The 113,673-nt window shown below is 43.6% G+C and overlaps 53 non-coding genes across 53 annotated transcripts; all 53 read left to right on the top strand.

Annotated features, from left to right (window-relative positions):
- The first annotated feature begins 15,224 nt into the window (after window positions 1–15,224).
- On the top strand, window positions 15,225–15,306 carry TRNAS-UGA (transfer RNA serine (anticodon UGA)). Its single transcript has one exon. It is a non-coding gene; the product is annotated as a tRNA-Ser (tRNA).
- Window positions 15,307–23,309: 8,003 nt separating this feature from the next.
- On the top strand, window positions 23,310–23,381 carry TRNAH-GUG (transfer RNA histidin (anticodon GUG)). Its single transcript has one exon. It is a non-coding gene; the product is annotated as a tRNA-His (tRNA).
- An 11,236-nt stretch (window positions 23,382–34,617) lies between these two features.
- On the top strand, window positions 34,618–34,699 carry TRNAS-AGA (transfer RNA serine (anticodon AGA)). Its single transcript has one exon. It is a non-coding gene; the product is annotated as a tRNA-Ser (tRNA).
- Window positions 34,700–39,279: 4,580 nt separating this feature from the next.
- TRNAS-AGA (transfer RNA serine (anticodon AGA)) lies at window positions 39,280–39,361 on the top strand. The gene has a single exon. It is a non-coding gene; the product is annotated as a tRNA-Ser (tRNA).
- Window positions 39,362–42,211: 2,850 nt separating this feature from the next.
- Window positions 42,212–42,293, top strand: TRNAS-AGA (transfer RNA serine (anticodon AGA)). The gene has a single exon. It is a non-coding gene; the product is annotated as a tRNA-Ser (tRNA).
- Window positions 42,294–43,946: 1,653 nt separating this feature from the next.
- On the top strand, window positions 43,947–44,028 carry TRNAS-AGA (transfer RNA serine (anticodon AGA)). Its single transcript has one exon. It is a non-coding gene; the product is annotated as a tRNA-Ser (tRNA).
- Window positions 44,029–45,314: 1,286 nt separating this feature from the next.
- Window positions 45,315–45,386, top strand: TRNAH-GUG (transfer RNA histidin (anticodon GUG)). Its single transcript has one exon. It is a non-coding gene; the product is annotated as a tRNA-His (tRNA).
- A 295-nt stretch (window positions 45,387–45,681) lies between these two features.
- On the top strand, window positions 45,682–45,763 carry TRNAS-AGA (transfer RNA serine (anticodon AGA)). The gene has a single exon. It is a non-coding gene; the product is annotated as a tRNA-Ser (tRNA).
- Window positions 45,764–47,416: 1,653 nt separating this feature from the next.
- Window positions 47,417–47,498, top strand: TRNAS-AGA (transfer RNA serine (anticodon AGA)). Its single transcript has one exon. It is a non-coding gene; the product is annotated as a tRNA-Ser (tRNA).
- A 1,286-nt stretch (window positions 47,499–48,784) lies between these two features.
- On the top strand, window positions 48,785–48,856 carry TRNAH-GUG (transfer RNA histidin (anticodon GUG)). Its single transcript has one exon. It is a non-coding gene; the product is annotated as a tRNA-His (tRNA).
- A 295-nt stretch (window positions 48,857–49,151) lies between these two features.
- TRNAS-AGA (transfer RNA serine (anticodon AGA)) lies at window positions 49,152–49,233 on the top strand. The gene has a single exon. It is a non-coding gene; the product is annotated as a tRNA-Ser (tRNA).
- A 1,285-nt stretch (window positions 49,234–50,518) lies between these two features.
- On the top strand, window positions 50,519–50,590 carry TRNAH-GUG (transfer RNA histidin (anticodon GUG)). Its single transcript has one exon. It is a non-coding gene; the product is annotated as a tRNA-His (tRNA).
- Window positions 50,591–50,885: 295 nt separating this feature from the next.
- Window positions 50,886–50,967, top strand: TRNAS-AGA (transfer RNA serine (anticodon AGA)). The gene has a single exon. It is a non-coding gene; the product is annotated as a tRNA-Ser (tRNA).
- A 2,850-nt stretch (window positions 50,968–53,817) lies between these two features.
- Window positions 53,818–53,899, top strand: TRNAS-AGA (transfer RNA serine (anticodon AGA)). Its single transcript has one exon. It is a non-coding gene; the product is annotated as a tRNA-Ser (tRNA).
- A 1,286-nt stretch (window positions 53,900–55,185) lies between these two features.
- Window positions 55,186–55,257, top strand: TRNAH-GUG (transfer RNA histidin (anticodon GUG)). The gene has a single exon. It is a non-coding gene; the product is annotated as a tRNA-His (tRNA).
- A 295-nt stretch (window positions 55,258–55,552) lies between these two features.
- Window positions 55,553–55,634, top strand: TRNAS-AGA (transfer RNA serine (anticodon AGA)). The gene has a single exon. It is a non-coding gene; the product is annotated as a tRNA-Ser (tRNA).
- A 2,849-nt stretch (window positions 55,635–58,483) lies between these two features.
- Window positions 58,484–58,565, top strand: TRNAS-AGA (transfer RNA serine (anticodon AGA)). The gene has a single exon. It is a non-coding gene; the product is annotated as a tRNA-Ser (tRNA).
- A 1,653-nt stretch (window positions 58,566–60,218) lies between these two features.
- On the top strand, window positions 60,219–60,300 carry TRNAS-AGA (transfer RNA serine (anticodon AGA)). The gene has a single exon. It is a non-coding gene; the product is annotated as a tRNA-Ser (tRNA).
- Window positions 60,301–61,581: 1,281 nt separating this feature from the next.
- TRNAH-GUG (transfer RNA histidin (anticodon GUG)) lies at window positions 61,582–61,653 on the top strand. Its single transcript has one exon. It is a non-coding gene; the product is annotated as a tRNA-His (tRNA).
- A 296-nt stretch (window positions 61,654–61,949) lies between these two features.
- On the top strand, window positions 61,950–62,031 carry TRNAS-AGA (transfer RNA serine (anticodon AGA)). Its single transcript has one exon. It is a non-coding gene; the product is annotated as a tRNA-Ser (tRNA).
- Window positions 62,032–64,860: 2,829 nt separating this feature from the next.
- Window positions 64,861–64,942, top strand: TRNAS-AGA (transfer RNA serine (anticodon AGA)). The gene has a single exon. It is a non-coding gene; the product is annotated as a tRNA-Ser (tRNA).
- Window positions 64,943–66,595: 1,653 nt separating this feature from the next.
- On the top strand, window positions 66,596–66,677 carry TRNAS-AGA (transfer RNA serine (anticodon AGA)). Its single transcript has one exon. It is a non-coding gene; the product is annotated as a tRNA-Ser (tRNA).
- Window positions 66,678–67,958: 1,281 nt separating this feature from the next.
- TRNAH-GUG (transfer RNA histidin (anticodon GUG)) lies at window positions 67,959–68,030 on the top strand. Its single transcript has one exon. It is a non-coding gene; the product is annotated as a tRNA-His (tRNA).
- Window positions 68,031–69,503: 1,473 nt separating this feature from the next.
- TRNAS-AGA (transfer RNA serine (anticodon AGA)) lies at window positions 69,504–69,585 on the top strand. The gene has a single exon. It is a non-coding gene; the product is annotated as a tRNA-Ser (tRNA).
- A 1,653-nt stretch (window positions 69,586–71,238) lies between these two features.
- Window positions 71,239–71,320, top strand: TRNAS-AGA (transfer RNA serine (anticodon AGA)). Its single transcript has one exon. It is a non-coding gene; the product is annotated as a tRNA-Ser (tRNA).
- A 1,281-nt stretch (window positions 71,321–72,601) lies between these two features.
- Window positions 72,602–72,673, top strand: TRNAH-GUG (transfer RNA histidin (anticodon GUG)). The gene has a single exon. It is a non-coding gene; the product is annotated as a tRNA-His (tRNA).
- Window positions 72,674–74,146: 1,473 nt separating this feature from the next.
- On the top strand, window positions 74,147–74,228 carry TRNAS-AGA (transfer RNA serine (anticodon AGA)). The gene has a single exon. It is a non-coding gene; the product is annotated as a tRNA-Ser (tRNA).
- Window positions 74,229–75,881: 1,653 nt separating this feature from the next.
- On the top strand, window positions 75,882–75,963 carry TRNAS-AGA (transfer RNA serine (anticodon AGA)). Its single transcript has one exon. It is a non-coding gene; the product is annotated as a tRNA-Ser (tRNA).
- A 1,281-nt stretch (window positions 75,964–77,244) lies between these two features.
- On the top strand, window positions 77,245–77,316 carry TRNAH-GUG (transfer RNA histidin (anticodon GUG)). Its single transcript has one exon. It is a non-coding gene; the product is annotated as a tRNA-His (tRNA).
- Window positions 77,317–78,789: 1,473 nt separating this feature from the next.
- TRNAS-AGA (transfer RNA serine (anticodon AGA)) lies at window positions 78,790–78,871 on the top strand. Its single transcript has one exon. It is a non-coding gene; the product is annotated as a tRNA-Ser (tRNA).
- A 1,653-nt stretch (window positions 78,872–80,524) lies between these two features.
- On the top strand, window positions 80,525–80,606 carry TRNAS-AGA (transfer RNA serine (anticodon AGA)). The gene has a single exon. It is a non-coding gene; the product is annotated as a tRNA-Ser (tRNA).
- Window positions 80,607–81,887: 1,281 nt separating this feature from the next.
- Window positions 81,888–81,959, top strand: TRNAH-GUG (transfer RNA histidin (anticodon GUG)). Its single transcript has one exon. It is a non-coding gene; the product is annotated as a tRNA-His (tRNA).
- Window positions 81,960–83,456: 1,497 nt separating this feature from the next.
- Window positions 83,457–83,538, top strand: TRNAS-AGA (transfer RNA serine (anticodon AGA)). Its single transcript has one exon. It is a non-coding gene; the product is annotated as a tRNA-Ser (tRNA).
- Window positions 83,539–85,190: 1,652 nt separating this feature from the next.
- On the top strand, window positions 85,191–85,272 carry TRNAS-AGA (transfer RNA serine (anticodon AGA)). Its single transcript has one exon. It is a non-coding gene; the product is annotated as a tRNA-Ser (tRNA).
- A 1,286-nt stretch (window positions 85,273–86,558) lies between these two features.
- TRNAH-GUG (transfer RNA histidin (anticodon GUG)) lies at window positions 86,559–86,630 on the top strand. Its single transcript has one exon. It is a non-coding gene; the product is annotated as a tRNA-His (tRNA).
- Window positions 86,631–86,925: 295 nt separating this feature from the next.
- TRNAS-AGA (transfer RNA serine (anticodon AGA)) lies at window positions 86,926–87,007 on the top strand. The gene has a single exon. It is a non-coding gene; the product is annotated as a tRNA-Ser (tRNA).
- Window positions 87,008–88,288: 1,281 nt separating this feature from the next.
- TRNAH-GUG (transfer RNA histidin (anticodon GUG)) lies at window positions 88,289–88,360 on the top strand. Its single transcript has one exon. It is a non-coding gene; the product is annotated as a tRNA-His (tRNA).
- Window positions 88,361–89,833: 1,473 nt separating this feature from the next.
- Window positions 89,834–89,915, top strand: TRNAS-AGA (transfer RNA serine (anticodon AGA)). Its single transcript has one exon. It is a non-coding gene; the product is annotated as a tRNA-Ser (tRNA).
- Window positions 89,916–91,201: 1,286 nt separating this feature from the next.
- On the top strand, window positions 91,202–91,273 carry TRNAH-GUG (transfer RNA histidin (anticodon GUG)). Its single transcript has one exon. It is a non-coding gene; the product is annotated as a tRNA-His (tRNA).
- A 295-nt stretch (window positions 91,274–91,568) lies between these two features.
- On the top strand, window positions 91,569–91,650 carry TRNAS-AGA (transfer RNA serine (anticodon AGA)). Its single transcript has one exon. It is a non-coding gene; the product is annotated as a tRNA-Ser (tRNA).
- A 1,281-nt stretch (window positions 91,651–92,931) lies between these two features.
- On the top strand, window positions 92,932–93,003 carry TRNAH-GUG (transfer RNA histidin (anticodon GUG)). Its single transcript has one exon. It is a non-coding gene; the product is annotated as a tRNA-His (tRNA).
- Window positions 93,004–94,500: 1,497 nt separating this feature from the next.
- On the top strand, window positions 94,501–94,582 carry TRNAS-AGA (transfer RNA serine (anticodon AGA)). Its single transcript has one exon. It is a non-coding gene; the product is annotated as a tRNA-Ser (tRNA).
- A 1,652-nt stretch (window positions 94,583–96,234) lies between these two features.
- On the top strand, window positions 96,235–96,316 carry TRNAS-AGA (transfer RNA serine (anticodon AGA)). The gene has a single exon. It is a non-coding gene; the product is annotated as a tRNA-Ser (tRNA).
- Window positions 96,317–97,602: 1,286 nt separating this feature from the next.
- On the top strand, window positions 97,603–97,674 carry TRNAH-GUG (transfer RNA histidin (anticodon GUG)). Its single transcript has one exon. It is a non-coding gene; the product is annotated as a tRNA-His (tRNA).
- A 295-nt stretch (window positions 97,675–97,969) lies between these two features.
- Window positions 97,970–98,051, top strand: TRNAS-AGA (transfer RNA serine (anticodon AGA)). Its single transcript has one exon. It is a non-coding gene; the product is annotated as a tRNA-Ser (tRNA).
- Window positions 98,052–99,332: 1,281 nt separating this feature from the next.
- TRNAH-GUG (transfer RNA histidin (anticodon GUG)) lies at window positions 99,333–99,404 on the top strand. The gene has a single exon. It is a non-coding gene; the product is annotated as a tRNA-His (tRNA).
- A 1,473-nt stretch (window positions 99,405–100,877) lies between these two features.
- On the top strand, window positions 100,878–100,959 carry TRNAS-AGA (transfer RNA serine (anticodon AGA)). Its single transcript has one exon. It is a non-coding gene; the product is annotated as a tRNA-Ser (tRNA).
- A 1,286-nt stretch (window positions 100,960–102,245) lies between these two features.
- On the top strand, window positions 102,246–102,317 carry TRNAH-GUG (transfer RNA histidin (anticodon GUG)). Its single transcript has one exon. It is a non-coding gene; the product is annotated as a tRNA-His (tRNA).
- Window positions 102,318–102,612: 295 nt separating this feature from the next.
- Window positions 102,613–102,694, top strand: TRNAS-AGA (transfer RNA serine (anticodon AGA)). Its single transcript has one exon. It is a non-coding gene; the product is annotated as a tRNA-Ser (tRNA).
- Window positions 102,695–103,975: 1,281 nt separating this feature from the next.
- On the top strand, window positions 103,976–104,047 carry TRNAH-GUG (transfer RNA histidin (anticodon GUG)). Its single transcript has one exon. It is a non-coding gene; the product is annotated as a tRNA-His (tRNA).
- Window positions 104,048–105,544: 1,497 nt separating this feature from the next.
- On the top strand, window positions 105,545–105,626 carry TRNAS-AGA (transfer RNA serine (anticodon AGA)). The gene has a single exon. It is a non-coding gene; the product is annotated as a tRNA-Ser (tRNA).
- A 1,652-nt stretch (window positions 105,627–107,278) lies between these two features.
- TRNAS-AGA (transfer RNA serine (anticodon AGA)) lies at window positions 107,279–107,360 on the top strand. The gene has a single exon. It is a non-coding gene; the product is annotated as a tRNA-Ser (tRNA).
- Window positions 107,361–109,011: 1,651 nt separating this feature from the next.
- Window positions 109,012–109,093, top strand: TRNAS-AGA (transfer RNA serine (anticodon AGA)). Its single transcript has one exon. It is a non-coding gene; the product is annotated as a tRNA-Ser (tRNA).
- The last annotated feature ends 4,580 nt before the right edge of the window (window positions 109,094–113,673 follow it).

A 113,673-nucleotide genomic window follows, 5' to 3' on the forward strand; every position in this document is an offset into this window, starting at 1 on the left:
GGGGAGATGCAGGTCTACTAGACAGACTAGAAGATCTGCGCCAGGTGTGTTTCTCTGCATTGGTGTCCCATCACAGGCCCACAAGTGTATGTGTGATTTTTGACTTCTGGCAGTTCACAAGCAGGCGGCCAGGAAACGGTTTCAGCCTATTAACCACTAAGGAGACAAAGCCTTTGTATAAGGAATGAGGAAGCAATGAACACATTCAGCCTATCACAGGAGTTCCCTGAGGGTATACAACCTTTACCACGCAACTTTTACCACGACCTACCTTTACCACGCAATTTTTACAACGCAGGATCCATTACAACCAAGTACCATTACAACGCATGTATTTACAACGCAGATACTTTTACCACGCATACCAGTACAACGTAAGTATTGCTAAGTATATAATTTTATCAAAAATATTATAAGTTTGGGTTTTGGGGTAAAGGGGTATTTTTAGGGTTCTACTCTTGTCTTCATCTCCCAGTGGATGTGTGGTAAATAAATAAATAATACCCTATTTTTGACTAGACATATATCATAACAGATAGCTCAATAAATAAGAGTCAAGATTCGAGGTAGTGGGAGTTTTGCAGGTTTATTACAGCATAAAGGACAGGAACAGGACAACCTGCATAGGAATAGGATGACAGGGCCCAGCAGCTGCTGGGGCTGGGTCTGGGATGAGCGCGCTGACTTTTAATAACAATACATGAGCATATATACATAACGCAAACACATAGCATTACATTGCAGTAGGCGTAGCAGTGGGTGGAGCAGAAGGCGTGACGCGTAGCAGTCGCGAAAGATAAGAGTAAAAAGAAGGTGTAACTCAGACATGTGATGCAAACGTAACAGAATATGTCATAAATGGGCGGAAACATAGGAGGGGGCTACCTAAGGAGCCGGGACCTCTAACCTGGTGGTGCGCGCAAACTGGCAATGACGTGTTACGAGGAGAAGCTGGGGGCTATGAACTCTGTGCTAGGAGCAGAGACTAAAGTCTGGAGGGTCGGAGCGACATGTACCTAAACCCTATCTAGTATCTGATGTTTAGGGAACATGTTGATATAAACTAGAAGTCATGAGGGGAAAAGCTAACTGACTCTAAGACTGGAGCATGCATTTATTCTTCATATAGTGCGTGATGAAGAATATTAAATGACCATTAAATACAGTATTTCTCTAACGTGGAGACGTGAAGGCTAGACAATGACGGAAACTATTGATGCGATTCAGTAGCTTTAGGAATGCAGAGAAGGAGGACTAAACTGATAACTGGAATCATAACATAGTCTTGGCAGATTCAGAGGCAGAGCCAAGCTGCACCGGGCACTGCGAGGCAGGAAGTAAGTGGAAGGTCGAGGATACAGGTGGGGGCTGGATCGCTCCTCAGCGAGGGTTCAGGAGACAGGAGCTGAATCTGATGTCCGGGCCCTGTTGAGGCCTGGAAACGGGGACTTTATAATGAAATAACGTGCACACTGAGAAACGTGGCAACGTAGCTTTACATAGGCCTGATATTCGTAGTATTCACGAGGACTGGAAACTGGCATACTAGAGGAGGACACAACTATAATTGCGTCTTGAATCGGACATGGGGAATAACATATGCATATTGGTCATGCACACATAACATATGATGGATGACACGTAGGGACACAGAACATGACAAAATTTACTTTTCCACATTCCCTCCTTGTCACTACGTTTCCATCAGGAAACATCAATATTCATGATACCATCTATCATTTCATACAGTACCATTTGTTCATCTCGAATTGTCTTGGAACGGGATTTAGAACGGGGCTTGGGACTAGGAATACAAGAGGTAGCACACATGCCGCAAATCGCAGGGCCACATTGTATACAGAGGCAGCAGCTGAATATGATCGCTACTGCGATACCTAGAAAGGACAGGACTTTCCATCCCCATGCGGAAATTATATTCCAGAACCAACCGGACCATGTCCAGGTGCCTGGATCTTGGTGTAACAGATGGGCAATTTTATGAAGTCTGGTTATAGCTGAATAAACAGACGGCGCGTTATTTGGAATGAAAATGCAACAACTGGATCCGATGACTCTACAGGCCCCGCCCCTATCGGCCAGTATGACGTCAAGGACGAGACGATTCTGGAGCACAACAATTCTCATAAAGGATTGCTCTTCGGTTAAGTTACCTAGAGCGGAGGCAGTCTCATCTACTACAGCTTCAAGGGTTCTTGTTAACCTACGGATTAGCTTACTGTTTACAACTGTACCTAAATAAGGGAACACACCTTTATCAATATCAATGAATTGCTCTGCAGCAGTTTCAGTATAGTCGACAATCGGGAGGTTTCTCTTGTGTTTAGTATGTACTAGGAAGGAATTCCTATGGTAGTCAGGTGGGGCTAGGAAAACAGGTGGCAGTAGGAAGGCAATGTAACAGGTTCCCTCCCAATCGAGGGGCAGACGAACATATGCAGTTTGACCACAAACAAAATAAGAATGACGTGAAGCTTTAAAAATAGATTTCCCACTGTCACTATACTGGATAATAGTAGTACAATCACTATGTCCTACGTGTACAGAACCATAATTACGGACACATAATTCGCCTTTGACTGGTAATACTGAAATAGCAGGTGAGTCTGGAGTAGTATCAGACTGAACATTCAGGACCATGAAATTCGAAGAATAGTTACCTAAATTATACACTTCATTTTCTAGATCTAAACCTGTTCTGTGGGGGAAACCTTGCTTGTCTGGGAAACATGTGCTGTTAAGAAAAGACATATCTGTTAAGGATGACGTTAACGTGGACCATGCTCCACACGAACCATTATGTGAAAAAGGATAAGGAAAAAGTGGCAGAACTCCCTTTGACGTCTGGAAAGGGGGGAGTCGACCACACACCCAACAATTAGTGGCATTGCTGGTTTGATGTGAATAATGCAACATGCGGATAAATGTATTTTTACGCATAGCGAGGCGGTATGAATATTCGTGAGGAGGCAGATCACTAAACGTGTGCTCTACTGTAACATTAGAAGGCTTATTTACATGAGGAACTGGAAAACACAGGAAAAATGCGTAACTAGTGCAGGATATCAAAAGGCTGAGAAATAATATGAAACTTAGAAAAACGATACATCGGATTGAGTTTTGACTAACTCTCTCACTATGGGGGTCTATTTTATACATGTCAGAAACAGTCTAACCGTTTCACCTAGGGGAGGACTTAGACAATCAAACTGGCTGACTTATTTTACTAGACCTTAATTTCTGTTTATACTCCTGTTGCGGAGTTTTCTCTAACAGGGGAGGGGTTGTGTCAATGTCATTTGCGGGACAGTCCTTAGGAACAATGTTTTGACAAGTCTTGATATCCTGGGAAATGTTCTTGGAGACCGGTTTCAATCCGTAGAATTTCTTGACGTGCGAAAGGTGCACCCAGCCGCGGCGTCCTTCCAATTTCACAGCTGTACGGGTGGTGAGGAGGACCTGACGGGGCTCCTTCCAACGTGGCTCCAGCGGACTTGATCTGTCGAAGTTACGTACGAGCACCATCGAACCTGGAACGATTTCATGCGGTGCCACCTCGGTATTGTCTGGAAATGTGGCGGCAACCTGTGAACGACATGAGTTGAGGGCAGACATCAAGGAAGCTAGGTAATCTGTCAGCATATTACATGAAACATCAGTAATACTTCGGGGTCTAGGAGTACCCCACATGTTAGGGGGGCGGCCGAATACGACCTCATACGGGGACAGACCTGATCTGGAATGTGCGACCATGCGCATATAAAACAAAGCGACTGGCAGAGCTACTAGCCAGTCCACACCCTTATCTTTACATATTTTGGCAATTCGATTTTTCAGAGTCTGATTATGTCTCTCGACTAGACCGGCTGCTTCAGGATGGCGTACACAATGGAACTTCCACTGGTACCCTAACAACAGGGAAACGTGCTTCATCAACTCAGATGAGAATGGCTGACCGTTATCAGAATATACGACTCTAGGGAGTCCATATCGAGGGAAAAACTCACGAACCAACTGCTTGGCAGTGGTCGCGGCTGTGTAATCTGGGACTGGATATGCTTCTGTCCATCTGGACAAAGCGCATACAACTACAAGAACATACTTGAAACCTCGACATCGCTCCATCTGAATATAATCCATCTGGAGGACCTCAAAAGGGTGGTCAGGAGGCTGGAAACCACCTTGTTCCACCGGGACACTTTTACCTGGATTAAACTGACAACATATCATACAGGTACGGACTTTCTGCTTGGCTGCAGCTCGTAAATGCTTGTTGAACCAAATGTTCTGGATACTGTCTAACATTGCTTTTTCTCCTAAATGTGCTGGACTATGTGCGGTATTAATGATGACTTGAACCATAGAGTCGGGGAGAAACCATGCGGTCCTACCCTTCGTCACCCATCCTTGATCTGTCTGGACCCCTCCTTGTTCGGACCACTTCTTGATTTCATCGGGAGTAGCATGTAACTGGATATCTATGACATCTTGAGTAGGGTCCTTAACTGTCATACATGTAGTCAGATCTGGAGTGTGTGTCATGTTAACTGGACTGTCTAGAGTCTGTGCTGTAAGCTTGGCTGTGCGATCTGCTAGATCATTACCTTGAGAAATAATGTCAGTGACTTTCGTATGTGCTTTGCATTTCATGATAGCGATAGATGTCGGTAAATGTATTGCATCTAACAGAGCTTGAATAAGGAAACCATGCTGAATCTTGGTTCCATGAGAAGTCATGAAACCTCTCTCCTGCCAGAGCACTCCAAAGTCGTGTACAACTCCAAATGCGTAACGTGAATCTGTGTAAACATTAACTTTCAGGTTCTTGGCGTGTATACAGGCTTGTGTCAGAGCAACTAGCTCTGCTGCTTGAGCGGACAGAGTATCAATACGGTGTGTTTCAATAACTTCAGTGTCAGTAGTCACTGCATACGCGGCGACTAGTTCTCCTGTACTAGTTCTCATACATGAACCATCCACATAAAGTGTCAGGTCGGGATCTAGTAACGGAATGTCTGTCAGGTCTTGTCTTGGCTTTGTCGTAATGTTGACTACTTCCACACAGTCGTGTGCGGCAGGATTTGAACTAACTGATGGTAACAGTGTAGCAGGATTCAGGACGTTGCAGCGTCTAATATCTATGTGTGGCTGAAACAGTGTCAATTCATAACCTGTTAAACGTGCAATTGTCAAGTGCTGTGTTTGTGTTCGGTTTAAAAGAACTTCCACGGAGTGTGGGACTTGTACTGTCAAGGTATGTCCTAAAACTATGGAATCACTTTGTCTGATAGCTAGTGCTGTGGCTGCAACTGACTTGAGGCACGCAGGCAGAGCCTGGGCGACTGGATCTAGTGTGCTCGAAAAATAAGCACAAGGCTTGTATTGTCCTGCTTGATCTTGTGTGAGAACAGATAATGCTGTACCTTCGCGTTCAGTGACGAAAAGTGTAAAAGGCTTACTGTAGTTCGGTGTAGCTAGAACTGGAGCTTGGCATAAAGCTTTCTTTAACTCGTTGAAACTAAGTGTATGTTCAGATGTCCAAGGGAGAACAGTCGATACGGCTGCCTCCTGTGTCGTTAACTGTATCAGTGGCTTGGCTAGAAATGCATACTGGGGAATCCATTGTCTACAATAAGAAGTAAGGCCGATAAAGGCACGTACCTCCTTCTGGGTCCTGGGCTGAGGAAGACTCGCTATTAACTGGATACGGTCTGGTGTCAACTGCCTACCCCTCTTGGACAGTAAGTGTCCTAAGTAGACCACTTGCTGGACACAGAATTGAAGCTTCGAAGGGGACACCTTGTGCCCCATCTCGGCTAGAAAATACAGAACCGTCAGGGATGCTCGCTCGCAAGCACGTTCAGAACGGGCTGTGATCAGTAGGTCATCGACATACTGGAGCAGGGCAGTGTCAGTTGGCATGTGAATATTATCTAGTTGTCTCTTAAGTGCTTGACTGTAAATACTAGGACTTTCTGTGAAACCTTGAGGAGCGCGTGTAAACATATAGCTCCTTCCATTTAAACAAAATCCGAAAAGAAACTGGCTGTCTGGATGGATTGGAACACTAAAAAATGCGTTCTTGAGGTCTATGACAGTGAAGAACGTGGCTTCGGAATCAATAGCAGTTAACAGGGAAGAGATATCTGGGACAACTGGGTACTGCGGAATAATACATTTGTTAAGTTCCCGTAAATCAATCACTAATCGATATACTGGGGGTGCATTTGGATCAGTACGTTTCATGACTGGAATGATCGGAGAGTTACATACATTGGAGTCAGTTTCTACAACTACTCCTTGAGCCATGAGCTCGTCTATAATTTTGGATAAGGCTGCTACAGCCTCAGGTGGCAATCTATACTGCCTGATTCGTGGTAACACTACACCTGGTTTGAGAGTCACACGATGGGGTGTGATTTGCATGTAACCTACATCAGTTGGACCTTGCGCCCATAAATGCTGCGGGACATTAGACAGTCTGGGATCAAAATCTCGTAATACATAGTGACCCTTAAAGTCACGTAGGAACAGACGTATTCCCTCCGGGGAACAACATATAACTGCACCTAACTCTTTCAGTGTTTTAATGCCTAATAGATTTTCTGGACATGACTTAGTAAGTAACAGATCAGTAGTGCGGGACAATGGACCTACTTCTAGAGTGACTGGCTTTGAAATCTCATTAACGATAGGCTTTCCTGAAAATCCAAGGGAAACATTTCTTGAGCCTGAGAGCGGAGCCCCTGGAACTTCGGCATGACTAATTGTGGTCCTACTTGCCCCTGTATCAATCAAAAACTTTCTGTCTTTCCCTAATACTTGACTGTGAACATAGGGACCTTCTTGATCTACAGGTATCTCGATGAGAGGCAAGCCTACCTCCCTCTCTAGGCTGTTTCATGAATATGGCTGGTACTCTGGATACTCAGACTGTGCATACTGGTACATCTGCGATGTAACATGCTGTGTTGCAGCAATAGGCTGCGGTACTGTAACTGTCTGTGGTGCATTCTGTGGCTGAAGAGTCTGTGAAACTTGCTCTTGTCTAGGCGGACGTGGTCTTTCTTTAGTCTTACCAGTAGCTATGTTATGTTTCAGAACTGCACACTCATTTATAAAATGACCTGGCTGTTTACAATAATTGCAGTTCCCTTTAACGGGAGCTGCAGGATGACTGGCTTGATTCGGACCCCTCTTCTGACTGTCTTGAGGAACAGATTGTGCAACTAGTACTTTCATTTTCGTGTCTTTCATACGTTTTCTCTCGTGTTCTTGCTCTTCCCTGATTCTATTCTGGTGGTACTGGAGCCTCTGGAGCATCTGGGACGGAGTATTTGCTTGCCAGGTGCTTTCGACTTTCAGAACTCGGTTTTTAATTGGTGGACTTGAATTCTCGACTAATTTGGTAACGAAAAGGTGAGGGTATGACTCACTACTTGTCTTGAGGCCACTGTTGATACTAAAGCACTTTTCAAACCTAGAATAAAAATCACTAATATCTTCATCTTGTTTCTGTTTACAGGCTGAGATTGCATCCCAGTCTTCTTTTCTCGTTGTTAATAATCTGGGTAAAACTTGAATTAATAATTCTGGTAATTCTTTACATTTCTCTCCAAGACCAGTACCTGGTACACGTATCTTATCTTCTGCTTCTAGGACTGCCCAATCTATCTTTTTCTCTCCCACCTCCCATTCTTTTTCCTTTAGCTTTTCATACACCCCTGCGGGTAGCAGAACCTTTAACATTTTAATGATATCTGGGTAAGTGTATTCTCCCATACGGAGCATGTCTTTTAATTCTCTATGGAACCCTGCTGGATCTTTGTCATGACAGGGAATTAATTTCTTCATTTCGAGGAGTTCCATCTTTGTGATTGGAGTGTATACAAACACTCGCTGCATTTCGCCACCCGCTCCTCTGACTGGGTGGACTTCTCGTAACGGATTCTGTCTGTCTATGTAGAATGATTTACTTTCTGGGGGTGAGACATGAACAAAATGCGGGTTCAAGAATGTTCTATATTTGTGGCGTTGTTCTAGAATGACACTAATTAAATCGGTACCTAGACCTCTCCATTTGTACTGGAGTAACTCGTTCAAGATATCATGTAACGGGCCTGGATCAGAATGTTGACCCTCATACAGAGTAATGAGGTGCTGAATCATATACATACCCACCAGTCGCTGCTCGGCTGGGGGCATTTTCAGAAACATTTGTGCCACTATTTCGTCTGGAAAAGTGGTAGAATCAGTAATCCATCTGACTGCTGATCGGACTAGTTCCTGTTCATGCATAGTACTTAACTCACTATAACCGATTCGTGATTTCAGAATGTGATCGGTAGCTTGAAATACTTGTTCTAGGGAACCTTGTTCTGGTGCTGGATGATGGAAAATAGACTTGGGTTCTAGACGTAAATGGCGATCTGGAAATCTAGGTTTTCCTACATACGCTATTCTGGCAGTATTCTCGTCGTCTTCCTCTTCAGGATCAGAGGTACTTTCTTTCTCGCTTACTTGTGCTGCTTTACGCTGTTCGTGTATCTTTATTATCTCTCTACGGATTTTCTTGTACATACTTTCCATGGCACCAATGGTATTGTGCTTTCCTTCGGCTATATTATCACTCCACTTTGTCAGAGTTTTCATTTCTTCCGGGTCTTTAGACGGGTAATCCTGTTCTCTTATTAGACAGTTAATTAAGAACTTTAATATCATGCGCTGAATCTCGGCTTTCCTTTGAGACATGGCATCACTAATACTTTGTGGGTCATCCCCTGTACGGATGAAACGATATATCCTGTCTAGATCTTCTTTCATATTCGGCAGGGTGACTAGATACTCGGTCACTCTCCTTACGCGTACGGAATATAAAACCATATTAAACTCGCCTGGAACTGGGTCATAGACACATTCGCCAAGGGTTTGCCTGATCTCTGCAACAGACTTATTACTTTTAGGAGTACGCTGTGATGCTTGAGCATGTAATTCGAGTGCTGATAAACGCTTGTATGGCGGCGGGGTTTGAGGAAGACCTCCTCCTGCGGCCCCTAAACTAGAATCATCAACTGATGTTTTCCGTCCTTGCAGGGTCGGTAATTGTAACGTGGGCTGGACTTGTATGGCGGGCTGACCCGGGGGGGCTGTTAAGGGCACCCCGGTGTCTGGAGGAGCAGTAATTACCTGATTTACAGGGACTGGCGGAGCGCGGACAGGATTTGCATATTCGGGGACTGTGTCGTCCAGATAGGACGAAATAAAAATATCAGCTGCGGTCGGTTTGTGACGTAGCTTGGTCGGAACTAATGGTGGCGGGAAATTACTGGATGCCTCCGGGGTCGCTTTTGGCAAGCCCTCAGCAAGAAGAGGATACATACCCTTAATGAGGGCATTCCTCTGTCTGTCTGATTGCTCAGTTCTAACTCGTTCACTTATCTCGATTAATTCTCTTTCTTGGGCTCGTTCTTGGGATTCTCTACTTAATTCTGATTTTCTGATTTCTTTTTCGGTTCTCTTATGAGCTTCTTTGCGCCATAACTCGATGGCATCTTTCTGTGATTGTCTGGCTTTCTTTTTCCATAATGCCTCTTCTACTCGCATGATGCACTCGGCATCCCATGTACCCGATACGGGCCATCTGTACTTTTCTTCTAACTGTTTGGTATACTCTACCCATAAATCTAGATACAATATGGCGCTTATGCCATGTTTCTGATACATAAAGTGACCTGGACTGTCCCTGGGCGGGACGGGAACTGCTGCTTCCAGCAGACCCTTTCTAGTTTTTAACTGACGTAATTTTGAGAAGAGCGGCATGACTGGACTATAATCTGGACATAATACAATACACAATGAAAACACGAAATCACGTCGCACTCATACCACAACATTAAAATACATGAAGAACATTATGAATAACAGTTCGAACAGAATACCACCTGAAAATACTTGAAATTTCTCGAGAACAGAACTGACTAGAACAGAAACTAGATGCACTGCTGAAACAGTACGAAACTTACCGGTCTCTTAAAGAGACACGTCAGGACCCGCATCCACCGAAGTGGACACTTCGTTTGTGGGACTGTGTACCACCAACCCACAGACCAGAGTCAATTAAATTGACCCTGTCTAGATACCACCCCAGTAACGGTACTCACCGGGCAGCAAGAACGGAAGGCCTCGGACTGGACTGGACTGCTACGACGACGAACTTCGGACTTCGGACTTCAGTTACGGGTGGACCTCCGGATACCTCGGACCTTGGACTCTTGGCTTGGGCTCTGGTCGGGACTCGCCGCGTTCCTCCACCGTCTCGTCTGGATGCTGGACCGCCTCCTCCGTCTCCTCCGTGGGCCTGAGGGATACTTGAGCAGAAATATCTGCCACTGCGCAGAAGAGTTCCGTCACGACTGCAGAGGGTCAGGGGGTCGGCGTGGCTTCACCGACGCGTGGGGAAAGGGCAAGTCCCTATTCGGGCGCCATTATGTGGTAAATAAATAAATAATACCCTATTTTTGACTAGACATATATCATAACAGATAGCTCAATAAATAAGAGTCAAGATTCGAGGTAGTGGGAGTTTTGCAGGTTTATTACAGCATAAAGGACAGGAACAGGACAACCTGCATAGGAATAGGATGACAGGGCCCAGCAGCTGCTGGGGCTGGGTCTGGGATGAGCGCGCTGACTTTTAATAACAATACATGAGCATATATACATAACGCAAACACATAGCATTACATTGCAGTAGGCGTAGCAGTGGGTGGAGCAGAAGGCGTGACGCGTAGCAGTCGCGAAAGATAAGAGTAAAAAGAAGGTGTAACTCAGACATGTGATGCAAACGTAACAGAATATGTCATAAATGGGCGGAAACATAGGAGGGGGCTACCTAAGGAGCCGGGACCTCTAACCTGGTGGTGCGCGCAAACTGGCAATGACGTGTTACGAGGAGAAGCTGGGGGCTATGAACTCTGTGCTAGGAGCAGAGACTAAAGTCTGGAGGGTCGGAGCGACATGTACCTAAACCCTATCTAGTATCTGATGTTTAGGGAACATGTTGATATAAACTAGAAGTTATGAGGGGAAAAGCTAACTGACTCTAAGACTGGAGCATGCATTTATTCTTCATATAGTGCGTGATGAAGAATATTAAATGACCATTAAATACAGTATTTCTCTAACGTGGAGACGTGAAGGCTAGACAATGACGGAAACTATTGATGCGATTCAGTAGCTTTAGGAATGCAGAGAAGGAGTACTAAACTGATAACTGGAATCATAACATAGTCTTGGCAGATTCCGAGGCAGAGCCAAGCTGCACCGGGCACTGCGAGGCAGGAAGTAAGTGGAAGGTCGAGGATACAGGTGGGGGCTGGATCGCTCCTCAGCGAGGGTTCAGGAGACAGGAGCTGAATCTGATGTCCGGGCCCTGTTGAGGCCTGGAAACGGGGACTTTATAATGAAATAACGTGCACACTGAGAAACGTGGCAACGTAGCTTTACATAGGCCTGATATTCGTAGTATTCACGAGGACTGGAAACTGGCATACTAGAGGAGGACACAACTATAATTGCGTCTTGAATCGGACATGGGGAATAACATATGCATATTGGTCATGCACACATAACATATGATGGATGACACGTAGGGACACAGAACATGACAAAATTTACTTTTCCACAGATGAGCTTCAATCAATTGAAGCTCAACCCTGACAAGACAGAGCTCGTTCTCACTGGTGGCCCTTCCAATCCTTGGTCTTTAGCTCACTGGCCCCTTTCCTTTGGCCCTCCCCCTTCCCCAGTCCCCTCTGTCCGGACCTTGGGCATCAAGATCAGTAATGATCTATCCATGCATGCCCAAATTAGTTCCGTTGTCTCCTCCTGTTTCCTTTCCCTCCGCCTCATTCGCAAAATCTCCCGGTTTTTTTCTGTTGATGCCCTCAAAGTCATTATTACTGCCCTCATTACATCCCGCCTGGATTATGGAAACGGCTTGTACGTAGGCATTCCCGCCTACGAAACTCGCTGTCTCCAGGCCATCCAGAACCAGGCGGCCCGTCTTGTCCTCCGTCTTCCCAAGTTTTCCCACATCACCCCTGCCCTCAAAACCCTTCACTGGCTCCCCGTCCATTTCAGATCCCAGTTTAAACTTGCCTGTCTGGCTTTTCGGGCACATGCCCGCACTGCCCCTCTTTTCATCAACTCTTTAATTTCTTCTCATGCCCCCAATCGCTCTCTTCGCTCTTCCTCCCTCTCTCTTCTTCACGTCCCCCGCTTCCGTAAGTCCCGCACCGGGGGCACCCGCTTCTCGGTGCGGGCCCCCCAGATCTGGAACAATCTCCCCATCTCTATTTGTTCTATCCCTATTTTTTCTCACTTTCGTAAAGCCCTCAAAACTTTTCTCTTTCTTCAGGCTTTCCCTGGCTAATCCCTCTGGGCCCCTTGGCAGTTACTGATGTGTTCCTTAGCGCCAGGAAGCCGCTTGGCCGCAGTGCGCTCTAGAAATTTCTTTTTCATTTCATTTCATTTCATTTCATTTAGGGTCAGTTTTGGGTTTTTGGGTAAAGGGGTATTTTTAGGGTTCAGGGTCAGTTTGGGGTTTTTGGGTAAAGGGGTATTTTTAGGGTTCAGGGTCAGTTTTCAGTTTTTGGGGTAAAGGGGTATTTTTAGGGTTTAGGGTCAGTTTTCAGTTTTTGGGTAAAGGGGTATTTTTAGGGTTCAGGGTCAGTTTTCAGTTTTTGGGTAAAGGGGTATTTTTAGGGTTCAGGGTCAGTTTTCAGTTTTTGGGTAAAGGGGTATTTTTAGGGTTCAGGGTCAGTTTTCAGTTTTTGGGTAAAGGGGTATTTTTAGGGTTCAGGGTCAGTTTTTGTTTTTTGGGGTAAAGGGGTACAGGACAAATTAAAATAAATTAAATAATTAAATTAAATTAAAATAAATTAATTAAATTAAATTAAATTAAATAATTAAATTAAATTAAATAAAAATAAATTACATTAAATTAATTAAATTAAATTACATTAAATTAAATTAATTTAATTAAATTACATTAAATTACATTAAATTAATTAAATTCAATTAAAATAAATTGATTATATTAAATTACATTAAAGTAAATTAAATTAAATTAAATTAATTTAATTTAATTAAATTAAATTAATTAAATTAAAATAAATTAAATTACATTAATGAAATTAAATTACAATAAATTAAATTAATTAAATTAAATGACATTAAATTAAATTAATTAAATTAAATTAAATTAAATTAATTTAATTAAATTACATTAAATTACATTAAATATATTAAATTAAATTAAATTAAATTAATTAAAATAAATTAAATAAAATAAATTAAATTAAATTAAATTAAATTAAATTAAATTAATTTTAATTAATTTACATTTCAAAAAATATTATATACTTACTAATACTTACGTTGTAATGGTATGCGTTGTAAAGGTATCTGCGTTGTAAATACATGCGTTGTAATGGTACTTCGTTGTAATGGATCCTGCGTTGTAAAAATTGCGTGGTAAAGGTAGGCGTGGTAAAAGTATGCGTTGTAACGTCATATATCCTTCCCTGAGTGTTCCGAATTATAAATTCTCCATGTCACTGTATGTTATTGAGCCCAAGTAGCTTGCCGTGATCGTAAATTGGTTAGTACTCTGCGTTGTGACCACAGCAACCTCGGTCGAATCCGAGTCACGGCATTGTGGTTGGCAATGTCACGGCAGTTGGGTTTTTCTTTTACAGAATTACCAAATGTACCAGTTGTTTTTGTAAAATGTCTATTAAAAACAGATCCTTTAAAATATTTAAACGATCTAACGACAAATTATTTAAACACACATGATTATAAGATGTAGCTATATTGTACCTACTGACATAAATTATCGTTCTTGAACCTATTTGCGGTGGGGGGAATGGAGCTCTCCCCCATGCCAATCAGAATGCAGTTGCAGTTGAGTGACCTGTGTTCTGGCTGTCTAGAGGGAATGCACAAATGTAGCTGTCTCGCAGCCCAATCCAGACGTCAATTGGAGACAGGTTTTCAGGCAAATAGAGCAGTAAGTGCAGAGAAATGCTCACTCTCTAAAAATGGCATTTATAAAATAGTAAAGTTAAATCCAACCTCACCAGTAAATAGGATTTATCAATAAATAAATAAAGCTTCTCCTCTCTGATATGGAATTACCCCCCAAAAAGTATAAGGGAATACCCAATGCTAACCTATGAGAGGGGCAGACCTCACTGCAGTGAAAAATGTAATAGACTGTTTGGTACTACCAGGACATGCAAACTACTACAGTACATGTCTTACCTTTTACTTACATAGCATGATGCCCCTAGGACTACCTAGGGCCTACCTTAGGGATTAATTATATGTAATAAAATTGGAGTTTAAGGCTTGGCAAGTAGTTTTAAATGGCAAGTCGAAGTGGCAGTACACTGCAGCACAAGCACTGCAGTAGCAGGCTTGAGACAGGTTTGAAATGCTACTTCTTTGGGCGGCACAATCAGTCCCTGGGTATATGGTATACCACTTTACAAGGGGCTTTCAAGTAAATTAAATCTGTCAGTCAGGTATACTGCAATTACACACATGATTAGGGAAGAAGCACGTGCACTTCAGCACTGATTAGTAGCGATAAAGTGATCAGAGTCCTAAGGCCAACAAAAAGATACAGCAAAATGCGTAGGTGAAAAGCAATAAGGTAGGGTTGAGGCCACCTTAAGAATGCAAGGTCTAACAAAAACAAACTAAGGATAACATGAGTAAAACATCAGGTTTCTCTACGGCATTTGGTGAGACAAGTGTGCCTTCTTTTATCTTCCATAAATGCAATCTTTCCCTGACCCCTTTATTATATAGCTCTTCAAGTAAAAAAGATAAAGCACTTACAAAGGAGCCTCAAATACTCAAAGATGGTAGACTTCTGTAATATGGGCCATAGACTAAAAGCAGCACGAAAACAGAGTGCAATAGGGTCCCAAAAACTTGAGTGCCACATGAGTGTATGCATTAAAGCCTATCCTTTTCCAAACTAGAGATATACTCATGCAATTTCTGTTTTTAGGAGAGAATGTGCCTGCTGAAAAAAACATTATTTTTAAAAAGTGCATTGCAGAATACCAGGAATTTGCTGTGGGACACCTTGAAAACTTTCATACAGATTATTTGCACAAAACTTACAGTCAGTTGTTGTGGCCGAGTGGTTAAGGCGATGGAGTTGAAATCCATTGGGGTCTCCCCGCGCAGGTTCAAATCCTGCCAAAAACGAGAAGCATTTTAACATCGGCTACAATTTCAGAGGTTAACCTTTAGAATTTCTTCCATGTCAGTTTTATAAATAGGTGGCTTATTTTGGTGTCACTATTGCCCTTTCACATATTTATTATCGCTCCCCCTTTCATATCTTTGCTATAACTCTCGTCCTACGTTAGCACTGGTGCAAACACTTCAAATTATTATACCCTGGCTCTCTCAGTCATACCATTCATGCACTTGAAACTTACTTTACCAATAAAAGAAGCAAATAGGCGTGGCCAAGATGGCGGAGTGAGCGGACGCGTCTCGCTACAGCTCCTGCCAACGGCCTGAATTAGGCACCGGTTCCGGCACCTTTTCTGACCGAACTCACTGGTATGGGCTGCCGGAGCCGCTCTAGCACCGGAGCGGAGCAGCAAGCAGCTTCGTGGGGCGCCGTGGACGGAAGCGCCACGGAACAACGGCCCGGAGGAGTGGAGAGCCCATCCCCCCCTCCGTCCTAAAAGCGAGGCCGAAGTACAACGGAAGGCGCAGTCGAGCGGAGGTACCCAGCCGGGCCTGAGACTGGGCCCATCCGCAAGCTACTGTTCCAGGTGCGGAGCCTCCTGCGGGTGCTGCCGGGGGAACGGATGAGGGGGAGAAACTGCCCTGGCGACAGGACGAGTGCGACAGCCCTGCAGACAGCGGAGGACGGCAGCGGCAGCACGCAAGGACCACGGAGGTGAGCGCGTCCCCTGCGCACGACAGGCGGGGGGTGCCGAGGCGGCCCTGGAGCAGTGTGGGGGTGTGTGGGGCAGCGAGCCTCCCCGCGGGCATTTCGGCCCGGGGTCTGCTGGGCCCTGCCTATATTGAACTGTTTGGGCCCCCGTGAGGGCCCCAGTCCCGGGGCATCCCCTGCCTCCCTGTGCACCGAGCGGAGCCTCCCGAGGATCTTCATTGGGGAAGCCTGTTGAGCGCGTCAGGGGCCCTCACCTGGAGCTGTTTGGCCCTAGGCACCGCCCGGGGGGCACATGTCATTGAACCAGCGGCCCCTGACCCTCGGTGGATAAAAGCGGCACCCAGCTTCCCAGGCGGCCCGAACTTTCTTCTTCTTCGAGGGTCCTGATCCCACAGCTTAGGCTCTACGTCTGGCTTGCCGCTGGGAGCCGAGCGGGAGACGGGAAAGACGTGCCACGATCCTGCGCCACGATTTGAGGAGGGGTCTTTGAGAGAGAATAGCCCGCGGGGGACCCAACGGTTGGTGGCAAGCTCGCCGCGACTAGTGAACAGCGACTAGACAGGGGGCCGCGGAGGAAGGGGCGCCTGGGCCCCCGCAACGGAGGAATGTCCACGAGTAGGCCGCCCCGAGGCAAGACAGTGAAGGAGATGTTTTCTAAATCGCACTCCCATCAGCTGAAGGACGCCACGGCCCTCGCACCGAAGAAGGCGAAACAGGCCCTGGAGGAGGGTGCGGAACCCATTACGAAGGCCTTCCTGGAGTCCCTCTTTGCCACCCTGAGAGACGACATCCAAACCCTTAAGACTGAGTTCTCCAGTGAGATTCGAGAGGTGCGACGCGAAATGGACGGCATAGGCGAACGGGTGGCGGATTTGGAGACCAAGGGCGACGAGCGGGAAACGGAACTCTCAACTCAGCAACAGGAGATCATTCGCCTACACGATCAACAGGTGGATCTGCAGCTTCACCTGGAAGACCTGGAAAACCGCTCTAGGCGGCATAACATACGCATTCGCAATGTGGCCACATCTGACGCTACTCAAGATGTATTTCGCTATGCCAAGGAACTCTTCAACCACGTGCTGGGGAGGCCATTAGACTCACCCCTGCAGCTTGACAGGGCCCACAGGACTGGCCCGCCCCGTGCGGCAATGGCCCCACCGCCCGACATCCTGGTGTGTGTCCAGGATTACCGCACTAAGGAGGAAATTCTTCACAAAGCGCGCCAGTCACATCCGATAGCATTTCAGGGCACGTCGCCATTGCTGTTTCAGGACTTGGCGGCGCTTACGCTGCACAAACGCCGGCTCTTCAAGCCGGTTACCTCCTTCCTACAGCAGAAGGGTATTCTGTACAGTTGGGGCCACCCCTTCCGTCTAATCTTCAGACTGGACAATAAGCAATACCAACTCTGATCGGTGGCTGAAGCTTGCTCTCTGCTTGGCATCGAGACACCGACAGAGGATACGGAGGCCCAGGGGCCCATGCCGGAGACCATGGGGATGAGGCCACAATGGAGCCAACAGCGACGCAGGAGACGAGTCAAGAAACCTCCGGCGACGGAAATTGCAGCGGGTCAGCGTGCCGCGGTGGACGCAGTGGCCACAGATGGTAGTTCGGGCCCCACGGGATGACCGCCTCAGGACATCGTCTGATTCACTTGTCCGCTCTGGCCTTCTGGCCGTTGGCGGGAGAGAGGCTCCCGGACAATCCAGTAAGACTACCTTACTTTATTTCCTTTTACTACTTTTCATCCCTGGATGAGAGACTATGACTTTCTTTTGGACACTCCATAATAGTTGGCAGTTGGGGGGTAGGGGGGTGGATCCTTGGGGGTTGGGTGAGTTCTTTGGGGTTGGGCGAAGGGGAGGGGGGGACTCGTGGTTCATGGTCGACGGGCTGAATGAAGAGATGAGGCAGCAGGGGTGGAAAGGGCGGCAATGCTGGGAGGTGGGTGGGTCTGCGAGTGCGGGTTTGGGGCGCCGGACTGATGATATGCTACTAGTCACTACTTCGTTGAACAACAATGGGTGACTTGGTTGTACTCACTCTCAATGTGAGAGGTTTGAACAATCCAGTGAAACGTAAGGCGGTACTCTTGCTTCTAGAGCGTTCCAAGGCTGACATCTGCCTATTGCAAGAGACACACCTCCTAGCTAGGGACTGCCACCGCCTCCATTCTAACAAATTTCCACTGCAATTTTTCTCCTCCTGCACAGAGAAAAAGGCCGGAGTAGCAATCCTGGTGGCACGCACATTCAGGGGTACGTTTTTGGGTAAGATGGCAGAAATTAAAGGCCGGTTGGTGGTTTACAGGTTTGCGTTAGGAAACCTAAACTACACGATTGGTTCGATTTACGGTCCAAATGAAGGCCAAGAAAAGTTCATACACTCCGCGCTTACAGAGGCGACTGACATGGTAGACCGTCACATTTTGCTGGGGGGTGATTTGAACTTGGTCCTAGACAACTTGCTAGATCGCTCCTGTCAGCGCGTTAGCCAGGTGGGCGCCTTGTCTCCGTCAGGTTTGGCTCGCTTGAGGGATCTTGGGCTTGTGGATGCATGGCGCGAGCTTCATCCTGGCGAAACAGACTGCACGCACTTCTCAGCAGCGCGTAGGACCTATGTGCGTCTAGATTACCTGCTTGTCTCCACTGCGGCTCGCCCACTTGTCACTAATGCAGAAATCGGAACAGCGTCGCTATCTGATCACGCGCCGGTCACGGTCACCCTGACAGGGCCACGAGAGCCACGTTTAGGCAGGGTGTGGAGACTCCGGGACTCCTTGTTTTATAGGAAAGACGTAGTTACTAGAATCCAGGCCGCCATAAAGGACTATCTGTCCCACAACAATAACGAGGATACGACGCTTACAACGCAGTGGGCTGCTCTCAAGGCTGTGCTGAGAGGTGAATTTATCTCGCTTTCCTCCGCGGAAAATAAGGAGCGCCAGGTCAAACGGGACGAACTCACCCAAAAGACCAGAGCGCTTGAGCAAATTCACAGAAGGACGGGAGCTCCGAGAATTTGGAGACAATTACGGACTGCCCGTCAACAACTGGCTGCACTTGACATTGACAGGGCGGAGTACGCAGCTTTACGGCTGAAACATGCCTACTACACTGGAGGGGATAGATGTGGGTGTCTCCTGGCACACAAATTATGTACGGTAGCCCAGAAACGTGAGGTTAAGGAACTGAAGGGGCCCGATGGCACCAGAGTCACCGGTGACCGTGCAATCGCGGAGGCTTTCAGTGACTTCTATGCCACTCTCCATGAGGCGGATCCGCCTAACCCAGAGGCAGAATTGGCCTTTCTCGAGGAGGTACCGTTGCCAGCCCTGACCCAGGAACAGGTGGTTAATTTGGAGAGGGACATCCGCCCGGAGGATGTTATCTCGGCAATCTCTCGGCTCAAACTTGGGAAGGCGCCAGGGCCGGATGGCTTCCCGGCGTGCTTCTACAAGACCTTTTGTATTCAACTCGCACCCCTCTTGGCCAGACTCTTTACATCATTCGCAGAGGACGGGGCGATCTCCCGGGACTTGCTCGAAGCAGCCATTGCGGTCATACCCAAGCCAGACAAAGATCCGACTGACTGTGGGGCTTACCGGCCCATTTCCCTTTTAAACGTCGATCTCAAATTATACACAAGCGTCCTCGCTTCTAGGTTGTGCCCCTACATGGGAGGCCTTATTCAGCCGGATCAGTCTGGCTTCATCCCCGAGCGCCAGACTTCTGACAACACCAAGCGGGCCCTCCATCTCATTGAGAAGGCGTCCCGTACGCAGGGCGAATATATGATGCTAGCCATCGACACAGAGAAGGCCTTTGATAGGGTCCATTGGCCATATCTCGAGAAGGTCCTTCTAAAAGCGGGAATGGGTCCCAAATTCCGGGCCATAGTACTTAATTGCTACAAATTTCCCTCGGCCTCCGTTAGAGTCAATGGCTTGTCCTCCCCGCGTTTCCAGATTGAGAGAGGCACCAGGCAGGGGTGCACGCTGTCTCCTCTCCTGTTCGCCCTCTATATGGAGCCGCTGGCACAGCTCATCCGAACTGACCCGGAAATTAAAGGCATCAAATTCGGGGCAGACGTCCACGTCATCAATCTATACGCTGACGACGTCTTGTTGTCACTTGCGGACCCCCGGGGTTCTCTCCCTCCCTGCATGACCGCCCTAGACAGGTTCGGAGGCGTGTCGGGCTTCAAGGTCAACTGGACGAAATCGGTGGCCCTTGACCTAACCCTTGCCGCAGACAGACGCGCCACGCTGCAGGCCCGGTTCCCTCTGCGATGGGCCACGGAGACGGTTCCCTATCTGGGGATCAACCTGGTGGCCTCCCTTCAGACCACAGTGGACGTTAACTACACCCGCCTCCGGCAGAAGGTTCGGCAGGAGCTGGGGCAGTGGAAACACTACCCGTTGTCCTGGTTGGGCAGGGTTGTGGCGATCAAGATGATGGTCCTACCCCAGATTCTGTATGTTTTTCGCACTATACCTCTCGCCCCCCAACAGGATGGATTAAGCTGGTGCAGTCTGATCTTTCCCAATTTGTTTGGAACGGAAGGAAACCGCGCCTAAAAGCCCAAATAGCGATGCTCGCGCCAGAACAAGGGGGGATCGGGATTCCGAACTTTGCCGCTTACTTCCAGGCGGCACAACTACGCTTCTTGGCGGAGTGGGTCCAATGGGAGTCCGGGAAATCTGGGATCGGGTGGGAGTGGACCTCGGTCTCACAACCGCCCCCTCTCCCCTCACCCTCATTCTTGATAACCCTGACTTTCAACCGGGGCTGGACGGAAAGGCCGTCGAACGATGGAAGTCGGCCGGCTGTCGCTCCCTTTGCCAGATATACGGTCCGGAAGGGATAATTCCATTTCCGCAACTACGCCAGGACTTTGGCCTCCCGGAGACCGAACGACTCCATTACTTTCAAGTTAGGCATTGGGCCCTCGGTAAGACGGTAAGACCAGACGCAGATCGGAGACTGACGAATTTCGAATATTGGTTGATCACCCGCAAGTCGGACAAGCAGCTAATCTCTGACTTATATAAAATGCTCACACTCAAACACCAGCACACATACAGCGCGAGTAGAGCATGGTGGGAGAGGGAGATGGGGAGGACATTTACTCATAAAGAGAGGTAGGGTATATACTACAGGGCTCGACATTCGGCATACCATATGGGGCTCACGGACACTCTAACGAAGGTGGTGACCTACTGGTACTACACCCCAGAACGCCTATATGAAATGGATAGTACCAAAGACCCCCTGTGTTGGCGAGGCTGCGGACAGCTAGGCACCCTCATGCACATTCTTTGGGACTGCAGCCTATTGCAGAGGTACTGGCGTCAGGTTCTGGATGATGTGGACAAACACTTTGACACTGAAATCCCACGTTTCCCATCCTACGTCATTCTAAGGCTCCCAAATGCACTGACCTACCCCCTACGCTCACGAAGGGGGGGCTTGATAGCCATTGCTCTGGGCTCGGCCCTACAGAACATTGTAACCCACTGGCGCACGACCCACGTCCCCACATATCAAGGGTGGCTCCACCGCCTGTGGCTAGTCCTGGGTATGGAAAGACTTTCTCTGTATAAAGCTGGGGAAGGGGCGAGGTACGCGGAACTCTGGCAGCCGTTTCTAGCTCTTCTGTCCTCGGAGTTTGTGGAAGTCACCTGTCCGAGGTATCTTCGATTGCTAAGGTTGACTGAGATTGCCCCAACGGAGGGGAACGCCATGCCTGCCCTCAAATCGGGAATGGGATGAAGTATGACTAGCCGGAACGAGACCATGGATCACCGGGGGGGGAGGGGGGTTGGAGGGGGGAGCAGTGGGGTTGGGGTTTGGGTTTGTTGGGGTTGGAGTTTCTGGGCGAGGGGGGGAACTGGTTACGGGATGGGACAGGTTGGGGGGGTCTAGGGACGGGGGATGATAGTTTTATAGTGTGTTGACCAATGGCACGGTTGTGCGATGGGCATAAGCCATATTTTAGGTCACCATCAGAGGGTGCGGGCTGAAGACAGGAGTTGGAGCTGCCCTCATTATCGTTGCATTTTTTTTTTGAAACGCGGCGGCCCGGTTGGGTTGTAGGCGGCTTGCTGTGTATAACTACAATTTCTATATACTGCATACCCTACCCTCTGAGGCACTCGCACCCTAGCTCTACTGACCTGATTGACAAGCACCCGTGTGTGTTGATACCTGTATCGTGTTGATTTCTTCAATAAAAAACATTTATTACTAAAAGAAGCAAATAGAAAAATAAAACAAAAGTGCTTGCTGGATTAGGCAAACACACTTCATAAAACTGCATTTTCTTTTCTATTCTCCCTGTGTTACAAGCTTAACTGCTCCATGTGTAATTTCTCTTAGCCTGCTGTCCCAGGAAGAGAATTTTATCTACAGGCTCTTTCCGTGTTTTTTTCCTAGTCTTTCTTTTCCTTTTCTTAGATTTGTAACTGTTCCTTTATGTGCTCTATTTAGGCGCCATTAATCTCATTTGAGTTCCTTGTACCTGCTGCTGTTTTCTCCACACCTCATACTGCCTTTTCCCTCTTTCTCTCTTTCTCTGAGGTTGGTGGCTACTTTCCAAAGCTTCTGATGCCCCAATGTTCCTTCATCTTGTTGTCAGACGTGAATTGGAAAAGCAACCAAATTAACAAGCCTTTACCACTCATACATGGCAGAGGTTTATACTTTAATTCAATGAGCTAAGAAAAGCGTGTTGAGGGGCCCCTACGAGCCATGGTGCTTGCTTCATCATAATTAGGCACGCAGTCATTAGCCACAGCTCTGATCATGGGTCACTGAGGTCAGTTTCAATAATTCCTCAAAAACCTAACCATGCAGTCTCCCCTAACTGTGTAGTTATCTTGCTTTACTGCTGTTTGTGTGATTAGCTGGGAGGAGCTCACGGCAGCATCCTCCCTATAAAAGTGTAGATGGACCGCTCCTTAACTCTTTCTTGCTTCACATACAGATGGCTTGAGGAGGTACAGGGGAGATGCAGGTCTACTAGACAGAATAGAAGATCTGCGCCAGGTGTGTTTCTCTGCATTGGTGTCCCATCACAGGCCCACAAGTGTATGTGTGATCTTTGACTCCTGGCAGTTCACAAGCAGGCGGCCAGGAAACGGTTTCAGCCTATCAACCACTGAGGAGACAAAGCCTTTGTATAAGGAATGAGGAAGCAATGAACACATTCAGCCTATCACAGGAGTTCCCTGAGTGTTCCGAATTATAAATTCTCCATGTCACCATATGTTATTGAGCCCAAGTAGCTCGCCGTGATCGTATAGTGGTTAGTACTCTGCGTTGTGGCTGCAGCAACCTCGGTTCGAATCCGAGTCACGGCATTGTGGTTGGCAATGTCACGGCAGTTGGGTTTTTCTTTTACAGAATTACCAAATGTACCAGTTGTTTTTGTGAAATGTCTATTAAAAACAGATCCTTTAAAATATTTAAACGATCTAACGACAAATTATTGAAACACACATGATTATAAGATGTAGCTATATTGTACCTACTGACATAAATTATCGTTCTTGAACCTATTTGCGGTGGGGGGAATGGAGCTCTCCCCAATGCCAATCAGAATGCAGTTGCAGTTGAGTGACCTGTGTTGTGGCTGTCTAGAGGGAATGCACAAATGTAGCTGTCTCGCAGCCCAATCCAGACGTCAATTGGAGACAGGTTTTCAGGCAAATAGAGCAGTAAGTGCAGAGAAATGCTCACTCACTAAAAATGGCATATATAAAATAGTAAAGTTAAATCCAACCTCACCAGTAAATTGGATTTATCAATAAATAAATAAAGCTTCTCCTCTCTGATATGGAATTACCCCCCAACAAGTATAAGGGAATACCCAATGCTAACCTATGAGAGGGGTAGACCTCACTGTAGTGAAAAATGTAATAGACTGTTTGGTACTACCAGGACATGCAAACTACCACAGTACATGTCTTACCTTTTACTTACATAGCATGATGCCCCTAGGACTACCTAGGGCCTACCTTAGGGGTTAATTATATGTAATAAAATTGGAGTTTAAGGCTTGGCAAGTAGTTTTAAATGGCAAGTCGAAGTGGCAGTACACTGCAGCACAGGCACTGCAGTAGCAGGCTTGAGACAGGTTTGAAATGCTACTTCTTTGGGCGGCACAATCAGTCCCTGGGTATATGGTATACCACTTTACAAGGGGCTTTCAAGTCAATTAAATATGTCAGTCAGGTATACTCCAATTACACACATGATTAGGGAAGAAGCACATGCACTTCAGCACTAATTAGTAGCGATAAAGTGATCAGAGTCCTAAGGCCAACAAAAAGATACAGCAAAATGAGTAGGTGAAAAGCAATAAGGTAGGGTTGAGGCCACCTTAAGAATGCAAGGTCTAACAAAAACAAACTAAGGATAACATGAGTAAAACATCAGGTTTCTCCACGGCATTTGGTGAGACAAGTGTGCCTTCTTTTATCTTCCATAAATTCAATCTTTCCCTGACCCCTTTATTATATAGCTCTTCAAGTAAAAAAGATAAAGCACTTACAAAGGAGCCTCAAATACTCAAAGATGGTAGACTTCTGTAATATGGGCCATAGACTAAAAGCAGCACGAAAACAGAGCAATGGGGTCCCAAAAACTTGAGTGCCACATGAGAGTATGCATGAAAGCCTATCCTTTTCCAAACTAGAGATATACTCATGCAATTTTTGTTTTTAGGAGAGAATGTGCCTGCTGAAAAAAACATTATTTTTGAAAAGTGCATTGCAGAATACCAGGAATTTGCTATGGGACACCTTGAAAACTTTCATACAGATTATTTGCACGAAACTTACAGTCAGTTGTTGTGGCCGAGTCGTTAAGGCGATGGACTAGAAATCCATTGAGGTCTCACCGCACAGGTTCGAATCCTGCCAACAACAAGAAACATTTTAACATCGGCTACAATTTCAGAAGTTAACCTTTAGAATTTCTTCCATGTCAGTTTTATAAATAGGTGGCTTATTTTGGTGTCACTATTGCCCTTTCACATATTTATTATCGCTACCCCTTTCATATCTTTGCTATAACTCTCGTCCTACATTAGCGCTGGTGCAAACACTTCAAATTATTATACCCTGGCTCTCTCAGTCATACCATTCATGCACTTGAAACTTACTTTACCAATAAAAGAAGCAAATAGGCGTGGCCAAGATGGCGGAGTGAGCGGACGCGTCTCGCTACAGCTCCTGCCAACGGCCTGAATTAGGCACCGGTTCCGGCACCTTTTCTGACCGAACTCACTGGTCTGGGCTGCCGGAGCCGTTCTAGCACCGGAGCAGACCAGCAAGCAGCTCCGTGGGGCGCCGTGGACGGAAGCGCCACAGAACAACGGCCCGGAGGAGTGGAGAGCCCATCCCCCCCTCCGTCCTGAAAGCGAGGCCGAAGTACAACGGAAGGCGCAGCCGAGCGGAGGTACCCAGCCGAGCCTGAGACGGGGCCCATCCGCAAGCTACTGTTCCAGGTGCGGAGCCTCCTGCGGGTGCTGCCGGGGGAACGGACGAGGGGGAGAAACTGCCCTGGCGACAGGACGAGTGCGTCAGCCCTGCAGACAGCGGAGGATGGCGGCGGCAGCACGCAAGGACCACGGAGGTGAGCGTGGCCCCTGCGCACGACAGGCGGAGGGCGCCGAGGTGGCCCTGGAGCATTGTGGGGGTGTGTGGGGCAGCGAGCCTCCCGGCGGGCATTTCGGCCCGGGGTCTGCTGGGCCCTGCCTATATTGAACTGTTTGGGCCCCCGTGAGGGCCCCAGTCCCGGGGCATCCCCTCCCTCCCTGTGCACCGAGCGGAGCCTCCCGAGGATCTTCATTGGGGAAGCCTGTTGAGCGTGTCAGGGGCCCTCACCTGGAGCTGTTTGGCCCTAGGCAGCGCCCGGGGGGCACATGTCCTGGAACCAGCGGCCCCTGACCCTCGGCGGATAAAAGTGGCACCCAGCTTCCCAGGCGGCCTGAACTTTCTTCCTCCTCGAGGGTCCTGATCCCACAGCTTGGGCTCTACGTCTGGCTTGCCGCTGGGAGCCGAGCGGGAGACGGGAAAGACGTGCCACGATCCTGCGCCACGATTTGAGGAGGGGTCTTTGAGAGAGAATAGCCCACGGGGGGCCCAACGGTTGGTGGCAAGCTCGCCGCGACTAGTGAACACCGACCAGACAGGGGGCCGTGGGGGAAGGGGCGCCTGGGCCCCCGCAACGGAGGAATGTCCACGAGTAGGCCGCCCCGAGGCAAGACAGTGAAGGAGATGTTTGCTAAATCGCACTCCCCTCAGCTGAAGGACGCCACGGCCCTCGCACCGAAGAAGGCGGAACAGGCCCTGGAGGAGGGTGCGGAACCCATTACGAAGGCCTTCCTGGAGTCCCTCTTCGCCACCCTGAGAGACGACATCCAAACCCTTAAGACTGAGTTCTCCAGTGAGATTCGAGAGGTGCGACGCGAAATGGACGGCATAGGCGAACGGGTGGCGGATTTGGAGACCAAGGACGACGAGCGGGAAACGGAACTCTCAACTCAGCAACAGGAGATCATTCGCCTACACGATCAACAGGTGGATCTGCAGCTTCACCTGGAAGACCTGGAAAACCGCTCTAGGCGGCATAACATACGCATTCGCAATGTGGCCACATCTGACGCTACTCAAGATGTATTTCGCTATGCCAAGGAACTTTTCAACCACGAGCTGGGGAGGCCATTAGACTCACCCCTGCAGCTTGACAGGGCCCACTGGACTGGCCCGCCCTGCGCCGCAATGGCCCCACCACCCGACATCCTGGTGTGTGTCCAGGATTACCGCACTAAGGAGGAAATTCTTCACAAAGCGCGCCAGTCACATCCGATAGCATTTCAGGGCACGTCGCCATTGCTGTTTCAGGACTTGGCGGCGCTTACGCTGCACAAACGCCGGCTCTTCAAGCCGGTTACCTCCTTCCTACAGCAGAAGGGTATTCTGTACAGTTGAGGCCACCCCTTCCGTCTAATCTTCAGACTGGACAATAAGCAATACAACCCTGATCGGTGGCTGAAGCTTGCTCTCTGCTTGGCATCGAGACACCGACAGAGGATACGGAGGCCCAGGGGCCCATGCCGCAGACCGAGGGGAGGAGGCCACAATGGAGCCAACAGCGACGCAGGAGACGAGTCAAGAAACCTCCGGCGACGGAAATTGCAGCGGGTCAGCGTGCCGCGGTGGACGCAGTGGCCACAGATGGTAGTTCGGGCCCCACGGGATGACCGTCTCAGGACATCGTCTGATTCACTTGTCCGCTCTGGCCTTCTGGCCGTTGGCGGGACAGAGGCTCCCGGACAATCCAGTAAGACTACCTTACTTTATTTCCTTTTACTACTTTTCATCCCTGGATGAGAGACTGTGACTTTCTTTTGGACACTCCATGATAGTTGGCAGTTGGGGGGGAGGGGGGTGGATCTTTGGGGGTTGGGTGAGTTCTTTGGGGTTGGGCGAAGGGGAGGGGGGGACTCGTGGTTCATGGTCGACGGGCTGAATGAAGAGATGAGGCAGCAGGGGTGGAAAGGGCGGCAATGCTGGGAGGTGGGTGGGTCTGCGAGTGCGGGTTTGGGGCGCCGGACTGATGATATGCTACTAGTCACTACTTCGTTGAACAACAATGGGTGACTTGGTTGTACTCACTCTCAATGTGAGAGGTTTGAACAATCCAGTGAATCGTAAGGCGCTACTCTTGCTTCTAGAGCGTTCCAAGGCTGACATCTGCCTATTGCAAAAGACACACCTCCAAGCTAGGGACTGCCACCGCCTCCATTCTAACAAATTTCCACTGCAATTTTTCTCCTCCTGCACAGAGAAAAAGGCCGGAGTAGCAATCCTGGTGGCACGCACATTCAGGGGTATGGTTTTGGGTAAGATGGCAGAAATTAAAGGCCGGTTGCTGGTTTACAGGTTTGCGTTAGGAAACCTAAACTACACGATTGGTTCGATTTACGGTCCAAATGAAGGCCAAGAAAAGTTCATACACTCCGCGCTTACAGAGGCGACTGACACGGTAGACCGTCACATTTTGCTGGGGGGTGATTTGAACTTGGTCCTAGACAACTTGCTAGGTCGCTCCTGTCAGCGCGTTAGCCAGGTGGGCGCCTTGTCTCCGCCAGGTTTGGCTCGCTTGAGGGATCTTGGGCTTGTGGATGCATAGCGCGAGCTTCATCCTGGCGAAACAGACTACACGCACTTCTCAGCAGCGCGTAGGACCTATGCGCGTCTAGATTACCTGCTTGTCTCCACTGCGGCTCGCCCACTTGTCACCAATGCAGAAATCGGAACAGCGTCGCTATCTGATCACGTGCCGGTCACGGTCACCCTGACAGGGCCACGAGAGCCACGTTTAGGCAGGGTGTGGAGACTCCGGGACTCCTTGCTTTATAGGAAAGACGTGGTTACTAGAGTCCAGGCCGCCATAAAGGACTATCTGTCCCACAACAATACGAGGATACGACGCTTACAACGCAGTGGGCTGCTCTCAAGGCTGTGCTGAGAGGTGAATTTATCTTGCTTTCCTCCGCGGAAAATAAGGAGCGCCAGGTCAAACGGGACAAACTCACCCAAAAGACCAGAGAGCTTGAGCAAATTCACAGAAGGACGGGAGCTCCGAGAATTTGGAGACAATTACGGACTGCCCGTCAACAACTGGCTGCACTTGACATTGACAGGGCGGAATACGCAGCTTTACGGCTGAAACATGCCTACTACACTGGAGGGGATAGATGTGGGCGCCTCCTGGCACACAAATTACGTACGGTAGCCCAGAAACGTGAGGTTAAGGAACTGAAGGGGCCCGATGGCACCAGAGTCACCGGTGACCGTGCAATCGCGGAGGCTTTCAGTGACTTCTATGCCACTCTCTATGAGGCGGATCCGCCTAACCCAGAGGCAGAATTGGCCTTTCTCGAGGAGGTACCGTTGCCAGCCCTGACCCAGGAACAGGTGGATAATTTGGAGAGAGACATCCGCCCGGAGGATGTTATCTCGGCAATCTCTCGGCTCAAACTCGGGAAGGCGCCGGGGCCGGATGGCTTCCCGGCGTGCTTCTACAAGACCTTTAGTATTCAACTCGCACTCTTTACATCATTCGCAGAGGACGGGGCGATCTCCCGGGACTTGCTCGAAGCAGCCATCGCGGTCATACCCAAGCCAGACAAAGATCCGACTGACTGTGGGGCTTACCGGCCCATTTCCCTTTTAAACGTCGATCTCAAATTATACACAAGCGTCCTCGCTTCTAGGTTGGGCCCCTACATGGGAGGCCTTATTCAGCCGGATCAGTCTGGCTTCATCCCCGAGCGCCAGACTTCTGACAACACCAAGCGGGCCCTCCATCTCATTGAGAAGGCGTCCCGTACGCAGGGCGAATATATGATGCTAGCCATCGACGCAGAGAAGGCCTTTGATAGGGTCCATTGGCCATATCTCGAGAAGGTCCTTCTAAAAGCGGGAATGGGTCCCAAATTCCGGGCCAGAGTACTTAATTGCTACAAATTTCCCTCGGCCTCCGTTAGAGTCAATGGCTTGTCCTCCCCACGTTTCCAGATTGAGAGAGGCACCAGGCAGGGGTGCCCGCTGTCTCCTCTCCTGTTCGCCCTCTATATGGAGCCGCTGGCACAGCTCATCCGTACTGACCCGGAAATTAGAGGCATCAAATTCGGGGCAGACGTCCACGTCATCAATCTATACGCTGACGACGTCTTGTTGTCACTTGCGGACCCCCGGGGCTCTCTCCCTGCCTGCATGACCGCCCTAGACAGGTTCGGAGGCGTGTCGGGCTTCAAGGTCAACTGGACGAAATTGGTGGCCCTTGACCTAACCCTTGCCGCAGACACACGCACCACGCTGCAGGCCCGGTTCCCTCTGCGATGGGCCACGGAGACGGTTCCCTATCTGGGGATCAACCTGGCAGCCTCCCTTCAGACCACAGTGGACGTTAACTACACCCGCCTCCGGCAGAAGGTTCGGCAGGAGCTGGGGCAGTGGAAACACTACCCGTTGTCCTGGTTGGGCAGGGTTGCGGCGATCAAGATGACGGTCCTACCCCAGATTCTGTATGTTTTTCGCACTATACCTCTCACCCCCCCAACAGGATGGATTAAGCTGGTGCAGTCTGATCTTTCCCAATTTGTTTGGAACAGAAGGAAACCGCGCCTAAAAGCCCAAATAGCGATGCTTGCGCCAGAACAAGGGGGGATCGGGATTCCAAACTTGGCCGCTTACTTCCAGGTGGCACAACTACGCTTCTTGGCGGAGTGGGTCCAATGGGAGTCCGGGAAACACTGGTTATTTCAAGACCAGGCAGTAGCGGGGCGCACATTACAAGAGATCCCGTTTATGCGCAAAATACATAGGCCCCGCAACTTGTACGCCTCCCACATTACGCGAGTCCCGCTGGAGATCTGGGATCGGGTGGGAGTGGACCTCGGTCTCACAACCGCCCCCTCTCCCCTCACCCCCATTCTTGATAACCCTGACTTTCAACCGGGGCTGGACGGAAAGGCCTTCGAACGATGGAAGTCGGCCGGCTGTCGCTCCCTTTGCCAGATATACGGTCCAGAAGGGATAATTCCATTTCCGCAACTACGCCAGGACTTTGGCCTCCCGGAGACCGAACGACTCCATTACTTTCAAGTTAGGCATTGGGCCCTCGGTAAGACGGTAAAACCAGACGCAGATCGGAGACTGACGAATTTCGAATATTGGTTGATCACCCGCAAGTCGGACAAGCAGCTAATCTCTGACTTATATAAAATGCTCACACTCAAACACCAGCACACATACAGCGCGAGTAGAGCACGGTGAGAGAGGGAGATGGGGAGGACATTTACTCATAAAGAGTGGGAGGGTATATACTACAGGGCTCGACATTCGGCATACCATATGGGGCTCACGGACACTCTAACGAAGGTGGTGACCTACTGGTACTACATCCCAGAACGCCTATATGAAATGGATAGTACCAAAGACCCCCTGTGTTGGCGAGGCTGCGGACAGCTAGGCACCCTCACGCACATTCTTTGGGACTGCAGCCTATTGCAGGAGTACTGGCGTCAGGTTCTGGATGATGTGGACAAACACTTTGACACTGAAATCCCGCGTTTCCCATCCTACGTCATTCTAGGGCTCCCAAATGCACTGACCTACCCCCTACACTCACGAAGGGGGCGCTTGATAGCCATTGCTCTGGGCTCGGCGCTACAGAACATTGTAACCCACTGGCGCACGACCCACGTCCCCACATATCAAGGGTGGCTCCACCGCCTGTGGCTGGTCCTGGGTATGGAAAGACTTTCTCTGTATAAAGCTGGGGAAGGAGCGAGGTACGCGGAACTCTGACAGCCGTTTCTAGCTCTTCTGTCCTCGGAGTTTGTGGAAGTCACCTGTCCGAGGTATCTTCGATTGCTAAGGTTGACTGAGATTGCCCCAACGGAGGGGAACGCCATGCCTGCCCTCAAATCTGGAACGGGATGAAGTATGACTAGCCGGAACGAGACCATGGTTCACCGGGGGTGGGGGGGGTTGGAGGGGGGAGCAGTGGGGTTGGGGTTTGGGTTTGTTGGGGTTGGAGTTTCTGGGCGAGGGGGGGACTGGTTACGGGATGGGACGGGTTGAGGGGGTCTAGGGACGGGGGATGATAGTTTTATAGTGTGTTGACCAATGGCACAGTTGTGCGATGGGCATAAGCCATATTTTAGGTCACCATCAGAGGGTGCGGGCTGAAGACAGGAGTTGGAGCTGCCCTCATTATCGTTGCATTTTTTTTTTGAAACGCGGCCGGCCCGGTTGGGTTGTAGGCGGCTTGCTGTGTATAACTACAATTTCTATATACTGCATACCCTACCCTCTGAGGCACTCGCACCCTAGCTCTACTGACCTGATTGACAAGCACCCGTGTGTGTTGATACCTGTATCGTGTTGATTTCTTCAATAAAAAACATTTATTACTAAAAGAAGCAAATAGAAAAATAAAACAAAAGTGCTTGCAGGATTAGGCTAACACACTTCATAAAACTGCATTTTCTTTTCTATTCTCCCCGTGTTACAAGCTTAACTGCTCCCTGTGTAATTTCTCTTAGCCTGCTGTCCCAGGAAGAGAATTTTATCTACAGGCTCTTTCCGTGTTTTTTTCCTAGTCTTTCTTTCCCTTTTCTTAGATTTGTAACTGTTCCTTTATGTGCTCTATTTAGGTGCCATTAATCTCATTTGAGATCCTTGTACCTGCTGCTGTTTTCTCCACACCTCATACTGCCTTTTCCCTCTTTCTCTCTTTCTCTGAGGTTGGTGGCTACTTTCCAAAGCTTCTGATGCCCCAATGTTCCTTCATCTTGTTGTCAGACGTGAATTGGAAAAGCAACCAAATTAACAAGCCTTTACCACTCATACATGGCAGAGGTTTATACTTTAATTCAATGAGCTAAGAAAAGCGTGTTGTCGGGCCCCTACGAGCCATGGTGCTTGCTTCATCATAATTGGGCACGCAGTCATTAGCCACAGCTCTGATCATGGGTCACTGAGGTCAGTTTCAATAATTCCTCAAAAACCTAACCATGCAGTCCCCCCTAACTGTGTAGTTATCTTGCTTTACTGCTGTTTGTGTGATTAGCTGGGAGGAGCTCACAGCAGCATCCTCCCTATAAAAGTGTAGATGGACCGCTCCTTAACTCTTTCTTGCTTCACATACAGATGGCTTGAGGAGGTACAGGGGAGATGCAGGTCTACTAGACAGAATAGAAGATCTGCGCCAGGTGTGTTTCTCTGCATTGGTGTCCCATCACAGGCCCACAAGTGTATGTGTGATCTTTGACTCCTGGCAGTTCACAAGCAGGCGGCCAGGAAACAGTTTCAGCCTATCAACCACTGAGGAGACAAAGCCTTTGTATAAGAAATGAGGAAGCAATGAACACATTCAGCCTATCACAGGAGTTCCCTGAGTGTTCCGAATTATAAATTCTCCATGTCACTGTATGTTATTGAGCCCAAGTAGCTCCCCGTGATCGTATAGTGGTTGGTACTCTGCGTTGTGGCCGCAGCAACCTCGGTTCGAATCCGAGTCATGGCATTGTGGTTGGCAATGTCACGGCAGTTGGTTTTTTCTTTTACAGAATTACCAAATGTACCAGTTGTTTTTGTAAAATGTCTATTAAAACAGATCCTTTAAAATATTTAAACGATCTAACGACAAATTATTTAAACACACATGATTATAAGATGTAGCTATATTGTACCTACTGACATAAATTATCGTTCTTGAACCTATTTGCGGTGGGGGGAATGGAGCTCTCCCCCATGCCAATCAGAATGCAGTTGCAGTTGAGTGACCTGTGTTGTGGCTGTCTAGAGGGAATGCACAAATGTAGCTGTCTCGCAGCCCAATCCAGACGTCAATTGGAGACAGGTTTTCAGGCAAATAGAGCAGTAAGTGCAGAGAAATGCTCACTCACTAAAAATGGCATATATAAAATAGTAAAGTTAAATCCAACCTCACCAGTAAATTGGATTTATCAATAAATAAATAAAGCTTCTCCTCTCTGATATGGAATTACCCCCCAAAAAGTATAAGGGAATACCCAATGCTAACCTATGAGAGGGGTAGACCTCACTGTAGTGAAAAATGTAATAGACTGTTTGGTACTACCAGGACATGCAAACTACCACAGTAAATGTCTTACCTTTTACTTACATAGCATGATGCCCCTAGAACTACCTAGGGCCTACCTTAGGGGTTAACTATATGTAATACAATTGGAGTTTAAGGCTTGGCAAGTAGTTTTAAATGGCAAGTCGAAGTGGCAGTACACGGCAGCACAGGCACTGCAGTAGCAGGCTTGAGACAGGTTTGAAATGCTACTTCTTTGGGCGGCACAATCAGTCCCTGGGTATATGGTATACCACTTTACAAGGGGCTTTCAAGTCAATTAAAGCTGTCAGTCAGGTATACTCCAATTACACACATGATTAGGGAAGAAGCACGTGCACTTCAGCACTGATTAGTAGCGATAAAGTGATCAGAGTCCTAAGGCCAACAAAAAGATACAGCAAAATGCGTAGGTGAAAAGCAATAAGGTAGGGTTGAGGCCACCTTAAGAATGCAAGGTCTAACAAAAACAAACTAAGAATAACATGAGTAAAACATCAGGTTTCTCTACGGCATTTGGTGAGACAAGTGTGCCTTCTTTTATCTTCCATAAATGCAATCTTTCCCTGACCACTTTATTATATAGCTCTTCAAGTAAAAAAGATAAAGCACTTACAAAGGAGCCTCAAATACTCAAAGATGGTAGACTTCTGTAATATGGGCCATAGACTAAAAGCAGCACGAAAACAGAGTGCAATAGGGTCCCAAAAACTTGAGTGCCACATGAGAGTATGCATGAAAGCCTATCCTTTTCCAAACTAGAGATATACTCATGCAATTTTTGTTTTTAGGAGAGAATGTGCCTGCTGAAAAAAACATTATTTTTAAAAAGTGCATTGCAGAATACCAGGAATTTGCTGTGGGACACCTTGAAAACTTTCATACAGATTATTTGCACAAATTTTACAGTCAGTTGTTGTGGCCGAGTGGTTAAGGCGATGGACTAGAAATCCATCGGGGTCTCCCCGCGCAGGTTCGAATCCTGCCAACAACGAGAAACTTTTTAATATCGGCTACAATTTCAGAAGTTAACCTTTAGAATTTCTTCCATGTCAGTTTTATAAATAGATGGCTTATTTTGGTGTCACTATTGCCCTTTCACATATTTATTATCGCTACCCCTTTCATATCTTTGCTATAACTCTCGTCCTACATTAGCGCTGGTGCAAACACTTCAAATTATTATACCCTGGCTCTCTCAGTCATACCATTCATGCACTTGAAACTTACTTTACCAATAAAAGAAGCAAATAGAAAACTAAAACAAAAGTGCTTGCTGGATTAGGCTAACACACTTCATAAAACTGCATTTTCTTTTCTATTCTCCCCGTGTTACAAGCTTAACTGCTCCCTGTGTAATTTCTCTTAGCCTGCTGTCCCAGGAAGAGAATTTTATCTACAGGCTTTTTCCGTGTTTTTTTCCTAGTCTTTCTTTCCCTTTTCTTAGATTTGTAACTGTTCCTTTATGTGCTCTATTTAGGCGCCATTAATCTCATTTGAGATCCTTGTACCTGCTGCTGTTTTCTCCACACCTCATACTGCCTTTTCCCTCTTTCTCTCTTTCTCTGAGGTTGGTGGCTACTTTCCAAAGCTTCTGATGCCCCAATGTTCCTTCATCTTGTTGTCAGACGTGAATTGGAAAAGCAACCAAATTAACAAGCCTTTACCACTCATACATGGCAGAGGTTTATACTTTAATTCAATGAGCTAAGCAAAGCGTGTTGTGGGGCCCCTACGAGCCATGGTGCTTGCTTCATCATAATTGGGCACGCAGTCATTAGCCACAGCTCTGATCATGGGTCACTGAGGTCAGTTTCAATAATTCCTCAAAAACCTAACCATGCAGTCCCCCCTAACTGTGTAGTTATCTTGCTTTACTGCTGTTTGTGTGATTAGCTGGGAGGAGCTCACGGCAGCATCCTCCCTATAAAAGTGTAGATGGACCGCTCCTTAACTCTTTCTTGCTTCACATACAGATGGCTTGAGGAGGTACAGGGGAGATGCAGGTCTAATAGACAGAATAGAAGATCTGCGCCAGGTGTGTTTCTCTCTATTGGTGTCCCTTCACAGGCCCACAAGTGTATGTGTGATCTTTCACTTCTGGCAGTTCACAAGCAGGCGGCCAGGAAACGGATTCAGCCTATCAACCACTGAGGAGACAAAGCCTTTGTATAAGGAATGAGGAAGCAATGAACACATTCAGCCTATCACAGGAGTTCCCTGAATGTTCCGAATTATAAATTCTCCATGTCACTGTATGTTATTGAGCCCAAGTAGCTCGCTGTGATCATATAGAGGTTATTACTCTGCGTTGTGGCCGCAGCAACCTTGGTTCGAATCCGAGTCACAGCATTGTGGTTGGCAATGTCACGGCAGTTGGGTTTTTCTTTTACAGAATTACCAAATGTACCAGTTGTTTTTGTAAAATGTCTATTAAAAACAGATCCTTTAAAATATTTAAACGATCTAACGACAAATTATTTAAACACACATGATTATAAGATGTAGCTATATTGTACCTACAGACATAAATTATCGTTCTTGAACCTATTTGCGGTGGGGGGGATGGAGCTCTCCCCCATGCCAATCAGAATGCAGTTGCAGTTGAGTGACCTGTGTTGTGGCTGTCTAGAGGGAATGCACAAATGTAGCTGTCTCGCAGCCCAATCCAGATGTCAATTGGAGACAGGTTTTCCGGCAAATAGAGCAGTAAGTGCAGAGAAATGCTCACTCTCTAAAAATGGCATTTATAAAATAGTAAAGTTAAATCCAACCTCACCAGTAAATAGGATTTATCAATAAATAAATAAAGCTTCTCCTCTCTGATATGGAATTACCCCCCAAAAAGTATAAGGGAATACCCAATGCTAACCTATGTGAGGGGTAGACCTCACTGTAGTGAAAAATGTAATAGACTGCTTGGTACTACCAGGACATGCAAACTACCACAGTACATGTCTTACCTTTTACTTACATAGCATGATGCCCCTAGGACTACCTAGGGCCTACCTTAGGGGTTAATTATATGTAATAAAATTGGAGCTTAAGGCTTGGCAAGTAGTTTTAAATGGCAAGTCGAAGTGGCAGTACACAGCAGCACAGGCACTGCAGTAGCAGGCTTGAGACAGGTTTGAAATGCTACTTCTTTGGGCAGCACAATCAGTCCCTGGGTATATGGTATACCACTTTACAAGGGGCTTTCAAGTCAATTAAATCTGTCAGTCAGGTATACTCCAATTACACACATGATTAGGGAAGAAGCATGTGCACTTCAGCACTGATTAGTAGCGATAAAGTGATCAGAGTCCTAAGGCCAGCAAAAAGATACAGCAAAATGTGTAGGTGAAAAGCAATAAGGTAGGGTTGAGGCCATCTTAAGAATGCAAGGTCTAACAAAAACAAACTAAGGATAACATGAGTAAAACATCAGGTTTCTCTACGGCATTTGGTGAGACAAGTGTGCCTTCTTTTATCTTCCATAAATGCAATCTTTCCCTGACCCCTTTATTATATAGCTCTTCAAGTAAAAAAGATAAAGCACTTACAAAGGAGCCTCAAATACTCAAAGATGGTAGACTTCTGTAATATGGGCCAAAGACTAAAAGCAGCACGAAAACAGAGTGCAATAGGGTCCCAAAAACTTGAGTGCCACATGAGAGTATGCATGAAAGCCTATCCTTTTCCAAACTAGAGATATACTCATGCAATTTTTGTTTTTAGGAGAGAATGTGCCTGCTGAAAAAAACATTATTTTTAAAAAGTGCATTGCAGAATACCAGGAATTTGCTGTGGGACACCTTGAAAACTTTCATACAGATTATTTGCAAAAAACTTACAGTCAGTTGTTGTTGCCGAGTGGTTAAGGCGATGAACCAAAAATCCATTGGGGTCTCCCCGCGCAGCTTCGAGTTCTGCCAACAAAGAGAAACTTTTTAACATCGGCTACAATTTCAAAAGTTAACCTTTAGAATTTCTTCCATGTCAGTTTTATAAATAGGCGGCTTATTTTGGTGTCACTATTGCCCTTTCACATATTTATTATCGCTACCCCTTTCATATCTTTGCTATAACTCTCGTCCTACATTAGCGCTAGTGCAAACACTTCAAATTATTATACCCTGGCTCTCTCAGTCATACCATTCATGCACTTGAAACTTACTTTACCAATAAAAGAAGCAAATAGAAAAATAAAACAAAAGTGCTTGCTGGATTAGGCAAACACACTTCATAAAACTGCATTTTCTTTTCTATTCTCCCCGTGTTACAAGCTTAACTGCTCCCTGTGTAATTTCTCTTAGCCTGCTGTCCCAGGAAGAGAATTTTATCTACAGGCTCTTTCCGTGTTTTTTTCCTAGTCTTTCTTTCCCTTTTCTTAGATTTGTAACTGTTCCTTTATGTACTCTATTTAGGCGCCATTAATCTCATTTGTGCTCCTTGTACCTGCTGCTGTTTTCTCCACACCTCATACTGCCTTTTCCCTCTTTCTCTCTTTCTCTGAGGTTGGTGGCTACTTTCCAAAGCTTCTGATGCCCCAATGTTCCTTCATCTTGTTGTCAGATGTGAATTGGAAAAGCAACCAAATTAACAAGCCTTTACCACTTACACGTGGCAAAAGTTTATACTTTAATTCAATGAGCTAAGAAAAGCGTGTTGTGGGGCCCCTACGAGCCATGGTGCTTGCTTCATCATAATTGGGCACGCAGTCATTAGCCACAGCTCTGATCATGGGTCACTGAGGTCAGTTTCAATAATTCCTCAAAAACCTAACCATGCAGTCCCCCCTAACTGTGTAGTTATCTTGCTTTACTGCTCTTTGTGTGATTAGCTGGGAGGAGCTTACAGCAGCATCCTCCCTAAAAAAGTGTAGATGGACCGCTCCTTAAGTTTTTCTTGCTTCACATACAGATGGCTTGAGGAGGTTCAGGGGAGATGCAGGTCTAATAGACAGAATAGAAGATCTGCGCCAGGTGTTTCTCTGCATTGGTGTCCCATCACAGGCCCACAAGTGTATGTTTGATCTTTGACTTCTGGCAGTTCACAAGCAGGCGGCCAGGAAACGGTTTCAGCCTATCAACCACTGAGGAGACAAAGCCTTTGTATAAGGAATGAGGAAGCAATGAACACATTCAGCCTATCACAGGAGTTCCCTGAGTGTTTTGAATTATAAATTCTCCATGTCACTGTATGTTATTGAGCCCAAGTAGCTCGCCGTGATCGTATAGTGGTTAGTACTCTGCGTTGTGGCCGCAGCAACCTCGGTTCGAATCTGAGTCACGGCATTGTGGTTGGCAATGTCACGGCAGTTGGGTTTTTCTTTTACAGAATTACCAAATGTACCAGTTGTTTTTGTAAAATGTCTATTAAAAACAGATCCTTTAAAATATTTAAACAATCTAACGACAAATTATTTAAACACACATGATTATGAGATGTAGCCTTATTTTTGTTTTTAGGAGAGAATGTGCCTGCTGAAAAAAACATTATTTTTAAAAAGTGCATTGCAGAATATCAGGAATTTGCTGTGGGACACCTTGAAAACTTTCATACAGATTATTTGCACAAAACTTACAGTCAGTTGTTGTGGCTGAGTGGTTAAGGCAATTGACTAGAAATCCATTGGGGTCCCCCCGCGCAGGTTCAAATCCTGCCAACAACGAGAAACTTTTTAACATCGGCTACAATTTCAGAAGTTAACCTTTTGAATTTCTTCCATGTCAGTTTTATAAATAGGTGGCTCATTTTGGGGTCACTATTGCCCTTTCACATATTTATTATCGCTATCCCTTTCATATCTTTGCTATAACTCTCGTCCTACATTAGCGCTGGTGCAAACACTTCAAATTATTATACCCTGGCTCTCTCAGTCATACCATTCATGCACTTGAAACTTACTTTACCAATAAAAGAAGCAAATAGAAAAATAAAACAAAAGTGCTTGCTGGATTAGGCAAACACACTTCATAAAACTGCATTTTCTTTTCTATTCTCCCCGTGTTACAAGCTTAACGGCTCCCTGTGTAATTTCTCTTAGCCTGCTGTCCCAGGAAGAGAATTTTATCTACAGGCTCTTTCGGTGTTTTTTTCCTAGTCTTTCTTTCCCTTTTCTTAGATTTGTAACTGTTCCTTTACGTGCTCTATTTAGGCGCCATTAATCTCATTTGAGCTCCTTGTACCTGCTGCTGTTTTCTCCACACCTCATACTGCCTTTTCCCTCTTTCTCTCTTTCTCTGAGGTTGGTGGCTACTTTCCAAAGAGTCTGATGCCCCAATGTTCCTTCATCTCGTTGTCAGACGTGAATTGGAAAAGCAACCAAATTAACAAGCCCTTACCACTCATACATGGCAGAGGTTTATACTTTAATTGAGCTAAGAAAAGCGTGTTGTGGGGCCCCTACGAGCCATGGTGCTTGCTTCATCATAATTAGGCACGCAGTCATTAGCCACAGCTCTGATCATGGGTCAGTGAGGTCAGTTTCAATAATTCCTCAAAAACCTAACCATGCAGTCCCCCCTAACTGTGTAGTTATCTTGCTTTACTGCTGTTTGTGTGATTAGCTGGGAGGAGCTCACGGCAGCATCCTCCCTATAAAAGTGTAGATGGACCGCTCCTTAACTCTTTCTTGCTTCACATACAGATGGCTTGAGGAGGTACAGGGGAGATGCAGGTCTACTAGACAGAATAGAAGATCTGCGCCAGGTGTGTTTCTCTGCATTGGTGTCCCATCACAGGCCCACAAGTGTATGTGTGATCTTTGACTCCTGGCAGTTCACAAGCAGGCGGCCAGGAAACAGTTTCAGCCTATCAACCACTGAGGAGACAAAGCCTTTGTATAAGGAATGAGGAAGCAATGAACACATTCAGCCTATCACAGGAGTTCCCTGAGTGTTCCGAATTATAAATTCTCCATGTCACTGTATGTTATTGAGCCCAAGTAGCTTGCCGTGATCGTATAGTGGTTAGTACTCTGCGTTGTGGCCACAGCAACCTCAGTTCGAATCCGAGTCACGGCATTGTGTTTGGCAATGTCACGGCAGTTGGGTTTTTCTTTTACAGAATTACCAAATGTACCAGTTGTTTTTGTAAAATGTCTATTAAAAACAGATCCTTTAAATATTTAAACGATCTAACGACAAATTATTTAAACACACATGATTATAAGATGTAGCTATTTTGTACCTACTGACATAAATTATCGTTCTTGAACCTATTTGCGGTGGGGGAATGGAGCTCTCCCCCATGCCAATCAGAATGCAGATGAATGCAGTTGCAGTTGAGTGACCTGTGTTGTGGCTGTCTAGAGGGAATGCACAAATGTAGCTGTCTCGCAGCCCAATCCAGACGTCAATTGGAGACAGGTTTTCAGGCAAATAGAGCAGTAAGTGCAGAGAAATGCTCACTCTCTAAAAATGGCATTTATAAAATAGTACCGTTAAATCCAACCTCACCAGTAAATAGGATTTATCAATAAATAAATAAAGCTTCTCCTCTCTGATATGGAATTACCCCCCAAAAAGTATAAGGGAATACCCAATGCTAACCTATGAGAGGGGCAGACCTCACAGTAGTGAAAAATGTAATAGACTGTTTGGTACTACCAGGACATGCAAACTACCACAGTACATGTCTTACCTTTTACTTACATAGCATGATGCCCCTAGGACTACCTAGGGCCTACCTTTTGGTTAATTATATGTAATAAAATTGGAGTTTAAGGCTTGGCAAGTAGTTTTAAATGGCAAGTCGAAGTGGCAGTACACTGCAGCACAGGCCCTGCAGTAGCAGGCTTGAGACAGGTTTGAAATGCTACTTTTTCGGACGGCACAATCAGTTCCTGGGTATATGGTATACCACTTTACAAGGGGCTTTCAAGTCAATTAAATCTGTCAGTCAGGTATACTCCAATTACACACATGATTAGGGAAAAGGCACGTGCACTTCAGCACTGATTAGTAGCGATAAAGTGATCAGAGTCCTAAGGCCAACAAAAAGATACAGCAAAATGCGTAGGTGAAAAGCAATAAGGTAGGGTTGAGGCCACCTTAAGAATGCAAGGTCTAACAAAAAGAAACTAAGGATAACATGAGTAAAACATCAGGTTTCTCTACGGCATTTGGTGAGACAAGTGTGCCTTCTTTTATCTTCCATAAATGCAATCTTTCCCTGACCCCTTTATTATATAGCTCTTCAAGTAAAAAAGATAAAGCACTTACAAAGGAGCCTCAAATACTCAAAGATGGTAGACTTCTGTAATATGGGCCATAGACTAAAAGCAGCCCGAAAACAGAGTGCAATAGGGTCCCAAAAACTTGAGTGCCACATGAGAGTATGCATGAAAGCCTATCCTTTTTTAAACTAGAGATATACTCATGCAATTTTTGTTTTTAGGAGAGAATGTGCCTGCTGAAAAATACATTATTTTAAAAAAGTGCATTGCAGAATACCAGGAATTTGCTGTGGGACACCTTGAAAACTTTCATACAGATTATTTGCACAAAACTTACAGTCAGTTGTTGTGGATGAGTGGTTAAGGCGATGGACTAGAAATCCATTGGGGTCTCCCTGCACAGGTTCGAATCCTGCCAACAACGAGAAACTTTTTAACATCGGCTACAATTTCAGAAGTTAACCTTTAGAATTTCTTCCATGTCAGTTTTATAAATAGGTGGCTTATTTTGGTGTCACTATTGTCCTTTCACATATTTATTATCGCTACCCCTTTCATATCTTTGCTATAACTCTTGTCCTACATTAGCGCTGGTGCAAACACTTCAAATTATTATACCCTGGCTCTCTCAGTCATACCATTCATGCACTTGAAACTTACTTTACCAATAAAAGAAGCAAATAGAAAAATAAAACAAAAGTGCTTGCTGGATTAGGCAAACACACTTCATAAAACTGCATTTTCTTTTCTATTCTCCCCGTGTTACAAGCTTAACTGCTCCCTGTGTAATTTCTCTTAGCCTGCTGTCCCAGGAAGAGAATTTTATCTACAGGCTCTTTCTGTGTTTTTTTCCTAGTCTTTCTTTCCCTTTTCTTAGATTTGTAACTGTTCCTTTATGTGCTCTATTTAGGCGCCATTAATCTCATTTGAGCTCCTTGTACCTGCTGCTGTTTTCTCCACACCTCATACTGCCTTTTCCCTCTTTCTCTCTTTCTCTGAGGTTGGTGGCTACTTTCCAAAGCTTCTGATGCCCCAATGATCCTTCATCCTATTGTCAGACGTGAATTGGAAAAGCAATCAAATTAACAAGCCTTTACCACTCATACATGGCAGAGGTTCATACTTTAATTCAATGAGCTAAGAAAAGCGTGTTGTGGGGCCCCTACGAGCCATGGTGCTTGCTTCATCATAATTGGGCGCGCAGTCATTAGCCACAGCTCTGATCATGGGTCACTGAGGTCAGTTTCAATAATTCCTCAAAAACCTAACCATGCAGTCCCCCCTAACTGTGTAGTTATCTTGCTTTACTGCTGTTTGTGTGATTAGCTGGGAGGAGCTCACGGCAGCATCCTCCCTATAAAAGTGTAGATGGACCGCTCCTTAACTTTTTCTTGCTTCACATACAGATGGCTTGAGGAGGTACAGGGGAGATGCAGGTCTAATAGACAGAATAGAAGATCTGCGCCAGGTGTGTTTCTCTGCATTGGTGTCCCATCACAGGCCAACAAGTGTATGTGTGATCTTTGACTTCTGGCAGTTCACAAGCAGGCAACCAGGAAATGGTTTCAGCCTATCAACCACTGAGGAGACAAAGCCTTTGTATAAGGAATGAGGAAGCAATGAACACATTCAGCCCATCACTGGAGTTCCCTGAGTGTTTCGAATTATAAATTCTCCATGTCACTGTATGTTATTGAGCCCAAGTAGCTCGCCGTGATCGTATAGAGGTTAGTACTCTGCGTTGTGCCTGCAGCAACCTCGGTTCGAATCCGAGTCACGGCATTGTGGTTGGCAATGTCACGGCAGTTGGGTTTTTCTATTACAGAATTACCAAATGTACCAGTTGTTTTTGTAAAATGTCTATTAAAAACAGATCCTTTAAAATATTTAAACGATTTAACGACAAATTATTTAAACACACATGATTATAAGATGTAGCCTTATTTTTGTTTTTAGGAGAGAATGTGCCTGCTGAAAAAAACATTATTTTTAAAAAGTGCATTGCAGGATATCAGGAATTTGCTGTGGCACACCTTGAAAACTTTCATGCAGATTATTTGCACAAAACTTACAGTCAGTTGTTGTGGCCGAGTGGTTAAGGCGATGGACTAGAAATCCATTGGGGTCTCCCCGCGCAGGTTCGAATCCTGCCAACAACGAGAAACTTTTTAACATCGGCTACAATTTCAGAAGTTAACCTTTAGAATTTCTTCCATGTCAGTTTTATAAATAGGTGGCTTATTTTGGTGTCACTATTGCCCTTTCACATATTTATTATCGCTACCCCTTTCATATCTTTGCTATAACTCTCGTCCTACATTAGCGCTGGTGCAAACACTTCAAATTATTATACCCTGGCTCTCTCAGTCATAAAATTCATGCACTTGAAACCTACTTTACCAATAAAAGAAGCAAATAGAAAAATAAAATAAAAGTGCTTGCTGGATTAGGCAAACACACTTCATAAAACTGCATTTTCTTTTCTATTCTCCCCGTGTTACAAGCTTAACTGCTCCCTGTGTAATTTCTCTTAGCCTGCTGTCCCAGGAAGAGAATTTTATCTACAGGCTCTTTCCGTGTTTTTTTCCTAGTCTTTCTTTCCCTTTTCTTAGATTTGTAACTGTTCCTTTATGTGCTCTATTTAGGCGCCATTAATCTCATTTGAGCTCCTTGTACCTGCTGCTGTTTTCTCCACACCTCATACTGCCTTTTCCCTCTTTCTCTCTTTCTCTGAGGTTGGTGGCTACTTTCCAAAGCTTCTGATGCCCCAATGTTCCTTCATCTTGTTGTCAGACGTGAATTGGAAAAGCAACCAAATTAACAAGCCTTTACCACTCATACATGGCAGAGGTTTATACTTTAATTCAATGAGCTAAGAAAAGCGTGTTGTGGGGCCCCTACGAGCCATGGTGCTTGCTTCATCATAATTGGGTGCGCAGTCATTAGCCACAGCTCTGATCATGGGTCACTGAGGTCAGTTTCAATAATTCCTCAAAAACCTAACCATGCAGTCCCCCCTAACTGTATAGTTATCTTGCTTTACTGCTGTTTGTGTGATTAGCTGGGAGGAGCTCACGGCAGCATCCTCCCTATAAAAGTATAGATGGACCGCTCCTTAACTTTTTCTTGCTTCACATACGGATGGCTTGAGGAGGTACAGGGGAGATGCAGGTCTAATAGACAGAATAGAAGATCTGCGCCAGGTGTGTTTCTCTGCATTGGTGTCCCATCACAGGCCAACAAGTGTATGTGTGATCTTTGACTTCTGGCAGTTCACAAGCAGGCAACCAGGAAACGGTTTCAGCCTATCAACCACTGAGGAGACAAAGCCTTTGTATAAGGAATGAGGAAGCAATGAACACATTCAGCCTATCACTGGAGTTCCCTGAGTGTTTCGAATTATAAATTCTCCATGTCACTGTATGTTATTGAGCCCAAGTAGCTCGCCGTGATCGTATAGTGGTTAGTACTCTGCGTTGTGGCTGCAGCAACCTCGGTTCGAATCCGAGTCACGGCATTGTGGTTGGCAATGTCACGGCAGTTGGGTTTTTCTATTACAGAATTACCAAATGTACCAGTTGTTTTTGTAAAATGTCTATTAAAAACAGATCCTTTAAAATATTTAAACGATTTAACGACAAATTATTTAAACACACATGATTATAAGATGTAGCCTTATTTTTGTTTTTAGGAGAGAATGTGCCTGCTGAAAAAAACATTATTTTTAAAAAGTGCATTGCAGGATATCAGGAATTTGCTGTGGCACACCTTGAAAACTTTCATGCAGATTATTTGCACAAAACTTACAGTCAGTTGTTGTGGCCAAGTGGTTAAGGCGATGGACTAGAAATCCATTGGGGACTCCCCGCGCAGGTTCGAATCCTGCCAACAACGAGAAACTTTTTAACATCGGCTACAATTTCAGAAGTTAACCTTTAGAATTTCTTCCATGTCAGTTTTATAAATAGGTGGCTTATTTTGGTGTCACTATTGCCCTTTCACATATTTATTATCGCTACCCCTTTCATATCTTTGCTATAACTCTCGTCCTACATTAGCGCTGGTGCAAACACTTCAAATTATTATACCCTGGCTCTCTCAGTCATACCATTCATGCACTTGAAACTTACTTTACCAATAAAAGAAGCAAATAGAAAAATAAAACAAAAGTGCTTGCTGGATTAGGCAAACACACTTCATAAAACTGCATTTTCTTTTCTATTCTCCCCGTGTTACAAGCTTAACTGCTCCCTGTGTAATTTCTCTTAGCCTGCTGTCCCAGGAAGAGAATTTTATCTACAGGCTCTTTCCGTGTTTTTTTCCTAGTCTTTCTTTCCCTTTTCTTAGATTTGTAACTGTTCCTTTACGTGCTCTATTTAGGCGCCATTAATCTCATTTGAGCTCCTTGTACCTGCTGCTGTTTTCTCCACACCTCATACTGCCTTTTCCCTCTTTCTCTCTTTCTCTGAGGTTGGTGGATACTTTCCAAAGCTTCTGATGCCCCAATGTTCCTTCATCTTGTTGTCAGACGTGAATTGGAAAAGCAACCAAATTAACAAGCCTTTACCACTCATACATGGCAGAGGTTTATACTTTAATTCAATGAGCTAAGAAAAGCGTGTTGTGGGGCCCCTACGAGCCATGGTGCTTGCTTCATCATAATTGGGCACGCAGTCATTAGCCACAGCTCTGATCATGGGTCACTGAGGTCAGTTTCAATAATTCCTCAAAAACCTATCCATGCAGTCCCCCCTAACTGTGTAGTTATCTTGCTTTACTGCTGTTTGTGTGATTAGCTGGGAGGAGCTCACGGCAGCATCCTCCCTATAAAAGTGTAGATGGACCGCTCCTTAACTTTTTCTTGCTTCACTTACAGATGGCTTGAGGAGGTACAGGGGAGATGCAGGTCTAATAGACAGAATAGAAGATCTGCGCCAGGTGTGTTTCTCTGCATTGGTGTCCCATCACAGGCCCACAAGTGTATGTGTGATCTTTGACTTCTGGCAGTTCACAAGCAGGCGGCCAGGAAATGGTTTCAGCCTATCCACCACTGAGGAGACAAAGCCTTTGTATAAGCAATGAGGAAGCAATGAACACATTCAGCCTATCACAGGAGTTCCCTGAGTGTTCCGAATTATAAATTCTCCATGTCACTGTATGTTATTGAGCCCAAGTAGCTTGCCGTGATCGTATAGTGGTTAGTACTCTGCGTTGTGGCAGCAGCAACCTCGGTTCGAATCCGAGTCACGGCATTGTGGTTGGCAATGTCACGGCAGTTGGGTTTTTCTTTTACAGAATTACCAAATGTACCAGTTGTTTTTGTAAAATGTCTATTAAAAAAAGATCCTTTAAAATATTTAAACGATCTAACGACAAATTATTTAAACACACATGATTATAAGATGTAGCCTTATTTTTGTTTTTAGGAGAGAATGTGCCTGCTGAAAAATACATTATTTTAAAAAAGTGCATTGCAGAATACCAGGAATTTGCTGTGGGACACCTTGAAAACTTTCATACAGATTATTTGCACAAAACTTACAGTCAGTTGTTGTGGCCGAGTGGTTAAGGCTATGGACTAGAAATCCATTGGGGTCTCCCCGCGCAGGTTCGAATCCTGCCAACAACGAGAAACTTTTTAACATCGGCTACAATTTCAGAAGTTAACCTTTAGAATTTCTTCCATGTCAGTTTTATAAATAGGTGGCTTATTTTGGTGTCACTATTGCCCTTTCACATATTTATTATCGCTACCCCTTTCATATCTTTGCTATAACTCTCGTCCTACATTAGCGCTGGTGCAAACACTTCAAATTATTATACCCTGGCTCTCTCAGTCATACCATTCATGCACTTGAAACTTACTTTACCAATAAAAGAAGCAAATAGAAAAATAAAATAAAAGTGCTTGCTGGATTAGGCAAACACACTTCATAAAACTGCATTTTCTTTTCTATTCTCCCCGTGTTACAAGCTTAACTGCTCCCTGTGTAATTTCTCTTAGCCTTCTGTCCCAGGAAGAGAATTTTATCTACAGGCTCTTTCCGTGTTTTTTTCCTAGTCTTTCTTTCCCTTTTCTTAGATTTGTAACTGTTCCTTTATGTGCTCTATTTAGGCGCCATTAATCTCATTTGAGCTCCTTGTACCTGCTGCTGTTTTCTCCACACCTCATACTGCCTTTTCCCTCTTTCTCTCTTTCTCTGAGGTTGGTGGCTACTTTCCAAAGCTTCTGATGCCCCAATGTTCCTTCATCTTGTTGTCAGACGTGAATTGGAAAAGCAACCAAATTAACAAGCCTTTACCACTCATACATGGCAGAGGTTTATACTTTAATTCAATGAGCTAAGAAAAGCGTGTTGTGGGGCCCCTACGAGCCATGGTGCTTGCTTCATCATAATTGGGTGCGCAGTCATTAGCCACAGCTCTGATCATGGGTCACTGAGGTCAGTTTCAATAATTCCTCAAAAACCTATCCATGCAGTCCCCCCTAACTGTGTAGTTATCTTGCTTTACTGCTGTTTGTGTGATTAGCTGGGAGGAGCTCACGGCAGCATCCTCCCTATAAAAGTGTAGATGGACCGCTCCTTAACTTTTTCTTGCTTCACTTACAGATGGCTTGAGGAGGTACAGGGGAGATGCAGGTCTAATAGACAGAATAGAAGATCTGCGCCAGGTGTGTTTCTCTGCATTGGTGTCCCATCACAGGCCCACAAGTGTATGTGTGATATTTGACTTCTGGCAGTTCACAAGCAGGCGGCCAGGAAATGGTTTCAGCCTATCAACCACTGAGGAGACAAAGCCTTTGTATAAGCAATGAGGAAGCAATGAACACATTCAGCCTATCACAGGAGTTCCCTGAGTGTTCCGAATTATAAATTCTCCATGTCACTGTATGTTATTGAGCCCAAGTAGCTTGCCGTGATCGTATAGTGGTTAGTACTCTGCGTTGTGGCCGCAGCAACCTCGGTTCGAATCCGAGTCACGGCATTGTGGTTGGCAATGTCACGGCAGTTGGGTTTTTCTTTTACAGAATTACCAAATGTACCAGTTGTTTTTGTAAAATGTCTATTAAAAACAGATCCTTTAAAATATTTAAACGATCTAACGACAAATTATTTAAACACACATGATTATAAGATGTAACCTTATTTTTGTTTTTAGGAGAGAATGTGCCTGCTGAAAAAAACATTCTTTTTAAAAAGTGCATTGCAGGATATCAGGAATTTGCTGTGGCACACCTTGAAAACTTTCATGCAGATTATTTGCACAAAACTTACTGTCAGTTGTTGTGGCCGAGTGGTTAAGGCGATGGACTAGAAATCCATTGGGGTCTCCCCGCGCAGGTTCGAATCCTGCCAACAACGAGAAACTTTTTAACATCGGCTACAATTTCAGAAGCTAACCTTTAGAATTTCTTCCATGTCAGTTTTATAAATAGGTGGCTTATTTTGGTGTCACTATTGCCCTTTCACATTTTTATTATCGCTACCCCTTTCATATCTTTGCTATAACTCTCGTCCTACATTAGCGCTGGTGCAAACACTTCAAATTATTATACCCTGGCTCTCTCAGTCATACCATTCATGCACTTGAAACTTACTTTACCAATAAAAGAAGCAAATAGAAAAATAAAACAAAAGTGCTTGCTGGATTAGGCAACACACTTCATAAAACTGCATTTTCTTTTCTATTCTCCCCGTGTTACAAGCTTAACTGCTCCCTGTGTAATTTATCTTAGCCTGCTGTCCCAGGAAGAGAATTTTATCTACAGGCTCTTTCCGTGTTTTTTTCCTAGTCTTTCTTTCCCTTTTCTTAGATTTGTAACTGTTCCTTTACGTGCTCTATTTAGGCGCCATTAATCTCATTTGAGCTCCTTGTACCTGCTGCTGTTTTCTCCACACCTCATACTGCCTTTTCCCTCTTTCTCTCTTTCTCTGAGGTTGGTGGATACTTTCCAAAGCTTCTGATGCCCCAATGTTCCTTCATCTTGTTGTCAGACGTGAATTGGAAAAGCAACCAAATTAACAAGCCTTTACCACTCATACATGGCAGAGGTTTATACTTTAATTCAATGAGCTAAGAAAAGCGTGTTGTGGGGCCCCTACGAGCCATGGTGCTTGCTTCATCATAATTGGGCACGCAGTCATTAGCCACAGCTCTGATCATGGGTCACTGAGGTCAGTTTCAATAATTCCTCAAAAACCTATCCATGCAGTCCCCCCTAACTGTGTAGTTATCTTGCTTTAATGCTGTTTGTGTGATTAGCTGGGAGGAGCTCACGGCAGCATCCTCCCTATAAAAGTGTAGATGGACCGCTCCTTAACTTTTTCTTGCTTCACTTACAGATGGCTTGAGGAGGTACAGGGGAGATGCAGGTCTAATAGACAGAATAGAAGATCTGCGCCAGGTGTGTTTCTCTGCATTGGTGTCCCATCACAGGCCCACAAGTGTATGTGTGATCTTTGACTTCTGGCAGTTCACAAGCAGGCGGCCAGGAAATGGTTTCAGCCTATCAACCACTGAGGAGACAAAGCCTTTGTATAAGCAATGAGGAAGCAATGAACACATTCAGCCTATCACAGGAGTTCCCTGAGTGTTCCGAATTATAAATTCTCCATGTCACTGTATGTTATTGAACCCAAGTAGCTTGCCGTGATCGTATAGTGGTTAGTACTCTGCGTTGTGGCCGCAGCAACCTCGGTTCGAATCCGAGTCACGGCATTGTGGTTGGCAATGTCACGGCAGTTGGGTTTTTCTTTTACAGAATTACCAAATGTACCAGTTGTTTTTGTAAAATGTCTATTAAAAACAGATCCTTTAAAATATTTAAACGATCTAACGACAAATTATTTAAACACACATGATTATAAGATGTAACCTTATTTTTGTTTTTAGGAGAGAATGTGCCTGCTGAAAAAAACATTCTTTTTAAAAAGTGCATTGCAGGATATCAGGAATTTGCTGTGGCACACCTTGAAAACTTTCATGCAGATTATTTGCACAAAACTTACAGTCAGTTGTTGTGGCCGAGTGGTTAAGGCGATGGACTAGAAATCTATTGGGGTCTCCCCGCGAAGGTTCGAATCCTGCCAACAACGAGAAACTTTTTAACATCGGCTACAATTTCAGAAGCTAACCTTTAGAATTTCTTCCATGTCAGTTTTATAAATAGGTGGCTTATTTTGGTGTCACTATTGCCCTTTCACATTTTTATTATCGCTACCCCTTTCATATCTTTGCTATAACTCTCGTCCTACATTAGCGCTGGTGCAAACACTTCAAATTATTATACCCTGGCTCTCTCAGTCATACCATTCATGCACTTGAAACTTACTTTACCAATAAAAGAAGCAAATAGAAAAATAAAACAAAAGTGCTTGCTGGATTAGGCAACACACTTCATAAAACTGCATTTTCTTTTCTATTCTCCCCGTGTTACAAGCTTAACTGCTCCCTGTGTAATTTCTCTTAGCCTGCTGTCCCAGGAAGAGAATTTTATCTACAGGCTCTTTCCGTGTTTTTTTCCTAGTCTTTCTTTCCTTTTTCTTAGATTTGTAACTGTTCCTTTACGTGCTCTATTTAGGCGCCATTAATCTCATTTGAGCTCCTTGTACCTGCTGCTGTTTTCTCCACACCTCATACTGCCTTTTCCCTCTTTCTCTCTTTCTCTGAGGTTGGTGGCTACTTTCCAAAGCTTCTGATGCCCCAATGTTCCTTCATCTTGTTGTCAGACGTGAATTGGAAAAGCAACCAAATTAACAAGCCTTTACCACTCATATATGGCAGAGGTTTATACTTTAATTGAGCTAAGAAAAGCGTGTTGTGGGGCCCCTACGAGCCATGGTGCTTGCTTCATCATAATTAGGCATGCAGTCATTAGCCACAGCGCTGATCATGGGTCACTGAGGTCAGTTTCAATAATTCCTCAAAAACCTAACCATGCAGTCCCCCCTAACTGTGTAGTTATCTTGCTTTACTGCTGTTTGTGTGATTAGCTGGGAGGAGCTCATGGCAGCATCCTCCCTATAAAAGTGTAGATGGACCGCTCCTTAACTCTTTCTTGCTTCACATACAGATGGCTTGAGGAGGTACAGGGGAGATGCAGGTCTGCTAGACAGTATAGAAGACCTGCGCCAGGTGTGTTTCTCTGCATTGGTATCCCATCACAGGCCCACAAGTGTATGTGTGATCTTTGACTCCTGGCAGTTCACAAGCAGGCGGCCAGGAAACAGTTTCAGCCTATCAACCACTGAGGAGACAAAGCCTTTGTATAAGGAATGAGGAAGCAATTAACACATTCAGCCTATCACAGGAGTTCCCTGAGTGTACCGAATTATAAATTCTCCATGTCACTGTATGTTATTGAGCCCAAGTAACTCGCCGTGATCGTATAGTGGTTAGTACTCTGCGTTGTGGCCGCAGCAACCTCGGTTCAAATCCGAGACACGGCATTGTGGTTGGCAATGTCACGGCAGTTGGGTTTTTCTTTTACAGAATTACAAAATGTACCAGTTGTTTTTGTAAAATGTCTATTAAAAACAGATCCTTTAAAATATTTAAACGATCTAACGACAAATTATTTTAACACACATGATTATAAGATGTAGCTATATTGTACCTACTGACATAAATTATCGTTCTTGAACCTATTTGCGGTGGGGGAATGGAGCTCTCCCCCATGCCAATCAGAATGCAGATGAATGCAGTTGCAGTTGAGTGACCTGTATTGTGGCTGTCTAGAGGGAATGCACAAATGTAGCTGTCTCGCAGCCCAATCCAGACGTCAATTGGAGACAGGTTTTCAGGCAAATAGAGCAGTAAGTGCAGAGAAATGCTCACTCTCTAAAAATGGCATTTATAAAGTAGTAAAGTTAAATCCAACCTCATCAGTAAATAGGATTTCTCAATAAATAAATAAAGCTTCTCCTCTCTGATATGGAATTACCCCCCAAAAAGTATAAGGGAATACCCAATGCTAACCTACGAGAGGGGCAGACCTCACAGTAGTGAAAAATGTAATAGACTGTTTTGTACTACCAGGACATGCAAACTACCACAGTACATGTCTTACCTTTTACTTACATAGCATGATGCCCCTAGGACTACCTAGGGCCTACCTTTTGGTTAATTATATGTAATAAAATTGGAGTTTAAGGCTTGGCAAGTAGTTTTAAATGGCAAGTCGAAGTGGCAGTACACTGCAGCACAGGCACTGCAGTAGCAGGCTTGAGACAGGTTTGAAATGATACTTTTTTGGGCGGCACAATCAGTTCCTGGGTATATGGTATACCACTTTACAAGGGGCTTTCAAGTCAATGAAATCTGTCAGTCAGGTATACTCCAATTACACACATGATTAGGGAAGAAGCACGTTCACTTCAGCACTGATTAGTAGCAATAAAGTGATCAGAGTCCTAAGGCCAACAAAAAGATACAGCAAAATGCATAGGTGAAAGGCAATAAGGTAGGGTTGAGGCCACCTTAAGAATGCAAGGTCTAACAAAAACAAACTAAGGATAACATGAGTAAAACATCAGGTTTCTCTACGGCATTTGGTGAGACAAGTGTGCCTTCTTTTATCTTCCATAAATGCAATCTTTCCCCGACCCCTTTATTATATAGCTCTTCAAGTAAAAAAGATAAAGCACTTACAAAGGAGCCTCAAATACTCAAAGATGGTAGACTTCTGTAATATGGGCCATAGACTAAAAGCAGCACGAAAACAGAGTGCAATAGGGTCCCAAAAACTTGAGTGCCACATGAGAGTATGCATGAAAGCCTATCCTTTTCCAAACTAGAGATATACTCATGCAATTTTTGTTTTTAGGAGAGAATGTGCCTGCTGAAAAATACATTATTTTAAAAAAGTGCATTGCAGAATACCAGGAATTTGCTGTGGGACACCTTGAAAACTTTCATACAGATTATTTGCACAAAACTTACAGTCAGTTGTTGTGGCCGAGTGGTTAAGGCGATGGACTAGAAATCCATTGTGGTCTCCCCGCGCAGGTTCGAATCCTGCCAACAACGAGAAACTTTTTAACATCGGCTACAATTTCAGAAGTTAACCTTTAGAATTTCTTCCATGTCAGTTTTATAAATAGGTGGCTTATTTTGGTGTCACTATTGCCCTTTCACATATTTATTATCGCTACCCCTTTCATATCTTTGCTATAACTCTCGTCCTACATTAGCGCTGGTGCAAACACTTCAAATTATTATACCCTGGCTCTCTCAGTCATACCATTCATGCACTTGAAACTTACTTTACCAATAAAAGAAGCAAATAGAAAAATAAAACAAAAGTGCTTGCTGGATTAGGCAAACACACTTCATAAAACTGCATTTTCTTTTCTATTCTCCCCGTGTTACAAGCTTAACTGCTCCCTGTGTAATTTCTCTTAGCCTGCTGTCCCAGGAAGAGAATTTTATCTACAGGCTCTTTCCGTGTTTTTTTCCTAGTCTTTCTTTCCCTTTTCTTAGATTTGTAACTGTTCCTTTACGTGCTCTATTTAGGCGCCATTAATCTCATTTGAGCTCCTTGTACCTGCTGCTGTTTTCTCCACACCTCATACTGCCTTTTCCCTCTTTCTCTCTTTCTCTGAGGTTGGTGGATACTTTCCAAAGCTTCTGATGCCCCAATGTTCCTTCATCTTGTTGTCAGACGTGAATTGGAAAAGCAACCAAATTAACAAGCCTTTACCACTCATACATGGCAGAGGTTTATACTTTAATTCAATGAGCTAAGAAAAGCGTGTTGTGGGGCCCCTACGAGCCATGGTGCTTGCTTCATCATAATTGGGCACGCAGTCATTAGCCACAGCTCTGATCATGGGTCACTGAGGTCAGTTTCAATAATTCCTCAAAAACCTATCCATGCAGTCCCCCCTAACTGTGTAGTTATCTTGCTTTACTGCTGTTTGTGTGATTAGCTGGGAGGAGCTCACGGCAGCATCCTCCCTATAAAAGTGTAGATGGACCGCTCCTTAACTTTTTCTTGCTTCACTTACAGATGGCTTGAGGAGGTACAGGGGAGATGCAGGTCTAATAGACAGAATAGAAGATCTGCGCCAGGTGTGTTTCTCTGCATTGGTGTCCCATCACAGGCCCACAAGTGTATGTGTGATCTTTGACTTCTGGCAGTTCACAAGCAGGCGGCCAGGAAATGGTTTCAGCCTATCAACCACTGAGGAGACAAAGCCTTTGTATAAGCAATGAGGAAGCAATGAACACATTCAGCCTATCACAGGAGTTCCCTGAGTGTTCCGAATTATAAATTCTCCATGTCACTGTATGTTATTGAGCCCAAGTAGCTTGCCGTGATCGTATAGTGGTTAGTACTCTGCGTTGTGGCCGCAGCAACCTCGGTTCGAATCCGAGTCACGGCATTGTGGTTGGCAATGTCACGGCAGTTGGGTTTTTCTTTTACAGAATTACCAAATGTACCAGTTGTTTTTGTAAAATGTCTATTAAAAACAGATCCTTTAAAATATTTAAACGATCTAACGACAAATTATTTAAACACACATGATTATAAGATGTAGCCTTATTTTTGTTTTTAGGAGAGAATGTGCCTGCTGAAAAAAACATTCTTTTTAAAAAGTGCATTGCAGGATATCAGGAATTTGCTGTGGCACACCTTGAAAACTTTCATGCAGATTATTTGCACAAAACTTACAGTCAGTTGTTGTGGCCGAGTGGTTAAGGCGATGGACTAGAAATCCATTGGGGTCTCCCCGCGCAGGTTTGAATCCTGCCAACAACGAGAAACTTTTTAACATCGGCTACAATTTCAGAAGCTAACCTTTAGAATTTCTTCCATGTCAGTTTTATAAATAGGTGGCTTATTTTGGTGTCACTATTGCCCTTTCACATTTTTATTATCGCTACCCCTTTCATATCTTTGCTATAACTCTCGTCCTACATTAGCGCTGGTGCAAACACTTCAAATTATTATACCCTGGCTCTCTCAGTCATACCATTCATGCACTTGAAACTTACTTTACCAATAAAAGAAGCAAATAGAAAAATAAAACAAAAGTGCTTGCTGGATTAGGCAACACACTTCATAAAACTGCATTTTCTTTTCTATTCTCCCCGTGTTACAAGCTTAACTGCTCCCTGTGTAATTTCTCTTAGCCTGCTGTCCCAGGAAGAGAATTTTATCTACAGACTCTTTCCGTGTTTTTTCCTAGTCTTTCTTTCCTTTTTCTTAGATTTGTAACTGTTCCTTTACGTGCTCTATTTAGGCGCCATTAATCTCATTTGAGCTCCTTGTACCTGCTGCTGTTTTCTCCACACCTCATACTGCCTTTTCCCTCTTTCTCTCTTTCTCTGAGGTTGGTGGCTACTTTCCAAAGCTTCTGATGCCCCAATGTTCCTTCATCTTGTTGTCAGACGTGAATTGGAAAAGCAACCAAATTAACAAGCCTTTACCACTCATATATGGCAGAGGTTTATACTTTAATTGAGCTAAGAAAAGCGTGTTGTGGGGCCCCTACGAGCCATGGTGCTTGCTTCATCATAATTAGGCATGCAGTCATTAGCCACAGCTCTGATCATGGGTCACTGAGGTCAGTTTCAATAATTCCTCAAAAACTTAACCATGCAGTCCCCCCTAACTGTGTAGTTATCTTGCTTTACTGCTGTTTGTGTGATTAGCTGGGAGGAGCTCATGGCAGCATCCTCCCTATAAAAGTGTAGATGGACCGCTCCTTAACTCTTTCTTGCTTCACATACAGATGGCTTGAGGAGGTACAGGGGAGATGCAGGTCTGCTAGACAGTATAGAAGATCTGCGCCAGGTGTGTTTCTCTGCATTGGTATCCCATCACAGGCCCACAAGTGTATGTGTGATCTTTGACTCCTGGCAGTTCACAAGCAGGCGGCCAGGAAACAGTTTCAGCCTATCAACCACTGAGGAGACAAAGCCTTTGTATAAGGAATGAGGAAGCAATTAACACATTCAGCCTATCACAGGAGTTCCCTGAGTGTACCGAATTATAAATTCTCCATGTCACTGTATGTTATTGAGCCTAAGTAGCTCGCCGTGATCGTATAGTGGTTAGTACTCTGCGTTGTGGCCGCAGCAACCTCGGTTCAAATCCGAGACACGGCATTGTGGTTGGCAATGTCACGGCAGTTGGGTTTTTCTTTTACAGAATTACAAAATGTACCAGTTGTTTTTGTAAAATGTCTATTAAAAACAGATCCTTTAAAATATTTAAACGATCTAACGACAAATTATTTTAACACACATGATTATAAGATGTAGCTATATTGTACCTACTGACATAAATTATCGTTCTTGAACCTATTTGCGGTGGGGGAATGGAGCTCTCCCCCATGCCAATCAGAATGCAGATGAATGCAGTTGCAGTTGAGTGACCTGTATTGTGGCTGTCTAGAGGGAATGCACAAATGTAGCTGTCTCGCAGCCAAATCCAGACGTCAATTGGAGACAGGTTTTCAGGCAAATAGAGCAGTAAGTGCAGAGAAATGCTCACTCTCTAAAAATGGCATTTATAAAGTAGTAAAGTTAAATCCAACCTCATCAGTAAATAGGATTTATCAATAAATAAATAAAGCTTCTCCTCTCTGATATGGAATTACCCCCCAAAAAGTATAAGGGAATACCCAATGCTAACCTACGAGAGGGGCAGACCTCACAGTAGTGAAAAATGTAATAGACTGTTTTGTACTACCAGGACATGCAAACTACCACAGTACATGTCTTACCTTTTACTTACATAGCATGATGCCCCTAGGACTACCTAGGGCCTACCTTTTGGTTAATTATATGTAATAAAATTGGAGTTTAAGGCTTGGCAAGTAGTTTTAAATGGCAAGTCGAAGTGGCAGTACACTGCAGCACAGGCACTGCAGTAGCAGGCTTGAGACAGGTTTGAAATGATACTTTTTTGGGCGGCACAATCAGTTCCTGGGTATATGGTATACCACTTTACAAGGGGCTTTCAAGTCAATGAAATCTGTCAGTCAGGTATACTCCAATTACACACATGATTAGGGAAGAAGCACGTTCACTTCAGCACTGATTAGTAGCAATAAAGTGATCAGAGTCCTAAGGCCAACAAAAAGATACAGCAAAATGCGTAGGTGAAAGGCAATAAGGTAGGGTTGAGGCCACCTTAAGAATGCAAGGTCTAACAAAAACAAACTAAGGATAACATGAGTAAAACATCAGGTTTCTCTACGGCATTTGGTGAGACAAGTGTGCCTTCTTTTATCTTCCATAAATGCAATCTTTCCCCGACCCCTTTATTATATAGCTCTTCAAGTAAAAAAGATAAAGCACTTACAAAGGAGCCTCAAATACTCAAAGATGGTAGACTTCTGTAATATGGGCCATAGACTAAAAGCAGCACGAAAACAGAGTGCAATAGGGTCCCAAAAACTTGAGTGCCACATGAGAGTATGCATGAAAGCCTATCCTTTTCCAAACTAGAGATATACTCATGCAATTTTTGTTTTTAGGAGAGAATGTGCCTGCTGAAAAATACATTATTTTAAAAAAGTGCATTGCAGAATCCCAGGAATTTGCTGTGGGACACCTTGAAAACTTTCATACAGATTATTTGCACAAAACTTACAGTCAGTTGTTGTGGCCGAGTGGTTAAGGCGATGGACTAGAAATCCATTGTGGTCTCCCCGCGCAGGTTCGAATCCTGCCAACAACGAGTACCTTTTTAACATCGGCTACAATTTCAGAAGTTAACCTTTAGAATTTCTTCCATGTCAGTTTTATAAATAGGTGGCTTATTTTGGTGTCACTATTGCCCTTTCACATATTTATTATCGCTACCCCTTTCATATCTTTGCTATAACTCTCGTCCTACATTAGCGCTGGTGCAAACACTTCAAATTATTATACCCTGGCTCTCTCAGTCATACCATTCATGCACTTGAAACTTACTTTACCAATAAAAGAAGCAAATAGAAAAATAAAATAAAAGTGCTTGCTGGATTAGGCAAACACACTTCATAAAACTGCATTTTCTTTTCTATTCTCCCCGTGTTACAAGCTTAACTGCTCCCTGTGTAATTTCTCTTAGCCTGCTGTCCCAGGAAGAGAATTTTATCTACAGGCTCTTTCCATGTTTTTTTCCTAGTCTTTCTTTCCCTTTTCTTAGATTTGTAACTGTTCCTTTATGTGCTCTATTTAGGCGCCATTAATCTCATTTGAGCTCCTTGTACCTGCTGCTGTTTTCTCCACACCTCATACTGCCTTTTCCCTCTTTCTCTCTTTCTCTGAGGTTGGTGGCTACTTTCCAAAGCTTCTAATGCCCCAATGTTCCTTCATCTTGTTGTCAGGCGTGAATTGGAAAAGCAACCAAATTAACAAGCCTTTACCACTCATAGATGGCAGAGGTTTATACTTTAATTCAATGAGCTAAGAAAAGCGTGTTGTGGGGCCCCTACGAGCCATGGTGCTTGCTTCATCATAATTGGGCGCGCAGTCATTAGCCACAGCTCTGATCATGGGTCACTGAGGTCAGTTTCAATAATTCCTCAAAAACCTAACCATGCAGTCCCCCCTAACTGTATAGTTATCTTGCTTTACTGCTGTTTGTGTGATTAGCTGGGAGGAGCTCACGGCAGCATCCTCCCTATAAAAGTATAGATGGACCGCTCCTTAATTTTTTCTTGCTTCACATACAGATGGCTTGAGGAGGTACAGGGGAGATGCAGGTCTAATAGACAGAATAGAAGATCTGCGCCAGGTGTGTTTCTCTGCATTGGTGTCCCATCACAGGCCAACAAGTGTATGTGTGATCTTTGACTTCTGGCAGTTCACAAGCAGGCAACCAGGAAACGGTTTCAGCCTATCAACCACTGAGGAGACAAAGCCTTTGTATAAGGAATGAGGAAGCAATGAACACATTCAGCCTATCACTGGAGTTCCCTGAGTGTTTCGAATTATAAATTCTCCATGTCACTGTATGTTAATGAGCCCAAGTAGCTCGCCGTGATCGTATAGTGGTTAGTACTCTGCGTTGTGGCTGCAGCAACCTCGGTTTGAATCCGAGTCACGGCATTGTGGTTGGCAATGTCACAGCAGTTGGGTTTTTCTTTTACAGAATTACCAAATGTACCAGTTGTTTTTCTAAAATGTCTATTAAAAACAGATCCTTTAAAATATTTAAACGATTTAACGACAAATTATTTAAACACACATGATTATAAGATGTAGCCTTATTTTTGTTTTTAGGAGAGAATGTGCCTGCTGAAAAAAATATTATTTTTAAAAAGTGCATTGCAGGATATCAGGAATTTGCTGTGGCACACCTTGAAAACTTTCATGCAGATTATTTGCACAAAACTTACAGTCAGTTGTTGTGGCCGAGTGGTTAAGGCGATGGACTAGAAATCCATTGGGGTCTCCCCGCGCAGGTTCGAATCCTTCCAACAACGAGAAACTTTTTAACATCGGCTACAATTTCAGAAGTTAACCTTTAGAATTTCTTCCATGTCAGTTTTATAAATAGGTGGCTTATTTTGGTGTCACTATTGCCCTTTCACATATTTATTATCGCTACCCCTTTCATATCTTTGCTATAACTCTCGTCCTACATTAGCGCTGGTGCAAACACTTCAAATTATTATACCCTGGCTCTCTCAGTCATACCATTCATGCACTTGAAACTTACTTTACCAATAAAAGAAGCAAATAGAAAAATAAAACAAAAGTGCTTGCTGGATTAGGCAAACACACTTCATAAAACTGCATTTTCTTTTCTATTCTCCCCGTGTTACAAGCTTAACTGCTCCCTGTGTATTTTCTCTTAGCCTGCTGTCCCAGGAAGAGAATTTTATCTACAGGCTCTTTCCGTGTTTTTTTCCTAGTCTTTCTTTCCCTTTTCTTAGATTTGTAACTGTTCCTTTACGTGCTCTATTTAGGCGCCATTAATCTCATTTGAGCTCCTTGTACCTGCTGCTGTTTTCTCCACACCTCATACTGCCTTTTCCCTCTTTCTCTCTTTCTCTGAGGTTGGTGGCTACTTTCCAAAGCTTCTGATGCCCCAATGTTCCTTCATCTTGTTGTCAGACGTGAATTGGAAAAGCAACCAAATTAACAAGCCTTTACCACTCATATATGGCAGAGGTTTATACTTTAATTGAGCTAAGAAAAGCGTGTTGTGGGGCCCCTACGAGCCATGGTGCTTGCTTCATCATAATTAGGCATGCAGTCATTAGCCACAGCTCTGATCATGGGTCACTGAGGTCAGTTTCAATAATTCCTCAAAAACCTAACCATGCAGTCCCCCCTAACTGTGTAGTTATCTTGCTTTACTGCTGTTTGTGTGATTAGCTGGGAGGAGCTCACGGCAGCATCCTCCCTATAAAAGTGTAGATGGACCGCTCCTTAACTTTTTCTTGCTTCACATACAGATGGCTTGAGGAGGTACAGGGGAGATGCAGGTCTAATAGACAGAATAGAAGATCTGCGCCAGGTGTGTTTCTCTGCATTGGTGTCCCATCACAGGCCCACAAGTGTATGTGTGATCTTTGACTTCTGGCAGTTCACAAGCAGGCGGCCAGGAAATGGTTTCAGCCTATCAACCACTGAGGAGACAAAGCCTTTGTATAAGCAATGAGGAAGCAATGAACACATTCAGCCTATCACAGGAGTTTCTGAGTGTTCCGAATTATAAATTCTCCATGTCACTGTATGTTATTGAGCCCAAGTAGCTTGCCGTGATTGTATAGTGGTTAGTACTCTGCGTTGTGGCCGCAGCAACCTCGGTTCGAATCCGAGTCACGGCATTGTGGTTGGCAATGTCACGGCAGTTGGGTTTTTCTTTTACAGAATTACCAAATGTACCAGTTGTTTTTGTAAAATGTCTATTAAAAACAGATCCTTTTAAAATATTTAAACGATCTAACGACAAATTATTTAAACACACATGATTATAAGATGTAGCCTTATTTTTGTTTTTAGGAGAGAATGTGCCTGCTGAAAAAAACATTATTTTTAAAAAGTGCATTGCAGGATATCAGGAATTTGCTGTGGCACACCTTGAAAACTTTCATGCAGATTATTTGCACAAAACTTACAGTCAGTTGTTGTGGCCGAGTGGTTAAGGCGATGGACTAGAAATCCATTGGGGTCTCCCCGCGCAGGTTCGAATCCTTCCAACAACGAGAAACTTTTTAACATCGGCTACAATTTCAGAAGTTAACCTTTAGAATTTCTTCCATGTCAGTTTTATAAATAGGTGGCTTATTTTGGTGTGACTATTGCCCTTTCACATATTTATTATCGCTACCCCTTTCATATCTTTGCTATAACTCTCGTCCTACATTAGCGCTGGTGCAAACACTTCAAATTATTATACCCTGGCTCTCTCAGTCATACCATTCATGCACTTGAAACTTACTTTACCAATAAAAGAAGCAAATAGAAAAATAAAACAAAAGTGCTTGCTGGAGTAGGCAACACACTTCATAAAACTGCATTTTCTTTTCTATTCTCCCCGTGTTACAAGCTTAACTGCTCCCTGTGTAATTTCTCTTAGCCTGCTGTCCCAGGAAGAGAATTTTATCTACAGGCTCTTTCCGTGTTTTTTTCCTAGTCTTTCTTTCCTTTTTCTTAGATTTGTAACTGTTCCTTTACGTGCTCTATTTAGGCGCCATTAATCTCATTTGAGCTCCTTGTACCTGCTGCTGTTTTCTCCACACCTCATACTGCCTTTTCCCTCTTTCTCTCTTTCTCTGAGGTTGGTGGCTACGTTCCAAAGCTTCTGATGCCCCAATGTTCCTTCATCTTGTTGTCAGACGTGAATTGGAAAAGCAACCAAATTAACAAGCCTTTACCACTCATATATGGCAGAGGTTTATACTTTAATTGAGCTAAGAAAAGCGTGTTGTGGGGCCCCTACGAGCCATGGTGCTTGCTTCATCATAATTAGGCATGCAGTCATTAGCCACAGCTCTGATCATGGGTCACTGAGGTCAGTTTCAATAATTCCTCAAAAACCTAACCATGCAGTCCCCCCTAACTGTGTAGTTATCTTGCTTTACTGCTGTTTGTGTGATTAGCTGGGAGGAGCTCATGGCAGCATCCTCCCTATAAAAGTGTAGATGGACCGCTCCTTAACTCTTTCTTGCTTCACATACAGATGGCTTGAGGAGGTACAGGGGAGATGCAGGTCTACTAGACAGTATAGAAGATCTGCGCCAGGTGTGTTTCTCTGCATTGGTATCCCATCACAGGCCCACAAGTGTATGTGTGATCTTTGACTCCTGGCAGTTCACAAGCAGGCGGCCAGGAAACAGTTTCAGCCTATCAACCACTGAGGAGACAAAGCCTTTGTATAAGGAATGAGGAAGCAATTAACACATTCAGCCTATCACAGGAGTTCCCTGAGTGTACCGAATTATAAATTCTCCATGTCACTGTATGTTATTGAGCCCAAGTAGCTCGCCGTGATCGTATAGTGCAGGTTAGTACTCTGCGTTGTGGCCGCAGCAACCTTGGTTCGAATCCGAGTCACGGCATTGTGGTTGGCAATGTCACGGCAGTTGGGTTTTTCTTTTACAGAATTACAAAATGTACCAGTTGTTTTTGTAAAATGTCTATTAAAAACAGATCCTTTAAAATATTTAAACGATCTAACGACAAATTATTTTAACACACATGATTATAAGATGTAGCTATATTGTACCTACTGACATAAATTATCGTTCTTGAACCTATTTGCGGTTGGGGAATGGAGCTCTCCCCCATGCCAATCAGAATGCACATGAATGCAGTTGCAGTTGAGTGACCTGTATTGTGGCTGTCTAGAGGGAATGCACAAATGTAGCTGTCTCGCAGCCCAATCCAGACGTCAATTGGAGACAGGTTTTCAGGCAAATAGAGCTGTAAGTGCAGAGAAATGCTCACTCTCTAAAAATGGCATTTATAAAGTAGTAAAGTTAAATCCAACCTCACCAGTAAATAGGATTTATCAATAAATAAATAAAGCTTCTCCTCTCTGATATGGAATTACCCCCCAAAAAGTATAAGGGAATACCCAATGCTAACCTACGAGAGGGGCAGACCTCACAGTAGTGAAAAATGTAATAGACTGTTTTGTACTACCAGGACATGCAAACTACCACAGTACATGTCTTACCTTTTACTTACATAGCATGATGCCCCTAGGACTACCTAGGGCCTACCTTTTGGTTAATTATATGTAATAAAATTGGAGTTTAAGGCTTGGCAAGTAGTTTTAAATGGCAAGTCGAAGTGGCAGTATACTGCAGCACAGGCACTGCAGTAGCAGGCTTGAGACAGGTTTGAAATGATACTTTTTTGGGCGGCACAATCAGTTCCTGGGTATATGGTATACCACTTTACAAGGGGCTTTCAAGTCAATGAAATCTGTCAGTCAGGTATACTCCAATTACACACATGATTTGGGAAGAAGCACGTTCACTTCAGCACTGATTAGTAGCAATAAAGTGATCAGAGTCCTAAGGCCAACAAAAAGATACAGCAAAATGCGTAGGTGAAAAGCAATAAGGTAGGGTTGAGGCCACCTTAAGAATGCAAGGTCTAACAAAAACAAACTAAGGATAACATGAGTAAAACATCAGGTTTCTCTACGGCATTTGGTGAGACAAGTGTGCCTTCTTTTATCTTCCATAAATGCAATCTTTCCCTGACCCCTTTATTATATAGCTCTTCAAGTAAAAAAGATAAAGCACTTACAAAGGAGCCTCAAATACTCAAAGATGGTAGACTTCTGTAATATGGGCCATAGACTAAAAGCAGCACGAAAACTTGAGTGCCACATGAGAGTATGCATGAAAGCCTATCCTTTTCCAACCTAGAGATATACTCATGCAATTTTTGTTTTTAGGAGAGAATGTGCCTGCTGAAAAAAACATTCTTTTTAAAAAGTGCATTGCAGAATACCAGGAATTTGCTTTGGGACACCTTGAAAACTTTAATACAGATTATTTGCACAAAACTTACAGTCAGTTGTTGTGGCCGAGTGGTTAAGGCGATGGACTAGAAATCCATTGGGGTCTCCCCGCGCAGGATCGAATCCTGCCAACAACGAGAAACTTTTTAACATCGGCTACAATTTCAGAAGTTAACCTTTAGAATTTCTTCCATGTCAGTTTTATAAATAGGTGGCTTATTTTGGTGTCACTATTGCCCTTTCACATATTTATTATCGCTACCCCTTTCATATCTTTGCTATAACTCTCGTCCTACATTAGCGCTGGTGCAAACACTTCAAATTATTATACCCTGGCTCTCTCAGTCATACCATTCATGCACTTGAAACTTACTTTACCAATAAAAGAAGCAAATAGAAAAATAAAATAAAAGTGCTTGCTGGATTAGGCAAACACACTTCATAAAACTGCATTTTCTTTTCTATTCTCCCCGTGTTACAAGCTTAACTGCACCCTGTGTAATTTCTCTTAGCCTGCTGTCCCAGGAAGAGAATTTTATCTACAGGCTCTTTCCGTGTTTTTTTCCTAGTCTTTCTTTCCCTTTTCTTAGATTTGTAACTGTTCCTTTATGTGCTCTATTTAGGCGCCATTAATCTCATTTGAGCTCCTTGTACCTGCTGCTGTTTTCTCCACACCTCATACTGCCTTTTCCCTCTTTCTCTCTTTCTCTGAGGTTGGTGGCTACTTTCCAAAGCTTCTGATGCCCCAATGTTCCTTCATCTTGTTGTCAGACGTGAATTGGAAAAGCAACCAAATTAACAAGCCTTTACCACTCATACATGGCAGAGGTTTATACTTTAATTCAATGAGCTAAGAAAAGCGTGTTGTGGGGCCCCTACGAGCCATGGTGCTTGCTTCATCATAATTGGGCGCGCAGTCATTAGCCACAGCTCTGATCATGGGTCACTGAGGTCAGTTTCAATAATGCCTCAAAAACCTAACCATGCAGTCCCCCCTAACTGTATAGTTATCTTGCTTTACTGCTGTTTGTATGATTAGCTGGGAGGAGCTCACGGCAGCATCCTCCCTATAAAAGTATAGATGGACCGCTCCTTAACTTTTTCTTGCTTCACATACAGATGGCTTGAGGAGGTACAGGGGAGATGCAGGTCTAATAGACAGAATAGAAGATCTGCGCCAGGTGTATTTCTCTGCATTGGTGTCCCATCACAGGCCCACAAGTGTATGTGTGATCTTTGACTTCTGGCAGTTCACAAGCAGGCGGCCAGGAAACGGTTTCAGCCTATCAACCACTGAGGAGACAAAGCCTTTGTATAAGGAATGAGGAAGCAATGAACACATTCAGCCTATCACAGGAGTTCCCTGAGTGTACCGAATTATAAATTCTCCATGTCACTGTATGTTATTGAGCCCAAGTAGCTCGCCATGATCGTATAGTGGTTAGTACTCTGCGTTGTGGCCGCAGCAACCTCGGTTCAAATCCGAGACACGGCATTGTGGTTGGCAATGTCACGGCAGTTGGGTTTTTCTTTTACAGAATTACAAAATGTACCAGTTGTTTTTGTAAAATGTCTATTAAAAACAGATCCTTTAAAATATTTAAACGATCTAACGGCAAATTATTTAAACACACATGATTATAAGATGTAGCCTTATTTTTGTTTTTAGGAGAGAATGTGCCTGCTGAAAAAAACATTATTTTTAAAAAGTGCATTGCAGGATATCAGGAACTTTCTGTGGGACACCTTGAAAACTTTCATACAGATTATTTGCACAAAACTTGCAGTCAGTTGTTGTGGCCGAGTGGTTAAGGCGATGGACTAGAAATCCATTGGGGTCCCCCCGCGCAGGTTCGAATCCTGCCAACAACGAGAAACTTTTTAACATCGGCTACAATTTCAGAAGCTAACCTTCAGAATTTCTTCCATGTCAGTTTTATAAATAGGTGGCTTATTTTGGTGTCACTATTGCCCTTTCACATATTTATTATCGCTACCCCTTTCATATCTTTGCTATAACTCTCGTCCTACATTAGCGCTGGTGCAAACACTTCAAATTATTATACCCTGGCTCTCTCAGTCATACCATTCATGCACTTGAAACTTACTTTACCAATAAAAGAAGCAAATAGAAAAATAAAACAAAAGTGCTTGCTGGATTAGGCAACACACTTCATAAAACTGCATTTTCTTTTCTATTCTCCCCGTGTTACAAGCTTAACTGCTCCCTGTGTAATTTCTCTTAGCCTGCTGTCCCAGGAAGAGAATTTTATCTACAGGCTCTTTCCGTGTTTTTTTCCTAGTCTTTCTTTCCTTTTTCTTAGATTTGTAACTGTTCCTTTACGTGCTCTATTTAGGCGCCATTAATCTCATTTGAGCTCCTTGTACCTGCTGCTGTTTTCTCCACACCTCATACTGCCTTTTCCCTCTTTCTCTCTTTCTCTGAGGTTGGTGGCTACTTTCCAAAGCTTCTGATGCCCCAATGTTCCTTCATCTTGTTGTCAGACGTGAATTGGAAAAGCAACCAAATTAACAAGCCTTTACCACTCATATATGGCAGAGGTTTATACTTTAATTGAGCTAAGAAAAGCGTGTTGTGGGGCCCCTACGAGCCATGGTGCTTGCTTCATCATAATTAGGCATGCAGTCATTAGCCACAGCTCTGATCATGGGTCACTGAGGTCAGTTTCAATAATTCCTCAAAAACCTAACCATGCAGTCCCCCCTAACTGTGTAGTTATCTTGCTTTACTGCTGTTTGTGTGATTAGCTGGGAGGAGCTCATGGCAGCATCCTCCCTATAAAAGTGTAGATGGACCGCTCCTTAACTCTTTCTTGCTTCACATACAGATGGCTTGAGGAGGTACAGGGGAGATGCAGGTCTACTAGACAGTATAGAAGATCTGCGCCAGGTGTGTTTCTCTGCATTGGTATCCCATCACAGGCCCACAAGTGTATGTGTGATCTTTGACTCCTGGCAGTTCACAAGCAGGCGGCCAGGAAACAGTTTCAGCCTATCAACCACTGAGGAGACAAAGCCTTTGTATAAGGAATGAGGAAGCAATTAACACATTCAGCCTATCACAGGAGTTCCCTGAGTGTACCGAATTATAAATTCTCCATGTCACTGTATGTTATTGAGCCCAAGTAGCTCGCCGTGATCGTATAGTGGTTAGTACTCTGCGTTGTGGCCGCAGCAACCTTGGTTCGAATCCGAGTCACGGCATTGTGGTTGGCAATGTCACGGCAGTTGGGTTTTTCTTTTACAGAATTACAAAATGTACCAGTTGTTTTTGTAAAATGTCTATTAAAAACAGATCCTTTAAAATATTTAAACGATCTAACGACAAATTATTTTAACACACATGATTATAAGATGTAGCTATATTGTACCTACTGACATAAATTATCGTTCTTGAACCTATTTGCGGTTGGGGAATGGAGCTCTCCCCCATGCCAATCAGAATGCACATGAATGCAGTTGCAGTTGAGTGACCTGTATTGTGGCTGTCTAGAGGGAATGCACAAATGTAGCTGTCTCGCAGCCCAATCCAGACGTCAATTGGAGACAGGTTTTCAGGCAAATAGAGCTGTAAGTGCAGAGAAATGCTCACTCTCTAAAAATGGCATTTATAAAGTAGTAAAGTTAAATCCAACCTCACCAGTAAATAGGATTTATCAATAAATAAATAAAGCTTCTCCTCTCTGATATGGAATTACCCCCCAAATAGTATAAGGGAATACCCAATGCTAACCTACGAGAGGGGCAGACCTCACAGTAGTGAAAAATGTAATAGACTGTTTTGTACTACCAGGACATGCAAACTAGCACAGTACATGTCTTACCTTTTACTTACATAGCATGATGCCCCTAGGACTACCTAGGGCCTACCTTTTGGTTAATTATATGTAATAAAATTGGAGTTTAAGGCTTGGCAAGTAGTTTTAAATGGCAAGTCGAAGTGGCAGTACACTGCAGCACAGGCACTGCAGTAGCAGGCTTGAGACAGGTTTGAAATGATACTTTTTTGGGCGGCACAATCAGTTCCTGGGTATATGGTATACCACTTTACAAGGGGCTTTCAAGTCAATGAAATCTGTCAGTCAGGTATACTCCAATTACACACATGATTTGGGAAGAAGCACGTTCACTTCAGCACTGATTAGTAGCAATAAAGTGATCAGAGTCCTAAGGCCAACAAAAAGATACAGCAAAATGCGTAGGTGAAAAGCAATAAGGTAGGGTTGAGGCCACCTTAAGAATGCAAGGTCTAACAAAAACAAACTAAGGATAACATGAGTAAAACATCAGGTTTCTCTACGGCATTTGGTGAGACAAGTGTGCCTTCTTTTATCTTCCATAAATGCAATCTTTCCCTGACCCCTTTATTATATAGCTCTTCAAGTAAAAAAGATAAAGCACTTACAAAGGAGCCTCAAATACTCAAAGATGGTAGACTTCTGTAATATGGGCCATAGACTAAAAGCAGCACGAAAACTTGAGTGCCACATGAGAGTATGCATGAAAGCCTATCCTTTTCCAACCTAGAGATATACTCATGCAATTTTTGTTTTTAGGAGAGAATGTGCCTGCTGAAAAAAACATTCTTTTTAAAAAGTGCATTGCAGAATACCAGGAATTTGCTTTGGGACACCTTGAAAACTTTCATACAGATTATTTGCACAAAACTTACAGTCAGTTGTTGTGGCCGAGTGGTTAAGGCGATGGACTAGAAATCCATTTGGGTCTCCCCGCGCAGGTTCGAATCCTGCCAACAACGAGATACTTTTTAACATCGGCTACAATTTCAGAAGTTAACCTTTAGAATTTCTTCCATGTCAGTTTTATAAATAGGTGGCTTATTTTGGTGTCACTATTGCCCTTTCACATATTTATTATCGCTACCCCTTTCATATCTTTGCTATAACTCTCGTCCTACATTAGCGCTGGTGCAAACACTTCAAATTATTATACCCTGGCTCTCTCAGTCATACCATTCATGCACTTGAAACTTACTTTACCAATAAAAGAAGCAAATAGAAAAATAAAATAAAAGTGCTTGCTGGATTAGGCAAACACACTTCATAAAACTGCATTTTCTTTTCTATTCTCCCCGTGTTACAAGCTTAACTGCACCCTGTGTAATTTCTCTTAGCCTGCTGTCCCAGGAAGAGAATTTTATCTACAGGCTCTTTCCGTGTTTTTTTCCTAGTCTTTCTTTCCCTTTTCTTAGATTTGTAACTGTTCCTTTATGTGCTCTATTTAGGCGCCATTAATCTCATTTGAGCTCCTTGTACCTGCTGCTGTTTTCTCCACACCTCATACTGCCTTTTCCCTCTTTCTCTCTTTCTCTGAGGTTGGTGGCTACTTTCCAAAGCTTCTGATGCCCCAATGTTCCTTCATCTTGTTGTCAGACGTGAATTGGAAAAGCAACCAAATTAACAAGCCTTTACCACTCATACATGGCAGAGGTTTATACTTTAATTCAATGAGCTAAGAAAAGCGTGTTGTGGGGCCCCTACGAGCCATGGTGCTTGCTTCATCATAATTGGGCGCGCAGTCATTAGCCACAGCTCTGATCATGGGTCACTGAGGTCAGTTTCAATAATGCCTCAAAAACCTAACCATGCAGTCCCCCCTAACTGTATAGTTATCTTGCTTTACTGCTGTTTGTATGATTAGCTGGGAGGAGCTCACGGCAGCATCCTCCCTATAAAAGTATAGATGGACCGCTCCTTAACTTTTTCTTGCTTCACATACAGATGGCTTGAGGAGGTACAGGGGAGATGCAGGTCTAATAGACAGAATAGAAGATCTGCGCCAGGTGTATTTCTCTGCATTGGTGTCCCATCACAGGCCCACAAGTGTATGTGTGATCTTTGACTTCTGGCAGTTCACAAGCAGGCGGCCAGGAAACGGTTTCAGCCTATCAACCACTGAGGAGACAAAGCCTTTGTATAAGGAATGAGGAAGCAATGAACACATTCAGCCTATCACAGGAGTTCCCTGAGTGTACCGAATTATAAATTCTCCATGTCACTGTATGTTATTGAGCCCAAGTAGCTCGCCATGATCGTATAGTGGTTAGTACTCTGCGTTGTGGCCGCAGCAACCTCGGTTCAAATCCGAGACACGGCATTGTGGTTGGCAATGTCACGGCAGTTGGGTTTTTCTTTTACAGAATTACAAAATGTACCAGTTGTTTTTGTAAAATGTCTATTAAAAACAGATCCTTTAAAATATTTAAACGATCTAACGGCAAATTATTTAAACACACATGATTATAAGATGTAGCCTTATTTTTGTTTTTAGGAGAGAATGTGCCTGCTGAAAAAAACATTATTTTTAAAAAGTGCATTGCAGGATATCAGGAACTTTCTGTGGGACACCTTGAAAACTTTCATACAGATTATTTGCACAAAACTTGCAGTCAGTTGTTGTGGCCGAGTGGTTAAGGCGATGGACTAGAAATCCATTGGGGTCACCCCGCGCAGGTTCGAATCCTGCCAACAACGAGAAACTTTTTAACATCGGCTACAATTTCAGAAGCTAACCTTCAGAATTTCTTCCATGTCAGTTTTATAAATAGGTGGCTTATTTTGGTGTCACTATTGCCCTTTCACATATTTATTATCGCTACCCCTTTCATATCTTTGCTATAACTCTCGTCCTACATTAGCGCTGGTGCAAACACTTCAAATTATTATACCCTGGCTCTCTCAGTCATACCATTCATGCACTTGAAACTTACTTTACCAATAAAAGAAGCAAATAGAAAAATAAAACAAAAGTGCTTGCTGGATTAGGCAACACACTTCATAAAACTGCATTTTCTTTTCTATTCTCCCCGTGTTACAAGCTTAACTGCTCCCTGTGTAATTTCTCTTAGCCTGCTGTCCCAGGAAGAGAATTTTATCTACAGGCTCTTTCCGTGTTTTTTTCCTAGTCTTTCTTTCCTTTTTCTTAGATTTGTAACTGTTCCTTTACGTGCTCTATTTAGGCGCCATTAATCTCATTTGAGCTCCTTGTACCTGCTGCTGTTTTCTCCACACCTCATACTGCCTTTTCCCTCTTTCTCTCTTTCTCTGAGGTTGGTGGCTACTTTCCAAAGCTTCTGATGCCCCAATGTTCCTTCATCTTGTTGTCAGACGTGAATTGGAAAAGCAACCAAATTAACAAGCCTTTACCACTCATATATGGCAGAGGTTTATACTTTAATTGAGCTAAGAAAAGCGTGTTGTGGGGCCCCTACGAGCCATGGTGCTTGCTTCATCATAATTAGGCATGCAGTCATTAGCCACAGCTCTGATCATGGGTCACTGAGGTCAGTTTCAATAATTCCTCAAAAACCTAACCATGCAGTCCCCCCTAACTGTGTAGTTATCTTGCTTTACTGCTGTTTGTGTGATTAGCTGGGAGGAGCTCATGGCAGCATCCTCCCTATAAAAGTGTAGATGGACCGCTCCTTAACTCTTTCTTGCTTCACATACAGATGGCTTGAGGAGGTACAGGGGAGATGCAGGTCTACTAGACAGTATAGAAGATCTGCGCCAGGTGTGTTTCTCTGCATTGGTATCCCATCACAGGCCCACAAGTGTATGTGTGATCTTTGACTCCTGGCAGTTCACAAGCAGGCGGCCAGGAAACAGTTTCAGCCTATCAACCACTGAGGAGACAAAGCCTTTGTATAAGGAATGAGGAAGCAATTAACACATTCAGCCTATCACAGGAGTTCCCTGAGTGTACCGAATTATAAATTCTCCATGTCACTGTATGTTATTGAGCCCAAGTAGCTCGCCGTGATCGTATAGTGGTTAGTACTCTGCGTTGTGGCCGCAGCAACCTTGGTTCGAATCCGAGTCACGGCATTGTGGTTGGCAATGTCACGGCAGTTGGGTTTTTCTTTTACAGAATTACAAAATGTACCAGTTGTTTTTGTAAAATGTCTATTAAAAACAGATCCTTTAAAATATTTAAACGATCTAACGACAAATTATTTTAACACACATGATTATAAGATGTAGCTATATTGTACCTACTGACATAAATTATCGTTCTTGAACCTATTTGCGGTTGGGGAATGGAGCTCTCCCCCATGCCAATCAGAATGCACATGAATGCAGTTGCAGTTGAGTGACCTGTATTGTGGCTGTCTAGAGGGAATGCACAAATGTAGCTGTCTCGCAGCCCAATCCAGACGTCAATTGGAGACAGGTTTTCAGGCAAATAGAGCTGTAAGTGCAGAGAAATGCTCACTCTCTAAAAATGGCATTTATAAAGTAGTAAAGTTAAATCCAACCTCACCAGTAAATAGGATTTATCAATAAATAAATAAAGCTTCTCCTCTCTGATATGGAATTACCCCCCAAATAGTATAAGGGAATACCCAATGCTAACCTACGAGAGGGGCAGACCTCACAGTAGTGAAAAATGTAATAGACTGTTTTGTACTACCAGGACATGCAAACTAGCACAGTACATGTCTTACCTTTTACTTACATAGCATGATGCCCCTAGGACTACCTAGGGCCTACCTTTTGGTTAATTATATGTAATAAAATTGGAGTTTAAGGCTTGGCAAGTAGTTTTAAATGGCAAGTCGAAGTGGCAGTACACTGCAGCACAGGCACTGCAGTAGCAGGCTTGAGACAGGTTTGAAATGATACTTTTTTGGGCGGCACAATCAGTTCCTGGGTATATGGTATACCACTTTACAAGGGGCTTTCAAGTCAATGAAATCTGTCAGTCAGGTATACTCCAATTACACACATGATTTGGGAAGAAGCACGTTCACTTCAGCACTGATTAGTAGCAATAAAGTGATCAGAGTCCTAAGGCCAACAAAAAGATACAGCAAAATGCGTAGGTGAAAAGCAATAAGGTAGGGTTGAGGCCACCTTAAGAATGCAAGGTCTAACAAAAACAAACTAAGGATAACATGAGTAAAACATCAGGTTTCTCTACGGCATTTGGTGAGACAAGTGTGCCTTCTTTTATCTTCCATAAATGCAATCTTTCCCTGACCCCTTTATTATATAGCTCTTCAAGTAAAAAAGATAAAGCACTTACAAAGGAGCCTCAAATACTCAAAGATGGTAGACTTCTGTAATATGGGCCATAGACTAAAAGCAGCACGAAAACTTGAGTGCCACATGAGAGTATGCATGAAAGCCTATCCTTTTCCAACCTAGAGATATACTCATGCAATTTTTGTTTTTAGGAGAGAATGTGCCTGCTGAAAAAAACATTCTTTTTAAAAAGTGCATTGCAGAATACCAGGAATTTGCTTTGGGACACCTTGAAAACTTTCATACAGATTATTTGCACAAAACTTACAGTCAGTTGTTGTGGCCGAGTGGTTAAGGCGATGGACTAGAAATCCATTTGGGTCTCCCCGCGCAGGTTCGAATCCTGCCAACAACGAGATACTTTTTAACATCGGCTACAATTTCAGAAGTTAACCTTTAGAATTTCTTCCATGTCAGTTTTATAAATAGGTGGCTTATTTTGGTGTCACTATTGCCCTTTCACATATTTATTATCGCTACCCCTTTCATATCTTTGCTATAACTCTCGTCCTACATTAGCGCTGGTGCAAACACTTCAAATTATTATACCCTGGCTCTCTCAGTCATACCATTCATGCACTTGAAACTTACTTTACCAATAAAAGAAGCAAATAGAAAAATAAAATAAAAGTGCTTGCTGGATTAGGCAAACACACTTCATAAAACTGCATTTTCTTTTCTATTCTCCCCGTGTTACAAGCTTAACTGCACCCTGTGTAATTTCTCTTAGCCTGCTGTCCCAGGAAGAGAATTTTATCTACAGGCTCTTTCCGTGTTTTTTTCCTAGTCTTTCTTTCCCTTTTCTTAGATTTGTAACTGTTCCTTTATGTGCTCTATTTAGGCGCCATTAATCTCATTTGAGCTCCTTTTACCTGCTGCTGTTTTCTCCACACCTCATACTGCCTTTTCCCTCTTTCTCTCTTTCTCTGAGGTTGGTGGCTACTTTCCAAAGCTTCTGATGCCCCAATGTTCCTTCATCTTGTTGTCAGACGTGAATTGGAAAAGCAACCAAATTAACAAGCCTTTACCACTCATACATGGCAGAGGTTTATACTTTAATTCAATGAGCTAAGAAAAGCGTGTTGTGGGGCCCCTACGAGCCATGGTGCTTGCTTCATCATAATTGGGCGCGCAGTCATTAGCCACAGCTCTGATCATGGGTCACTGAGGTCAGTTTCAATAATTCCTCAAAAACCTAACCATGCAGTCCCCCCTAACTGTATAGTTATCTTGCTTTACTGCTGTTTGTATGATTAGCTGGGAGGAGCTCACGGCAGCATCCTCCCTATAAAAGTATAGATGGACCGCTCCTTAACTTTTTCTTGCTTCACATACAGATGGCTTGAGGAGGTACAGGGGAGATGCAGGTCTAATAGACAGAATAGAAGATCTGCGCCAGGTGTATTTCTCTGCATTGGTGTCCCATCACAGGCCCACAAGTGTATGTGTGATCTTTGACTTCTGGCAGTTCACAAGCAGGCGGCCAGGAAACGGTTTCAGCCTATCAACCACTGAGGAGACAAAGCCTTTGTATAAAGAATGAGGAAGCAATGAACACATTCAGCCTATCACAGGAGTTCCCTGAGTGTTTCGAATTATAAATTCTCCATGTCACTGTATGTTATTGAGCCCAAGTAGCTCGCCGTGATCGTATAGTGGTTAGTACTCTGCGTTGTGGCCGCAGTAACCTCGGTTCGAATCCGAATCACGGCATTGTGGTTGGCAATGTCACGGCAGTTGGGTTTTTCTTTTACAGAATTACCAAATGTACCAGTTGTTTTTGTAAAATGTCTATTAAAAACAGATCCTTTAAAATATTTAAACGATCTAACGACAAATTATTTAAACACACATGATTATAAGATGTAGCCTTATTTTTGTTTTTAGGAGAGAATGTGCCTGCTGAAAAAAACATTATTTTTAAAAAGTGCATTGCAGGATATCAGGAACTTTCTGTGGGACACCTTGAAAACTTTCATACAGATTATTTGCACAAAACTTGCAGTCAGTTGTTGTGGCCGAGTGGTTAAGGCGATGGACTAGAAATCCATTGGGGTCCCCCCGCGCAGGTTCGAATCCTGCCAACAACGAGAAACTTTTTTACATCGGCTACAATTTCAGAAGCTAACCTTTAGAATTTCTTCCATGTCAGTTTTATAAATAGGTGGCTTATTTTGGTGTCACTATTGCCCTTTCACATATTTATTATCGCTACCCCTTTCATATCTTTGCTATAACTCTCGTCCTACATTAGCGCTGGTGCAAACACTTCAAATTATTATACCCTGGCTCTCTCAGTCATACCATTCATGCACTTGAAACTTACTTTACCAATAAAAGAAGCAAATAGAAAAATAAAACAAAAGTGCTTGCTGGATTAGGCAACACACTTCATAAAACTGCATTTTCTTTTCTATTCTCCCCGTGTTACAAGCTTAACTGCTCCCTGTGTAATTTCTCTTAGCCTGCTGTCCCAGGAAGAGAATTTTATCTACAGGCTCTTTCCGTGTTTTTTTCCTAGTCTTTCTTTCCTTTTTTTTAGATTTGTAACTGTTCCTTTACGTGCTCTATTTAGGCGCCATTAATCTCATTTGAGCTCCTTGTACCTGCTGCTGTTTTCTCCACACCTCATACTGCCTTTTCCCTCTTTCTCTCTTTCTCTGAGGTTGGTGGCTACTTTCCAAAGCTTCTGATGCCCCAATGTTTCTTCATCTTGTTGTCAGACGTGAATTGGAAAAGCAACCAAATTAACAAGCCTTTACCACTCATATATGGCAGAGGTTTATACATTAATTGAGCTAAGAAAAGCGTGTTGTGGGGCCCCTACGAGCCATGGTGCTTGCTTCATCATAATTAGGCATGCAGTCATTAGCCACAGCTCTGATCATGGGTCACTGAGGTCAGTTTCAATAATTCCTCAAAAACCTAACCATGCAGTCCCCCCTAACTGTGTAGTTATCTTGCTTTACTGCTGTTTGTGTGATTAGCTGGGAGGAGCTCATGGCAGCATCCTCCCTATAAAAGTGTAGATGGACCGCTCCTTAACTCTTTCTTGCTTCACATACAGATGGCTTGAGGAGGTACAGGGGAGATGCAGGTCTACTAGACAGTATAGAAGATCTGCGCCAGGTGTGTTTCTCTGCATTGGTATCCCATCACAGGCCCACAAGTGTATGTGTGATCTTTGACTCCTGGAAGTTCACAAGCAGGCGGCCAGGAAACAGTTTCAGCCTATCAACCACTGAGGAGACAAAGCCTTTGTATAAGGAATGAGGAAGCAATTAACACATTCAGCCTATCACAGGAGTTCCCTGAGTGTACCGAATTATAAATTCTCCATGTCACTGTATGTTATTGAGCCCAAGTAGCTCGCCGTGATCGTATAGTGGTTAGTACTCTGCGTTGTGGCCGCAGCAACCTTGGTTCGAATCCGAGTCACGGCATTGTGGTTGGCAATGTCACGGCAGTTGGGTTTTTCTTTTACAGAATTACAAAATGTACCAGTTGTTTTTGTAAAATGTCTATTAAAAACAGATCCTTTAAAATATTTAAACGATCTAACGACAAATTATTTTAACACACATGATTATAAGATGTAGCTATATTGTACCTACTGACATAAATTATCGTTCTTGAACCTATTTGCGGTGGGGGAATGGAGCTCTCCCCCATGCCAATCAGAATGCACATGAATGCAGTTGCAGTTGAGTGACCTGTATTGTGGCTGTCTAGAGGGAATGCACAAATGTAGCTGTCTCGCAGCCCAATCCAGACGTCAATTGGAGACAGGTTTTCAGGCAAATAGAGCTGTAAGTGCAGAGAAATGCTCACTCTCTAAAAATGGCATTTATAAAGTAGTAAAGTTAAATCCAACCTCACCAGTAAATAGGATTTATCAATAAATAAATAAAGCTTCTCCTCTCTGATATGGAATTACCCCCCAAAAAGTATAAGGGAATACCCAATGCTAACCTACGAGAGGGGCAGACCTCACAGTAGTGAAAAATGTAATAGACTGTTTTGTACTACCAGGACATGCAAACTAGCACAGTACATGTCTTACCTTTTACTTACATAGCATGATGCCCCTAGGACTACCTAGGGCCTACCTTTTGGTTAATTATATGTAATAAAATTGGAGTTTAAGGCTTGGCAAGTAGTTTTAAATGGCAAGTCGAAGTGGCAGTACACTGCAGCACAGGCACTGCAGTAGCAGGCTTGAGACAGGTTTGAAATTATACTTTTTTGGGCGGCACAATCAGTTCCTGGGTATATGGTATACCACTTTACAAGGGGCTTTCAAGTCAATGAAATCTGTCAGTCAGGTATACTCCAATTACACACATGATTTGGGAAGAAGCACGTTCACTTCAGCACTGATTAGTAGCAATAAAGTGATCAGAGTCCTAAGGCCAACAAAAAGATACAGCAAAATGCGTAGGTGAAAAGCAATAAGGTAGGGTTGAGGCCACCTTAAGAATGCAAGGTCTAACAAAAACAAACTAAGGATAACATGAGTAAAACATCAGGTTTCTCTACGGCATTTGGTGAGACAAGTGTGCCTTCTTTTATCTTCCATAAATGCAATCTTTCCCTGACCCCTTTATTATATAGCTCTTCAAGTAAAAAAGATAAAGCACTTACAAAGGAGCCTCAAATACTCAAAGATGGTAGACTTCTGTAATATGGGCCATAGACTAAAAGCAGCACGAAAACTTGAGTGCCACATGAGAGTATGCATGAAAGCCTATCCTTTTCCAACCTAGAGATATACTCATGCAATTTTTGTTTTTAGGAAAGAATGTGCCTGCTGAAAAAAACATTCTTTTTAAAAAGTGCATTGCAGAATACCAGGAATTTGCTTTGGGACACCTTGAAAACTTTCATACAGATTATTTGCACAAAACTTACAGTCAGTTGTTGTGGCCGAGTGGTTAAGGCGATGGACTAGAAATCCATTGGGGTCTCCCCGCGCAGGTTCGAATCCTGCCAACAACGAGAAACTTTTTAACATCGGCTACAATTTCAGAAGTTAACCTTTAGAATTTCTTCCATGTCAGTTTTATAAATAGGTGGCTTATTTTGGTGTCACTATTGCCCTTTCACATATTTATTATCGCTACCCCTTTCATATCTTTGCTATAACTCTCGTCCTACATTAGCGCTGGTGCAAACACTTCAAATTATTATACCCTGGCTCTCTCAGTCATACCATTCATGCACTTGAAACTTACTTTACCAATAAAAGAAGCAAATAGAAAAATAAAATAAAAGTGCTTGCTGGATTAGGCAAACACACTTCATAAAACTGCATTTTCTTTTCTATTCTCCCCGTGTTACAAGCTTAACTGCACCCTGTGTAATTTCTCTTAGCCTGCTGTCCCAGGAAGAGAATTTTATCTACAGGCTCTTTCCGTGTTTTTTTCCTAGTCTTTCTTTCCCTTTTCTTAGATTTGTAACTGTTCCTTTATGTGCTCTATTTAGGCGCCATTAATCTCATTTGAGCTCCTTGTACCTGCTGCTGTTTTCTCCACACCTCATACTGCCTTTTCCCTCTTTCTCTCTTTCTCTGAGGTTGGTGGCTACTTTCCAAAGCTTCTGATGCCCCAATGTTCCTTCATCTTGTTGTCAGACGTGAATTGGAAAAGCAACCAAATTAACAAGCCTTTACCACTCATACATGGCAGAGGTTTATACTTTAATTCAATGAGCTAAGAAAAGCGTGTTGTGGGGCCCCTACGAGCCATGGTGCTTGCTTCATCATAATTGGGCGCGCAGTCATTAGCCACAGCTCTGATCATGGGTCACTGAGGTCAGTTTCAATAATTCCTCAAAAACCTAACCATGCAGTCCCCCCTAACTGTATAGTTATCTTGCTTTACTGCTGTTTGTATGATTAGCTGGGAGGAGCTCACGGCAGCATCCTCCCTATAAAAGTATAGATGGACCGCTCCTTAACTTTTTCTTGCTTCACATACAGATGGCTTGAGGAGGTACAGGGGAGATGCAGGTCTAATAGACAGAATAGAAGATCTGCGCCAGGTGTATTTCTCTGCATTGGTGTCCCATCACAGGCCCACAAGTGTATGTGTGATCTTTGACTTCTGGCAGTTCACAAGCAGGCGGCCAGGAAACGGTTTCAGCCTATCAACCACTGAGGAGACAAAGCCTTTGTATAAGGAATGAGGAAGCAATGAACACATTCAGCCTATCACAGGAGTTCCCTGAGTGTTTCGAATTATAAATTCTCCATGTCACTGTATGTTATTGAGCCCAAGTAGCTCGCCGTGATCGTATAGTGGTTAGTACTCTGCGTTGTGGCCGCAGTAACCTCGGTTCGAATCCGAATCACGGCATTGTGGTTGGCAATGTCACGGCAGTTGGGTTTTTCTTTTACAGAATTACCAAATGTACCAGTTGTTTTTGTAAAATGTCTATTAAAAACAGATCCTTTAAAATATTTAAACGATCTAACGACAAATTATTTAAACACACATGATTATAAGATGTAGCCTTATTTTTGTTTTTAGGAGAGAATGTGCCTGCTGAAAAAAACATTATTTTTAAAAAGTGCATTGCAGGATATCAGGAACTTTCTGTGGGACACCTTGAAAACTTTCATACAGATTATTTGCACAAAACTTGCAGTCAGTTGTTGTGGCCGAGTGGTTAAGGCGATGGACTAGAAATCCATTGGGGTCCCCCCGCGCAGGTTCGAATCCTGCCAACAACGAGAAACTTTTTTACATCGGCTACAATTTCAGAAGCTAACCTTTAGAATTTCTTCCATGTCAGTTTTATAAATAGGTGGCTTATTTTGGTGTCACTATTGCCCTTTCACATATTTATTATCGCTACCCCTTTCATATCTTTGCTATAACTCTCGTCCTACATTAGCGCTGGTGCAAACACTTCAAATTATTATACCCTGGCTCTCTCAGTCATACCATTCATGCACTTGAAACTTACTTTACCAATAAAAGAAGCAAATAGAAAAATAAAACAAAAGTGCTTGCTGGATTAGGCAACACACTTCATAAAACTGCATTTTCTTTTCTATTCTCCCCGTGTTACAAGCTTAACTGCTCCCTGTGTAATTTCTCTTAGCCTGCTGTCCCAGGAAGAGAATTTTATCTACAGGCTCTTTCCGTGTTTTTTTCCTAGTCTTTCTTTCCTTTTTTTTAGATTTGTAACTGTTCCTTTACGTGCTCTATTTAGGCGCCATTAATCTCATTTGAGCTCCTTGTACCTGCTGCTGTTTTCTCCACACCTCATACTGCCTTTTCCCTCTTTCTCTCTTTCTCTGAGGTTGGTGGCTACTTTCCAAAGCTTCTGATGCCCCAATGTTTCTTCATCTTGTTGTCAGACGTGAATTGGAAAAGCAACCAAATTAACAAGCCTTTACCACTCATATATGGCAGAGGTTTATACTTTAATTGAGCTAAGAAAAGCGTGTTGTGGGGCCCCTACGAGCCATGGTGCTTGCTTCATCATAATTAGGCACGCAGTCATTAGCCACAGCTCTGATCATGGGTCACTGAGGTCAGTTTCAATAATTCCTCAAAAACCTAACCATGCAGTCCCCCCTAACTGTGTAGTTATCTTACTTTACTGCTGTTTGTGTGATTAGCTGGGAGGAGCTCATGGCAGCATCCTCCCTATAAAAGTGTAGATGGACCGCTCCTTAACTCTTTCTTGCTTCACATACAGATGGCTTGAGGAGGTACAGGGGAGATGCAGGTCTACTAGACAGTATAGAAGATCTGCGCCAGGTGTGTTTCTCTGCATTGGTGTCCCATCACAGGCCCACAAGTGTATGTGTGATCTTTGACTCCTGGCAGTTCACAAGCAGGCGGCCAGGAAACAGTTTCAGCCTATCAACCACTGAGGAGACAAAGCCTTTGTATAAGGAATGAGGAAGCAATTAACACATTCAGCCTATCACAGGAGTTCCCTGAGTGTACCGAATTATAAATTCTCCATGTCACTGTATGTTATTGAGCCCAAGTAGCTCGCCGTGATCGTATAGTGGTTAGTACTCTGCGTTGTGGCCGCAGCAACCTCGGTTCGAATCCGAGTCACGGCATTGTGGTTGGCAATGTCACGGCAGTTGGGTTTTTCTTTTACAGAATTACCAAATGTACCAGTTGTTTTTGTAAAATGTCTATTAAAAACAGATCCTTTAAAATATTTAAACGATCTAACGACAAATTATTTTAACACACATGATTATAAGATGTAGCTATATTGTACCTACTAACATAAATTATCGTTCTTGAACCTATTTGCGGTGGGGGAATGGAGCTCTCCCCCATGCCAATCAGAATGCAGATGAATGCAGTTGCAGTTGAGTGACCTGTATTGTGGCTGTCTAGAGGGAATGCACAAATGTAGCTGTCTCGCTGCCCAATCCAGACGTCAATTGGAGACAGGTTTTCAGGCAAATAGAGCAGTAAGTGCAGAGAAATGCTCACTCTCTAAAAATGGCATTTATAAAGTAGTAAAGTTAAATCCAACCTCACCAGTAAATAGGATTTATCAATAAATAAATAAAGCTTCTCCTCTCTGATATGGAATTACCCCCCAAAAAGTATAAGGGAATACCCAATGCTAACCTACGAGAGGGGCAGACCTCACAGTAGTGAAAAATGTAATAGACTGTTTTGTACTACCAGGACATGCAAACTACCACAGTACATGTCTTACCTTTTACTTACATAGAATGATGCCCCTAGGACTACCTAGGGCCTACCTTTTGGTTAATTATATGTAATTAAATTGGAGTTTAAGGCTTGGCAAGTAGTTTTAAATGGCAAGTCGAAGTGGCAGTACACTGCAGCACAGGCACTGCAGTAGCAGGCTTGAGACAGGTTTGAAATGATACTTTTTTGGGCGGCACAATCAGTTCCTGGGTATATGGTATACCACTTTACAAGGGGCTTTCAAGTCAATGAAATCTGTCAGTCAGGTATACTCCAATTACACACATGATTAGGGAAGAAGCACGTTCACTTCAGCACTGATTAGTAGCAATAAAGTGATCAGAGTCTTAAGGCCAACAAAAAGATACAGCAAAATGCGTAGGTGAAAAGCAATAAGGTAGGGTTGAGGCCACCTTAAGAATGCAAGGTCTAACAAAAACAAACTAAGGATAACATGAGTAAAACATCAGGTTTCTCTACGGCATTTGGTGAGACAAGTGTGCCTTCTTTTATCTTCCATAAATGCAACCTTTCCCTGACCCCTTTATTATATAGCTCTTCAAGTAAAAAAGATAAAGCACTTACAAAGGAGCCTCAAATACTCAAAGATGGTAGACTTCTGTAATATGGGCCATAGACTAAAAGCAGCACGAAAACAGAGTGCAATAGGGTCCCAAAAACTTGAGTGCCACATGAGAGTATGCATGAAAGCCTATCCTTTTCCAAACTAGAGATATACTCATGCAATTTTTGTTTTTAGGAGAGAATGTGCCTGATGAAAAATACATTATTTTAAAAAAGTGCATTGCAGAATACCAGGAATTTGCTGTGGGACACCTTGAAAACTTTCATACAGATTATTTGCACAAAACTTACAGTCAGTTGTTGTGGCCGAGTGGTTAAGGCGATGGACTAGAAATCCATTGGGGTCTCCCCGCGCAGGTTCGAATCCTGCCAACAACGAGAAACTTTTTAACATCGGCTACAATTTCAGAAGTTAACCTTTAGAATTTCTTCCATGTCAGTTTTATAAATAGGTGGCTTATTTTGGTGTCACTATTGCACTTTCACATATTTATTATCGCTACCCCTTTCATATCTTTGCTATAACTCTCGTCCTACATTAGCGCTGGTGCAAACACTTCAATTTATTATACCCTGGCTCTCTCAGTCATACCATTCATGCACTTGAAACTTACTTTACCAATAAAAGAAGCAAATAGAAAAATAAAATAAAAGTGCTTGCTGGATGAGGCAAACACACTTCATAAAACTGCATTTTCTTTTCTATTCTCCCCGTGTTACAAGCTTAACTGCTCCCTGTGTAATTTCTCTTAGCCTGCTGTCCCAGGAAGAGAATTTTATCTAAAGGCTCTTTCCGTGTTTTTTTCCTAGTCTTTCTTTCCCTTTTCTTAGATTTGTAACTGTTCCTTTATGTGCTCTATTTAGGCGCCATTAATCTCATTTGAGCTCCTTGTACCTGCTGCTGTTTTCTCCACACCTCATACTGCCTTTTCCCTCTTTCTCTCTTTCTCCGAGGTTTGGTGGCTACTTTCCAAAGCTTCTGATGCCCCAATGTTCCTTCATCTTGTTGTCAGACGTGAATTGGAAAAGCAACCAAATTAACAAGCCTTTACCACTCATACATGGCAGAGGTTTATACTTTAATTCAATGAGCTAAGAAAAGCGTGTTGTGGGGCCCCTACGAGCCATGGTGCTTGCTTCATCATAATTGGGCGCGCAGTCATTAGCCACAGCTCTGATCATGGGTCACTGAGGTCAGTTTCAATAATTCCTCAAAAACCTAACCATGCAGTCCCCCCTAACTGTATAGTTATCTTGCTTTACTGCTGTTTGTGTGATTAGCTGGGAGGAGCTCACGGCAGCATCCTCCCTATAAAAGTATAGATGGACCGCTCCTTAATTTTTTCTTGCTTCACATACAGATGGCTTGAGGAGGTACAGGGGAGATGCAGGTCTAATAGACAGAATAGAAGATCTGCGCCAGGTGTGTTTCTCTGCATTGGTGTCCCATCACAGGCCAACAAGTGTATGTGTGATCTTTGACTTCTGGCAGTTCACAAGCAGGCAACCAGGAAACGGTTTCAGCCTATCAACCACTGAGGAGACAAAGCCTTTGTATAAGGAATGAGGAAGCAATGAACACATTCAGCCTATCACTGGAGTTCCCTGAGTGTTTCTAATTATAAATTCTCCATGTCACTGTATGCTATTGAGCCCAAGTAGCTCGCCGTGATCGTATAGTGGTTAGTACTCTGCGTTGTGGCTGCAGCAACCTCGGTTCGAAACCGAGTCACGGCATTGTGGTTGGCAATGTCACAGCAGTTGGGTTTTTCTTTTACAGAATTACCAAATGTACCAGTTGTTTTTGTAAAATGTCTATTAAAAACAGATCCTTTAAAATATTTAAACGATTTAACGACAAATTATTTAAACACACATGATTATAAGATGTAGCCTTATTTTTGTTTTTAGGAGAGAATGTGCCTGCTGAAAAAAACTATTTTTAAAAAGTGCATTGCAGGATATCAGGAATTTGCTGTGGCACACCTTGAAAACTTTCATGCAGATTATTTGCACAAAACTCACAGTCAGTTGGTGTGGCAGAGTGGTTAAGGCGATGGACTAGAAATCCATTTGGGTCTCCCCGCGCAGGTTCGAATCCTGCCAACAACGAGAAACTTTTTAACATCGGCTACAATTTCAGAAGTTAACCTTTAGAATTTCTTCCATGTCAGTTTTATAAATAGGTGGCTTATTTTGGTGTCACTATTGCCCTTTCACATATTTATTATCGCTACCCCTTTCATATCTTTGCTATAACTCTCGTCCTACATTAGCGCTGGTGCAAACACTTCAAATTATTATACCCTGGCTCTCTCAGTCATACCATTCATGCACTTGAAACCTACTTTACCAATAAAAGAAGCAAATAGAAAAATAAAATAAAAGTGCTTGCTGGATTAGGCAAACACACTTCATAAAACTGCATTTTCTTTTCTATTCTCCCCGTGTTACAAGCTTAACTGCTCCCTGTGTAATTTCTCTTAGCCTGCTGTCCCAGGAAGAGAATTTTATCTACAGGCTCTTTCCGTGTTTTTTTCCTAGTCTTTCTTTCCCTTTTCTTAGATTTGTAACTGTTCCTTTATGTGCTCTATTTAGGCGCCATTAATCTCATTTGAGCTCCTTGTACCTGCTGCTGTTTTCTCCACACCTCATACTGCCTTTTCCCTCTTTCTCTCTTTCTCTGAGGTTGGTGGCTACTTTCCAAAGCTTCTGATGCCCCAATGTTCCTTCATCTTGTTGTCAGACGTGAATTGGAAAAGCAACCAAATTAACAAGCCTTTACCACTCATACATGGCAGAGGTTTATACTTTAATTCAATGAGCTAAGAAAAGCGTGTTGTGGGGCCCCTACGAGCCATGGTGCTTGCTTCATCATAATTGGGCGCGCAGTCATTAGCCACAGCTCTGATCATGGGTCACTGAGGTCAGTTTCAATAATTCCTCAAAAACCTAACCATGCAGTCCCCCCTAACTGTATAGTTATCTTGCTTTACTGCTGTTTGTATGATTAGCTGGGAGGAGCTCACGGCAGCATCCTCCCTATAAAAGTATAGATGGACCGCTCCTTAACTTTTTCTTGCTTCACATACAGATGGCTTGAGGAGGTACAGGGGAGATGCAGGTCTAATAGACAGAATAGAAGATCTGCGCCAGGTGTATTTCTCTGCATTGGTGTCCCATCACAGGCCCACAAGTGTATGTGTGATCTTTGACTTCTGGCAGTTCACAAGCAGGCGGCCAGGAAACGGTTTCAGCCTATCAACCACTGAGGAGACAAAGCCTTTGTATAAGGAATGAGGAAGCAATGAACACATTCAGCCTATCACAGGAGTTCCCTGAGTGTTTCGAATTATAAATTCTCCATGTCACTGTATGTTATTGAGCCCAAGTAGCTCGCCGTGATCGTATAGTGGTTAGTACTCTGCGTTGTGGCCGCAGTAACCTCGGTTCGAATCCGAGTCACGGCATTGTGGTTGGCAATGTCATGGCAGTTGGGTTTTTCTTTTACAGAATTACCAAATGTACCAGTTGTTTTTGTAAAATGTCTATTAAAAACAGATCCTTTAAAATATTTAAACGATCTAACGACAAATTATTTAAACACACATGATTATAAGATGTAGCCTTATTTTTGTTTTTAGGAGAGAATGTGCCTGCTGAAAAAAACATTATTTTTAAAAAGTGCATTGCAGGATATCAGGAACTTTCTGTGGGACACCTTGAAAACTTTCATACAGATTATTTGCACAAAACTTGCAGTCAGTTGTTGTGGCCGAGTGGTTAAGGCGATGGACTAGAAATCCATTGGGGTCCCCCCGCGCAGGTTCGAATCCTGCCAACAACGAGAAACTTTTTAACATCGGCTACAATTTCAGAAGCTAACCTTTAGAATTTCTTCCATGTCAGTTTTATAAATAGGTGGCTTATTTTGGTGTCACTATTGCCCTTTCACATATTTATTATCGCTACCCCTTTCATATCTTTGCTATAACTCTCGTCCTACATTAGCGCTGGTGCAAACACTTCAAATTATTATACCCTGGCTCTCTCAGTCATACCATTCATGCACTTGAAACTTACTTTACCAATAAAAGAAGCAAATAGAAAAATAAAACAAAAGTGCTTGCTGGATTAGGCAACACACTTCATAAAACTGCATTTTCTTTTCTATTCTCCCCGTGTTACAAGCTTAACTGCTCCCTGTGTAATTTCTCTTAGCCTGCTGTCCCAGGAAGAGAATTTTATCTACAGGCTCTTTCCGTGTTTTTTTCCTAGTCTTTCTTTCCTTTTTCTTAGATTTGTAACTGTTCCTTTACGTGCTCTATTTAGGCGCCATTAATCTCATTTGAGCTCCTTGTACCTGCTGCTGTTTTCTCCACACCTCATACTGCCTTTTCCCTCTTTCTCTCTTTCTCTGAGGTTGGTGGCTACTTTCCAAAGCTTCTGATGCCCCAATGTTCCTTCATCTTGTTGTCAGACGTGAATTGGAAAAGCAACCAAATTAACAAGCCTTTACCACTCATATATGGCAGAGGTTTATACTTTAATTGAGCTAAGAAAAGCGTGTTGTGGGGCCCCTACGAGCCATGGTGCTTGCTTCATCATAATTAGGCATGCAGTCATTAGCCACAGCTCTGATCATGGGTCACTGAGGTCAGTTTCAATAATTCCTCAAAAACCTAACCATGCAGTCCCCCCTAAATGTGTAGTTATCTTGCTTTACTGCTGTTTGTGTGATTAGCTGGGAGGAGCTCATGGCAGCATCCTCCCTATAAAAGTGTAGATGGACCGCTCCTTAACTCTTTCTTGCTTCACATACAGATGGCTTGAGGAGGTACAGGGGAGATGCAGGTCTACTAGACAGTATAGAAGATCTGCGCCAGGTGTGTTTCTCTGCATTGGTATCCCATCACAGGCCCACAAGTGTATGTGTGATCTTTGACTCCTGGCAGTTCACAAGCAGGCGGCCAGGAAACAGTTTCAGCCTATCAACCACTGAGGAGACAAAGCCTTTGTATAAGGAATGAGGAAGCAATTAACACATTCAGCCTATCACAGGAGTTCCCTGAGTGTACCGAATTATAAATTCTCCATGTCACTGTATGTTATTGAGCCCAAGTAGCTCGCCGTGATCGTATAGTGGTTAGTACTCTGCGTTGTGGCCGCAGCAACCTTGGTTCGAATCCGAGTCACGGCATTGTGGTTGGCAATGTCACGGCAGTTGGGTTTTTCTTTTACAGAATTACAAAATGTACCAGTTGTTTTTGTAAAATGTCTATTAAAAACAGATCCTTTAAAATATTTAAACGATCTAACGACAAATTATTTTAACACACATGATTATAAGATGTAGCTATATTGTACCTACTGACATAAATTATCGTTCTTGAACCTATTTGCGGTTGGGGAATGGAGCTCTCCCCCATGCCAATCAGAATGCACATGAATGCAGTTGCAGTTGAGTGACCTGTATTGTGGCTGTCTAGAGGGAATGCACAAATGTAGCTGTCTCGCAGCCCAATCCAGACGTCAATTGGAGACAGGTTTTCAGGCAAATAGAGCTGTAAGTGCAGAGAAATGCTCACTCTCTAAAAATGGCATTTATAAAGTAGTAAAGTTAAATCCAACCTCACCAGTAAATAGGATTTATCAATAAATAAATAAAGCTTCTCCTCTCTGATATGGAATTACCCCCCAAAAAGTATAAGGGAATACCCAATGCTAACCTACGAGAGGGGCAGACCTCACAGTAGTGAAAAATGTAATAGACTGTTTTGTACTACCAGGACATGCAAACTACCACAGTACATGTCTTACCTTTTACTTACATAGCATGATGCCCCTAGGACTACCTAGGGCCTACCTTTTGGTTAATTATATGTAATAAAATTGGAGTTTAAGGCTTGGCAAGTAGTTTTAAATGGCAAGTCGAAGTGGCAGTACACTGCAGCACAGGCACTGCAGTAGCAGGCTTGAGACAGGTTTGAAATGATACTTTTTTGGGCGGCACAATCAGTTCCTGGGTATATGGTATACCACTTTACAAGGGGCTTTCAAGTCAATGAAATCTGTCAGTCAGGTATACTCCAATTACACACATGATTTGGGAAGAAGCACGTTCACTTCAGCACTGATTAGTAGCAATAAAGTGATCAGAGTCCTAAGGCCAACAAAAAGATACAGCAAAATGCGTAGGTGAAAAGCAATAAGGTAGGGTTGAGGCCACCTTAAGAATGCAAGGTCTAACAAAAACAAACTAAGGATAACATGAGTAAAACATCAGGTTTCTCTACGGCATTTGGTGAGACAAGTGTGCCTTCTTTTATCTTCCATAAATGCAATCTTTCCCTGACCCCTTTATTATATAGCTCTTCAAGTAAAAAAGATAAAGCACTTACAAAGGAGCCTCAAATACTCAAAGATGGTAGACTTCTGTAATATGGGCCATAGACTAAAAGCAGCACGAAAACTTGAGTGCCACATGAGAGTATGCATGAAAGCCTATCCTTTTCCAACCTAGAGATATACTCATGCAATTTTTGTTTTTAGGAGAGAATGTGCCTGCTGAAAAAAACATTCTTTTTAAAATGTGCATTGCAGAATACCAGGAATTTGCTTTGGGACACCTTGAAAACTTTCATACAGATTATTTGCACAAAACTTACAGTCAGTTGTTGTGGCCGAGTGGTTAAGGCGATGGACTAGAAATCCATTGGGGTCTCCCCGCGCAGGTTCGAATCCTGCCAACAACGAGAAACTTTTTAACATCGGCTACAATTTCAGAAGTTAACCTTTAGAATTTCTTCCATGTCAGTTTTATAAATAGGTGGCTTATTTTGGTGTCACTATTGCCCTTTCACATATTTATTATCGCTACCCCTTTCATATCTTTGCTATAACTCTCGTCCTACATTAGCGCTGGTGCAAACACTTCAAATTATTATACCCTGGCTCTCTCAGTCATACCATTCATGCACTTGAAACTTACTTTACCAATAAAAGAAGCAAATAGAAAAATAAAATAAAAGTGCTTGCTGGATTAGGCAAACACACTTCATAAAACTGCATTTTCTTTTCTATTCTCCCCGTGTTACAAGCTTAACTGCACCCTGTGTAATTTCTCTTAGCCTGCTGTCCCAGGAAGAGAATTTTATCTACAGGCTCTTTCCGTGTTTTTTTCCTAGTCTTTCTTTCCCTTTTCTTAGATTTGTAACTGTTCCTTTATGTGCTCTATTTAGGCGCCATTAATCTCATTTGAGCTCCTTGTACCTGCTGCTGTTTTCTCCACACCTCATACTGCCTTTTCCCTCTTTCTCTCTTTCTCTGAGGTTGGTGGCTACTTTCCAAAGCTTCTGATGCCCCAATGTTCCTTCATCTTGTTGTCAGACGTGAATTGGAAAAGCAACCAAATTAACAAGCCTTTACCACTCATACATGGCAGAGGTTTATACTTTAATTCAATGAGCTAAGAAAAGCGTGTTGTGGGGCCCCTACGAGCCATGGTGCTTGCTTCATCATAATTGGGCGCGCAGTCATTAGCCACAGCTCTGATCATGGGTCACTGAGGTCAGTTTCAATAATTCCTCAAAAACCTAACCATGCAGTCCCCCCTAACTGTATAGTTATCTTGCTTTACTGCTGTTTGTATGATTAGCTGGGAGGAGCTCACGGCAGCATCCTCCCTATAAAAGTATAGATGGACCGCTCCTTAACTTTTTCTTGCTTCACATACAGATGGCTTGAGGAGGTACAGGGGAGATGCAGGTCTAATAGACAGAATAGAAGATCTGCGCCAGGTGTATTTCTCTGCATTGGTGTCCCATCACAGGCCCACAAGTGTATGTGTGATCTTTGACTTCTGGCAGTTCACAAGCAGGCGGCCAGGAAACGGTTTCAGCCTATCAACCACTGAGGAGACAAAGCCTTTGTATAAGGAATGAGGAAGCAATGAACACATTCAGCCTATCACAGGAGTTCCCTGAGTGTTTCGAATTATAAATTCTCCATGTCACTGTATGTTATTGAGCCCAAGTAGCTCGCCGTGATCGTATAGTGGTTAGTACTCTGCGTTGTGGCCGCAGTAACCTCGGTTCGAATCCGAGTCACGGCATTGTGGTTGGCAATGTCACGGCAGTTGGGTTTTTCTTTTACAGAATTACCAAATGTACCAGTTGTTTTTGTAAAATGTCTATTAAAAACAGATCCTTTAAAATATTTAAACGATCTAACGACAAATTATTTAAACACACATGATTATAAGATGTAGCCTTATTTTTGTTTTTAGGAGAGAATGTGCCTGCTGAAAAAAACATTATTTTTAAAAAGTGCATTGCAGGATATCAGGAACTTTCTGTGGGACACCTTGAAAACTTTCATACAGATTATTTGCACAAAACTTGCAGTCAGTTGTTGTGGCCGAGTGGTTAAGGCGATGGACTAGAAATCCATTGGGGTCCCCCCGCGCAGGTTCGAATCCTGCCAACAACGAGAAACTTTTTAACATCGGCTACAATTTCAGAAGCTAACCTTTAGAATTTCTTCCATGTCAGTTTTATAAATAGGTGGCTTATTTTGGTGTCACTATTGCCCTTTCACATATTTATTATCGCTACCCCTTTCATATCTTTGCTATAACTCTCGTCCTACATTAGCGCTGGTGCAAACACTTCAAATTATTATACCCTGGCTCTCTCAGTCATACCATTCATGCACTTGAAACTTACTTTACCAATAAAAGAAGCAAATAGAAAAATAAAACAAAAGTGCTTGCTGGATTAGGCAACACACTTCATAAAACTGCATTTTCTTTTCTATTCTCCCTGTGTTACAAGCTTAACTGCTCCCTGTGTAATTTCTCTTAGCCTGCTGTCCCAGGAAGAGAATTTTATCTACAGGCTCTTTCCGTGTTTTTTTCCTAGTCTTTCTTTCCTTTTTTTTAGATTTGTAACTGTTCCTTTACGTGCTCTATTTAGGCGCCATTAATCTCATTTGAGCTCCTTGTACCTGCTGCTGTTTTCTCCACACCTCATACTGCCTTTTCCCTCTTTCTCTCTTTCTCTGAGGTTGGTGGCTACTTTCCAAAGCTTCTGATGCCCCAATGTTTCTTCATCTTGTTGTCAGACGTGAATTGGAAAAGCAACCAAATTAACAAGCCTTTACCACTCATATATGGCAGAGGTTTATACTTTAATTGAGCTAAGAAAAGCGTGTTGTGGGGCCCCTACGAGCCATGGTGCTTGCTTCATCATAATTAGGCACGCAGTCATTAGCCACAGCTCTGATCATGGGTCACTGAGGTCAGTTTCAATAATTCCTCAAAAACCTAACCATGCAGTCCCCCCTAACTGTGTAGTTATCTTACTTTACTGCTGTTTGTGTGATTAGCTGGGAGGAGCTCATGGCAGCATCCTCCCTATAAAAGTGTAGATGGACCGCTCCTTAACTCTTTCTTGCTTCACATACAGATGGCTTGAGGAGGTACAGGGGAGATGCAGGTCTACTAGACAGTATAGAAGATCTGCGCCAGGTGTGTTTCTCTGCATTGGTGTCCCATCACAGGCCCACAAGTGTATGTGTGATCTTTGACTCCTGGCAGTTCACAAGCAGGCGGCCAGGAAACAGTTTCAGCCTATCAACCACTGAGGAGACAAAGCCTTTGTATAAGGAATGAGGAAGCAATTAACACATTCAGCCTATCACAGGAGTTCCCTGAGTGTACCGAATTATAAATTCTCCATGTCACTGTATGTTATTGAGCCCAAGTAGCTCGCCGTGATCGTATAGTGGTTAGTACTCTGCGTTGTGGCCGCAGCAACCTCGGTTCGAATCCGAGTCACGGCATTGTGGTTGGCAATGTCACGGCAGTTGGGTTTTTCTTTTACAGAATTACCAAATGTACCAGTTGTTTTTGTAAAATGTCTATTAAAAACAGATCCTTTAAAATATTTAAACGATCTAACGACAAATTATTTTAACACACATGATTATAAGATGTAGCTATATTGTACCTACTAACATAAATTATCGTTCTTGAACCTATTTGCAGTGGGGGAATGGAGCTCTCCCCCATGCCAATCAGAATGCAGATGAATGCAGTTGCAGTTGAGTGACCTGTATTGTGGCTGTCTAGAGGGAATGCACAAATGTAGCTGTCTCGCAGCCCAATCCAGACGTCAATTGGAGACAGGTTTTCAGGCAAATAGAGCAGTAAGTGCAGAGAAATGCTCACTCTCTAAAAATGGCATTTATAAAGTAGTAAAGTTAAATCCAACCTCACCAGTAAATAGGATTTATCAATAAATAAATAAAGCTTCTCCTCTCTGATATGGAATTACCCCCCAAAAAGTATAAGGGAATACCCAATGCTAACCTACGAGAGGGGCAGACCTCACAGTAGTGAAAAATGTAATAGACTGTTTTGTACTACCAGGACATGCAAACTACCACAGTACATGTCTTACCTTTTACTTACATAGCATGATGCCCATAGGACTACCTGGGGCCTACCTTTTGGTTAATTATATGTAATAAAATTGGAGTTTAAGGCTTGGCAAGTAGTTTTAAATGGCAAGTCGAAGTGGCAGTACACTGCAGCACAGGCACTGCAGTAGCAGGCTTGAGACAGGTTTGAAATGATACTTTTTTGGGCGGCACAATCAGTTCCTGGGTATATGGTATACCACTTTACAAGGGGCTTTCAAGTCAATGAAATCTGTCAGTCAGGTATACTCCAATTACACACATGATTAGGGAAGAAGCACGTTCACTTCAGCACTGATTAGTAGCAATAAAGTGATCAGAGTCTTAAGGCCAACAAAAAGATACAGCAAAATGCGTAGGTGAAAAGCAATAAGGTAGGGTTGAGGCCACCTTAAGAATGCAAGGTCTAACAAAAACAAACTAAGGATAACATGAGTAAAACATCAGGTTTCTCTACGGCATTTGGTGAGACAAGTGTGCCTTCTTTTATCTTCCATAAATGCAACCTTTCCCTGACCCCTTTATTATATAGCTCTTCAAGTAAAAAAGATAAAGCACTTACAAAGGAGCCTCAAATACTCAAAGATGGTAGACTTCTGTAATATGGGCCATAGACTAAAAGCAGCACGAAAACAGAGTGCAATAGGGTCCCAAAAACTTGAGTGCCACATGAGAGTATGCATGAAAGCCTATCCTTTTCCAAACTAGAGATATACTCATGCAATTTTTGTTTTTAGGAGAGAATGTGCCTGATGAAAAATACATTATTTTAAAAAAGTGCATTGCAGAATACCAGGAATTTGCTGTGGGACACCTTGAAAACTTTCATGCAGATTATTTGCACAAAACTTACAGTCAGTTGTTGTGGCCGAGTGGTTAAGGCGATGGACTAGAAATCCATTGGGGTCTCCCCGCGCAGGTTCGAATCCTGCCAACAACGAGAAACTTTTTAACATCGGCTACAATTTCAGAAGTTAACCTTTAGAATTTCTTCCATGTCAGTTTTATAAATAGGTGGCTTATTTTGGTGTCACTATTGCCCTTTCACATATTTATTATCGCTACCCCTTTCATATCTTTGCTATAACTCTCGTCCTACATTAGCGCTGGTGCAAACACTTCAATTTATTATACCCTGGCTCTCTCAGTCATACCATTCATGCACTTGAAACTTACTTTACCAATAAAAGAAGCAAATAGAAAAATAAAATAAAAGTGCTTGCTGGATGAGGCAAACACACTTCATAAAACTGCATTTTCTTTTCTATTCTCCCCGTGTTACAAGCTTAACTGCTCCCTGTGTAATTTCTCTTAGCCTGCTGTCCCAGGAAGAGAATTTTATCTACAGGCTCTTTCCGTGTTTTTTTCCTAGTCTTTCTTTCCCTTTTCTTAGATTTGTAACTGTTCCTTTATGTGCTCTATTTAGGCGCCATTAATCTCATTTGAGCTCCTTGTACCTGCTGCTGTTTTCTCCACACCTCATACTGCCTTTTCCCTCTTTCTCTCTTTCTCCGAGGTTTGGTGGCTACTTTCCAAAGCTTCTGATGCCCCAATGTTCCTTCATCTTGTTGTCAGACGTGAATTGGAAAAGCAACCAAATTAACAAGCCTTTACCACTCATACATGGCAGAGGTTTATACTTTAATTCAATGAGCTAAGAAAAGCGTGTTGTGGGGCCCCTACGAGCCATGGTGCTTGCTTCATCATAATTGGGCGCGCAGTCATTAGCCACAGCTCTGATCATGGGTCACTGAGGTCAGTTTCAATAATTCCTCAAAAACCTAACCATGCAGTCCCCCCTAACTGTATAGTTATCTTGCTTTACTGCTGTTTGTGTGATTAGCTGGGAGGAGCTCACGGCAGCATCCTCCCTATAAAAGTATAGATGGACCGCTCCTTAATTTTTTCTTGCTTCACATACAGATGGCTTGAGGAGGTACAGGGGAGATGCAGGTCTAATAGACAGAATAGAAGATCTGCGCCAGGTGTGTTTCTCTGCATTGGTGTCCCATCACAGGCCAACAAGTGTATGTGTGATCTTTGACTTCTGGCAGTTCACAAGCAGGCAACCAGGAAACGGTTTCAGCCTATCAACCACTGAGGAGACAAAGCCTTTGTATAAGGAATGAGGAAGCAATGAACACATTCAGCCTATCACTGGAGTTCCCTGAGTGTTTCTAATTATAAATTCTCCATGTCACTGTATGCTATTGAGCCCAAGTAGCTCGCCGTGATCGTATAGTGGTTAGTACTCTGCGTTGTGGCTGCAGCAACCTCGGTTCGAAACCGAGTCACGGCATTGTGGTTGGCAATGTCACAGCAGTTGGGTTTTTCTTTTACAGAATTACCAAATGTACCAGTTGTTTTTGTAAAATGTCTATTAAAAACAGATCCTTTAAAATATTTAAACGATTTAACGACAAATTATTTAAACACACATGATTATAAGATGTAGCCTTATTTTTGTTTTTAGGAGAGAATGTGCCTGCTGAAAAAAACTATTTTTAAAAAGTGCATTGCAGGATATCAGGAATTTGCTGTGGCACACCTTGAAAACTTTCATGCAGATTATTTGCACAAAACTCACAGTCAGTTGGTGTGGCAGAGTGGTTAAGGCGATGGACTAGAAATCCATTTGGGTCTCCCCGCGCAGGTTCGAATCCTGCCAACAACGAGAAACTTTTTAACATCGGCTACAATTTCAGAAGTTAACCTTTAGAATTTCTTCCATGTCAGTTTTATAAATAGGTGGCTTATTTTGGTGTCACTATTGCCCTTTCACATATTTATTATCGCTACCCCTTTCATATCTTTGCTATAACTCTCGTCCTACATTAGCGCTGGTGCAAACACTTCAAATTATTATACCCTGGCTCTCTCAGTCATAAAATTCATGCACTTGAAACCTACTTTACCAATAAAAGAAGCAAATAGAAAAATAAAATAAAAGTGCTTGCTGGATTAGGCAAACACACTTCATAAAACTGCATTTTCTTTTCTATTCTCCCCGTGTTACAAGCTTAACTGCTCCCTGTGTAATTTCTCTTAGCCTGCTGTCCCAGGAAGAGAATTTTATCTACAGGCTCTTTCCGTGTTTTTTTCCTAGTCTTTCTTTCCCTTTTCTTAGATTTGTAACTGTTCCTTTATGTGCTCTATTTAGGCGCCATTAATCTCATTTGAGCTCCTTGTACCTGCTGCTGTTTTCTCCACACCTCATACTGCCTTTTCCCTCTTTCTCTCTTTCTCTGAGGTTGGTGGCTACTTTCCAAAGCTTCTGATGCCCCAATGTTCCTTCATCTTGTTGTCAGACGTGAATTGGAAAAGCAACCAAATTAACAAGCCTTTACCACTCATACATGGCAGAGGTTTATACTTTAATTCAATGAGCTAAGAAAAGCGTGTTGTGGGGCCCCTACGAGCCATGGTGCTTGCTTCATCATAATTGGGCGCGCAGTCATTAGCCACAGCTCTGATCATGGGTCACTGAGGTCAGTTTCAATAATTCCTCAAAAACCTAACCATGCAGTCCCCCCTAACTGTATAGTTATCTTGCTTTACTGCTGTTTGTATGATTAGCTGGGAGGAGCTCACGGCAGCATCCTCCCTATAAAAGTATAGATGGACCGCTCCTTAACTTTTTCTTGCTTCACATACAGATGGCTTGAGGAGGTACAGGGGAGATGCAGGTCTAATAGACAGAATAGAAGATCTGCGCCAGGGGTATTTCTCTGCATTGGTGTCCCATCACAGGCCCACAAGTGTATGTGTGATCTTTGACTTCTGGCAGTTCACAAGCAGGCGGCCAGGAAACGGTTTCAGCCTATCAACCACTGAGGAGACAAAGCCTTTGTATAAGGAATGAGGAAGCAATGAACACATTCAGCCTATCACAGGAGTTCCCTGAGTGTTTCGAATTATAAATTCTCCATGTCACTGTATGTTATTGAGCCCAAGTAGCTCGCCGTGATCGTATAGTGGTTAGTACTCTGCGTTGTGGCCGCAGTAACCTCGGTTCGAATCCGAGTCACGGCATTGTGGTTGGCAATGTCACGGCAGTTGGGTTTTTCTTTTACAGAATTACCAAATGTACCAGTTGTTTTTGTAAAATGTCTATTAAAAACAGATCCTTTAAAATATTTAAACGATCTAACGACAAATTATTTAAACACACATGATTATAAGATGTAGCCTTATTTTTGTTTTTAGGAGAGAATGTGCCTGCTGAAAAAAACATTATTTTTAAAAAGTGCATTGCAGGATATCAGGAACTTTCTGTGGGACACCTTGAAAACTTTCATACAGATTATTTGCACAAAACTTGCAGTCAGTTGTTGTGGCCGAGTGGTTAAGGCGATGGACTAGAAATCCATTGGGGTCCCCCTGCGCAGGTTCGAATCCTGCCAACAACGAGAAACTTTTTAACATCGGCTACAATTTCAGAAGCTAACCTTTAGAATTTCTTCCATGTCAGTTTTATAAATAGGTGGCTTATTTTGGTGTCACTATTGCCCTTTCACATATTTATTATCGCTACCCCTTTCATATCTTTGCTATAACTCTCGTCCTACATTAGCGCTGGTGCAAACACTTCAAATTATTATACCCTGGCTCTCTCAGTCATACCATTCATGCACTTGAAACTTACTTTACCAATAAAAGAAGCAAATAGAAAAATAAAACAAAAGTGCTTGCTGGATTAGGCAACACACTTCATAAAACTGCATTTTCTTTTCTATTCTCCCCGTGTTACAAGCTTAACTGCTCCCTGTGTAATTTCTCTTAGCCTGCTGTCCCAGGAAGAGAATTTTATCTACAGGCTCTTTCCGTGTTTTTTTCCTAGTCTTTCTTTCCTTTTTCTTAGATTTGTAACTGTTCCTTTACGTGCTCTATTTAGGCGCCATTAATCTCATTTGAGCTCCTTGTACCTGCTGCTGTTTTCTCCACACCTCATACTGCCTTTTCCCTCTTTCTCTCTTTCTCTGAGGTTGGTGGCTACTTTCCAAAGCTTCTGATGCCCCAATGTTCCTTCATCTTGTTGTCAGACGTGAATTGGAAAAGCAACCAAATTAACAAGCCTTTACCACTCATATATGGCAGAGGTTTATACTTTAATTGAGCTAAGAAAAGCGTGTTGTGGGGCCCCTACGAGCCATGGTGCTTGCTTCATCATAATTAGGCATGCAGTCATTAGCCACAGCTCTGATCATGGGTCACTGAGGTCAGTTTCAATAATTCCTCAAAAACCTAACCATGCAGTCCCCCCTAACTGTGTAGTTATCTTGCTTTACTGCTGTTTGTGTGATTAGCTGGGAGGAGCTCATGGCAGCATCCTCCCTATAAAAGTGTAGATGGACCGCTCCTTAACTCTTTCTTGCTTCACATACAGATGGCTTGAGGAGGTACAGGGGAGATGCAGGTCTACTAGACAGTATAGAAGATCTGCGCCAGGTGTGTTTCTCTGCATTGGTATCCCATCACAGGCCCACAAGTGTATGTGTGATCTTTGACTCCTGGCAGTTCACAAGCAGGCGGCCAGGAAACAGTTTCAGCCTATCAACCACTGAGGAGACAAAGCCTTTGTATAAGGAATGAGGAAGCAATTAACACATTCAGCCTATCACAGGAGTTCCCTGAGTGTACCGAATTATAAATTCTCCATGTCACTGTATGTTATTGAGCCCAAGTAGCTCGCCGTGATCGTATAGTGGTTAGTACTCTGCGTTGTGGCCGCAGCAACCTTGGTTCGAATCCGAGTCACGGCATTGTGGTTGGCAATGTCACGGCAGTTGGGTTTTTCTTTTACAGAATTACAAAATGTACCAGTTGTTTTTGTAAAATGTCTATTAAAAACAGATCCTTTAAAATATTTAAACGATCTAACGACAAATTATTTTAACACACATGATTATAAGATGTAGCTATATTGTACCTACTGACATAAATTATCGTTCTTGAACCTATTTGCGGTTGGGGAATGGAGCTCTCCCCCATGCCAATCAGAATGCACATGAATGCAGTTGCAGTTGAGTGACCTGTATTGTGGCTGTCTAGAGGGAATGCACAAATGTAGCTGTCTCGCAGCCCAATCCAGACGTCAATTGGAGACAGGTTTTCAGGCAAATAGAGCTGTAAGTGCAGAGAAATGCTCACTCTCTAAAAATGGCATTTATAAAGTAGTAAAGTTAAATCCAACCTCACCAGTAAATAGGATTTATCAATAAATAAATAAAGCTTCTCCTCTCTGATATGGAATTACCCCCCAAAAAGTATAAGGGAATACCCAATGCTAACCTACAAGAGGGGCAGACCTCACAGTAGTGAAAAATGTAATAGACTGTTTTGTACTACCAGGACATGCAAACTACCACAGTACATGTCTTACCTTTTACTTACATAGCATGATGCCCCTAGGACTACCTAGGGCCTACCTTTTGGTTAATTATATGTAATAAAATTGGAGTTTAAGGCTTGGCAAGTAGTTTTAAATGGCAAGTCGAAGTGGCAGTACACTGCAGCACAGGCACTGCAGTAGCAGGCTTGAGACAGGTTTGAAATGATACTTTTTTGGGCGGCACAATCAGTTCCTGGGTATATGGTATACCACTTTACAAGGGGCTTTCAAGTCAATGAAATCTGTCAGTCAGGTATACTCCAATTACACACATGATTTGGGAAGAAGCACGTTCACTTCAGCACTGATTAGTAGCAATAAAGTGATCAGAGTCCTAAGGCCAACAAAAAGATACAGCAAAATGCGTAGGTGAAAAGCAATAAGGTAGGGTTGAGGCCACCTTAAGAATGCAAGGTCTAACAAAAACAAACTAAGGATAACATGAGTAAAACATCAGGTTTCTCTATGGCATTTGGTGAGACAAGTGTGCCTTCTTTTATCTTCCATAAATGCAATCTTTCCCTGACCCCTTTATTATATAGCTCTTCAAGTAAAAAAGATAAAGCACTTACAAAGGAGCCTCAAATACTCAAAGATGGTAGACTTCTGTAATATGGGCCATAGACTAAAAGCAGCACGAAAACTTGAGTGCCACATGAGAGTATGCATGAAAGCCTATCCTTTTCCAACCTAGAGATATACTCATGCAATTTTTGTTTTTAGGAGAGAATGTGCCTGCTGAAAAAAACATTCTTTTTAAAAAGTGCATTGCAGAATACCAGGAATTTGCTTTGGGACACCTTGAAAACTTTCATACAGATTATTTGCACAAAACTTACAGTCAGTTGTTGTGGCCGAGTGGTTAAGGCGATGGACTAGAAATCCATTGGGGTCTCCCCGCGCAGGTTCGAATCCTGCCAACAACGAGAAACTTTTTAACATCGGCTACAATTTCAGAAGTTAACCTTTAGAATTTCTTCCATGTCAGTTTTATAAATAGGTGGCTTATTTTGGTGTCACTATTGCCCTTTCACATATTTATTATCGCTACCCCTTTCATATCTTTGCTATAACTCTCGTCCTACATTAGCGCTGGTGCAAACACTTCAAATTATTATACCCTGGCTCTCTCAGTCATACCATTCATGCACTTGAAACTTACTTTACCAATAAAAGAAGCAAATAGAAAAATAAAATAAAAGTGCTTGCTGGATTAGGCAAACACACTTCATAAAACTGCATTTTCTTTTCTATTCTCCCCGTGTTACAAGCTTAACTGCACCCTGTGTAATTTCTCTTAGCCTGCTGTCCCAGGAAGAGAATTTTATCTACAGGCTCTTTCCGTGTTTTTTTCCTAGTCTTTCTTTCCCTTTTCTTAGATTTGTAACTGTTCCTTTATGTGCTCTATTTAGGCGCCATTAATCTCATTTGAGCTCCTTGTACCTGCTGCTGTTTTCTCCACACCTCATACTGCCTTTTCCCTCTTTCTCTCTTTCTCTGAGGTTGGTGGCTACTTTCCAAAGCTTCTGATGCCCCAATGTTCCTTCATCTTGTTGTCAGACGTGAATTGGAAAAGCAACCAAATTAACAAGCCTTTACCACTCATACATGGCAGAGGTTTATACTTTAATTCAATGAGCTAAGAAAAGCGTGTTGTGGGGCCCCTACGAGCCATGGTGCTTGCTTCATCATAATTGGGCGTGCAGTCATTAGCCACAGCTCTGATCATGGGTCACTGAGGTCAGTTTCAATAATTCCTCAAAAACCTAACCATGCAGTCCCCCCTAACTGTATAGTTATCTTGCTTTACTGCTGTTTGTATGATTAGCTGGGAGGAGCTCACGGCAGCATCCTCCCTATAAAAGTATAGATGGACCGCTCCTTAACTTTTTCTTGCTTCACATACAGATGGCTTGAGGAGGTACAGGGGAGATGCAGGTCTAATAGACAGAATAGAAGATCTGCGCCAGGTGTATTTCTCTGCATTGGTGTCCCATCACAGGCCCACAAGTGTATGTGTGATCTTTGACTTCTGGCAGTTCACAAGCAGGCGGCCAGGAAACGGTTTCAGCCTATCAACCACTGAGGAGACAAAGCCTTTGTATAAGGAATGAGGAAGCAATGAACACATTCAGCCTATCACAGGAGTTCCCTGAGTGTTTCGAATTATAAATTCTCCATGTCACTGTATGTTATTCAGCCCAAGTAGCTCGCCGTGATCGTATAGTGGTTAGTACTCTGCGTTGTGGCCGCAGTAACCTCGGTTCGAATCCGAGTCACGGCATTGTGGTTGGCAATGTCACGGCAGTTGGGTTTTTCTTTTACAGAATTACCAAATGTACCAGTTGTTTTTGTAAAATGTCTATTAAAAACAGATCCTTTAAAATATTTAAACGATCTAACGACAAATTATTTAAACACACATGATTATAAGATGTAGCCTTATTTTTGTTTTTAGGAGAGAATGTGCCTGCTGAAAAAAACATTATTTTTAAAAAGTGCATTGCAGGATATCAGGAACTTTCTGTGGGACACCTTGAAAACTTTCATACAGATTATTTGCACAAAACTTGCAGTCAGTTGTTGTGGCTGAGTGGTTAAGGCGATGGACTAGAAATCCATTGGGGTCCCCCCGCGCAGGTTCGAATCCTGCCAACAACGAGAAACTTTTTAACATCGGCTACAATTTCAGAAGCTAACCTTTAGAATTTCTTCCATGTCAGTTTTATAAATAGGTGGCTTATTTTGGTGTCACTATTGCCCTTTCACATATTTATTATCGCTACCCCTTTCATATCTTTGCTATAACTCTCGTCCTACATTAGCGCTGGTGCAAACACTTCAAATTATTATACCCTGGCTCTCTCAGTCATACCATTCATGCACTTGAAACTTACTTTACCAATAAAAGAAGCAAATAGAAAAATAAAACAAAAGTGCTTGCTGGATTAGGCAACACACTTCATAAAACTGCATTTTCTTTTCTATTCTCCCCGTGTTACAAGCTTAACTGCTCCCTGTGTAATTTCTCTTAGCCTGCTGTCCCAGGAAGAGAATTTTATCTACAGGCTCTTTCCGTGTTTTTTTCCTAGTCTTTCTTTCCTTTTTTTTAGATTTGTAACTGTTCCTTTACGTGCTCTATTTAGGCGCCATTAATCTCATTTGAGCTCCTTGTACCTGCTGCTGTTTTCTCCACACCTCATACTGCCTTTTCCCTCTTTCTCTCTTTCTCTGAGGTTGGTGGCTACTTTCCAAAGCTTCTGATGCCCCAATGTTTCTTCATCTTGTTGTCAGACGTGAATTGGAAAAGCAACCAAATTAACAAGCCTTTACCACTCATATATGGCAGAGGTTTATACTTTAATTGAGCTAAGAAAAGAGTGTTGTGGGGCCCCTACGAGCCATGGTGCTTGCTTCATCATAATTAGGCACGCAGTCATTAGCCACAGCTCTGATCATGGGTCACTGAGGTCAGTTTCAATAATTCCTCAAAAACCTAACCATGCAGTCCCCCCTAACTGTGTAGTTATCTTACTTTACTGCTGTTTGTGTGATTAGCTGGGAGGAGCTCATGGCAGCATCCTCCCTATAAAAGTGTAGATGGACCGCTCCTTAACTCTTTCTTGCTTCACATACAGATGGCTTGAGGAGGTACAGGGGAGATGCAGGTCTACTAGACAGTATAGAAGATCTGCGCCAGGTGTGTTTCTCTGCATTGGTGTCCCATCACAGGCCCACAAGTGTATGTGTGATCTTTGACTCCTGGCAGTTCACAAGCAGGCGGCCAGGAAACAGTTTCAGCCTATCAACCACTGAGGAGACAAAGCCTTTGTATAAGGAATGAGGAAGCAATTAACACATTCAGCCTATCACAGGAGTTCCCTGAGTGTACCGAATTATAAATTCTCCATGTCACTGTATGTTATTGAGCCCAAGTAGCTCGCCGTGATCGTATAGTGGTTAGTACTCTGCGTTGTGGCCGCAGCAACCTCGGTTCGAATCCGAGTCACGGCATTGTGGTTGGCAATGTCACAGCAGTTGGGTTTTTCTTTTACAGAATTACCAAATGTACCAGTTGTTTTTGTAAAATGTCTATTAAAAACAGATCCTTTAAAATATTTAAACGATCTAACGACAAATTATTTTAACACACATGATTATAAGATGTAGCTATATTGTACCTACTAACATAAATTATCGTTCTTGAACCTATTTGCGGTGGGGGAATGGAGCTCTCCCCCATGCCAATCAGAATGCAGATGAATGCAGTTGCAGTTGAGTGACCTGTATTGTGGCTGTCTAGAGGGAATGCACAAATGTAGCTGTCTCGCAGCCCAATCCAGACGTCAATTGGAGACAGGTTTTCAGGCAAATAGAGCAGTAAGTGCAGAGAAATGCTCACTCTCTAAAAATGGCATTTATAAAGTAGTAAAGTTAAATCCAACCTCACCAGTAAATAGGATTTATCAATAAATAAATAAAGCTTCTCCTCTCTGATATGGAATTACCCCCCAAAAAGTATAAGGGAATACCCAATGCTAACCTACGAGAGGGGCAGACCTCACAGTAGTGAAAAATGTAATAGACTGTTTTGTACTACCAGGACATGCAAACTACCACAGTACATGTCTTACCTTTTACTTACATAGCATGATGCCCATAGGACTACCTGGGGCCTACCTTTTGGTTAATTATATGTAATTAAATTGGAGTTTAAGGCTTGGCAAGTAGTTTTAAATGGCAAGTCGAAGTGGCAGTACACTGCAGCACAGGCACTGCAGTAGCAGGCTTGAGACAGGTTTGAAATGATACTTTTTTGGGCGGCACAATCAGTTCCTGGGTATATGGTATACCACTTTACAAGGGGCTTTCAAGTCAATGAAATCTGTCAGTCAGGTATACTCCAATTACACACATGATTAGGGAAGAAGCACGTTCACTTCAGCACTGATTAGTAGCAATAAAGTGATCAGAGTCTTAAGGCCAACAAAAAGATACAGCAAAATGCGTAGGTGAAAAGCAATAAGGTAGGGTTGAGGCCACCTTAAGAATGCAAGGTCTAACAAAAACAAACTAAGGATAACATGAGTAAAACATCAGGTTTCTCTACGGCATTTGGTGAGACAAGTGTGCCTTCTTTTATCTTCCATAAATGCAACCTTTCCCTGACCCCTTTATTATATAGCTCTTCAAGTAAAAAAGATAAAGCACTTACAAAGGAGCCTCAAATACTCAAAGATGGTAGACTTCTGTAATATGGGCCATAGACTAAAAGCAGCACGAAAACAGAGTGCAATAGGGTCCCAAAAACTTGAGTGCCACATGAGAGTATGCATGAAAGCCTATCCTTTTCCAAACTAGAGATATACTCATGCAATTTTTGTTTTTAGGAGAGAATGTGCCTGATGAAAAATACATTATTTTAAAAAAGTGCATTGCAGAATACCAGGAATTTGCTGTGGGACACCTTGAAAACTTTCATACAGATTATTTGCACAAAATTTACAGTCAGTTGTTGTGGCCGAGTGGTTAAGGCGATGGACTAGAAATCCATTGGGGTCTCCCCGCGCAGGTTCGAATCCTGCCAACAACGAGAAACTTTTTAACATCGGCTACAATTTCAGAAGTTAACCTTTAGAATTTCTTCCATGTCAGTTTTATAAATAGGTGGCTTATTTTGGTGTCACTATTGCCCTTTCACATATTTATTATCGCTACCCCTTTCATATCTTTGCTATAACTCTCGTCCTACATTAGCGCTGGTGCAAACACTTCAATTTATTATACCCTGGCTCTCTCAGTCATACCATTCATGCACTTGAAACTTACTTTACCAATAAAAGAAGCAAATAGAAAAATAAAATAAAAGTGCTTGCTGGATGAGGCAAACACACTTCATAAAACTGCATTTTCTTTTCTATTCTCCCCGTGTTACAAGCTTAACTGCTCCCTGTGTAATTTCTCTTAGCCTGCTGTCCCAGGAAGAGAATTTTATCTACAGGCTCTTTCCGTGTTTTTTTCCTAGTCTTTCTTTCCCTTTTCTTAGATTTGTAACTGTTCCTTTATGTGCTCTATTTAGGCGCCATTAATCTCATTTGAGCTCCTTGTACCTGCTGCTGTTTTCTCCACACCTCATACTGCCTTTTCCCTCTTTCTCTCTTTCTCCGAGGTTTGGTGGCTACTTTCCAAAGCTTCTGATGCCCCAATGTTCCTTCATCTTGTTGTCAGACGTGAATTGGAAAAGCAACCAAATTAACAAGCCTTTACCACTCATACATGGCAGAGGTTTATACTTTAATTCAATGAGGTAAGAAAAGCGTGTTGTGGGGCCCCTACGAGCCATGGTGCTTGCTTCATCATAATTGGGCGCGCAGTCATTAGCCACAGCTCTGATCATGGGTCACTGAGGTCAGTTTCAATAATTCCTCAAAAACCTAACCATGCAGTCCCCCCTAACTGTATAGTTATCTTGCTTTACTGCTGTTTGTGTGATTAGCTGGGAGGAGCTCACGGCAGCATCCTCCCTATAAAAGTATAGATGGACCGCTCCTTAATTTTTTCTTGCTTCACATACAGATGGCTTGAGGAGGTACAGGGGAGATGCAGGTCTAATAGACAGAATAGAAGATCTGCGCCAGGTGTGTTTCTCTGCATTGGTGTCCCATCACAGGCCAACAAGTGTATGTGTGATCTTTGACTTCTGGCAGTTCACAAGCAGGCAACCAGGAAACGGTTTCAGCCTATCAACCACTGAGGAGACAAAGCCTTTGTATAAGGAATGAGGAAGCAATGAACACATTCAGCCTATCACTGGAGTTCCCTGAGTGTTTCTAATTATAAATTCTCCATGTCACTGTATGTTATTGAGCCCAAGTAGCTCGCCGTGATCGTATAGTGGTTAGTACTCTGCGTTGTGGCTGCAGCAACCTCGGTTCGAAACCGAGTCACGGCATTGTGGTTGGCAATGTCACAGCTGTTGGGTTTTTCTTTTACAGAATTACCAAATGTACCAGTTGTTTTTGTAAAATGTCTATTAAAAACAGATCCTTTAAAATATTTAAACGATTTAACGACAAATTATTTAAACACACATGATTATAAGATGTAGCCTTATTTTTGTTTTTAGGAGAGAATGTGCCTGCTGAAAAAAACTATTTTTAAAAAGTGCATTGCAGGATATCAGGAATTTGCTGTGGCACACCTTGAAAACTTTCATGCAGATTATTTGCACAAAACTCACAGTCAGTTGGTGTGGCAGAGTGGTTAAGGCGATGGACTAGAAATCCATTTGGGTCTCCCCGCGCAGGTTCGAATCCTGCCAACAACGAGAAACTTTTTAACATCGGCTACAATTTCAGAAGTTAACCTTTAGAATTTCTTCCATGTCAGTTTTATAAATAGGTGGCTTATTTTGGTGTCACTATTGCCCTTTCACATATTTATTATCGCTACCCCTTTCATATCTTTGCTATAACTCTCGTCCTACATTAGCGCTGGTGCAAACACTTCAAATTATTATACCCTGGCTCTCTCAGTCATACCATTCATGCACTTGAAACTTACTTTACCAATAAAAGAAGCAAATAGAAAAATAAAATAAAAGTGCTTGCTGGATTAGGCAAACACACTTCATAAAACTGCATTTTCTTTTCTATTCTCCCCGTGTTACAAGCTTAACTGCTCCCTGTGTAATTTCTCTTAGCCTGCTGTCCCAGGAAGAGAATTTTATCTACAGGCTCTTTCCGTGTTTTTTTCCTAGTCTTTCTTTCCCTTTTCTTAGATTTGTAACTGTTCCTTTATGTGCTCTATTTAGGCGCCATTAATCTCATTTGAGCTCCTTGTACCTGCTGCTGTTTTCTCCACACCTCATACTGCCTTTTCCCTCTTTCTCTCTTTCTCTGAGGTTGGTGGCTACTTTCCAAAGCTTCTGATGCCCCAATGTTCCTTCATCTTGTTGTCAGACGTGAATTGGAAAAGCAACCAAATTAACAAGCCTTTACCACTCATAGATGGCAGAGGTTTATACTTTAATTCAATGAGCTAAGAAAAGCGTGTTGTGGGGCCCCTACGAGCCATGGTGCTTGCTTCATCATAATTGGGCGCGCAGTCATTAGCCACAGCTCTGATCATGGGTCACTGAGGTCAGTTTCAATAATTCCTCAAAAACCTAACCATGCAGTCCCCCCTAACTGTATAGTTATCTTGCTTTACTGCTGTTTGTGTGATTAGCTGGGAGGAGCTCACGGCAGCATCCTCCCTATAAAAGTATAGATGGACCGCTCCTTAATTTTTTCTTGCTTCACATACAGATGGCTTGAGGAGGTACAGGGGAGATGCAGGTCTAATAGACAGAATAGAAGATCTGCACCAGGTGTGTTTCTCTGCATTGGTGTCCCATCACAGGCCAACAAGTGTATGTGTGATCTTTGACTTCTGGCAGTTCACAAGCAGGCAACCAGGAAACGGTTTCAGCCTATCAACCACTGAGGAGACAAAGCCTTTGTATAAGGAATGAGGAAGCAATGAACACATTCAGCCTATCACTGGAGTTCCCTGAGTGTTTCGAATTATAAATTCTCCATGTCACTGTATGTTATTGAGCCCAAGTAGCTCCCCGTGATCGTATAGTGGTTAGTACTCTGCGTTGCGGCTGCAGCAACCTCGGTTCGAATCCGAGTCACGGCATTGTGGTTGGCAATGTCACAGCAGTTGGGTTTTTCTTTTACAGAATTACCAAATGTACCAGTTGTTTTTGTAAAATGTCTATTAAAAACAGATCCTTTAAAATATTTAAACGATTTAACGACAAATTATTTAAACACACATGATTATAAGATGTAGCCTTATTTTTGTTTTTAGGAGAGAATGTGCCTGCTGAAAATCATTATTTTTAAAAAGTGCATTGCAGGATATCAGGAATTTGCTGTGGCACACCTTGAAAACTTTCATGCAGATTATTTGCACAAAACTTACAGTCAGTTGTTGTGGCCGAGTGGTTAAGGCGATGGACTAGAAATCCATTGGGGTCTCCCCGCGCAGGTTCGAATCCTGCCAACAACGAGAAACTTTTTAACATCGGCTACAATTTCAGAAGTTAACCTTTAGAATTTCTTCCATGTCAGTTTTATAAATAGGTGGCTTATTTTGGTGTCACTATTGCCCTTTCACATATTTATTATCGCTACCCCTTTCATATCTTTGCTATAACTCTCGTCCTACATTAGCGCTGGTGCAAACACTTCAAATTATTATACCCTGGCTCTCTCAGTCATACCATTCATGCACTTGAAACTTACTTTACCAATCAAGTCAAGTCAAGTCAAGTAATTTATATAGCGCACTACATACCCAGAGGGTCTCAAGGCGCTTAGGAAGGGGAGGAGGATTACTTGTCAAATATCCACGTTTTAAGTTGCTTTCTGAATGCTAGGTGGTTCTGGGTAAGGCGAAGGTAAGTGGGGAGTGAGTTCCAAGTTTTAGCAGCCAGGTATGAGAAGGATCTGCCTCCCATGGTGGTCTTGTTGATGCGGGGTACAGTGGCGAGGGCTTGGCTGGAAGAACGTAGTTGGCGGGAGGGGGTGTAGAAGGACAGTCGTGAGTTGAGGCATTCTGGTCCGATGTCGTAGAGTGATTTGTGAGAGTGGGTTAGCAGTCGGAAAGTGATTCTCTTATTGACGGGTAGCCAGTGGAGGTCTTTCAGGTGACCAGAGATGTGTTCGTTGCGCGGGATGTCTAATATGATCCTGGCTGAGGCGTTTTGGATTCGTTGGAGTTTCTTCTGGAGTTTAGCGGTAATACCTGCGTAGAGGGTGTTTCCGTAGTCCAGTCGGCTCGTGACCAGAGCATGGGTGACTGTTTTCCTGGTTTCGGTGGGGATCCAGCGAAATGTTTTTTTGAGCATGCGAAGAATGTTGAAGCAGGATGAAGAGACGGCGTTGACTTGTCTGTTCATTGAGAGTGAAGAGTCCAGGATGACGCCTAGGTTCCGTGCGTGGTCTGTCGGGATGGGTGCTTTTCCAAGGGCTTCCGGCCACCAAGAGTCGTCCCATGCAGAGGGGGATGTGCCTAAGATGAGGACTTCTGTTTTATCTGAGTTCAGTTTCAGACGGCTGTGTTTCATCCATTCGGCAACTTCGTTCATTCCTGCGTGTAGGTTAGTTTTGGCGGTGCTGGGGTCATTGGTGAGAGAAAGGATCAGTTGAGTGTCATCCGCGTAAGAGATGATGTTGAGGTTGTGTTGGCGGGCGATGGCCGCGAGGGGGCTCATGTATACGTTGAAGAGGGTGGGGCTGAGTGAGGATCCTTGTGGTACGCCACAGATGACTTCAGAGGCCTCGGACTTGAATGGTGGAAGGCGGACTCTCTGGGTTCTTCCGGTGAGGAACGATGTGATCCATTCGAGTGCTTTTCCTTGTATTCCGATGTTTCTGAGGCGTTGTAAAAGGGTGCTGTGGCAGACTGTGTCGAATGCTGCAGAGAGGTCGAGGAGGATGAGGGCGACTGTGTCTCCATTGTCCAGTAGAGTTCGAATGTCGTCTGTTGCTGCGATGAGGGCGGTCTCAGTGCTGTGTTTTGCTCGGAAGCCAGATTGTGAGGAGTCGAGGGATTTGTTGGCTTCGAGAAAAGCGGCGAGCTGGTTGTTGACAGCTTTCTCAATTACTTTGGCCGGGAATGGAAGGAGCGAAATGGGGCGGTAATTTTTGAGTTCGGTGGGGTCCGCTGTGGGTTTTTTCAGAAGGGCGGTGAGTTCAGCGTGTTTCCAGTTTTCCGGGAAGGTGGCGGAGTTGAAGGAACAGTTGTTGACGTCTCGGAGGTGCGGTGCTATGACGGAGTCTGCTTTGTTGAAGATGTGGTGAGGACATGGGTCTGTGGGTGATCCTGAGTGGATGGAGTTCATCAGGCGGATGGTGTCCTCAGTGGAGATTGGGTTCCAGTCGTTAAGGGTGTTCACGGGGGGAGAATGTTCAGCATATGGTTGGGTGGGTAGGTCTCCGGGTTGGTTGTCGAAGCTGTTGTGGATGTCTGCAATCTTGTTGTGGAAGAATGAGGCTAGGGAGTCGCAGAGGGCTTGAGAGGGTGTGATGTCGTTGGAGTTGGCCGAGGGATTGGAAAATTCCTTGACGATGTTGAAAAGTTCCTTGCTGTTGTGGACGTTGTTGTCAAGTCGATCCTTGAATGCTGTTTTCTTGGCCTTTCGGATTAGTTGGTGGTGAGTGCGGGTGGCGTTTTTGAAGGCGTCCTTGGTGCTAGTGGTTGGGTCTTTTTTCCAGGCCTTTTCAAGGGAGCGGCAGAGTTTCTTGGATTTCTTAAGATCATCGTTGAACCATGAGGTCTTCTTGTTGCCAGGTTTGCTTTGACGTTTTTTCAGTGGTGCTAAGGTGTCGGCGGTGTTGGATAACCATAGGGTGAAGTTGGCGGCGGCTTGGTCTGGGTTAGAAGAGTGGGCTGGGGTGTTTAGAAGGAGCGATGAGGAGATCTGGTCGGTGATAATCTTGTTCCAGTTTCTTTGCAGAGTTGGTTGGGGGTGGTTGATGGGTTTCGGCTTGTTGTAGGTGAAGTGAACGCAGCTGTGGTCAGTCCAGAGGAGATCCGTAGTGTGGCTGAAGGAGACATGATTGCTGGAGGTGAAGATGGGGTCGAGTGTGTGACCTGCGATGTGGGTGGGGGAAGTGACCAGTTGTTTAAGTCCGAGGTTGGCGAGGTTGTCCAAGAGGGTGGTGGTGTTGCGGTCGTTGATCTTTTCAAGGTGAAAATTGAGGTCTCCCAGAAGGATGTAGTCTTTGGAGGGGAGCGCGTGTGGAGTGATGAAGTCCGTGATGTCCTCACTGAATTTTGCGCGGGGTCCTGGTGGTCTGTAGAGGAGGGTGCCTCTGAGTGTGGTTTTGGGGTCGATGTGGATCTGGAAGTGAAGGTGTTCGGAGTTGGCGAGGTTGGTGTCAGAGCAGGTTGAGATGCGGATTGATTTCTTATGGACGATAGCGATTCCTCCTCCTGTGTGGCCGGGACGGTCTTTGCGAGTGATCTTATAGTCTTCAGGGATGGCAATGGTGATGTCTGGGGCGGAGGAAGCGTTCATCCATGTTTCCGTTAGGAAGGCGATGTCTGGAGAGATGTTGTCTAGTAGATTCCATAGGTCAATGGCGTGTCTGTGGACCGAGCGGGTGTTGAGAAGGATGCATTGTAGGTGGTTGGGGTCGGGAATCTGTGGTGTGGTCGTAGCGGAGATGTAGTCGGTGCCGCTGAATTTGCAGGAGTAGCAGGAGAAAGGTCCATGGGTGTGTCCAGGAGCTGCTTGGACGCAGTTGGGGGCTCGACCAGGGTTAAGGGCTAGGAGGGTGGCGGCGGCGTAGGTAATGCGGGAGGGCTGGGCGGGACGGGGGCCAGGGGGTCTGGCGCTGGGTGCGGTCCAGGCGCGGACGGGCGTAGACGGGCTTACCTTTGGCGCACCTTCGGCGTGGCCGAATCGCGTGGACGCTGCGCGTGGGAGCATTTGGCCATAAATGGATGGTGGGGGGGCGGAGGGTGGGAGGGGCAGCAGCTGGGAGGCGGTGGTGGGAGGAGGGGCTGACCAGGGGCCAAACAACAACAAAAACACAAAATGGAGGGTCAAAGGCGAGCGCAGCCAGGGGCAGAAAATGCAAAGCGAGTAATAATAGAGCCTAAAGCGCACTAATCAATATCAGTGTAGCGGCAATCACTGTAACAGACTCGGCGAGGACGTGCTACAAAATTAATAAATAATTGTTCAACAGTGCAGCGCGAGTAAATTAATGGATCGGCAGAGCAGCGCTGTAGTTAAATAAATAAATAGATGCGTGCAGCGCTAGGCGTTCAGAGGGCTTTACAAATGCAGGGTAGGAGATCAAAACGATACCAGCGTGATAGCAGACAGGAGCGTGGAGGAGCAACCGGACTGAAGGAGGGTCCAGGCGGTCACAGCGAGCTCAGGAGCGAGTACAGGAGTTAATCGTGGGTGGGAGGGGCAGCAGCTGGGAGGCGGTGGCGGGAGGAGGGGCTGACCAGGGGCCAAACAACAACAAAAACACAAAATGGAGGGTCAAAGGCGAGCGCAGCCAGGGGCAGAAAATGCAAAGCGAGTAATAATAGAGCCTAAAGCGCACTAATCAATATCAGTGTAGCGGCAATCACTGTAACAGACTCGGCGAGGACGCGCTACAAAATTAATAAATAATTGTTCAACAGTGCAGCGCGAGTAAATTAATGGATCGGCAGAGCAGCGCTGTAGTTAAATAAATAAATAGATGCGTGCAGCGCTAGGCGTTCAGAGGGCTTTACAAATTGTGGTAAATAAATAAATAATACCCTATTTTTGACTAAGCATATAGCATAACAGATAGCTCAATAAATAAGAGTCAAGATTCGAGGTAGTAGGAGTTTCTGCAGGTTTATTACAGCATAAGGACAGGATCAGGACAACCTGCATAGGAACAGAGTGAGAGTGACAGGGCCCGGCAGCTGCCGGGGCTAGGTCTGGGATGAGCGCGCTAACTTTTAATAACAATACATCAACTTATATACATAGCGCAAACACATAGCATTACATTGCAGTAGGCGTAGCAGTGGGTGGAGCAGAAGGCGTGACGCGTAGCAGTCGCGAAAGATAACAGTAAAAAGAGGTG

Source organism: Lissotriton helveticus, chromosome 12 (assembly GCF_964261635.1).
Source record: "Lissotriton helveticus chromosome 12, aLisHel1.1, whole genome shotgun sequence".
NCBI classification, from domain to species: domain Eukaryota; kingdom Metazoa; phylum Chordata; class Amphibia; order Caudata; family Salamandridae; genus Lissotriton; species Lissotriton helveticus.